Source organism: Panicum hallii, chromosome 9 (genome assembly GCF_002211085.1).
Source record: "Panicum hallii strain FIL2 chromosome 9, PHallii_v3.1, whole genome shotgun sequence".
NCBI lineage: Eukaryota > Viridiplantae > Streptophyta > Magnoliopsida > Poales > Poaceae > Panicum > Panicum hallii.
The window spans coordinates 2,935,438-3,073,608 of NC_038050.1; the positions used below are offsets into that span (position 1 = coordinate 2,935,438).

The window sequence follows — 138,171 nt, forward strand, 5'->3', positions numbered from 1 at the left end:
CAGGAGAGTATCTTTTCCTGATGCTCTGCGAGGGTTAGCATGCATCTTGCCATGCCATAGAAAAGACAAGATCTTTATAGATCTCGAAAAGGCCTTGGAGCCAGAATGCCAGATCACCAAACTATAACAAGCATCCACATCGGAAGGCATAAATAACCTAGCGGGGCACATCGTCGTGGCTTTTCCTTTTGGCATTGCTCTCTTTTGCTAAGCCGAGGTACAGTCAACAGGGACTTGACTAATGAGCAATGACTAGTCTCCCTCGCTCTACACGCATGCATGCACGCCTTATGCAAAAGGCAGTAGCGCCCTAGTGGCTGGGTTCCTTTTTCCTGCCTGCACCTCTGCCCCCTTGGAGAAGAAAGGCGTTGTCGACAGTATTTGATTTCACATTTTCACTAGGAGGATCTGGTGGCTGCCCTACCAGACTAGCTCCTCCAAGCTACATAGCTTAGCTAGCTTGCCAAGTATTGTCACATCCTCAGCCACACAAGGAAGATGAACAGAAGTATAACTGCTGAAAGCACAGTAAGCTTTTGGTACAAAGGGGTAAATAAACTTGCATGGGTACGTACATGGCCGGTGATTTTGCAGTTTTTGCATCTTGTAGTTTGGAATAGTTTGCTAGTTATTGTTCCAGGCTGTTCTAAACGAGTGTTAGTCTGTTGATATGCAAAGGGAAACTTGAAATCGACATAAATCCCTGCCTTTTCAACACGAGGACCTCCATCCATTGGAGTTCTGCTGAGCCTTGCACAACTAGCATTTCTTTAGCAAATGAAGCCATAGTACCGGCAAAAACTAGCACAGCTGAAATTACAGCCAGATTTTCCTTAAAAAAATTTAAAAGATACCCACCGTGACTCTGTAACGCTCTTTCTTTACTGAAGTATGCGTACGGGGCTCGGATACCTGCACTGTAGTTGTCCTCCCTGGGGCGCCCATGCGCCTACAATGCTTTTGCTGCCGTTGTTGTCTCCTCTATGGTTCTAGGAACCCAGGCCTAGACGAGGCTTAGCTTGTCATAGCAAGGCTGCTAGCTTATCCTGCTACGACCCTCTTCCTCATGCGCCTTCAGCTCTCCGGTCTCTTTCTACACTTTATTACCACACAACCACTATTCTGACATGAAAGTTACATGCAATATTCTGATGATGCTGGACTTACTAACTACTCTTCATATCAAAACAGTTGGAAATGTTGTGTGTGTGTGTGTGTGGTGGCCTGGTGGGGTGGGGGGATTGTTTGTAACGCTTGAATTTGCAGGTTCATACAGATGCTGAGATTTTTTCTGTATGGTCGTAGTAAAATGAATGTGTTTATTTGCAACAGGTGGCGTTAAGAGTCTCTTGGTTTAAGCTGGACGTTTGCAGTCTCGGCACACAGTACCCTGGCTCAGTATTTAGCAGTCGCGGTACTGTGCACGAACCTGGATGTGCATGTGACTGCAAAGTGCGTAGAAGGTTGATGACATCACTGCAACTACTGGTGATATTTCTATGGCATGAGTATGTGCTTCCTTCCAAAGCCCATTTCTTCAGCATTGCTAGTGATAATTTGTTACGTTGAAAAGGAACGCTGCTCCAAAATTTTGAATCCTAATCCTCATACACATTGTAGCGATCCTTTATTTCTAGCGGCATGCACAATATGTCCTCTATTTGTAGTGATCCTTTATTTCCAGTGGCCAGTATCTTCGTTGAGTTGCTTTTGTATGTATATCTTCACATCTGTCTCAAACCTAGCAATTAGTCTTGCTCTTTCTGATATCTTATATATGTTAGTTTACTTTTTTAAGATTGTCATGAAAATGCCACTGTTTTGTTGCTATATTTTCCATTCATTGGGGGGTAAAATCCCAAAAAAGTGAATTGCTTCTCACTTTGGAGTCCAAAATCTGGTTTCCGAAGTAGAAAGGTTCCTTGAGTAGATATTTAATTAAAGCTTGATTGTTTGTGTTCAAAGTTTAGGTAGTGTGGAGCGTTCTGAATTCTGGAGTTCATTGTTGACTTGTGTGTGAGTTTGATGGGGTTTTAAGGGAAAGGTCACCAATGTGACATTTGTTGCATATTAATGCACTTTCTGAAACTATTGAGATACTCTTTTTATGTTATATCAACGACTATGTGCGGACCTGCATTCTACTACTTCTTAAATGATATGATTGTGCTCCCACTTATTTTTAAAAAATAACTATTGCCTCTAGCATGTGGTTTTGCACACCAGTGGTAATATTTGATGAAGTCGCCAAAATTTGCAGGTGTATTTTCCTGGATTGAAAGATTGATGATACGAGTGCCTTGAACACGTCCTTAAGCACTGCTACTGTATGAAAAGCTGCATCACAAAAGCAAAGCTGAATCATAAAGGTGGCGCCATTAAAACGGCCGAGCCCGCATGGGGTACGGCTGGGTTTGTCTTGATTCCCCATCCCCCGATCCATCCATCAAACCGACGCAAGGCAACCAAATCCTTTTTCCCATCTCTTTTTCCTGCCTCCTCCTGCAGCCTGCACTGCGCTGCACCCTCCCCCCTGCCCTGACACCCCTACTCACGCCTCCAGCTCTGCAGCGGTGGCTGTCTAGGTCCCCTAGGCCTCTAGAACCCTAGGTACTAGGCGTAGCTCCTAGCTACGCCCCTTGGCCTCTTCTGGGCTGCACCCCCCTCTCTGTATAATCTCTCTCACTCCACTTTACTCTCACTCAACCACTATTCTGAGCAGCTGAGAGTTGCATAAGTTGCAATATTGTTACATCTCCCCCACCACAACCCCCTCTATAAATCTTGCGCTTCGCCTTGCTTCCCGTTGTACACTTATCTCCATCTCTCTTCCTTGCCCATCTACTCGCGTCTCTATATCTCTGTAGGTCTTGGAAGTTGCCATGTTCCTGTCTCCTCCCCTTCTTTCTTCCGTGCACAATCTTTGGTTTTTGAGATGCTACATCATCTTGTGGCTCCTCAGGTTTCTTGATCCCAACCAGATCAGATCAAGGAACGATTTTCCAAGGGATAGATGAAGCTAGCTGATCTTCAGGAATCAGTTTAGTAGCTTCTTTGATTCATTGGCCATCGTCCCTTATTTCTTCTATTTCTTAGAGATCGTTCCATCTCCTGTGCTTTGGATCTAAGCTTGAAGCTTCCATGCCATCTACCCGGTCATGGTATTTTATGCAATATATCTAGCCTGGAACTGCCCAAGGGAACGAGTGAAGCTGCCAGCATGATCTAGCTCTGAGTGATCACCGAGAGGAACAAAAGTTCGAGCTCTTGTGGTCATGCCTTGCTAGGTCATGCTGCGGCAGCCTCACTTCTTCCCGTCGTTGGGCACAGCACGGTGATTGTTTGCTGGGCAAAGCAGGTAGTGCCAATAATTTTTATTTCTCCCAGCGTCCGATTCCCTGCATTTCTTGGGGGGAATGGTGATTCTGATTGTCTCACTATACTTGTTCATTGATGAGCGGTTTCCTTTTATTAGCTATCTACTTGTTTATCGATCTGTTGGTCCACTTGATGTTTATTTTTGAGAACCAGTCCAGCTGTTGTTGTTGGTTCTGATAGATTCATTGCTCAAAGGTCTATGTTGCTGTAGTGTTAGGTTCTGAATAGTGATAGATTCATTATTGGTAATTCTGATTGCTGATGGTGCATTCCATGGCTTCATTTAAGTCTAATGTTAGTAACCGTGCTACTTTCTGCTGAATTTTGACTGCTGTAGCTACGACACGGGGTAGAATCTCTCTTGCAAAGAGATGGCAACATCCAGAAATCCTGAATGTTCCGTCCTTCCATTTTCTTGCTGCTTCGTTTTTTTAAATGCTAGTTTCTGATCCAGAGCTGACTGTGCTTGTGGTCCTATCCAGCTTCATTTAGTATGGATCACTGATAAGATCAATCATTTGTTTGTTACGGTTGTGTCCAGTCATTGCATGATTCGTGATCGGCCGTTTGCAATCAGATGCCGAGATGCGCTACAAGCTTTGGCATGTAGCTGCATATCGGGATCCATGTTACCTGTTCCATGATTGCAAAAAGCACATGATCTTGATTATTTTGAACCCACACAAGAATTCTTTCTTTCTTTTGTCTCGTAAATCATGCAAAAATAGTTTTATAGAATTTCCTGATCTTACATAACAAACCTAGTCAGCTATGATACCTGGGGTTAGGCAAATCATATTCAGCTGCGTTCCTCGAAAAAAATACGGTGCGAAAATAATTACGTTTCCTTTTTAGAGCGTGAACAGAACCTGACTAGAGTTCAGAAGTATATATATCCTTTATTACTCTAGCTTGCTTGCAGTACTCGACAGAAACACTCAAATCTACCGCTGTTTACCGTTTGTTTGTTTAAGTATCTCCCTGTTTGCCTCGTCGGTATGAATTACTTGTGCTTTATTACTCTAGCTTGCTGCAGTTGCTGTTTACCCATTTATTTATTTATTTGAGTGACTCTTGCCTTGTCGATACAAGTGCGAACTTGGCCTTGCGCGGTCCTCAATGGTGCATATGACTGCCATGATCGCATGGTGAGGATCTTGAGTAATTTTTGTTCTTGAATTCGTTTTTAATGTTTAAAACTCTTATTTTTGTTATTGCATAATGTCTTGCAGCATACGTGTCACTAATTATTTCTCTCCAGCGCCAGCAACATGAATAGCAAAGAGGCTGAAACTGGACCCCAAAATCTTTTTTTTTAAGTAAAAGCCCTCAAAATCCGAATGGTGATGACTGATATAGATGAACTTTGAAATTTGGGGGGTATCGCTGGTGCTGATGTGACCCAAAAGTCTGAATGCATGCACTGATTATGTCGTAGTCAGGCCCTTCAATTTTTCGGCAGGAGACAGACGCTGGTGTGTACCAGCGCACGGACTTGCTGCCGCTACATTTGAGACCTTGCACGGATACAAAAATGCTCTTTTGTTCTAGCTAGTTTTTGGAGATTGACTTTATAAAATGCTAGTCGTCTGTTAATAGAGGGTAACCGTGCATAATTCTAAATTCTTAATTTGGTGTGGTTATCTTGAACCTTTCCGTGTACTGTTTCTCTTGCCTATGGGGTACAGATTCAGATGCATAGTCCCTTCTAGGGAAAAGGAAAGGGATTCAGCTACCTGTAGACTGTAGTCCACCGAGGCAATTGTGCAGTGATCCAGAAATTCCATCTGGAGCGTGAGACATTCTTAGGTTCCCGTCACGATCCATGGGAATTTTTTGAAGACATGATCATGTGAGAATTGAATTCCTTGCTTTTAAATTTATTTTTTCACATGGAAGAAATTAAATAAAACATTGTCCTTGCTACGGAATTCTTGTTATAATTTATATTTTCAGATGCAGCAGATTGTGGACTGACTTGACAAACGCTTAAAAATAGAGGTCAAATAATGTACAAACACTGCCTTTATTAAAGATATAAATAGTGGCCAAGTGACCCCTTTGGGCTAAAACGACTGCCTCTCCTCACTGGTATGCGGTGGCCAATCGGTGGACGATCAGAATGGCGCGAGGAGATCATCAGTCCGCCGGGGATCATGCAGGTGAATGCCCCATGGATCGATAATTGCCTGCAGAGGCTTCGAGTTCACCATAAAAAACTTGCTGGCATGACCTAAAAAAGACGGCTCTGATATGGACCGGCCAGCCGGATCGTGCACTATCTCTCGGACCGGCCGGCCGGCCCGGCATCCATGGCATGCGGCCGGTGTCAGCGTCGCGTGTGTGTACGACCGATCGGTCGAGGGGGTCTCTCGAGCAAGCCAAGAATTAAAGGTAAGCATGCATACAGATACAGCTGTATGCTACGGCCGCATTAACGCCTGGCTCGATCGCTAGCTATGGCTCGCGTGTCAGCGATGCATGGATCAGCTAGCAAGCGGCAGCCCTGGTCCTGGTAGCTGCTGCTCCTCGGCTCTACTCACTCTGATCCTTCAGATTTCACACCACTGTAGTTCGATCAGGGGCCGTACTATCTTGTAGTATTGTGTTTGTCCCTTTGTTAACCAGCTACGTACTCTTTTTATTAGATCGTATATTTCTTTTCGGGGATGAAGAGGGACTCACAGTTCCGTATTTATTGACCCTCTCTCTTGACTAGCCCTCATCAGTCGATGTAGACAAATCCTGATGAGCGTGGTGTGCGCTTCTCCCTTCATTCTTCTTGAACACAGAAGGTGCACAGCTCAGCTCCCTGTTTATTTTAATTGGAAAAGGAGTCATTCCCGCGTTTTTGGGGAAAAAAGGCTACTCCCTTTGTTATAGAAAAAAGGGTTACTCCCTGCATATACATGGCCACCCACCCATTGTATCATGTGCTTTTTTGTGTTCAACTATGGTAGTAGCGAGCAGAGCTGGCAGCTGCCATTCCGACCGCAGCACGTCTCTAGTAGTAGGGATCCAGCCCTGCCCCGTATATGATAAATATAGTAATAAATATTGTACGCGTAGCTCGTCTGTACTCTACTGTCTAGACTCTGATCTACGAGTACCCAGCAGCGTGTAGTAGTTTACTCGTGCTGTCGTGCAGTAGCAGTACAGCTCGAGAGCTAGCTAGTGTTCTGTGTAACCTCCTCATGATCTCTCGCGCCCGGCCGGCCCATGGGTACGCGCGCCTGCATGCGATGCACCCCTCCTCGCACGCGTGCGCTGCCATGCATGCGTGCATGCTAAAGCTGCCCCGCCGCGCACGCGCACGCGCAAGCGCCGCCTAGGTCACCGGCCGGCGGGCCCCCTCTCTTCGCTAGCTAGCCGCAACGGAACCGAGGAAAGCAGCCACTACAGATACACAGACAGATCGATAGATCTGGAGCGTCCGTCTTGGACCGAACGCCACGTGAGAGATTGAGGAGAGCAGGCGACGCGATCCATGTGCAGCCCGAGCCCGGGCGGCAACGGGTGAAGTGAACAGTGAAAGAGTGCCGTGGACTGAGGAGAAGAGGATGGATGGATGGAGCAATCCATCCAATCTGCCCTGCCGGCCGGCTGCGGCAGCCGCCGCAAGCGACACGGCATTGAACCGGGCCTTCATTCCATGGCTCCCCCGACGGTCCATGGGGCGGCCCATACGCGCGAATTATTGGTGACAATCAAGAGGAATGTGCGCGCACAGCGAACGCCTGACGGGCGGTTGCGCCCGCCACTGTTGCGCACAGTTACGCCCGTGTCTGCTGCTACCACTTGCACTTTGCTTGCATTGCTTGCTTGCTCGCTCCCTTCCCTGCGGTCCTCTTCAGTGCTTCAGAATTCAAGAGCACGGTCTTAACTCGCAGACACAAATATGGAGAGTGGCAATCGCACTGGGTTTCAGGTTTCACCGTGTCTCTGCATCTGGAGTTGCAAGCCGATTGATTGTTCAGAAACATTTGCAACGGATCAGCTACCCATCTCCGTTCAAGTTCTTACAGCAAGGCAGTACAGAAAGTCATGCTCATCTTTACAGTAGAGACCTCGGGATGATTTATAAGCAGCGGCAGGGAACGAGCAGTTTATTCAGACAAACGCTGGAACAAGACTGATGGCTTACATATGAACATCGGGCTAGGGCAAACTCCGCACCTGCCACCTGAGCTTCTCCACACACAGATAGATAACTAATTAGTAAATTTCTAGTATTGCGAAGACCAATCTGCGGCGCTGCCGACCCTGGGGATGCTGGCGTCCTTCTTGGCCTTGGCGTCCACCGTGTACGTCGTGCCGCACACCTCGCCCTTGCTGTCCACCCTCGGCACCGGCTTCACCTCGTTCATTGGGTGCTCGTAGCTCTTCAGCCCCCCGGACGTCGTGAAGAAGAAGCCTGATTTAGGCATCGAGCGTCAGTGATCAGGAATGGACACAGAGTGCAGTTCGTAGTGGTTTGCTTAATTGATCATTTTCTCACCTTTAGGGAATGGGGCAGAGGATTTTCCGCAGGCCTTCTTCACGATTTCACCGTCGTCAGAGACCACGAGACGACCATCAGAGTCCACGCCCCAGTAGAATGGAACGTTACCATCGGCATCCTGTAAGGTCATCAACAAGAACCGTCAATTGCCTCATTGGTACCAATGATCGCAACGATAATGAACAAATGAACACAACATGCAGTTGTATCCATTCTTTCGGTGTAGGATGCTGGCATATGAGGTACACTGGTACGCTAGACAGAAGCATCAAGAACATTCATTTTAGAGAAACAGAGTAAAGTGGCCATTCTTGTTGATGCTGTTAACTAACTAGCTAAGGATCTACAGGTGTCGTAGTCTCAAAGATGATCATGATCAGGAGCAGATGCTGTAATCCTAGCAAGCAGGAAACTGATAAAGTTGATCCTGCATTAATACTCTGTATAGAAACCTTGATAATTCATAAGTCTGCCCAAGAAACTAGCATTGCCCTCAAACTAAGCAAAACTGAAGAAAAACATTCAATTAATACGCGCAATTCGAATTCTACGTGGATTCCAAAATGAACTCACAGAGTTTTGAATTCCTATCCACAGTGTGTACTAGTACAACTAGGCACAGCCAGAATACCACTAGGTTACCAACTTATTGTTAAAAATGTCTGCTCATAAGATGTGATTTCAATTTTACAAAAGAAAAAATTTGATTAACTTACGGCAGCCATGAAGACCGACTTGGTGGTGCAATCATAAAGAACAAATGCAAATTTTCCACTTATGTCTCTCACAACTTGATCAGCTGGATAAGGACCCCTGTCCCTCAACGTCCTGTAAGCCTCAATGATGATGTTGACCTCATTAGCGCCTTTACTTAATCCATATTGCTGCTTGAGGACAGCAACGTTCTCAATTGTGCCCTGGAACATGCAGAATATGTCATCCACTGCGCCAAACAACCTGTCACCACAAACGGTTCGGGTTAGGGAAGCTGCAACTCGGTTAAAAGTCTTCAACACAAGATACAGCATAATAACACTGAAAAAGGTAAAAGATGTCTGTGTCGTGCATCAGAGTAGCACTTTATCTAATGAGAATTTCCAGATAAAAGGATAGACCAAAACTTCTCACAACAGCCATACTCATATGAGCAGAGCTTCTGATCCTTCAGCAATCTAAACAGCAAAACGAGTTTAATCTGGTTCTACATGCTAAGGCGTGAGCAGGGTGGACATGCTTGTTTGTTTCTAGCTGACTCGCTTCTAAATCCGTTCGACCGTTATCATATCTTAGAAGTTAAATATCTCACCAAGTTATGGGTATGCTAACACAGATGCTAACTGCTAAGTCGAACGGACAGGAAAATAGACAGGCGATTGATAATGACAATGTAATGATAATCAGCAAAAGCACCTATGCTGCACATGACCAACCTAGACAGAAACACAATGGCATGGCGATGACGGTCCTGAACAGAGACGAGACAAGCAAGCTCGAGTGGCTTACCTGGGAAGGAGGGGGCTCTGGCCGTGGGAGGAGTACGCCATGGCGCCGGACCCGCCGAGGTTGACGGTGACAGCTTCGGGGCGCGCCTCCCTGAACCGGTCCGCGAGCCCCGCCGCACTGTCGTCCCCGGCGGCGCCCGGCTGCCGCAGCCCCTCCGGGCTCGGCGCCACCGCCCGGTCGAACACCGCCAGCATCTCGGCGCCCACCAAGCTGTGAAGCGCGTCGCTCTCGCTCTCCTCACCTCGTACGCTGCCGCTGCCACGCGCCCGCGAGCTTACCAACTGCCAGGAGGATCTCGGGATGATGGGGAGCGGATCGATGGCGGGCTTATATTGCGGTGGTATGTGGTCGTCGGTGGCCGGCGCCCCGCCCGCGCGGGGAAGGCGGGAGAAGGATCGAGACTGATCCACACGGCGCCGCGGGACCCGCGGCACACCTGGCGCGGCCGGTGACCGGCCGCCGCGCACTCGTCGGGCGCGGAGAGGATAAAGACAAGCAGGATTTCCTTTTCAAAAAAAGAAAAGACAGAGGGGAAAGGGCGGAGAATTGGCGATTCTTTTCTCGAAAGGGATCATGGCTGAAACATATGATCAGTCGTGGAGGCCCATTTCGGGAATGGGCCCAAGTAGGCATGGTTAGCTTTGCCTACTGTGGCATCAAACAATTTCCCTAAAAAAAAGGAGTGTTAGAAATCAGAAGATTAGAGATAATCTCATCCATTGGTTAAGGCTAATTCTAGCCATTAGATTAGATTAATAACTGGTTAGCAGTTAATCATGTAAACCCAAAGGGTGTGTCCGTTGGTGTACGGATGCGTCCCTCCGACGTACGGACGCATCTCTCCGGTTCTCCCTGTATAAATACTATCAAAGATCAATGAAATGAGTTAGTTGTTCCCAAAATCTTTGTTCGTTTACATTCAATCTCAATACGTTATCAGCACTGTGCTCTACTGAATAAGACGCAAGAACAACGCCCTCTGAACCCCACGGTAAGAATCATGAAGCGAATCAACATCACCCTCCCTTCGCATGTTGTTCGTCCCCTGTTCTTCGCACTTCGCCGCGTCAGAGGAATGCGCCATGCCCCCATCCATCACCATGGACAGCGCCGCAGCGTCTTCGAGCGCCTTGGGCCTCATGTTCGCCGCAGCGCTGCAAATGGAAGAGGATTCGGCCGCATCTTTACATCTGCTGTTCGCAATCTCCGACCGGATGCTCGTCGAGGACGCCGCCAGAGCCCAGTTCGTCGCGGCCGCCAAGCTTCTCCGCTCGCACCACATCTGCAGAGCCAGCCCCCGTCTCCTCGCCGAGGCGTAAACGGTGCTGGCCCAAGCAATGTTGGGGCCCGAGCGGTCCAAGCCCCGGCGCCCCCAATTGTCGAAGCACCGGCACCGCCCGTTGATGAAATCGTTGCCGTCCCCATGGAGCCGATGTCGCCGGCACTGCCGCCGCCACCACCGCGCTTCTGGTGTGACTCCTGCAAGGAATACACACAGATCCCACACACGCTCGATCCGTGGCTCCTTGCCACCCAGGCCGCTCCCGCACTCTACGCCGTGGAGGAAGAAGAAAAGGAGGATGTGGTACCTGGCCTTGACATCCGCGAACCATTCAACACTGCGGCGAGTACGGGTATCTTCCCGTACTCCTTCCTCGACAGAGCCGGTCCCTCGGCTCATCCGCCGGCGATGACGCTGCCTCTTCCTCAACCAGTGAAGCCTGAGGACGCCGAGATGGTGGCCGTTCCGGGCATCGGCCCCTTGGCGCCTCCACCTGGTACACGCGCGACGGCTGCCGCACGAATGGAGGTGCAGGCCCCCCCCAGAGGAAGGCACCGCGACACTCCGGCGCCTCCTTGGCCGCAGCGTGGCAGCGGTGGACCGACGCCCCGGCATCCGCAGGGGATCCTGGAACCCGGCGGCCCTCAACCTTCCAACCACGGAGGTGCTGAACATGGGAGCCTACAGCAGCGGCTTCTACCCTCCCGATGAGGGGGAGTCCTCCTCCAACTGATTTAGGCGAGCGCAGAGATGAGCGGTGGCGGGAGGGTCAAGAGGCGGCGGCCATTTCTGGTGTTCAGCGGCGTGAAGTAGGGTTACAACCCTACTACCTGCCGGCGACACCTCTAATAGGCCGCGAAGATGGCCCAAATGGCCCACGCTCGGACCCCCCCTTCCTGCTGTTCGTACTGTGCACAACTGATGGGCCTAGCTAATGAACGTGGACTCATTTCCAATCCCTATGGATGGCTGGCTTGTTACCTTTATTATTTAGTTGATTTATTTTCAGCAATAATTCGCATAAGACTCTATTAGTCTCTAGTAATTATGTGCTATAAAATATTAATCCTATGTTTAGTCGCTGACTTTAAATATATTTGTACCTATGATATTTTATCATTGTAAAATATCCATTTGTGATATTATTCAAAGTATTTGTCCCGGTATGAATGACAAATCCAATAGATAATATCTCTAGCGACCATGATCTTGCATATTTATTTCTTTTGCAATCGATCATTTTACGCCTTTCCACTTTCAAAGCAATACGCGCTTACATAATGGATGCAACAAGTTATGTGTATTTTCTCATTAATCAATTGTATAACACGCATGTTCTATAATTGTTTTGTTGGCCACTCCACAAGGTAGCACCACAATTGCTACTGCAGGATTTACACTAAGTAAATACTTAGTGCCAATCCTCAAAGTGCGTACCCAACATTAACACTTAGAACATTTGGTCTACATTTTTCTCAAAAATGACTACCATTAATTTGCATTCCTATTGGCCATACACAAGGTAGCACTATAATTGCTACTGTGGGATCTACACTAAGTAAACACTTAGTGATTATCCTCAAAGTGCGTACCCAATTCGTTTGCAAATTAGCTAAGGTCTACATCACTCTCTGATGACTACCTTAAACGTGTTGATACAATTCGCATAAATAATTTGGCATTTACTGTTAAACAAAAGACTATGTCCATTTTGAGGTCTACGCCTTTATGGTGACTACCTCCCTTTCTCTTATTATGCATGTGAGATTTTACACCATAAACATCTTGTTTTTATTATACATCCCAAACTTACAACACACCACAACATTTTAATAACTTAAAATGTTTTCGATGTTTTGACTCATGTAGGATCAATGGCTGTCAAAGAGTTTGAATTACTAGCTCTAAACGGTCACAACTATCCAACATGGGCTGTGGACATAAAAGTTAGTCTCGCATCCCGAGGACTTTATCAAGCAGTGTTACCACTCCAAGAGGGTGTTGCACCACTTGATGATCAACATGTATACTCGGCACTATATATCATTAGGAGCCATATTCATCCTGATCTTAAGGCTGAATATTTATTGGAAGAAAATCCACGAAATCTATGGAAGTCTCTTAAGCAACGCTATGAACAACAAAAGGCACTCTTATTGCCTGCGGCAAATTATGAGTGGACCCAACTTCGCTTACAGGATTTTAAAACTGTAAGTGATTATAATCATGCTGTTCATCGAATTTGCTCAAAGTTGCAATTCTGTGAGAAAGAACCTTCAGATGCGGATAAGATAGAAAAAACTCTATCCACTATGCTTCCCTCTGAAATGATTCTTCAACAACAATACCGTGAAAGGAATTTTCAGGTTTATTCTGATCTTATACATACATTACTTGAGGCCGAAAAACATTCTGAACTTATGGTTTGGAATAATCAGCAACGCCCTGTTGGGTCAGCTCCATTGCCTGAAGTACATGCTTATTCAAAGAATAAACCCAAATCTAACAATGGATCTTCTAAGAACCATCATCAAGAAAATTCCAAGAAAGGTAAGAAAAACCGCAGAAGCAACAAGAAATTCCAGAATCGAGTTTCCAACAAGGGTAAGAACATTTCCAAACACAGGAATGACAAACCTGTGTGCCAGAAGTGCGGCTGTTACAGCCATATTACAAAGAAATGTCGTACCCCGAGTCATCTTGTTGATCTTTACTTAACGTCCGTGGGTCGTGGACGTGCTACTCAAGGACAGAAGTATGAAGCCCACTTCAACTATCGACCTGACACCACCAAGGAAGAAACTAGTTGTTCGCAAAAAGTTCCAAAGGAACCAAGCAGCAACCCCATTACAGGAAGCGAGGATCTTGCTACAGAGAATATGATCGTGGAATACGCTTCCAACGACATATTTGGAGACCTCGAATAGGCTCCCAATCTCCAAAAGATCCCAAAGCCTTGATGTCCTATTTACTAGTAATAGTAATATTTAGCACAACTTATATCTTAAAGTGTTGTAAATAAATAAGGTCATCACTTTCATAGGTTGGATATAAAATAAATGTACTGTATACATTTGATATTCAATAAAGGTGTGTATTCTATATATCATCAAAGGATTTCATATTAAATTCTTCATCTATATATAGATATTCTACGGGAGTCAATCTGATGGACGAGGAATTATGCCTTGTGGATAGTGGAACCACAAATTCTATACTTAGGGAAACAAAATATTTCCAAACTCTTACAAAGAAACAAGGAAATGTTTTGACAATCGCTGGACGCGATGCAACGATAGTTGGCACTGGTCGTGCCACTATTGTACTCCCTATGGGTACCCATATTACAATTGAGGATGCACTTTTGTATCCCGATTCAAAGCGTACGCTACTAAGTTATAGAGATATCCGTCAAAATGGTTTTCATATTGAAACTGGTGATGACAATAATGAGGAATTCCTCCTCATTACTAAAGATAACGGATATGGCAAACAAACTGTTGAACAAATTCCTTCTTTTCCGTCTGGATTGTACTACACATACATTAAACCCGTACCACATGTTGCATACAAAGTAATTTTTCAGAATGTTGACACATTCAAAACTTGGTATGACCGCCTTGGTCATCCCGGTGTAGGGATGATGAAAAAAATTATCAGCAATTCAAATGGTCATGAGTTAAATACTGCTAAATTTCCCAAATCATCAGATTTTATGTGCACTTCATGTGCTACAGGGAAATTAATTTTACGTCCTTCATACGTTAAAATTCAAAATGAGCCACTCAAATTCCTTGAACGTATTCAAGGCGACATATGTGGCCCCATACAACCTACTTCTGGACCTTTCAGGTACTTCATGGTTCTAATAGATGCATCTACTAGATGGTCTCATGTGTGTCTTTTATCCACACGTAACCATGCTTTTGCAAAGATCATTACTCAAGTTATTAGACTTAGAGCACAAAATCCTGAACATCAAATACAATCAATTCGAATGGACAATGCTGCTGAATTTTCCTCAAAGGCTTTCAACGATTATTGTATGGCTTTAGGAATTCAAGTTCAGCACTCTGTCCCATATGTCCATACACAAAATGGTTTAGCAGAATCTCTTATTAAGAGAATTAAACTCATTGCAAGACCCTTATTACAAAATTGCAACCTACCAACTTCATGTTGGGGTCATGCAGTCTTACACGCTGCAGACTTAATTCAATTGCGACCAACTGCATATCACGTTGTCTCTCCTATGCAATTAGTACGTGGGAATATACCAAATATTTCCCATCTGTGAAAATTCGGTTGTACAGTGTATGTACCGATCTCACTACCTAAGCGTACCGCTATGGGCCCACACAGGAAATTGGGGATCTATGTGGGATATCAATCACCGTCGATTATTAAATATCTTGAGCCCCTTACAGGGGACCTATTCACGGCCCGGTATGCTGATTGTATATTCAATGAGGACCATTTCCCGGCATTAGGGGGAGATTATAAGTACCAAAGTGAATGCCAGGAAATCAATTGGGATGCCCAAGGCATTTCCTCCTCAGATCCACGTACTCAAGAAACTGAACAACAAGTTCAGAAAATTATAAATTTGCAACATATTGCAAATAATCTGCCAGAAGCATTTACTGATTATAAGGGTGTCACAAAGTCCTCTTTATCCTGCACGGAATGCACCTGAAAGAATAGAGGTACCAAACAAAACTATTCAACTCCTCCCGCTTCCAAAGAAGAAGGGGAGAAGTATGGCTGCTCAGGATAATGCTCAAGCGAAGCGTCAGAGGATTCCGCGGACTAAATCTGCAAAATCAGTAAATCCAAACCAACCTAAAGTTGGTAGACGCCCAAAAGTGGATACAAATCCCATACCAGGACCAAATCCACAACCCGGATCAATGGTGCACCCAAATACTGATCCTGGGACATCGGAACACCCTGACTCCACAGTCTTAGGAAATGACGAGTCAAACCAAGGGGTGAACGAAATTTCCATCAATTATATTGATTCTAGAGAATCATACGATCGTAAGACTTCTATTGTCAACATATACTTTTCCGCAGCAATTGCAGAAATCTTCCTAAACGATCCAGATCCCAAGACCATGGCAGAGTGCAAAAAGCGCTCGGACTGGACTCAATGGAAAGAAGCAATCCAAGCTGAAATAGCCTCGCTCACTAAAAGAGAGGTATTCACATCTGCAATACCTACACCTCCCAAAGTCTTTCCTGTGGGATTCAAATGGGTTTTTGTCCGAAAACGGAACGAAAACAATGAGGTAGTGAGATATAAAGCAAGACTAGTAGCACAAGGGTTCACGCAAAGACCCGGCATTGATTACAATGAAACCTATTCTCCAGTAATGAGTGGAATTACTTTCCGATACTTGATATCATTGGCAGTTCAAAATCATCTATCTATGCAGTTGATGGATGTAGTGACAGCATATCTTTATGGGTCACTTGATTCGGACATATATATGAAGGTTCCCGATGGAATCCAAATTCCGAATCCAAATGCAAATCGCAACATGTATTGTGTAAAGCTTAAAAAGTCACTATATGGCTTAAAGCAGTCGGGACGAATGTGGTACAACCGACTGAATGAGTTTCTTCTTAAGAAGGGATACACAAATAATGATGATTGCCCATGTGTTTTCACTAAGAAATCTCCAACGGGATTCTGCATCATATCCGTATACGTTGATGATTTGAATATTATCGGCAACCCAAAGGATATAGAGGAAGCACGCAATCACCTCACGACGGAATTTGAGATGAAGGATTTGGGTAAGACCGAATATTGCTTAGTTTTACAACTTGAGCACCTTCCCTCAGGAATACTAGTGCATCAATCAGCTTATATTCAGAAAATATTGGAAAAATTCAATATGGATAAATCGTATCCATCTAAAACCCCGATGGTTGTTCGTTCTCTAGAAATGGAGAAAGACCAATTTAGACCACAAGATGAGGGTGAAAAGATACTGGGACCCGAGGTTCCATATCTCAGCGCCATTGGAGCACTTATGTATCTTGCAAATAGCACCAGGCCTGATATTGCATTTGCAGTGAATTTATTAGCTAGACATAGTGCTAAGCCTACTCAACGTCATTGGACGGGAGTAAAGAATATCTTCAGATATCTTAATGGCACAAAGGATCTAGGCTTATTCTTTAAGAAAAATCCTGATCCCAGTATGATTGGATATACAGATGCTGGTTATCTATCTGATCCCCATAATGGTAAATCCCAAACAGGATTTGTATTCCTACATGGAGGTACTGCTATTTCATGGAAGTCTTCTAAACAAACTTTAACAGCAACCTCTACTAACCACTCTGAAATCATTGCACTATATGAGGCATCACGTGAATGTGTATGGCTTCGCAGAGTGATTAACCACATACAACAGTCATGTGGTATTGGTTCAATCGAATCACCTACAATTATCTATGAAGATAATTCTGCTTGTGTTACACAGATGCAAACAGGTTACATAAAGAGCAATATAACCAAGCACATTGCTCCTAAACTGTTTTACCCCCATGAATTGCAAGAAAATGGGGAAATAGACATCTTGCAAATTAAGTCATGTGATAATCTCGCTGACCTCTTTACTAAGTCCTTACCAACCTCTATGTTTCAAAAATTTGTACATGATATTGGTATGCGACGTCTTTGCAATTTGCAAGAATCAGGGGGAGACATACCCTAGATGCTAACCTATACCTGCATTATATTATACTCTTTTCTTTAACAAGTTTTACTTATAAGGTTTCTTGTTAAAGTTTTTAACGAGGTAATATTAATATAAGCATGTGTCATATTTTCTATTTTCCCCACCGGGGTTTTTGTAGGAAATATCAAAGACACATATTGTCCTCACAACTTATCATGTTTTTCCTGAAAAGGTTTTTCATGTGAAGTTATTCTAGAGACAATACCAATAATATGTCGTCATATTTTCTCCTAGTGTTTCCCACTGGGTTTTTAAAGGAGTTTTAGCGACATATCATTACCTAATACTCTTCATATTTTTCCTGAAAAAAATTCTTTTTGGGGAGTTATCTATATGTCGTATCTCCGATACTTTTCCCTACAGGGGTTTTTCAATGGGATACCAAAGACATAGTGATTTGTTTAAATCACACAAATATACATATTCCTCATATTTTTCCCACAGGGTTTTTAGAGGAATCCAAACTTACAACTACATTGATCTCAAGAAGATTCGATTAAGGGGGAGTGTTAGAAATCAGAAGATTAGAGATAATCTCATCCATTGGTTAAGGCTAATCCTAGCCATTAGATTAGATTAATAACTGGTTAGCAGTTAATCATGTAAACCCAACGGGTGTGTCTGTTGGTGTACGGATGCGTCCCTCCGACGTACGGACGCATCTCTCCGGTTCTCCCTGTATAAATACTATCAAAGATCAATGAAATGAGTTAGTTGTTCCCAAAATCTTTGTTCGTTTACATTCAATCTCAATAAGGAGGATCAAACAGAGGGAAACAAGTTTCGTTTTCTTTTTGCTGATGTCTCTTTGTTAACAATTGCAGTGAGGATAAGAAACTGAGGTGCCAAATAAATACTCGACATTTCAGAAATTGAAATCTTATAGTGTTAAATATCTGGGTACTGACCACATCCGAACGTCGGATGGTGTTAAGATTTGATCTGGGTACATGTGCAAGATCAAGCTCAAAACGTCTGAAATCACCACTTCAGACCAGTTACGGAGCCGAGCACAGAGCACCACATGATCACAATTTCCCACAGGCCACAGCAATGAGAAGACGATAAAGAAATGCTGCTGAGAATTAAGTGGGCAAATCAAACAGTTATGCACAGATAGTCAGATACGGTGTAATATGATGTATGTACAGTGAAATGATAAATTCCGAGGTGTAATAGTTTCTCACATAACAGGTCACTATAGATCAGCAGAAATAGAAGGACCACTTTACATATACAAGCTATGGTCTTCCCCACAAGGCAGGCCACTCGGTTGTACCCTAGCATTAGTTAGAACCGATATACTAGCCTGACAGCAACATGACCATGGTCTTCGCTCAAACAGCGTCGGGCAACAGGGTCAACCATGACCCATGAGAAAAGACCATAGAAACGTATTAATCCAGACGCTTCCATTCTGCATGCTGAACTGACTGTATTACCAACTGAGAGCGATATAGCATTTCATAGATCGAAGGAGATCCAATCAGGTCTAGAACATTGATATAACGTGGATAATGGATGGTAAATATACTCAGAGCCATTTTGATAAAACAAGAGCTGCTAATGTATGTTGTTTCCTTTGAGGTAGGCTACCTTCTGAGGCTACATGTTCATGTCATCCTGACCAACTGCATTACCAGCCTCTGCACCAAGTCCCCCCTCATGCAAAAGGTCCTCCCAGAAATCATCATTTAACTCTCCACTTGGCCTGCGTTTCAGATGCTCAGAGCCACCGGAAGAAACACCTTGTTGAACCTCGAATCCCTTTGCCTCAACAGATGAACTTTCCAGATCAGATGGAACACCATTGGCAAGTGATTCCACCGGCTCCTGTGGTTCGTACACTGCCTGCGACCCTTGTTCCAGGCTAGAACCATTGCCCATGCTATCAGCTTCAGGTCCCTGATCAATGCGGCGCCTTCTTTTCTTTGAGATGGCATCCTCCAGCCCCTTCCTCATCTCGCTCTGGGATACCAGTTGATGCATGAACTCGGGGTTCTGCATTAGTCGTGCCATGAATGCCATCATCTGCTGTTGCTTCTGCTCTGTATCTTTTAATTTCTCTTCCATGGCCTGTAGATCCGACTTTGTATTTTGCTGCTCCTGCCTCAGTTTCACTACTTCAGCCATCAGCAGCTGCTTGTCCCTCTTCAGCTGATCAATCTCTTCATCATATCCAAAGTGCCCTACCTCAAGGTAAGAGCCAAGAGATTGCTGATTTGGAGATGAGTGTGGAGGTTTCCGACGCCTAATGTTTTTGAGCAGGTGCCTCTGACCTCTCAGAAACCCCTCATTAGCAAATTCCCATCTGTCAGGATCCACCTTTCTGAAGCCCTGCCAAACCGATAATACAGTCATCAGAAATATCGATCACCATTTGATGCAGTGGAACAAAATGTTTCATTGACAGAGAATTAATCGCTCAAATCACTTCAGGTTAGATAAAATGCCAAAAATGTGGAATTCTATGAAGCAATTTATCTTTCACCAATTACAGTTCACCACATGTTTCGGTTTGCGTTTAGTTCTTAAATATGTTAGCCAACATTCTTCTTCACTCTTGCTCGCCAAAGTACTATCACAAGGCCAACTACAGAAAGTATCAAAGATATTTCGGTAGAATAAGAGTTCATTTGAAAATTGTAGGAGATGGCCCGCCTGACTGTACAAATTGTAGAATGCATAAATTTTTAACAAAGTTTATGAATGCCGTCAGACCTTATGGTACCTGTGCAGTTCACATATGATCTCAACATCAATTGAGAGAATGAAGTTGGGGTAGGGTATGGCCATATGGGGATACCAGGTGCCAGCTTTATAAGTTTCACAAGATCAGAAAAGAAAATTTCCATACTACCGAAATTCCAATATTCAAAGCTGGATAACTGCTTCAGGAAAATCAGGTCACCCCTTAGATTTTTACAGAAACACATATCCAACATGCACTGAGGAGCAACAAGCACAAAATAAAGTACTTCACATGAAGAACTATTTTGCATTATTTTCTATTACACAGTTCCCTGTTCACGAAAGATCTTAAAAAAATCAATAGTTTCGGAATTGTTAGTAATTTTAATCTTTCACAGTATTTGCGGTTCACTACAATGGTGATAATCAAGTTAGTCTAACATATTCTCTTCTCTACAGATTTTTTTTCACCTAACAACTATTTGGTTATTAGAGTACATTTGCTGGTTCATAGGTTTTGACCAACCCTTTGCTGATACTATCCTATTCCTAAGCGTAATAAGTTCTTAATCAATATTCAGCTGGATCCTGATTACCTTGCTATGATTACTTCCACACAAACTTGCAACTTTGGTTTCCCAGTTTCTTATGTGCATACAAAGAAAACAAGCACACACATACTACCATGCTATAGATTAGGTTCTTCATACGTACATGCTTTTCTGTGCAACAGAGCAAGCAACCGATCTCTCCTATGATTCAAAATCACGATTCATATGCTGGCAGTTCTCAAATCCTAACAGTAATTCACTTCACCAATAAGGAAATGGGATTTCAGGGCAACGCATAATAGTACATAGGACCAAGCATCAGTGGAGTTAACAACTTACATAAGTGTTCAGCTGCCGAACGAAGCTGGAGAAGTTGTTGTGCTTGAAGTACCTTGGCAGAAGCACCGTCCCAAAGATATGAGGATCCCAAACTATGAAGCTATTGTTGGTGGCACTCCATGACACAACAGCATCCGTGGTTGGGTCATCGACCATGTCGTATGTCTTGGTGAGGAACGGAGGCAGGCCGCCATCATGGAGCCCATCCATTGGCCTAGGCTGGCCATTGGCAGTGACTGTCGATGATCGGCTCTCCACCTTGACAGAATTCAACATCCCGTGGCTCATGGCAGCCCCATCAACAGAGCAAACCAAGAGTATCACCTCACTACCTCAGCAAGAAGCAGAACTATTTACCAAATATTGGTACACCTTTGTGCTTTGGAACCAGAAATGGTTTATCTTATGTAAACACAGGTAGCTACTTGGTACTTGCCAGCTGCCAAGCCTCAGGTACTACAGAAGACACGGTTCAGGCGTGACAAAAGCAAGAAGTATGGGCACAAGAACAAGGTGCGGGGAAGAAGACAGGCGTAATTACCCAGTCCTGTGACGAACGCTTCCGTTCACCCCATCACGACCCGTGGACACCTAACACCAACAGCGGCAGCAGCAGAATCACTCGCGAAGTGGATAGAAATCAAAGGTCTCAGACATGTGAAACGCACCAAGAAAGACACCGCGCGACCACCCAGAGCCCTGACGCCAAACCAAAAAGGAGATCTCTTTGAGCAAGGTCATGCACCGATACCACGAACCAAATCAGGGGCCATCGAAGGGAGTTGAGAGATTTGATTCCGCTGTGGGAAGGTGGAGCGGAAAGCGCTGCGCTTTTGACCCACAGCCGGACAGCCCCGCAAGAAAGCGTGAAGACCCCAAACCTTCTCTCTTCCACCCCTGGCCCCTAGAGAGCGAAACCAGCAGCACGGCCGCACGCCGCACGGCAGCACCTGAGACCGAGACGGCGAGCTCGCTCCCTCCCTCGCTCGGGATCACGAGGGCGCGCGTCCAAGTGGCGGGAAGCGGCGGCAGCTGTGCGAGAGAGAACAAGGAAGGTGGACTAGGGATTCGGGAAGCGGTGGTGGAAGTGGGAACGCAATTGGGGATGGAATTCTTCAGCTGTGCAGCACCTGGGAGAGATTTGGGGAGAGAAAGCTCGGAACGAAGACGACGGCGCGGTGACACGCGTCAGGCTCGAGTGGGCAGAGTGCGATGGCGCCTTGAGCCCACACTCTCTTGTCGCGGCCCGCGTGGCGAATGATGGGCTGTAAATGGGCCCAGATACTCCCGCGCCGCATTCGGCCCACGCAACCATGCCTTACCTTCGAAGGCACCAACCACGCATCGAGAAGGTTGTTTTGGTCTTGTCTTTCTTCCCATCTACTTATTCCAACTGAGCCAGCCGTGTGTTTGCTTTCCGTCTTCGTCCTCCCTCTCCTTGCCAGCGGGAGCTGCCAGTTGCCACCCGCGTCGTCGTCTCCGTCGGCCGGCGAAACCCTAGCTAGCGGGGCGAGCGAGAGAGGACAGTGGCGATGTGGGGGTACCAGAAGGCGCCGGACCTCGAGGCCGGCGGGCCGGAGCTGCTGTACCCGGGGATGACGGAGAGCCCCGAGCTGCGGTGGGCCTTCGTCCGCAAGATCTACGTCATCCTCGCCGTCCAGCTCGCCATGACGGCCGTCGTCTCCGGCTTCGTCGTCAAGGTGCCCGCCATCTCTGAGTTTTTCGTCTCCTCCAACGCCGGGATCGCGCTCTACATCTTCCTCATCATCCTGCCCTTCATCGGTAAGCCCAGCTCTCTCTCGTCTTTTGGGGGATTTTTTTTTGTGTCAACTGAAATTGGTGCGCAATCTTGATGTGTTTGGGTCTGATTTGTTTGCGCGCAGTGCTGTGCCCTCTGCACTACTACCACCAGAAGCATCCGGTCAATCTGCTGCTGCTCGGCCTCTTTACCGTCGCCATCAGCTTCGCCGTCGGCATGACATGCGCCTTCACCAGCGGTAATTTGTTCAGTTGTTACTTGCTCTAAAACATCGTTAGGTGTGACAGCGTGAATGAATTTATACAGCTGATCTAGTTGAGCATCTCGAATTGGTTATTGTGGCGATTGGTGATTCTAGCAGATAGGAGTTTCTGTTTGTATTAGGATTCCCCTCCTTCCATGATCCTTTACCCGAACTATGGACTTCTTCTGTGTGTTATACTTGATCACTCGGAGAATTTCGGCAAGCTAATAAAATTTTGTCAATGAAATCCAGTATTAACATTCAATATCTGTTCTATGGTCACCACCACAAGCATATAGTTGGAATGCTGGAGTTCATATAACTTAAACCTTTTTGGATGAAGAATTCGGCTGAAAGAATGTGATATACCACAGAACCTGCAAAACTAGGATTCATCTGAAGTCATCCCATTCATAGAACTATATTTAGATCAGCCCGCACCAATTGTGAACAAACATGATGCTAGTTGCCCCTGTCCATTACAAACTTTAGGTGTTAGCATCTCTTTGATGTGCCCGTGAAACCTTCATCGGGTTTCTCTCTTTTACAGTTTTATATTTTTTTGAACTCGCATGCTCCTGTAGAAGTTGGGATTCTGCTAATTTTTTCTATTAGAGATACAGATACATACCCTGTTTGTGTTTCTACCTTTATATCTTTTAATTATGGGTATAACAGTGAAACTCTATGGGGACATTGTTATGAACTTTTTGACGGTAAAACAAAATATGTCTAGAAACTAGCCTAGATGAATTACATGGAACTATTATGTACATAGGTTATAGGTATAAGCTCCTGAACTTTGAAGGGTCCTATGACATACTGAAGAGCTATTACAATGGATCAATTCCTTTTGTGTGAAGTTGCTTCATCTACTGGCTGGATTGCTGCCATGTGTGATTGCAATGTGCTTTGCTGATGTCCTCATTGTGAGCATATTTAGGTGTCCGTATCAACTTGGATTTTTTTTTCTACAAGGAATTGATCGCAGCGTGTTATGTGTACAGGAAAAGTCATTTTGGAGGCTGCAATTCTTACAGCAGTGGTGGTTGTCAGCTTAACTGCTTACACTTTCTGGGCTGCAAAGAGGGGGCATGACTTCAATTTCCTTGGTCCCTTCCTGTTCGCCGCTCTCATGGTGCTCATGGTGTTTTCACTACTCCAGGTTGGATGGCTGTACCTTGATTTCCATAAATCACTGTTTATTACGCTATCTTTGTGTGGAGTTTGAATGAATCATCTAATTACTAATTTGCTTATGCTGATTTATGCATGATACTAATAGAGCTTTTGCTGCGCAGATCTTTTTCCCACTGGGTAAGATCTCTGTGATGATATATGGTGGACTGGCGTCCCTGATCTTCTGTGGCTACATCATCTATGACACAGACAATATCATCAAGCGATACACGTATGATGAATACATATGGGCTGCAGTTTCACTCTACCTCGACGTCATCAACCTGTTCCTGTCTCTGCTGCAACTTCTGAGGGCAGCGGATAGTTGAGCTCATCAACCTTCCACGTCGATCTTGTTCTCTCGTACATTTGTGCATATCACAAATTCCATGAATGCACATGGATGGTCCAATTTAAAAAGCAGATTCTGTTGGTGCTACTGTAATTCAAATGTTATGTACAGCGCGGCGGATAATGATCATTTTGTGTATGGAACCTCAACTGTTTACCAGCTTTTAAAAAGATGAAATGTCGCTTTATTTCTATGCACGATCAAAATATGAGTGCCAGGGTTTATTCTATTTTACTTTTATCATCTTAGGTGAAGCATTTAAACACATTCCTGAACGCAGATGCTCTGGTTTGCTAATTGGTACGAATGCACAATCGTATATGCACATAATTTGTGGTCAATCAGAGCATCAGAGCATCTTCGATAGATTACTTATCTCTCTCCCTAATACTAAAAAAATTAAAAAATTGATATTTTTATCCCTCTCCCTAATACTAAAAAAATTTAAAAAATTAATATTTTGGTGATTGAAGTGCTCCAGCAGATTACCAATCTATTAAAAAGATTTTGGTAATCACCAAAATACATCTTTCTTATACCTAAATACCTAAATGAAGGGGATTTATCCCTCTGCATTATCCTTAGTGATTGAATTTTGATAGTCTGCTGCAGCAACTATTGCAAAAATACAAAAGTAATTATTGGTAATTGAGAGAGTGTGTTTTAGATATAAGGTATGAGTAATCTGTCGGAGATGCCGTTACTATCCAACGAGGTTTCTCTAAATTTTCATCTAGAAATTCCATTTCTCTTTTGAAAGCTGGTAATCGATAACTGGACAAGATATGGCGAAGACGCTTCTACTGCGATCGTTGCTCTATTTGTGAATTACTCGGCTTAAGTGGTATTTCTATGCTGACCGCTGAATCAGCATAAAGAGCCATTCATCAATTGCAATTGCTTTACATGACACCTCAAAAGTGCCACTGAATGGATTCGCTCATTATTCAGTAGCCAGGAAGTGTTACAGGCCCGAAATCCTAGCAGATCAGACTGCATATTTTTCCAGAATCTGTGCCACTTTCTCGAGCGACATTGCAGCACTAGTCAGGCTTGATTCGTTGGCCTAAACTTAGCCTGTGCCTTCAAATTCTTGAGCAAAACAAAAGCAGAGGAAACCTGGAGAAAAGTTTGGTTTCTTGCATCAGAAAAGCAGATACTAGAAAGTTCTTTTATTATATCATCACATGATCCATCAAATGTATAGCTGGAAAACCGACATTTCGACCGCACCAAGAATAGAAGTCCTCCTGCAGTTCCCGCCATGTTTCTCCACCACCCAAAGCTTCCTGTACGCCTAAACATCCCTCCCCAGCGCGACCCACCCATAAATAATCGACGAGCCGCCAGGACCGACCACCGGCTGGCCGTCTCTCCCCCTCTCCCTCCCTCCTCGGGCAGCGGGAGACCACCGGCAGGCAGGCAGGCAACCATGGGCAAGCACAGCAAGTGCAGCCACGACGCCGAGGCGTGCTACCCGCCGGGCGCCGTCCCGGGCGGCGGCGGCATGTACCCCTACATGATGGAGAGCCCGCAGATGCGGTGGGCCTTCATCCGCAAGGTGTACGTGATCATCACGCTGCAGCTGCTGCTGACGGTGGCCGTCGCCGCGACGGTCAACCTCGTCGGCGCCATCGGCGCCTTCTTCCGCTCCCGCACCCCGGCCGCGCTCATCGCCTTCATCGGCATCATCATCGCCCCTATCATAGGTACGCCCGCGCGTACGGCGCCGCCGCGCCGGCGGCCTTGATCCTCGTCGCACGGTCGAGATGTAAACATTTATTTATATATATATAATATCGGCGCGTTTTTTTTTGCAGTGATGATCCCGATGATCTGCCTGCGTAAGCGGCACCCGATCAACCTCGTGCTCCTGACGCTCTTCACCGTCTGCATGAGCTTCGCCGTCGGGCTGGGCTGCCTCTTCGCGAAAGGGATCATCATAATGGAGGCGGCGACGATCACGCTGGTGGTGGTGGCCGGGCTGACCGCCTACACCTTCTGGGCGGCGAAGAAAGGCTACGACTTCGAGTTCCTGGGACCATTCCTGGTGGCCGCCTGCCTCATCATGATGGTCTTCGCGCTCGTGCGGATCCTCTTCCCGATGGGCAAGACGGGGACGATGGTGTACGGCTGCATCGCCGCGCTGGTCTTCTCCGGCTTCATCATCTACGACACCGACAACCTCATCAAGCGCTACTCCTACGACGAGTACGTCGTCGCCGCCATCGAGCTCTACCTCGACATCATCAACCTCTTCCAGGACATCCTCAGCGTGCTTGAAGCCATCGACGGATGAGCCACCTGAGAAGGCTGCCTGCCAATCTGAGCACACTAGAGTCATATTCCTATCCAACGTAAGATACCAGGGTGGGTTGCAAATTTACAAGACGATCTGTACTCCATAGATAGGGTCGAACAGCACCGCGGTGATTGGACATTACCAAGGAAATATTGCCAATCCAATTCGTTACTTCACAGCAGCCGCAGAAAGATCACCATCGGGCCAGCAATAGAGCCGTTTGTGACGAATTGAGGCAACAATGCATTCATCAGCTTCAGAAATGTTTCACCACAAACCAAACTTTCGAGGAATGAATGGAAAGTGCTTGCAAATTTAGCGAGAGCAACGATCAAACATTGCATGTATGGAGTAATTTTGGTTCATTCGTGATGAAATCAGATTTCTGCGAGGGGAAAAATATCGTTTCATCCGACTGTCACACCCAAGCCATACATAGCAGGACTAAAAGATGCCAAGAGGCAATAGCTTCGGCACCACCAGACCCACTCTTTGAACTCCGCATGTATAAAAATAGGCCAAACGGTAGGCCAGGATCAACTAGAAATTGCTGAATCCAACAGCTATCTGTTTCTAATATGCCATACACTCCAACAGTCTTAGTGCTCTTCTATCTTCTTCAGGTCCTTCATATTTGTTGTGTCCACGCTGCATGAGAACCAAACAATTTTAGCATTACGAAAATGACAACTTCCATCATACAGGCATTTGCGAGGAAGTTAAGAACTCGTTCCCAATGCCTATGCCCCTCCCCCACAAGCACATTCCAATCTGATTCAGTAAAATGTATTTTCACCATTCAATTTTGACTAAAATGGTCAGTTACTAAATCTAGCAAAACCGCAAAAGTTATATCTACTTTTTCGGATATAGGTACCCAAACATAATATGCCCATACAAATGTGCATGACAGAAGGCCTATTTTTCAACCCTACATCCCTTGCAAAGTTAAAGGCCACAAGCTGGATCAATACCCAAAAGTTGCACTTGCAGCACCACACAGGTATCCTACTGATCACTGAGCAGCCAATCAGTATGAATTATGTACATGGCCTCACACTAATCATCACAAATCTAATTTAACTCAAAAGAATTTCCAAATCCTATTCTTATTCCCCAGAAATGCAATTTCTCATCCCCCAAACAAGTTAGTAATATTCCAGCCCGGATCTCTCCAATAGTCACCTTTACTTTAGACAATTACTATCCTTTTCATATCTTAACTACTAACAAAACGGAAACAGAATAGTGTGTACCAAGTGCTATTACTCTGTTAGCAACGAAGTGAAAAGAAATACTTACGTTGTTCCGTAAAGCGCAATCTTGTGAATTTTTGTGACATCACTTCCACTTTGATTGTCCTCAATAAATATAGTCAGGCTGAAATGATATAATAATAGACCATTAAAAACAGTGACACGATACAGAAATAAGGGAGCAAAAGCATATGGATCAATGATATATACATACCTGCGAACATTTTGGAACTTGACATATTTTAGCGTCGCAGGTTTATTCTGCAGAGAAGAAAGGCCAAGATTCATCAGTTTGAAGCAAAACTATATGGTCGTGTTGAAAAAAAAACGAGACGTCACGTCCATCAATTAACATATTTACAAGTAGAATGATTAGTTCAGGAAGAGAATATACCTCTACCAAATGATCGGTGGAGAGATCAAGAGTGTCACTTGGTGGATAGTCATTTACATTGCTGCCATTTATTACATAAATTTACAGTCAGTCTAGATTGAAAATATAATGCATTTTGAAAAGTTCAAACTACTCCAGTCATACCTGAAACCCATATGCTCTTTGTTGGAGAAGAGTTTTACCGTTTTTGGGCCTGTGATGACGAAAGAGACATTATTGTTTGAAAAACAAGCACAGCCAGAAAATTGTGGTGACAGAGCGACATGCAGTTCCATCAACAAAGAAATTGTCCGAATATCATCCCATGCATTGTCACAATCAAAAGCATCATTGAAAGAAATCAAGCTTATGCTTTAAGGAAATTCACACATACAAAAAAAAGGGAGACTGAGCGTTAAATTGGCATGCATGATGGGAACATGTTTTCAAATAGGTGCAACTGCAACCTGTGCATTTGTTTCAAAAGCACAGGACGGCAATATAATGATGACTGCACAGAAACATGGCAGTACTAATGCAAGTAGGCATAGATGCAAGCATCAGAAATTTAAACGAGCAAACACCTCTGTTGCACGTCTGAACACCAAACACGATGGAATAAGAAAATTTGCAGTTTCAAGTTGGACCAGGACCACAACTAAATCAGGAGCAAACATTAATTCACGAAATCAAAAGATCCTTGCAGAACTAACATGAATCATGTTCTCTTGCTATCACTATTGCATCTAACTTAGGAAAGTACTGCACATACCCACTTAAACTATCAATTGGGCACAAATCTAGCCTCAACGCACAGAACCCTAACAGGGAGTTGCAAATCTCACCATCTTCCTCGGGGCCTTTGAAGAGCGCGGAATGCAGTTTGACCACCTGCATGAAGGGGATGTAGATCAGCAGCTGCTCGTCCGAATCGCTGGCAAGGTGCAGCCCCTCGTCGTCCCTGAAAGTCTGCAAGCACCACAGCGCAATCGCCATTAGAACTCAACAGCGGAGCAGTCACGAAACGCACACGACCTCGCTAGCCAGGAGCGATCGGGCACGACGCCACCACCGACGAAACCCTAGGAAAATGTTTCCAAAAAGCTGAAGTGGGAAAAAAAACTAACCGCCCCACCAAAAATTGCGGGAAGATCAGAATCTAGAAAATCCGCTGGAATCGCGGAAGGGGACCGATCGAGCTAGGGTTTGGCCGGTGCCCTACCTGCTTGAGCGCGTTGACGATGCTGTGGGACGAGTCCTGGTTGAGGCACTCGACGCCTGTCCAGTCGATGAAGTCGACCAGATCCACCTGCCCGCGCGGCACCTGCACGGGCGCGGCCGGGGCGGCGGGGGCGGGGGTCGCGGTGGCCGCGCCGGCGGCGGCGGTGTTGGCGGCGGCCATGGATTGGCTCGGTTCGGCTCGGCTTGGCTTCCCGAAGCTTCTGGAAGGGCGCGCGGTGGGGAGGGAGAAGGAGGGGGCGAGTGGGGGAGCGCGTTCGAGAGGTGCTTTGCTTTCGTGCGCGCGTGCGGGAAGGTGGAGGTGCGAATCCGGACTCGTGAGGTGACTTGCGACTCGAGCTGCGGCCGCTGGGACGATGATATCTTCCTGACGTGGTGCGGTCGGGCCGAGTACTTCAAGCAAGTTCAAGGCGGTTAGCAATCGAACCCCAGTAGGAGTAGTTCTTTTAATGATTTTTTTAAAATATACAATAAATTCAATATATGATGAAAGAAATTGAGACGAAATCTGCACGCGTGATTTTTATTTCTCCAATCAAACATTCAATAAGGCTGATAACAAAAGAACCAATGGATTCATCAGATCAATAACGCCAGTAAGTAGAAAAATGTAACAACAAAAATCTCTCCGCCACCAATTTAGCAAATACGCTGATGTTTTACAGTTCAGAATTGGCAACAGTTTCAAGGTCTCATGGCGACTTAGCATACAACTTATCAACAGACACCACTCACATAGCACAGGGCAGGCTGATTGCACATGATCTAAGGTCAGTCACACGGAGACAGGAGACGACACCATTTTCTAACACCATCAGCAATGAATAGACACTCGTAGGCGCAGCATATTTCAGCACTGAAGTTTAATGGTTCAGATCCTGTGCAGGACTTGGCCGTGAGCTTTACCAAGGAGGCATTGGCCGTTTCACATCCAGAGTTTGCCGTACATTCGGGGTTGCCCCAGCCCGCAGCCAGAGGGTCAGAGCATGAGTGCTTTTGTGATCTATCCAGAAACTGGGCATCTCGCTTCATCTGGATAGATACGGAAAGATAACACCTTGGCTTCAGCTATTAAAAATTTGAGCACACAGAATCAAACATAAAATGCAACTGTGGAGTGGATCGAACAGGTGGGATATTGCAGGGTGCAAACCTGGAGACTGAAGATAGAACTTGAGGTTTCAACCTATGGGACAAGTAATGTCGCTCTCCAATTTATTGTTCCTCCTAGCTGGATCTTATATTTTTTTTTTCTTCTCCGCCTCCTTTCTTTCTGCTTGGTCTCACTGATAAAATGCCTGCCAAGAAGATATTATTGTCTGCACTCATATTGTAAGTCCATAAGAAGACATGGTGCATTGTTCATTCAGGACCAATTTCCCATCATAAACTCTTATTGTAACACCCCTGCTTGTTAGCAGAGGTCCCAGTGGTCCATGTAATGTTTGGGGTGTTGCTGTGCTTCCACATTGAAAGTTTAGAGTGAGAAGCACTAGTATATAGGAACCAAGGCATGCAAGAAAAACAGAAGACCAATGTTATATACAAAGTTCCAACCATAAAGTGTGAAGGTAACAGAACGGCTACAAATATAATAAAGCTCAGGCAAGGCACCGTAGTACAATTTAAGTAATGGCATAGAAAGCAAAGAGTGTGCTTGTCCCAAAAAATGACATGTTAATGTCTGAAACGTACATGATGTTATGCAGAAAAGCAATTAGTCACTCGTCATATTTGCTGCTGGAGATCTCTCTAAAGTCTAACCTCTACAGCCATCTCATTATCTTTTCTGCAGGAGGTCTTTCTACTATTCTACAAGTATTATTGATGGTATTTTTTTATGGGAGTAATGAGATAGTATTTCTTGAGAACTTCACCTGACAGCGATGTATCCTACAAGTTCAAACATTGTACCAAATATAGAGTTCAAATCATCAATGGCATTCCTCTCCTTGTCATAGTACAACGACTAAAATCTCGGATCCTCAATCTAGCCCCTCCAACAATATGTTGCTCACATTGTCATCATCCACTGTCTGGTAGAGTTGATCAACTTCTCTATCCTCCTCTCCACCAATATCGCCAACCAAGACCTGATGTGTCCTTGAATCAGGTACCCACCCCTTTTCTAGCATTCGATCCAGAAACTTACATGCCTCGTTCTTGAAGCCTTCTTTAATAAGGCCGTAAATAATAATGTTATATATTCTGGGGCTCACTGTTCCCCTTGTATTTACCACTTTCAGTAAACTTTGTGCAACCAAGTTAAGAAAAGAAAACAAGGCCATATCATTGACTAATAATTCAAACGTCTCTTGGTCAGGAACAAAGGCCTGATTCACCATTCTGTTGAACAAGATGGCAGCCTCAAAAATTGTTTCCTTGGTGAGGAAAGAGCGCAACAGACTAGTGTATGCGCACCCATCCAATAGACAACCTTCCATCACCATTTGTGCAAAGACAACCAATACATCCTTCTCCTTATTCAAATGGAGTAGTGCTTGGATAATTCTGTGATAAGTGAAAAATGTACAAGAAGTGCCAGTGCAAACAGCTAATGAACGCAACTGGACTGCTTCACGGATCCTTCCAGACAAACAACTCCCTTGAATTAGCATATCAAGTGATTTGTTTGTCAGACTGCGACCTCTTTTACAGTGATATTTAAAAACCTCAATAGCTTCTGGGTTCCTCTCTGTGTGACACAAAACCTCAACAAGTAGTGAGAAAGATTCGGAATTCAAGGACAAGTCATTAACACTCACCCTTCTGAACATACCCAAGGCATCTATGTGCAAGCCTAATCGACAGTAACAAGATATAATAGCAGAATAGGTACTCTCATCTGGTGCAAATGAAGAAACAACCATTCTACCAATGAGCTCAGATGCTCTTCTAATGTTCCCTTGATTGCAGAAGTGAGTTATAACAATGTTCCATGACTCACAATCAACCAAACCTCTGTTGTGCAATTTCTCAAGATATCTTACTGAATCCTGCAGTCTGCCATCTGTGCACAACCATCTCAGCAGCACATTATATGGTTCTGATTCTGTGACATCATTTTCCTCTAGAAAGCTCAAAGCCTTGTGGAACTTGGCTGATGTACAGTAGCAATCCACAATGTCCACATATGCACTTACCCTTGGAGCATGACCTGATGCTACCATTTTGTTAAGCATCATTACCGCGTCATCCAATAATTGATTCTCACATAAACATCTAATAAGGACACTGTACAAATGCACATCCAACTGAAGGCCATCTTCTTTCATCATTTGATGCAACTTAGTCACCTCCTTGACTTTACTGAACTTGCAAAATAGGGGCACCACCTGAGCATAAAAACTACCATCAGGGGTGCATCTTAGTTGCAGCATCTTATAGAAGAGGTCCACAGCTTCATCTGCTCTGTTATGGGAACAAAGCGCTACGATGAGTATCTCAAAAGTATGACTGTTAGGAGAACACCTTTTCTTGCTCATCCTGTCAAACTGAATCAGTGCCAGGTCTACACGGCCTGATTCACACAAGGCCTGAATTAACCAATTCAGTGTTTCCACATCAGGAAGCACTCCAGACTTCACAATCTCCATGTACACAAGCATGAACAACCGCAGGCCACTCCCTTGCTTGACCAGATCATGCAGCATGGCATTGCAAGCCGAGAGTGATAACTTGAGCTTGGCAGAGGTAGCATGCTGGATTACCAGCAAAGCTTCATCAAATTGGTTCTTACTGCTCAGAGACTGAACTAACCCATTCAGAGCTTGTTCCAATGCAGGGGCCTTCAATCTGACCATCTCACCGAGGAGGCTGTCCATATCATCACGATTCTCAACAGCAGTAAGCTTGGAGATCATACATCTGTAGGTGTCAACCGTGCGAAGGCTATATCTCTTATGTGAAGCCCATCTGAAGATCCTGAGAGCCAAGCTCGAATCTGGAGTAGAATCAATAACCCGAGTTAGCCTCTCTGGCTGCAGATTGTTCTTGAGCGACCGGATTGCAGTGTCAAATTCAGAAGAACTTCCTGTGCCAACAGAAGCAGGTATATCTGAGCACGAACGGTAGATGAGTTTGGCTGATAGCAGGCGCCATCTCGCAGACCGTAGGCGAGACACAGCCTTCAGAGCCATCGAAGCAGACACATGGTCACAGCATCATGCAAAGCTGGAAATGTATACAGCTTGTGGGTTCGCCTGTAATCAAAACGAAAACGAGAAAGGGAAACGTAATCAGAAGCAGGTACGGTCGGAATTCAGAGGAGTCTCGGCCCAGTTAAACTGAAGCAACAACACTGTTGCGGCAGGGTCACTCGAGTACTCGACGGCGGAATTGTGTGGTTCGGCTGAGCCTCCGACGGTTTTGGAAGATAAACTAAACTAACTGCTATCAGTAATCCGGCCACGCAGCGAAAGCCCGCGACGAGATGAGCGGGATGGAGAGTATCCATGCCCGAAGGGAAGAGCTGGATTCGAGAGCCTACGGCGGAGGGAAGGTGGTATGGCACACATTAAACGAGCAGTCCATCCGGTCAAGCGTGGGAGGGTTCCATACTTCCTTACCGATGGGACGAGGAGAGGTAGCACCGCGTGGCGCTCCGGCGGAAGGGAGATGGCGGGCGCGTTCCGCCGCCAGGGGGTGGAGGCGTGCTCGGCGCGGAGGCCTCGATTGGCTGCCCGGCGTCCCCGTCCCCGTCCCCGCGCCGCGCCTACGGTCGTCGGTAGGGGGCGGAAACGGTAGTGAAGGGAGTGAGGTCGTCGAGGGGCGTGGCGGGCGAGGCCCAGCCCAGGCCAGAGCGAGGCCACAAAGCAAGCCCGCGCTCCAGGCACGTGGGCCGGCCCGGAAGGACCCCGCGGCTTGTTGTGCGCGTGAATGGAACAGAGAGCGAGGAAGATGGGAAGGAGCAGATAATGCGGCTACTTGTTTTGCTCGTGCTGTTTAAACCGATGCTGCAACGAGTATATTTGTCCAACCAAAAATGAAAATATTTTATCACGTAGTATCTATAAATTATATCACGCCGCGCGGGACCAGAATAAAACATTTCTTCTGGACCAAAAATCGCACAAATATGTCAGGCTTAGGTATCCCTTTTTCCCTTGTAGATACAGGGGTTCACAGCAAGTCTTCCCTTGTAAGCAGAATTAGAGAGAGACGGTCGAACGCTGCAAAACTTCATTTCACGCAGGATGGCACCAAGGGAATGACCAACCAAACCTATCACCTAGCAGGCAGTACATACAAGTTCCTCAAAGAGACAACGGCCACAATGGCAAGATCCTCTTCAGTCGGCGTAGTGGTAAGAACCTTGATCATCACTTGCACAATAATCTGTTACACGCATGACGCATGCAACCAATTAGTAACAAAGCACAAACCAGGCATGCCACATGTGAATAAAACTGGACAAGAGAAAGCACGAAATGATCAGGAAAACGTAAAGTTGCTTACCTTCAGATGGCAAATGATGATGCAGACGCCAATGTAGATATCGAGCAGGACAATACAGGCGGTCAGGACAGGATTCGCAGGTGCACCACACATGCAAATCCCCATCCATCCCAGGAGAACAATACACAACTTGAAGTCCCGAAATGGTCGCCCATTTGGGTGCCTTTTCTCTCACCAGCCAAAAGATGAGCAGCACGGGCAGGTACATCGCGAAAGGGGTCACTGTTGTGAGGACTTCTACCTCTATGGGTGCGGACGTGTTCTTGCAGCTTGAGCTGGCCTCTTGAGACACCAGAAGATACACCGTGCAGAAGTTGGATATACATGCAGCAGACATACCAGCAGCACATAAAGCAGTTTGCAAGTGAACTCAAGAGTTAGCTGCACAGAAACATATACGTTTGCATACTTGAGAAGGTTTTAGAAGAATTTCGAAATGGCAAGAGAGAGGAGGTGCCATGCTTCATAGCAAGATAAGAATTCTCTAGAATTAGATATTTTGCATAGTTGGATAAGTATGAGAAAAATTCTAAAGTTAGATATGTTCTGTGAAGAAACGTGTCTGTAAGTTGTCATATGGTAACACCACAACATCCACGAGTACCTATAAATAGAGGTGCTCCCCTTACCTCTTGCTATACCATGGCATAAGAGGTAAGTAGAAGGTGTTATGTTAGCCATGCAGTGTAGTTGTGTCATGGTAGGCTAGATATATAAAAAGTGCAAGAATCTTGTGTTGTATTAAGTTATAGTGAATCAAGAGTTGAGCTCTCTTGTATAGAGTTGGTCTTCTATTGTGGTGTCTAAGTGAAGGTATCATCGGTGTAGTGTGGGTATAAGATTCGTAAAAGAAGTGGTATCATACTACTTTGGTACCGCTTCTCGAAAGTCAGTGCTAAAGTCAGAAGCATTGATTTCTCAACACTTTATTACACATTTCATGAGGGATGGAAGTTCAAGCCTTCAAACTATCAAAACATTGGCAGTTAACTTACACAGCGCATCAGCGCATGATGCATCTAAGTTGGAAGAATGACATCATCCCTTCCTTCTAGTACAATATGCTCTTGGTAGTTTTTTGCTACAACAAAACTAGTGATTATGCCATCCACCCACCAATCAGAACTCCAACGCAGTAACCTAACTATCAAAGCAGAGAGGGGGGAGCGGAGCACTCGAGGGTGATAGGCCTTTTGCTTGTAGGAGAAGAAGATCAAAGGCGTTGCAGGTCCGGTGTCAGTGGGTGGACACGGGGTGCTTAAAGACAAGGTGATTTTCTGGAAAGCTGGAAATGTGCCTTCGCTTGGTTGGTATGGGCGCTTGAGATGGGCCTCTGGTGGGCTTTACAGTAGAAATATCAAATCTATTGGGCTGCCCAGCACACAAAGTTTCTCCAGGCCGTTATTTTTTTCAAATATAAAGAGAGGTTATTGTATGAATTATGATTATGTTCATCCGGCGAGTTAGCTTTGCCTTACGCCTCACCATTTAGATCGTCTCGTTTCGTTGGACTGTGTGTCTACGAGAGAGACGGGATGGAAATGCAAAGGTGAGGGTACATCTGGTGAGTACCTTGTTCAATGATGGTGCTAGTCGGTGATCATCGTCACCAATCGGCACGTATCTGAGCGACATGTTTTTCTTATTATTCTTGGACTTCTCATAATAATTGTGCTCTTATGTTTTAATAATAAGCCATTAAGAGGGATAGGCAAACATCTCCTTAACCTCACCAGCCATGCCACTACATGATCTTGGCAGCGAAGATGCAAGATTACTGCTCCCTCCGTTTTAAAATACAAATCGTTTTAGCTTTTTATATATCTAGATGTATAGCAAACGCTATAAATCTAGAAAAAATAACCTATATTTTTAAAACAGAGTGAGTACAACCAAAGATTCTTCATTGGGTGATGGCACCGGCCCATGCAGGCAGGACACTGCAGCCCATGCACTTTGTCGGGCGATGGCTTATGATGCGTTGCAGTGGGCCGTAAGACACCACAGACTTATGCGTCGTTTAGTTCTTGAGAGTTAAACTTTAGTCTCATCGTATCAAACGAGAATCTTGTCATTTAGAAATATTAAATAAAATCTGTTTATAGAGCTTTTTGCATAGATGGATGCTAATTCGCGAGACGAATTTGATAAGCTTAACTAATCCACTATTTGCGACAGTGATACTACAGTAATCATCCACTAATTATGAATTAATATATCTCATTAGATTTATCTTGCGAATTAGCCTAGGGATTTTACAATTAATTTTATAACTTATTTAATATTTCTAAATGATAAACTTCTCTTTAACGTGATAGAACTAAAATTTAGTCCTCCGAAACCAGACACCCCCTGAATCCTCAATTTTGTTGCCTCCTGGACTTCGAGTACATATTTTTGGAGGTTCAGACTTCGGATTGGCAGGGAGTAATATTTGTATGCTTTCAGGGACAACACTCACCTGATTGGTGCTTGACTTGTGCAATTTAGTACCGTAGCTAAAGGCAGTTCGCGTAGTTTTAGACTGGTGATGTCGGCAAATTGGTGCATGTGATGGGTTGAGCACAGAAATCTCAGCAAGCGAAAATGATAAAAAAGAAAACTTTGAGCACAGAAATCACTTTTAGTTGTAGCGTGCAGCAGCGACGACAGGGCGAGAGCGACAAACCGGCATCATCTCCACTGTCCCGTACGTAAGCGCGCGCTGCCCCGTTACTGTTAGGTGTTGGCACCATCAATTCGATACTCTACGTGCGTGGTGAGTGAGCTCTCCGGTTGGTTAATGCTGGTCCCGTGCGCACACTGTTACGCTGTGAAATGGTCCCGTGCGTAGCCATGTCACTGCGTGTTCTCTGTTCTCTCTCACTCGCAGGCCGTTCACGCGTTGACGACGACTCGGTAGCATCGCCGTCGTTCACGTTCAGACCGGCTCATCACTTCGTCCTCGAGCTGATGCAGCAAAATATCGTACACGGTGATGATCAAATGTTACACTTAACTGCCGGCCGGCCGACCACGGGCTTAATAGTAGTGTCAGTGTTCTAGCCGCCTTTACAGTTTAGAGCAACGGGATCAAAGTGAGTACTGATTACTGACTAGGAGTAAAAAATAAAATGGTACGCGTTGTACGTCGCACTGTAGTTGACACGGTACGCGTGTGTGACCGAACCGTAACCGAATCTTCCTGCAGTTGGTGGGCATGCATGCACGCAGTGGTTGAGCAGGCACAGGTCAACCAAAACTCTCCTCTCTCTCCATGGTGGAACGGATCGGAAATGGTCGCCTCTTATTCCTCACCGTTCCTAACGACGCCGAGACCCGAGAACCAATTAGGAAGTAGCTTATCGTGAAGAAGATCGCATCGCTCTCTGTGCAAGTTGCGTGCGTTAGGCTTCGCTGTGACGCAAGAGCAGAGCAGAAGTCATCACGCTGTCTGTATGCAGGCGATTTTCTGCATATCGTACTATACACATTTCCTGATGAACATTCTCGGAAAAAAACATTCCATGATGAACAGTACTGGCCAAACAAAAAGCTGCTTCCTAATTCGCAGAAATATTTTTATCAATGGTGTGGAACTTTGGACCAAATTCGCAGAAAAAAAATGTATTTCTGATCACGAATAGTGCAGGGAGGAAAACATGAATACTGTGTGCGAAGTTGAATGGATGTGTCTAACTCTAACAAGCTAGTGGCATTAAGTTTATCAGACTGAAAATTTCAACCTGATGAATATTGTTCTGCAATGATAGTGGCATAGATCCATTGCATAATTCAGAAGCATAATGCCATATTATTTGGTCAGCACATGACAAGCAGCCAACACAGGGAGGGCGGCTAAAGACGCCATACGCAATTAAAAAAATGGGAGCAATTAGATGAAGTGATCGTGTAAAATACTCTTAGCATGCATGCATGCATGCATAGCTGCAGGAATGATAACTATCTGGAAATTAGAACAGCCATCTTCATCAGCTGCAACAACTAGCGACCATTTGACCAAGAAATGCTAACAGATTTGCCTGAAACATAAAAGGGGCATGTCGCGAATGAAGCGCGAGAATTTTGAGGAATTATTTCCTGTAGGAGAAATGTACAGGACATGGTACCTGTTCATCTGAGGCTAGCTGCAGCGGCATTGTTGCTTTCCAAATAGTGCCTGCACAACCGGAGAAACCGATGTTTTAACAGATGATGCTTAAATGGGCACAGATGTACTTGAACCACATTATTAAAGCAACTGAAAATTGCATATTCAGAGCAGCCATAAAAAAGGATCACGCATCAACACATCATGAGCGAAAACGAGAGCAATATCTCACCAACGGCCAAAGCAATGGGCGATTCAACGAACCTGACGCGCCACCGGATCGTGCTGCAGCTATGAGCAACAGCAGCAAGCCGCAGGTCACGTCAGAATCTGATGCAAACGGTTCTGTGCCGGGGTGTGATGTGAAGGTCTCGACCTGCAGCCTGGGGGAGTGCAGATCATGTGAGATTATGATGAGGAAATCCCACTGGTCAAGATAAAGGGGATGGATTAAGATAGGGATTATGGAGGATGGTTGACCCACCACCTTACATCGCAATATAATGCGATGAATTGACCACCATCTGAAACCAAGATATATTTCAAAACAGGCCTGGAACAAAGATGCAGCCCTATCATTAGCATACTTCTGCACCAACAGACAAGTAGTATTTATATCTCGATATTTTTTCCATGTCCGTATTCTTTTTTTCCTTAAAAATATCATGTACTATTATACTTAGATTTTTATCAGGCGTGACAACAACTGCAAATTGATAAACCTGCCAGTTTTAGTTTATCCCATTGGAAAGTTATAGAGCCTGACGTGATCCAATGCAGTATCATTCTGATTACTTAGTCCACCATTTCTTGGTTTCAAGTACACCAACTATTCAGCTATAAAAAAAGTACACTAATTATATATCTTGTTTCATATACTCCTCAATTTTAGCTAGTCAATGGTTTGTTCATACCTCAAAAATAAATGCGAGTATGACTTGTACAGTTAAAAAGAATCTTTGTAGAGTAGAGCAAAAAAGGTCTAGGAATTAGGCTTATTTTTAAGAAAAAATAGGCTCTTAGTAGCAAAGTGATATGGCTGATCGGCTAAATCCTCACAAAAGTAGACTATCACACTAGCTGAAATCGATGACCACTGAGACTGAGACACTGAATAGTGAATACAGAAAAAAGCTGCCCCTCTACTATTATTCCAAACAGGAAGCATCCTTGAAGCCGCCAGATCGTCAAAAATTCGTGCAGGCAACATAATTTTGGTTGTTTCTATTGATTAGGACGTGCAAGCACAAGCATAGAGCCTAAAGAAGATTATAAACAAATTTAAAGGAATAGCACAAGCGGCCAACAAACACGGGGAATAACTAGGCTCAAAGGCATTCCTGTCTTTCACTTTAGTGTAATGAAAAGTACTGGTACTGATACGATTTTAAAGGTACCGATACTTGGCTTTCTCATGTCATCATTTGATTGAGCACTACAGACCATTTTTTTAGTCTACATGATTTGAAAATCGGAGAAACAAAAACATAACCAATCAAGGTCAGTGAAAAAGGCACCAACAGTAATAGCGTCTTATGAGTGGGTGAGATCTCAAGATCATGCTATTAAAGGATGAGATTTCCATTCACAGAAACAAATTCCACTGTTCAAGACAAGAATTGGAGGAACTCAGTTGTCCAGTCATCAAAGATAAATGGGAAATGGTTCTATGCTCCATGTTGGTACAAATCCTGAACCAAGAGTGAGTAGCACGAGACAACAATGCCTGTCACTAACAACAAACAGTGGTCCTGGGTTTTTTTGACCACGTCCACCGCCACGAAAAGGGCCAAAAACTTCGACACAACAGCAAGAAAGCGAAAGGGTCACGAATTTACGAGCAGCCGAGTCAATTAGGTAGGAATAAAGGGAGTCACTCCACCCCTTTTATCATGCCCCTAAACATGAACAAAATCGTCGCAAACGAAGTGGTCAACCGTGCCAATGATCCAAGCACAACAGCACATTAAACAAAGATAGAAGCCATGAGCAAATGATGCACGCACAAAGACTAAAAAAACAAGTCGGAAAAGCCCCAAACGAAGCGCCTATATATACCAAATTGAACACACGGCAACAGCACACACTAAACACGAATCAGTTGTGGACACAGAAAGCAAGAAACCAACATTCCATTGTCCTTACCGGTGCATGCAGGAAAGCGCGGCCCGGCCATGACGAGGATGAGCTCGGCGGCGGCGGCGGCGGCGTTCTTGGTGGTCGCGGTCGCCTGGCCGCTGCTGGCCTCGGCCCAGCCGGCGCCGAGCATGCCTCCGCCGTCCCCGCCTGCGGCGGCCACGAACAACTCTCGGCTGGAGAAAGCGTACGTCGCGCTGCAGGCGCTGAAGCGCGCCATCACGGACGACCCCAAGAAGCTGACCAAGAACTGGTGCGGGCCCGACGTGTGCAACTACTTCGGCGTGTACTGCGCGCCGGCGCCCGACGACTCCTGCCAGCGCACGGTGGCCGGCGTGGACCTCAACCACGGCGACCTCGCCGGCACGCTCCCCGACGAGCTGGGACTCCTGTCCGACCTCGCCGTCTTCCACCTCAACTCCAACCGCTTCTCCGGCTCCCTCCCTGAATCCCTCCGCTCCCTCCACCTCCTCCACGAGATCGACGTCAGCAACAACCAGCTCTCCGGCCCCTTCCCGTCGCAGCTCCTCTGCCTCCCCAACGTCCAGTACGTCGACATCAGGTAAGCACCCTTGTCCGTGTGTACGCAAATACACATGAGCCTGCGAAACTTTTCATGAGTGCACCTTATGTTTGTTGCACATGTCCGTGTGTGTGAAGGTTTAACAACTTCTGCGGCGAGGTGCCGGCGGCGATCTTCGAGAAGAAGATCGACGCGCTTTTCATCAACAACAACCACTTCGAGTTCACGCTGCCGGAGAGCTTCACCAACTCGACGGCGTCGGTGATCGTGCTGGCGAACCTGCCGCGGGTGGGCGGCTGCCTGCCGTGCAGCATCGGCGACATGGCCGGGACGCTCAACGAGCTCATCCTCCTCAACAGCGGCATCTCCTCCTGCATCCCGCCTGAGATCGGCAAGCTGGACAAGCTCACCGTGCTCGACCTCAGCTTCAACAACATCGCCGGCACGCTGCCGGACACCATCGGCAACATGCGCGCGCTGGAGCAGCTCGACGTCGCACACAACCAGCTCGCCGGCGAGATACCCCAGAGCATCTGCGAGCTGCCGCACCTCAAGAACTTCACCTACTCGGACAACTTCTTCTGCGGCGAGCCGCACCGGTGCCTCGAGGTGCCGCACATCGACGACAGGCAGAACTGCATCGCTGGGCGCCCCGACCAGCGGCCCGGCGAGGAGTGCATCTCGTTCCTGCACCGGCCAAAGGTGCACTGCGACGCCCACGGGTGCATCGCGCCACCATCTCCGCCACCGCCACCCCCTCCCGTGTATGCCCATTCGCCGCCGGTATACTGATCTGTGGTAATACTGTAACATGTAATTGCTTGCTGGCTTTGTGGTGTGAGAACTAAAGGGTAAATGCATACACATGGTATATACTGTAATCTTCATTTTTCATCAAACGAGTAATAATGGATTCATAGATCTGCATAACAGAATGCTTTGGGTATTCTCGGGGGGGTGGGAAGGCATTTGCATTGCACAACTCAACTGAAAGTTTGGTGAAAGAGACTTATCAATGTATTCCTTTATTGTTTCTTGTACTGCTTTTTTAATGTTCTAGTACTTAAAGTCATAGCTAAATCATTTGAAAATAATGTGCTCTTAGCAGTACCACTCCTGCAAATAGAAGTTCTTTCTTATCTTATCAGACTTCATCAGTAAATTGTTGAATCAGAGCTATAGTTCAGATGGGGACCATGTTAGATAGAATCATAGAAATAGGACCACTGCTAAAGTGGGAGAAAAAACAAAGAAAAGGGAGATAAGGATGAAAAAGAACTGTTTTGCATTTTACAGGTTGAAAAGATGATAAAAATATTTAGTTAATCATGCAAACTTTGGGGGTTTATAAGAGCTGGTACATTACGGCGTGTCAGTTTGGCAGTTTAGCTACCAGCCATTGTCAACAAGTAATGTTTGCAACTAATATATGACCTAGTCAAGAAATGGAAGCTAAGGAAACAGAGGAACAAGAAAAACAGAGGATAGTAAATTAAAAGGAATATAATTCAGGTACACCAAATGATGAACAGTAATGGAATAATGTGTTTGACAAGGATTGGTCAAAGAGGATTTTTTTTATAAAAAAAAAGTGCTGCTCATGGGTTCCAGCTGCAAAGAGCTTTATCTTTTACTCTATGGTTGATCAACTCAAGGGGCAAGAAGCTTCCCCTACCTCTCATCTTGGCTGGCTCCAGGCAGGCTGGGATTTCTTCATGTACTCAACATGTGTTTTTACCTCCTTATCCATATAACTTCTACAGCATGTCATTGTCGCACATTAAACCTACTAAAAGATTAGATAACCGAAAAGCCAATGATGTATATCCAATGGTATAAAGCATGCCGACGATTTTCTAGAGATGGATGACGAAATGGATGACAGAGATGGATTTGGTATATAAACATGATTCTGGTGGTATTATGATACACAAAAGTACGATTGAAGAATCCGGTCTAAACAGTAAAACTAAGTGGCCAGGCTGCATGGGATGGCAGACCTATTCGTCACCGGTCGGTCAGACCGACTGATAATAACTGCTGAAAAGTTGGACAGATTTGTACACTGGAAGAAGATTATGAGTTGTGGCAAGACTAAAAGTCTAAAACAGTATAAGACCAATTGTAATAGGGATCCCATTGTAATATATAGCCACTTGACCTAAAACAAATGACAAACAAGCCGATGACACCATCTTACTGCCTGTTTAAGTAATCTGACATAGAGTTATGGGCTGTTTAACAGATAATCAAGTCTGGTAACATAGCAGGTAACCTAATCCATTGTTATACTGCAAAGAAGATGCAAAGGAAAGGCCTGTTAACCAATTTACATGGATTACTTGCAATTTCAGCATATCTCAGCAAACTACAATATTTGTGCACGGTGGATGCTTCTGTTTGAGTTATTCTTCTTTTTGCACTCATGATGTGCCTTTGCAGTTGCTCCACTAGTTCAGGCCTAGTTGTGTGATTTTAGCTGAAAAGGTGAGGTTCATTATTCTATTTGTGAAATAACGCAGTTATGATGGAACTAAAATGGTACACTATAATGAGTCAACATGACATGTGAGTTCTGAGCAACAATTATGACTATTTTTAGGCTCCAGGGAAAAAAAGGACTTCAGACATAAAGCATCGGTTCATAACATAGTAACAAGGCAATAAAGCAGAGTCTTTGATGGACATGCTGATTTCATTCCGTTAAGGGGAGATTCAATGGTATCAATGAAATTCAAACAAAGGCATATTTTTTAATCAAAAATATTCAGTACTCAATTAACATGGTAACATTTTTTTCCAGAATCTTAAGAGAATGTAAACAACAACCGCACAGTAATATTATATCAATAGAGAAGGAAAAATCAAATCCGTAATGCTGATCATGATACGCAATCAACCCACCAAATCAGTATGTTAATGGGCTTAGGGCATGATTGAGCGCTAGATATTCACTAACAGATTTGGGTCAATAATTATTGTTTCAGCACTGTTAGTAAAAAGAATCTTTGGTCATTAGTAGCTTTCCATGGATGCGCAGATTTATCATACCTGAGTGGAAAGCACTGTAGTACAGAAGAAGATATTGTGGTACACGAATTCTGTTCCTAAGATCTACCAGTAGTCACCACAAGAGCAGACTCCATCTTCAAAGTGGTGGAAGCGGTTCAGGTCTCTGAGTATAATTCGTCTATTGAAGACCATTGAGACAAGTTTTGCCATCGAATGACAATCTGGGCATACGCGAAGATTCTTCACAACTCGCAGCGTAGCTCCTGGAGCTGTATTTAGAAGCCCAAAAGCAATTGCCAGCTTCTCGCTATGGTATCTCAGGCTTGTTGCCTTCTCCTCCTCACCCATTTCAACATGGAACACATGTGAGGTATCAGGGACATAACCAACCAGTTCTAGTTGGTCAATCACTTCATCAACCATTCTCCTTGCTTCTTGTGATTTGGGGTGCCTTCCATCTCCTGCAAAGAACTCGTGAACTGTGTTATCTATCTCGATTGAGCTGCAGCCTGGCACCTTTACCACACCTTTTTCATTCATCAGTTTCCTTACCCTATTCATCTCCTCCCATTTTCCAGTGTTTGCACACAAATTCGAGAATATTACATAATCACCACCATGAGAATCGTCCAGCTCCAGAATCCTATCAAAGACACGTATGCCAAGTTCGACATCTCCATGGCCTCCACAAGCAGAAAGCAACGTCCTCCATAAGATTGGGGTGGGCTTTATTGGCAGTTCATCGATGAACTTGTAAGCTCTCTCCAGCTGCCCTGATCGAGCTAGCAAATCTGTCACACAACCATAGTGCTTGATCCCTGGAATGATACCATGATCTTTCATATCATCGAAATACTGAAGCCCTTCACTCACCAAACCAGAGTGGCTACAGGCATAGAGCACACCAAGGAATGTAATATCATCAGGCTTTATCCCATGCTTCTTCATCTCTTCAAACAGAGAAATGGCCTCCCTGCCATAGCCATGGTTAGCATAGGCCACGATCATCACTGACCAAGCTTGCTTATCTCTTGACTCCATCCCCTGGAACACGGAAATGGCATCCTCCAAGCTCCCACATTTTGCATACATGTCGATCAACGCAGTGCTGACTTTGACGAGGGAATCAAGCCCTAATTTCCGGACATAATCATGGATCCACCTCCCCAGTTCCAGCGCCCCAAGCAAAGCACACGCCGAGAGCACACTAATAACCGACACGGACGTGGGCTCGAGCCCCTTGGCCTGCATCTCGCGGAACAGCACCAGGGCCTCCCCGGGCCGGCTGCTCCTCACGGCCGCGGCGATCATCGCGTTGTACGAGACCACGCAGTCCCCGTCCATCCTGTCAAACATGGCGCGCGCGGCGCGCGCGTCCCCGCACTCGGCGTACATGTTGATGAGCGTGGGGCGGACGTACTCGTGGCCCGCGGCGCCGACCTTGACCGCCACGGCGTGCGCCTGGCGCCCTTCCTCCCGCGCGCGCGTCGCGGCGCACGCCTTGAGCAGCGACACGAACGTGTACGTGTCCGGCGCGACGCCCTCCTCCAGCATGCGCACGAACACCCGCACCGCCGCCGCCGCGGAGGAGGACGGGGAGCGGGCGTAGCCGCGGAGCAGGGTGTTGTACCATACGGCATCCGCCGGGTGGGGCACCCGGTCGAACACCTGGAGGGCGTAGGCGAGGTGGGCGGGGTGCGCGCCCGGGGGAGTGCACAGCGTGAGGAGCCTGGTGACGAAGGCCGGGTGCGCGGCGAGGCCGGCCTTGACGGCGGCGGCGTGGAGCTGGGCGAGAGACCGGAGGTTGGTGCAGTGCGGGAGGTGGGAGAGGAGCGGGTGGTGCGGCGGTGGGCTCTTGGATTTGGCGGGAAGGAGAGGGGGAGGCGTGGATGTCAGTGGCGCAGACGACATGGCCGTCCCCTCGCCGCGGAGGACGATAGCCAAGTGAGGTTGGGGGATCGTAATCCGGAGGAGAGATTAGCGGCGGCTTTGGTTGATACTTGGAACTGGGGATGGGCCCCTGGGCCGGAACAGGCCGGGCCCAGATCGGGCCGGACCAGGTTGCATTTATCGTTTTGACTTTTGAGTACGCTTGTCTAGTGTATAGCTTTTCTTTTTGAAGGTAAAGTGTTGTGTATAACTGTATACTGATTTTAATATGCTCCAAAGCAAACTTTTTTCTTTTTTGAAACAACCAACGCAAACTTGCACAAAAGGTGGAGTACCACTTGGATTGTCTCATACGCTCGCGCACCGATGGAGTAGAAGCTTTTAGTGTCCTTGAGTCTTGAGATATGCAGACCGTACCCGTCACCCGTGCGTACAGATTACGCGCAGTCGCATACATACATACGCGCCCCGCGTCCGCGTGCACACATGTCCGCACCCGTCGTCGGCACGGCACACGCGCACGCGACCTGGACATCGAGTCGGCGGGCGTCGCCCATGCCCATGCCCATCGCCCCCGCAGCCCACGGGTACGTACGCCATACGTGTACCTGAGGCGTCCGTGCCACCTACGCTTCCACACGAACCCGACAAGCTAATCGAGCGCGCACCTGTTCTCGTTTGACCTTTGGGCGCGCTCGGTTCGGTCGGTACCGGTGGCGTTCGTCCTCGTCCACACCCGGGCCCAATGGCCAACTCTGACATCAGAGCTAGGATGACATGGCGTCGGACAGTGTGGTATGGATGGGGAAGCGCCGAGGAAGCGGCCGGTTCCTCGATCTGTTCACACTGTTGCCTGCGGAACATTGCCAGCCGGGCGCGACGCAGACGTGAAGGGACCGCTCGACGAGATGGCCTCGTGGTTGTAGCTCAAACTGCGCGGTGTGCCGGTGTGTGCATGCCTTCCAGAGTACGAGTAGCTGCTGTTCTGCGTTGTCCTTTTGAGATTACCGTTTTCAAATAGCACTTGTTTCGCGGTTGTTTACGGCCATCTATTAGCAAAATTTATCGATTCTATTTGTTTTATAATAAAGAGACTCATTTTACCGACACCGAATATACATGTTAATTTAATTTAGTAGTATTGCTATTTTGGGGAAGATATACATAAAACCTATGGTTACATATAACCAACTAGTGATGATCAAACCACGTCATATGGAGATGCAGGAGATATTTGACCAATGCGAGAGCTCTCTCCGCCAAAAGGAAAAAAATATTACGTTTATGTCTTGTGTCTTGTATCCGTACCAGATCGTTTGTACGTTTGGTTAGGCAATAGAAATCGACACGTGGCTAAATCCTCTTCAGCTCACGAAAAAAGAGTGACGACGGTGTCTATATTTCGGCAATTAAATAACGGACCAAATCCAAACAAATGTAGAAAGTCGAATTCATGTGATCATGTAGCGCTTGGGCATACAGCATATCTGTGTTATCGATTTGCATTCTTCCACATAAAATTAATTTGCATCAAAGAATAAGTATTAATAATGGCATAGTCAATGAGTTGAGTAGCATGCATGGATCAATGTTACAAGTTTCCATGAGCTCTTATACATAACAATTGAACAATGTGGAGACATATGGGTAGTAAAGTCGCTAATAAAATCATGGTTAAAAATAAAAATGAAGCAAGCATCCCATTGGTTTTTTAGCGGCTGTCTCTGATAATTTAATTTTTCACTAGTTTGTGCAATGCAACTGAAAGCGGATCGATCATTTCAGTTGCAATGCAATGCGGATGAAAGGATCAAAGGAGGGTGGGCTGCAACTGCAACGCAGTGAGGGAGGAGGCGGCTTAAAGCGGCCACCTTCTCTTTTATCTGTTGGGCTCGGTTCCTTCTCTCTCTTTCCCACACCTCCTTTTGGTTTCCTTGGAGACCCACCTGACCTTCTCCACTCTCCTCCCCTGCTCCCTGTCAAGCTAGTACACCTCTCAGTGCAAAGATTCAACCTGCTGCAGTTCTTCTTGCTGCCGCAGCGCTCCCGCACAGAGGTTTGCTCCTTCTCTTGTCGGCAGGCTCGGTTCCTGGTTGCATTCCGCAGCGGTTACCTCAATCTGCTCCCCCGCCAGATTCGATTGATGTGGTGTGCTCTTGGAGCCAGGGGCTCTAATTCGGCAGCTGTTTCCCCGTGCTCCGATCCCCGACTTTGATGAGGCTCTCCCATTGTGAGAGCCACTGCGCCGGGCCCTTCCGCTTCATCCCCTGCCTCCCCAAATCCAAAGATGCGAGCCGCGACGCTGCCTCTGCGCCGGCGCCGCGCTCGGCCGCCGTGGCCGAGGAGGAGCCGCCTCCGGTTGAGAAGATAGAGGCGCCGGTACCCGGAAAGGAAGACGACGAAGAGGAGGCTCAGAAGCACGAGGATGGTGAGAAGGCAGCGCCGCCGCCGAAGAAGAGTTGCCTGAAGAAGGCCAATTGCGGCGATGATAAGTGTGCCGCCAAATGCAATGTGCAGTGGCTGGATTTGCTCGGGGAGGATCTGACAGAGGTTAAGGAATACGAGCCAAGGTATGCATCATCTTCCTCGTTGAACTTTCTGCAAGCCTTCAATTGCCCATGAGTTTGGAATCTTGGATTATTGTAGTATCCAGTTGATGGGTGAATTGCTACTATGAGTTGTATATGTCCAGTTTCTCTTCCTTTTAGATCAACTAGGTGAATGTTCTGCATGCTTGGATTCTAGCGAGCTAATGGAGTGTTGACTTAAGTGAAGGTGTGAAACCATGCTCTAATGCCAGATGGATCGCAGTGTCTCGCATTTGTTTAGGTCCGATGATGGCTGTGATTGTTTTGTTATTCCAAGAAATCAACCTTATGGTAGAACAAGTTGTCTTGTATTATACAACTTGAAAAACTTGGTATAGGGAGATTTTTTTTTGTGCTACACTGCATTTGTTTTTTGCATCATTATACACTTTTAGCAGAGATTAAGTTTGTGTTTATCTGCTAGATGATGATACCAATTTACATCATAAATGTGGGCCTTTACTGCCTTTTAGAGTGTTTATCGCAAAATAGTTTAGCTTTGCCTTCTCAACACAAGGTCGATGAAACTCTCAGCTATGATACTCTTTCAGCTCCATATTTTTTTATACAAGCTAAATTACATTGAAGCCGTCTGGTGCATGGTTTCAACTGAGTGTAATCAAGCTCACAAAATTGTTCACACAATTTGATGCTGCAGTCAGTAAATGTTTACTTACTTTTATAGCCTTGTTATTGCCAAACTGTTCTTCATAGTCCTTTTTGAGAGCACTGAAATAACTTGCAGATCAGTTGCACATAAAGTGATTGGTATATCAGCCTTTTGACGTGGGTTCCTACTTCCTAGTTAGGACCAAGTGCGGCCATATATAAAATGCAGTGTTATAAATACAGACAAACAGATAAAGACATTCCGATCGAACACTCAAATTATTGATTGCTGTCGCTGTCCAATAAGAAAATTCCTATTCACCGATCAACATGTTATTTGACCTCACCTTATAGAATTGACTTATCTGTAAAAGTTTCCACAGTGCTCCACAGAACTTTTCTAGGATACATACAGTAATACATGTCCTGTTCATATTCAATATTTCTATCTTGAGTCTAGCAATCAAACAACAGAGGGGCATTAGTTTCGTTCTTTTTGCTGACGAGGATACCATATGGACATAATTCTCGATCAATGTTTGCATCTTCTAGACCCATCTGCTCATGGGGAAATCATTTGGATGTTTTTTTGCTGGACTTCCTTGACTGCAGAAACTTTCTTGCTGGAGCCTTGTTGGTTCGTTAATCTCACATAGTGCCTCTTATGATTCCATACAGCGAACGTGGAGACTTGCTTGACGACGGAGACGGCATCTCGACATGTGTTTGCGTTATCCAATGAGTCATGAAGAATCCTGTAAATTCTGTGAGAAAAAAAGGGTGGTTCGAATCGGCCATGTGTGTTCTTTCCAGTGGAGGGCCAGGGTGTTTTGTTGCTTCCTCCATGAGCTCCATCGAAGATGCCCAACCAGAACCAGTCGTGTGTAGTTGTCAAAGGAAAAAAAAAAAGAACCAGTCGTGTGTAAACCAGTCTCAACTCTCAACAGTACATGCATTAGATGCTGCGTAGCCTAGCCATAGGTTGGTGTCAGTTTATCAGGATTGTGTTCGGGTCTGGGCAGCTGGTTTTTCAGTGGTACATTGGTTGTCTAGTGCAGGCAGAATGTTGCCTTTTGTAAAGCTTTTATACTAATAGAAAATTAGCTTAGTACTACAATCTCATCATGTGGTATACAATGAGAAAAGTTGACATGTGGATCCAGGCCATATGCCAGTGACACACTGACACTACGGCAATTTCCAACTTTCTGATCTGGCACCAAGCTGTCAGTGTCTGGATGTGCATTGGACAGAACGGGCTTAAGTCCAGCCTTGTAGGATGGATGGGCCTGATCTAACTTGGGCTTTGGTTATCAGAGTTTCAAGTATTTGGGGGCAGGCCTGGCATTCAGCCTAGGCCTCAACGGAGTCTGGCCCAACGTGTGACCGGGCCTTTTTCTGAGGGCGATAGAGAGAGACGTTGGAGCGGCGAGACTGAGCCCGAGGAAACGGGAGGAGAGGAGAGAAGCAAAACGAAGCTCGCAACCACGCGGAGATGGCCTTCCGCTTCCTGCTCTCCCCGCCGATCCTTCCGCTTCGGAGTCCCACCGCCACCGCCACCGCCACGGTCGCGTCGTACCTAATCTCCGCCGTCCACGGCCGCCGCCGTCGCCGCCCGCTGGAACACGGCTGCCGCTGCGGTCGCCCGCCAGAGACGGCGCTTCGTGGCAGCTCCGGGGCCCGCGACTCGTACGACGACGAGGAGGCCGCCCCCCGGCCCCTCGTCATCGACGGCAGTAGAGAATCCTCCTCGGACCGTCAAACGGGTGAGACGCGCAAGCTTAAATACGCTAGTTGTAAAGCAATTCGTGTGTGTGGTTCACTGGTTCCTGTTCTACTGACTAAGGAAATTTTGGGGCTGGGTTGGCAGTGCGATCGGAGAGAGAGAGCGAAACGTGGGATTTTCTGTGAAAGCAAGTACTATTGGAGTGCCTTGAGCCCATGACTGAATTTTCAGTAGCTAACTTCTAAAATATGGATAAATTAATATGGCCCGCTGTGGGGATGCCTTAAAGTGGATAGGGTCATCCAGAAAGCAGGTAGGCGAAATTTCTGTGTACAGGTGGGAGATTGGCGTTATGATGATTGCTGCACGTTGCCTGGTTAATAATTGTTATAGTGATAGCATAAACCTTATTTCAGTTAAGTTTTCCATACACCTTTTCTCGTCAGAATAGCTGGCATGTTCCTTGTGGATGACACAATTCCTAGCATAATGATCATCACAACTTAGTGGCACTTAACACTGGGCTAGTTTTTTTTCCTACTTCGTAAAGCTACCTGTTATATGTTTGTATGTTGTGCTTTCATTTTCATTATGTTGTCAATTTTAGGGAGTGCAGCACCAAGAGATCAGGTAACTTTGAAAGAAGGGGGCACAAGTAATGCAGACCACGAGGGGTGGCAAAATAGGCAATGTAGTACAGATGGGTTTTCAGAGAGCAGATCCAAGTCAGGCTACTTCAAAGCATTCGGGGTTGATTTGTCCCCTGATAATGTGGCTGTTGCTATCGTCTATTTTGTGCAAGGAGTTTTAGGTCTTTCCAGGCTTGCTGTCAGCTTCTACTTAAAAGATGATCTTCATCTCGATCCAGCAGAGGTATGGTGGTGACGATCCTTATTTGCTTCATCCAGATACTAGTCCATTTCAGCTTTCAATCTCTGGGCATGTGTGCCTTTCTTTCACTGGAGCATAAGCAGTATGAGAACAAGTGTATTCACTTAGAACTCTTTTGTGTGAACATTTTAACTTTTAGTAATATACCTGGATACAGAGATTCAGCATGGTTTCTGTTTTCTAGACTGCAGTTATATCTGGTTTCTCAGCCTTGCCATGGTTGATCAAACCCCTCTATGGCTTTATCAGGTTTCACCAAAATACCAAATCTCCTTCCTGCATTCCTTTCTATTTATCTATATGCACTTAATTACAATAATACTGTACTGTTGCTATTTTCTATACAGTGATTCCATCCCTCTCTTTGGATATCGAAGAAGGTCATATCTATTTCTATCTGGCCTCCTAGGAGCACTTTCATGGAGTTTGATGGCGACTATTGTGGATGATAAATACAGTGCAGCACTCTCTATTGTTCTTGGATCTCTTGCAGTTGCCGTCTCTGATGTCGTGAGTCAGAAAACGCATGCTTAAAATATTTCAGTTCAACAGATTGTATCTCTCTAGCATTTTCTTTATGTGTGGTTCATTTCATTTACACAGTCCATGGTACTCAGCTGCTCGCTCTAATTATGTTTTCAAATAGTTTTTAAACCTAAAGAAATTCAAGATATAATTATCACAGATGCATTATTCATGCCATTATATCTTAAAACAACTCAACTCCGTATGAGTCTCATGTGTAAGAATATCTAAAATTTATCTGAAACATCAAAAGATATACATCTTCACTTTCTGAACTCGTATATGTGTTCAGCACATTTCGGAACAGAAATGTTAGAACTCTGGTTTGCTTTTATAATGCAACTGAAAAATTTTCAGGTGGTTGATTCTATGGTGGTTGAGAGAGCTCGAGGTGAATCGCAGAGTACATCTGGATCTCTCCAGTCACTATGTTGGGGATCCTCAGCCTTTGGAGGAGTTGTGAGTGCATACTTCAGTGGTTCTTTTGTGGATACTTATGGCGTAAGGTTTGTTATGTATCTAACAAACCTGATAAGAGTTGATGAAGCCTCTTGGTGTGTTTACAGTTCACTAATCAGGTGCTCCTTTCAATGCAGATTTGTCTTTGGTGTTACAGCACTTTTGCCGCTCTTGACGTCTACTGTTGCAGTTCTTGTAAATGAAGAACGCTTGCCTTTGGGGGAACGTTCAGTCTCACTTTCAGTTTCAAGTTCAGAGTTAATTGAGAGATCTAAGCAGCGTATCATGCAGATTTGGAATTCAGTAAAGCAACCTAGCATATTCCTACCAACCTTGTTCATATTCCTTTGGCAAGCAACACCACAATCAGACTCTGCTATGTTTTTCTTTACGTATGTTCCGCAGACTTATTTTATCTGCTTAATTGCTCCGCACTGTTCTGTTAAATTTATTTCTGAATTCAATGATGTCTAATCACAGTTTGGGGGTCTCAAAATAATAAGAGTAGTTCTGCAAGTACCAGAAGAAAGTTCGAAATCTTGCTGAACAGTGTTGGATGCTGCATCTAGCTTGTGTTGTTCTTTGATAGCTGCAACTGAACCGAAATGATTTCCTTCCATGCTAAAGTTCCTTACTCTAAGCTGATTTCCCGGTACCACCACTAGCAATCAATTGGAATCTCATAAGGTATGGGCTATGTAGATTATGGTCTACTTCATAGCAAAATCTGAAGATAACTAGATTTGTTGCATTCTTCTTTGTAATCATATTCATCACATTTTCTTCTGCAGTAACATCTATGTAAGCTCAAATTTATGTGTTAATTAACTACATTGAATCATACATCTACTTAGAAGCCTAAATACCCAAGATACATAAAGTCAGAACTCGGTCATAAATTGGTATTGCTCTGATATGTATATTAGAAGTATCTGTGATTGACATATCACTGAAATTTCTGAATCTTCATATGCTACTTTCTGATGTATTTCAGCACAAATAAGCTTGGGTTTTCTCCGGAATTTCTAGGACGTGTCACGCTTGTTACATCTATTGCATCCTTATTGGGTATTGGGCTGTACAATTCGTTTTTGAAGGAAGTTCCATTGAGGAAAATATTCCTTGTGACAACAGTTGTAGGTTCTGCTCTGGGAATGACACAGGTCCTCTTCTGTGCTTTCTTATTCTAGTGTTGTTGCTATAATCTTTGTTGTCAAATAAAGTTTACTTGTGTATTTTCCAGGTTCTTCTTGTCACTGGCCTGAGCCGAAAACTTGGCATAAGCGATGAATGGTTCTCCATTGGGGATTCCTTGATTATCACTGTTCTTGGTCAGGTATGCAACCCTTCTGCAACAACTAGATAATTCGAGCAATAACCATTGGGGGTTTTGAAGTCATGTACAACATGGAGCGAACAAAATTATTTTTTGCCTTGATTTTGTTATTGACATAATTTTGTTCAATCAGTGTTTTCGTTTTTGCCTTGTACTGCAACTCTTCAAAAGAATTATGTAAGGTGATATGCTGCAATAGTGCTGTTTTTGTTCCTGCTCATGAAAATCGACATCAACCTAGTTCCTTTTTATATGCCTATTACCCACTCCAAGATTGGCACACCAAAGGCGTAATTTTTTTTAAAAAAAGGCAAAGTTGTAAATATATATAAAAATAGCAAAAGTGTAAATACTAAGACAGGTGAGATATGAATATGCTGCCAAAGATTCCTTTCGTGCAAATGTCGAATATCCACATTTGAATGTGGCATTCGTTCGTCATAATGGTTCTTTGTTGTACCATTTCGACATAATAAACCTTTTGGATTCCATAAGTATCAATGCATCTGGATCTGAACCATGCTTTTAGCATTCTTTTTCCTACCTAGAATCACATTCAATTAATATATAAGCTTATGTTGTAGGCTTCCCTTTTTTTTGATACTTTTGTAGGCTTCCTTCATGCCTGTCTTGGTGTTAGCTGCGAAATTGTGCCCTCCAGGAGTGGAAGCAACTTTGTTTGCTACTTTGATGTCCATTTCAAATGCGGGCAGTGTTGCTGGCGGTCTAGTGGGCGCGGGTCTAACACAGTTCCTGGGAGTCACCAGAGACAATTTTGAAAATCTGGCTCTGCTGATTGCCGTCTGCAATCTCACTTCCCTGCTACCTCTTCCTCTTCTGGGTCTCCTGCCAGATGAATCCCCTACAGATAGTTCACAGACAAAAAATGATTGACGTTCTCTCTTGATGGATTGTTACGAGACGTGTAAACTGGTGTAAGACTGCTTTTGTCTTGAGCACAGCAGTGGTCATCACTGTATAGAAAGAATGGTGCGCTGACAATGTACAAGGAGGAAGCAATTTTTTTGCCTGGCGACTCCTTCACCAAGTGCCGTCCTCCTCCCAAGAATCCACGCGAGAGCAGGCTGCCAGCACGCAAGAGGAGGCGGCATGCATGGTGGTGAGGCGGACGCCGAGTCTCGGTCCTGCTGTTGCTCTTTCTGGTTGTCCTCGTGTCCTGCAACTGCAATTTCTTCATATGAACTGTGCGCTATTATTCATGCTTGCTGAATTTTTAGTGTATTATATATACACCTCATGTCTCTTCGTGCTCACCGGCGGCTGCCGCCTGCCGCACGTTGAGAAGACAGAAGAAACGTCGGTCTGACTCCCCCGCGGCGGCGTTTCAGTCGATTGGTTTGGGCTGAAGCATGTGGGCTTGTAACTCTATCCAAGTTAGAAAGGGGCCTGCTAGCCCAAACTCTCTGTCTGGCCCATGGCAAAGCCGAGTACCGGGAACTTGCTTGGGTCGTTAGATTCGAAATATTCGGATTCTAACGACCGGACACGTGAGGTGTGCGCGGAACGGAACGATGAGCGAGCAGCCGAGCCGAGTCATGCGAACTTGGCCTACACCTACACATACACTGAATATCTCGATCCAGCAGAGGTATGGTGGTGACGATCCTTATTTGCTTCATCCAGATACTAGTCCATTTCAGCAGAGGTATGGAGGCGTGAAAATATTTTTGCACATTCAAAAGTGTGAAAATAGTAATTCCTTCGCTCTTCCAAATAGAAAAGGTAGTTTGAAAAATCATAACTCTTTATATGAAATAGTTGTTAACTTGTTTTAGTTAAAGCTACTTTCGTACCGAAAAAAAGGTGATATGTTTCACACACGTGTGTGTGATTCAAAAATGTATGCATATTAGCTGCTATATAGGTAAAGCACACTATCCCAACCAAAATTTTATGTCAGGGTTAGGGATGAGGAAAAAATGATCCTGGTTAAAATCAAGACATTGAAACGGATCAAAGAGCTTGAAGTAAAATCGGAATCATATGATTTTAAACATAGACATTGTCACGAGCGTATATTTTGTTGACTAGAATCCTATAATCAAGACCTTTAATCAAAGATACTAAAGACGTAATAAATCGCAGGACAAAACCCAACGATTTGACAATCGAAGCTAGCTGTGCGCAACGGGTCTAGGAGGGGAATTAGTTTGTGGAAATAAAGTCTCCAAAAGATCCTTTCGGAAAGCTGTAACCGTCCGGACCCTGGCGCCTCGATCTCGTACGTGTGGCATGCCCTGATGCGATCGTGCGAGCGAGCGAACGAGACGAGCGCGCGGGGTGGTGCCCTCTGCGGCGACGTGGTGGGGGGCAGCAGGCTGCCAGGCTCCTGCCACCGTCGCCGCCTGCGCGCGGTGGCCGTGCCGGTCGGCCTGTCCCGGTGCAGGATGTGCACGCAGAGCCCTGCTTGCTTTTCGCCACCATTCATGGAAACGGCAAGCGGCGGTACGGTGCGGTGGCCCGTGCGCGACGCCGGCCGGGCGCTAGCTAGCTTTTCTCCTCGGTCGCCGGCAAAAAGAGCATTCGCGGCAGCTCGCCCTTGGCGGGACGCGCGCCTGCATGCTGCGTCGTCACCGGCCAGCCCTGAGCAAGATGACCCCGGCCGGCCCTGTGGCCTTGCCGCTCACGCGACCATGGCAGCGTTCCCCTTCCCAAATGCAAAGCAACGTACGTAGCAGGGAAACAACAGCTGATATTTTACTTGAGGGATCCAAACAAACTAGATTACTACTATCCTAATCTATGTTCTCATAATCACTATTCTAGATTCTCATAAATAATACTTAGTTGAACTAAATGGGGCTTTAGCCGTAGCTAAAAAATAGTTCTAGCTGATCTAAATCTATGGGTTCTCATAATCCACTGTCATCGGCGATCAGAATTTTGGCCCGGCACGGTCAATGCAGCTGCTAGCTCGCCTAGCCAGGATTCCTGGAAGAGGACACCGCATGCTTTCGAGAAGCAAGCTTGCCTCTGGCGGCCCGGCTCCGGCCTGGCGCCTCGATCTCGTACGCGTCGCCCGCGCTGCCCTGTGACCGTATCCACCCGACCCGCGAGGCGATCGTGCGGGAGAGCGAGACGAGGGCGCTGGGCTGGCTCCCTCTGCCGCGACGTGGTGGTCCGCGTCGTCGTCGCCTGCAGCAGGGCTGGGGCAGAAGGCTCCTGCGACCTGCCACCGTCGCAGCCTGCGCGCGGTGCCGTGCCGGTCGGCCCGTCCCGGTGCAGGGACGACGCAGCACGGCTCGCTCGCTCCGCGCCGCGCCGCGCTTTCACGGAAACGGCAAGCGGGTACGATCCCGGGCGGGGCGGAGCGGAGCGGAGCGGTTGCTTTTCTCCTCGGTCGCCGGCGAAAAGAGGATTCGCGGCCGCTCGCCGCCTGGCGGGACGCGCGCCTGCCGGCCGGCCTGCAGCCCTCTGCACGCAGGCGTCACCTGCCGGCCCTGTGCCGGCGTGCAGCGGCCGACCTCCCGGCCATGTGCGCTTGCCGCTCACGCGTACCCCTTCCTTCCCAGTTCCCACATCCCAAGCACACGTACGTGCGTGGCAGCGAAACGAGCTGATATTTTGGTGCCGTTCAAACAAACGGCTCTCAAGTCGGTGCCACTGCCACCCGATAATCAGACCAGTACGTGTTGTAATGCAACCCGATAATGGCATATATAATTAAACTAGGCTTCTCACTTCTCAGCCGCTCTGCCTTGGCTGGACGCGCGCTTGCAAGCCAGAGCCCCGACCACCTGCCCTCTGCCACCCCCTGCAGCTGCAGCGCCTGCCTGCCCGGGCGGCCATGTGGCACAGGGATTTCGATTTCGAACTGCGCTAGTGGTCACCAGCTTCCACGGAAAAAACCAAATACATGGGGATCCAGATGCTAACATAACCCGGCATGACACACGGCAAGCCAACTCAACTTAGGTGCAGTGTTTCTTCCTTGACTAGAGCCTATAAACTGTTTGAGGACTGGTTTGGCACATTTGGACTTGAGACGGACTAAAGTTAACTTCAAAGGACCAATCTGTCATGCATGCATCCACCCCTAGGAAAAAGTAACCACATGCCTACACAGGGTAGCCATTCATGTTGGATCCTTAATTCTGTTCGAATCGTAATTCATGTTTCATTTTTGTCCCCTGAAATGAACCTACTGAAAGCATATTTGTGGTGTGCCCAATCTCATATACTTCCTCGATCATCTAGTAGTAAATAAATGATATAAACCATCTGGGTTTGACATGAGCCCAACTTTTATAACTTCGACCATCAACATCCAAATTTTATATAGATCGTCAACACAAGATTAACATTACAACAATCATCATATAAAATGGTTTTGATTATATATATATATATATATATAACCCTCTTTTCATTTAAGATAATATATTTCTATAGATATTTCTAGTCAAAGGTTAGAAATACGAGTATTTGTGAACGGAGGAGCCAAATGTTTAATTACTGAGGCGAGCAGCAGTTTTTCCTACCTGCAGGATTAAGGACTGAGGTAATAGAGAGGAAACGCGCCGTGTGTATGCCAAGTGGGCCACCAAAAGTCACGCAGAAAAGGAGAGACCGGGTCTGCATGCCTGCATGGCACGCGTGCATGCTCATCCCTTCGTCGATCATCGCATGCATGTTCCGGCGCTCTCTCATTTTCTCTCTCTAGCCGGTTGCATCCAAACCGCAGGCAGCTTCGTGCAGGAAAAGAATATTTTCTTCTGCTTTGGCATTAATCGCTCGGAGCCAGCAAGCCGCAAGCCTCCTGGTCCTGGCCCAAGATGAGGGTGAGCTTCTAGAAAGTACTACGCCTCCGGGACATGAGACGAGAGCAGGTGGAGACGGAGAGGTAAACCTCTCAGTCACCGCGGCCCTGCACGTGCCGCGCTCCTGCGTTGCAAGCCTGCGAGCACGCGACGACGCCCACGCGGCCTCCTCCGTCTTTGCACACGGCGCGGCGTGTCCAAACGCGGTGGTAATTTCAAGTATCGCTGCGAGTCTTCGGAGTTTGGACAGCCACGTAATTTTAAGGTTTTCCGAAAGACTGCGGCCACGTTACCACCGGAATACAAATACAAAAGGGAATTTCAAATGTAAACAAAATCGCCATAAGTTTTGTTTTTGATCCTTTTAGTACGCAATCTGATAATAATATCGCCACGAGTTGAGGAGATAATGGAACTATGATCGTCGTTTGTTCTACTTAGTTAGAATAATTCCAACTCAATTGCATGCAGCATATGACAACTCCATGTCAAGTCATACACCCTCAAAGTTTCTAAAATAAAATAAATGGAATGTAATTAGATTGCACTCAAAATTTGTGGTACCAAAAACACATAAAAATTTCATGCCATGGATGTTTTATTTATTTTTGTCCCTTGAAATTAACCTACTCGAAACATATGTTAGACCATGAATGAACTTGCATTGAAATTTTGTTTCAACCACATTCAAATGCAACAAACCGCGATAGTCTTTGAAACTTCATGTAAAAAAAGGAGGACGAATGTCCTATTGATTCCTACTGATCAGTTTCATGGGTTCAGTGTTTATTTTATTTGAATCTTTGGGGTGAATGATCAGTTTGCACTCCAGGTTTCCGGTGGTACAACTTTAGCTTCTCAACTTGAAAAAAGTCAAAATTAGTTTAATTTTGACTAAACAAATATGTCAGACTTGCCGTGGTTCATTGCCACACAGGCCTAAGATAATGTCAAGTACAAATCCCCCATCCTATTTGACTGGATTCAGAGTACCATAATGTCAACTTAAAAAAAAGCCAAATTAGTTTAGTGTCATTCAGCAAGTAACCATCCTATTTGACTGGATTCTGACCCCGGCATGACACATGTCAAGCGAACTCAGTTTAGGTGCTTCTTCGAACTAAAATCTAAAAACTAAAAACCTTTAGGACTGCCATGGCACATTCTGTACTTAAGAAGAACCAAAGTTAACTTGAAAGAAAATCTTAGGGACCAAACTATCATTCGCGCTTTGGAAAAAGTAGGCACAACATGACATCCCTACACCGGGTCTTGTGCACCATGTCCTTGCACCCACAGGACCTGAGCATCTCCACCCAGCCGGTCTAATTAACAAAAGATTTGGACCCTAAAAAGTTAATTAAGACCTAAACAACCAATGGCTCCACTGCTGCTGATCATTACTTGATCATCAAGGCAGTTGCAAAGCAGGATTAAGCCCACGTACGGACACAGACAGAGGGCGGTAACGTTACCGTTGCGTTGGGAGGCGGCGTCCTCCACCCCACCATCACCTCCATTCCCGAGCTCGCTCGCCACCTCGATCGGGTCTAGGGTTTCCTCTCCGCCGCTCCTCAACCACTCCACCACTCCCTCTCCCTCCCTTCCCCTTGCTTTCTCTCGTTCCTATCTACTGCGAGGGGAATCACCACCACCACTAGAGCCTCTGCTTCCACCCTTCTCCCATGGCCTACCGCGGCGGCGGTCGGGGTGGCCGCGGCGACCGCGGGGACCAGCAGCGCCCACCGTACAGCGGAGGCGGGCGCGGCAGCCCTGGCTTCGTGTGGCCGCCTCCGCCGTCCACGCCGCGCCCGGTGCCGGTGCAGTACCAGGTGCCGGTGGGCTACCGCGCGCCCATGGTGCTGCCGCACCAGGCCGCGTACGGGGCGCCTGCGGCCGTGTACTGGGCGCCCGCGCCATCGGGGCCTTCAGTCTCCTTCTCGCCTGCGCCTCGTGCGGTGGCGGTCACCATCCGGGCGCCTCCTCCCTCGGCGTCGGCTGCTCCGGCTCCGGCTCCGTCTGCCGCGGCGCTGGCGAAGGAGGTCGAGAAGAAACTGTTCGTGTCCGAGACCGCGCTGGCGCTGCCGGCTGCGGCTGCTGCGGCGGCCGCGCAGGGAGCCGCTGCCTCTGACGCGGAGGACGCGTCGGACGTGGATCTGGCGCCGGTCTCCAAGAAGGGGCTCGCGCACCCTGCTCGGCCGGGCGTCGGCACCGTCGGCAAGAATGTGAAGGTCCTCGCGAACCAGTTCCTCGTCGACGTCGCCGACAACAACCTCTTCCACTACGATGTGAGCTAACCCGCCCTCCTCCTCTATCTCCCCCTAGATCTACTCGATCGTATCGTGTACATGCATGCCTCGTTAGATCTGGTAGTTTGGTATGAAATATGGATTCTTATGTGGTTGTCATGTGGTGTGTGATGGTCTGCTCTCGTTTGGTTGTTGTATTTTTACTGTTCTATCGGATCAGTTTTTCTTCTGTTCTTGTGCTTTCTCGTTTGTACTTGGCCATGTGGGTAACGTTAGTTGCAGCAGTACATGAACAGCTTGCGCTTCCGATCCCATCCTGCTGATGTTTGGTTGGAGCGCACGTTCATCCTGCTGATGTTTGGTTGGAGCGCACGTTCATATGGGGTTCTCTCCTGTGCCACTGTGCAACATAGCTCCCGGTCTGCGTTTCCCCTTGCTTCGGTCGCCTGTCTTGGATCCTTGCTGAGCTTCGGGGTCGGTGGTGGGATTGATCTTGATCTGGCCACTCTCTTAGTCCATGAGAGATCGGTCCAAGCGCCCACACCTTTGCTCTTATTTTTGGTTGGTTTATCTTGAGGTAGTGGGGCTGCAGAATGCAGATCAGTTCACGTTTCGTGAAGAGCTCTTCTTAGGTGAAAGATGGCAAGCCTGAACATCAAACCGGACAAGAACTGGCGCAGATGCACTGAAAATCTCATCCTGCAGATCCTCGGCCGGTTGCATCCGTGTTTGTGTTCGTTCATTGGCTATCGTTTGACCACAAGCTTTTCCATGCAAGCTTTTGATTTTCGTTTCCTATCTTTGGCTTGCTTTCTTGTGATCCTTTTCATTCTATGCGTACACGTTAGTTGAACTTTTTTGCTTTGAACCGTCGTCAAGTCTCTTGTTCGGCTTATACACAGTGAGCCTCATGCCGTGCAACGCATATATAGTTACAAAACGATTGGTGGTTGCACAGAGGCCCCAGACGTGCCTTCTTGATCTTTTTCCTTTCTTGATTTGACAGGTGCAGTTTTTGCTGCGGGTTTTTTGCTTTTCGTATGTAGTTTGCTTTGAGGAACGATGCAGCAGTCCATGAACTTGCGATCTCATCCTGCTAGTGGATGTTGGTCGGAGCGCGCCTGTCATCCTGCTAACCGTATGTGGCATGCGGAACTTTCTGTTGGGCCGATGTGCGATATAGTTCCCTTCCTTTGTTCCGGGTTGTCTTGGTCGCTTGTTTGGATCACTGCTAATTGCTGGGGGATGTGAGAGCTCACACCTTTGAAAGCGAAACGAAAGGTTTCCTCAATTCCTGCTCCTTGTATAAAGTCTTTGTTTCGGTTCTTTCTTGCAGGAATGTAATGATTCTTTTCCTTAAGCAGATTGGAGGGCGCAACACAGTTCTTGAGCGAGCCTTTGTACGCAATGGCATACCCTTTGAAGTCCCGACTATCATCTTTGGCGCTGATTTCACACACCCACCACCAGGAGAGGACTCTGCATCATCCATTGCTGCTGTTAGTTTCTTCTCATAACTGTCAATTTCCCAATCATTATTCAGTTGTATGATCTGATCTTACCAAGTGATATTCCTGCTGTTACCTGGTTCTAGAAATGATGTTGTTGTATCTTTTCTTTAATTTGTGTAGGTGGTGGCATCAATGGACTGGCTAGAAATCACCAAGTACAGAGGTCTGGTATCTGCTCAACCACACCGACAAGAGATAATAGAAGATCTATTTACTGTCAGTAAAGATCCACAGAAGGGGCACAATGTTAATGGTGGCATGATCAGGTTAGTTTGTGATTGATCTGAGTTTACTTGCTGTTAGTTCTCATATGGTTTATCTAGGGAACTGACTTGGTCTTGTTTGTAGGGAGCTACTGATTGCTTTCCGCAGGAAAACAAACCGCAGGCCTGAGAGGATAATATTCTATAGGTATGTGTTCCAGATTCTTGTTTTCGGTTCATCTTTGTATTCTGTTGAGTGAATAATGTTGAATGATCACTCTTATACAGGGATGGTGTAAGTGAAGGTCAGTTCAGCCATGTGCTGCTTCATGAAATGGATGCTATCAGAAAGGTAACATTTTCCTGCATCATCATTTGTCTGTAATTTTGGTCTTCTTTGCTATATGCCCATGTTGATGGTTTTGTGACTATTGTCCCTTTCCGTTTCAAGGCTTGTGCTTCTTTGGAGGAAGGATATCTACCTCCAGTCACGTTTGTGGTTGTCCAGAAAAGGCATCACACGAGGCTTTTCCCTGAGGTTCATGGAAGGCGTGATATGACTGACAAAAGTGGAAACATTCTTCCAGGTAGGTTTTGGTGTCACACTGTTATTGAGTACAATATAGCTGATGCTTCTGTAAGCAGTTGCTGATCTGGGATTATCTTGTGCTTTGCTTGGGCTGCAGGAACTGTGGTTGACCAAAGGATTTGTCATCCTACTGAGTTTGATTTCTACATATGTAGTCATCCAGGTATTCAGGTAACTATGTTGGTACATTGGCACACATTCTTTTCCAGAAAATCATTTATCCAGATATTGAGTGTCAAAATATTTCTTGTCAGGGAACAAGTCGGCCCACCCATTACCATGTCCTTTATGATGAGAATCATTTTACAGCTGATGGCCTACAGTCACTGACCAACTATCTGTACTGCTGTCTAAGCCTAGGATAAGGAACTAGCTATTCTGTTTTGTTAACTGAGTCTAGGATGACAATTTCGTTTGGCTTTCACTGAATCTAGGATAGTTAATTTCTATTGTTTATTTGTATGATGTGATTTGTAAAACTGTGTTTTAGTTTAACTCAATAAAGGATTATGATTAAGATCGACTTGCATGTACTTTCCTTCAGGTTGCCATTAATCCCGAGCCAAAGTCAAGAGCAACGAACAGGGAAGTTCTTAATGAACTCATCAAGTTGCATAGGAAGTCAACTCTGGGTGGCAAATTGCCTGCCTATGATGGACGGAAGAGTCTGTATACTGCTGGTTCGCTTCCTTTTGATTCAGAGGAGTTTATGGTTACCCTGGTTGATCCGGAAAAGGAGAAAGAAAGGTCTTCCCAGATCTTATCTTGGGTCATTTTTCTGTTTTTTCTTATCTGCAGCTATTTAATCCTTTCGATTTTGTAGGGTGGAGAGAGAATACAAGATCACAATTCGAATTGCTGAAAGAACAGACATGTACCACCTTCACCAGTTTCTGCGTGGAAGACAGAGGGACATGCCTCAGGAGACCAGACAAGTACTTGATGTTGTCCTCAGGGAGTCTCCGTCTTGGAAGTATAATAGCTGTGCTCAAGTTCTTCTCTTGAATTCTCTTAACTAACCTTCTATCTGGGGCACTGACGATTCTTGGTAATAACATTTTAATTGCAGTTATGTTACAGTATCCAGATCCTTTTTCTCTACTACTTTTGGTCACAGAGGAGACATCGGCGAGGGGCTTGAGTGTTGGAGAGGTTACTACCAGAGCCTACGCCCAACACAAATGGGGCTTTCACTGAATATAGGTAACATCTTCTAATGGTATCGTGTTTTTTGTTTGATCTGTTTGATGCAGTAATTTACATTGTTTTTCCTGTTGTTTTTTTCAGATATATCTGCAACATCAGTTTTTAAGCCTGTGACAGTGATCAAATTTGTGGAGGAGTTCCTCAGCATACGTGATACCTCTCGGCCTTTGTCAGACAGAGATCGTGTGAAGGTAAAGATTTCCATGCTGTGAATCTGCAAAACCTCCTGTACAGTATGACAAGCTATTGGCTGCCTTTTGTTGACTAAACTTTCTTGACTTTAATGATGTTCAGATAAAGAAAGCACTACGCAGAGTTTGCATTGAAACAAATCATCAACAGGACCAGATCAGAAGATGCAAAATAACTGGGGTTACTCCCATGCCTATGAGCCAGCTGATGTAAGTATCTATCTGCAAAGGCTACCTTCCTTTTCCCTTTTCTGTACAGCATTTATGTTTTGGATTATTAATTATAAGATTGTGCATCTTTGCATGTGGGTGTATGTGGGCTAGGTATGCAGAAACTTCTTATCTACCAGTTACTTTCGATTGCCTATGAAGGTTGATTGTGCTTAGTTTCATACTTTTTTGCCAGCTCTTGTCATGTTATATTGCCATGATCACTAACCATCAGATTTGATGGATAAATTTTAGAATAGAGGAGCTTGTCAGGTCTCTTTTTATGGTTACTGTGTTTTTTCTCGTATTCCAGTGGATGATTTGTTGGAACCCGATATTTCTTATGTGACAGGTTTGGCGTGTCAACTAAAGTAGAAGAACATATTCACAGGAACATTGCCACTGTAAGTAACTTGATCCTCAGAACGTATATTGTGCTTATAAAGCAGCTGTTAGTCCACAAAGGAAATAATACAAAGACTCATGTGTTTGTCTTCAGCGTTCTGTATCTGCTCTAGGTGTGTTCGGTTTGGGCTAATCTAATTTCTTGTCAACAGTTTTTGGTTAAAGTTGAGGGTACATCCATCTCTGTCCGACAAAACTTGAGCACCACAACAATTAAAATGTTGGTAGAACATGCATGTGACAAGAGAGGCATCAGGAATTACGACGGTTACCCTGTTTTTCTTGGAAAGGTCTTAGATGATACTAAGCTTCTCTCTGACTGCAAAGTCTGCAACAATTGCATAGTCGAAGTCAGGGGCAGGGGCAGGGCTGGCCGGTAAGCACATTTAACATCTGACGTACATCTATCTTGAGTGCTCTTTAGTGTAAGTGTGTAACCTATAATTTTATCTCCAGGGAAAGACGAATCAAGTGCACAACTTTTGATGATGAAATGAAAGATATTGATCTGTTCAGTGTGGTTTCCCCTCTTTCTAAGACTTTAACAAACACTAAAACCCAAGAAAAGAGTGCAACATTCTTATCTGGGCAAGCTAAATGGTATGGTCGCCAAGTGTTTATCTCCTTGTGCAGGATGCACTTCAGAAAAAAGAGCTTGGATGGAAAATTTAATGCAAGTCACATCCTCTTTCATGATGGACGGGTTGTGTTTGATGAGAGTTGCATGGAGGTGGATTTTACTGGACATTCCTGCAAAAATGACTACGGTGTGATCGCAGAAATATTTAAAAAATGGTTTTGTATCCCTGATGAAGCAGAGGAAGAAGGTCGATACCCTCTCTTCGTTGCTGACTTGATTGATTATTTATTGGATTGTCCACTGGGTGAGAAATCAAATAGCGCTGCTGCTATTGCATTCCTAGTTAACCATCCTGCATTGACTACTTTTATGGATCGGATTGGGCAATGCACCACGCTGGATAGCATGGTAGACAGGCTTACTGAATTTCAGAAGTTTGAATTTGATGAAGCAGTTGGAAGCTATAATGATTGGAGTGAAAGAGTTGAAGATGTTCCTGCAATGTATGATACTCTAGTGTATGATCCTTTTAGGAGGGTTGATGCACCAGAAGAGACTCTTTATACTGAGAACCTAAGGAGTTGCTTGAAATTTGCTAGAAACCACTTCAGGCATGCAAGACCTGATGTAAGTGGATGCTCTTTTGATGCTCCTTTTTTTTTTTGTAATATGGTCGCATAGGGACATGATTATCTAATCCGCAAATGTACGCTGCTATCGATAGCTTTCGTTGGAGAGAGTTGAAGCCTCATTTTCTTTGAATTTGGTGGACTTTCTACCTATGATACTACAAGCAATTGTCAAGAGTTTTGAAGGACCCCCTGCATTTGACATGGTGACATTGTAAGTTTACAAGTTCTCCTTTTCAATTGTTTTGTATTCTGCAGGTGCAGTAATGTTTCTGTACATATTTCTTCCCCTTTTTTTGGTAGGCTTGGCGATCATGTTGCAGACAGAAAGTGCAAGAGAGATGTAGACGCGGAGAATCCTGCAAAAGGTATGCTTTCATATATGATTTATTGTTTGGATTAGCATGACGAATTGTTGGCAGCCAACTGACAAAACTGCTCATTTTCTTGCAGTGATTGCGTCTCCTTCTAAGAAGCCGAAAATAAGCTTTTGTAAGTTGCTTTCTAAAAACAGATTACTACAGTTTCTAAAACATAATATAACTGAAATTATTGCATGATTTTGCAGCGTTAAAGGGAAAATGAGTACGTTGGAGGTTCTACTTCATCGATCTGGTTGTAGAATTATGGTGTGCAAGCAAGTGTAAAGTGGCATGCTTTCTTTGTGTCACGAATAATAGGTATTTGAACAATGTGGCAGATGAAGTTGTGTGCTGCTGGGAGCGGCTGGGACTGAACAAAAGAGGTGCAGTTAGATTTTGGGCCTGCGATATTGTAGTTTACCCTTTGGGCGGTTTTGTTGCAATGCGATAAAGTTTAGATCTACTAATTTACACTCCAACTGGTGAATATCTGAGCTTCATAATTGAACCCAAAGAAACTTGATACATGTGCCCCTACAATCATCTAACCATCCCTTAGGTTCATCTATTCAAATTTAACTGAGAAAACATGCAGACATCAAATTAAGTTAGCACAAAGCTTGGAGATTTTTTCCTATTACGTCATGCACAAATTGCTGGTTGCCATTTAACATGCAGACAAGTCCTTTGCTCAGATTTCAAATTTTCTCAGGCAATAAAAAAGATCGATTAAGCTTGGAAGTATGCCAGCAGGTGTCTGGCCAATGGGGTCACATTGGTTCACAAGTTAACTGCCTTGCATCATCTGTTTTAGGTCAATTTCTCTCCGCTTAGACTAAAGATGTTGTAGTCACTTTACAGGTCAATTTGCTTGACTCCCAGTATCAATTACCATCATACGTCTCGTGGATTTCACTCTAGTATATCCTCACAGCAACTTCATAAAGAGCCCAAGCACACAACTAAAAGGGAAAGAAGCAAAGCATTCATGACATCGCTACCCTGATTAATCCCATTCTATAACATCATTATGCACAGTTTCGGGACTAGATACAACATAAGCCATGCACATTTTTTCCAGAAAAATGACTGAGATAACAAAAGAATTACACTGCTATGCATTGTTATTTTGTATTTAAAGCCCATCGCCACATGGTTTATAAAACAGGACATGAAAGAATGTTACAGGAGACTCCTTGTTAAGGAATGCAAAGAATTGTTCAAAATGAAAGGGTTACAGAAATGCACGAGTTTAAGAATATATAACAAACGCGTATGGTTGTTCTAGGACAAGTAGCTTTAAGGCTAAAGAGTCGTGTGCTTACAGCTGCTGCATAAAGAATAACTTCTGATGACAAAGACACCAGTAATTCAGTGGAGATTTGTATCAAAAGAATATATTTCAATGGATATGTTCTCTGGTGTAAGTAGACATATATCAGAGCCAAGCAATGCATGAAGGATTCAAACATCCAAAGTAGTAGCGATAATGCTTTCAGGGCATCGGAGATTTCCAGAGACAAAATAAACCACTATTTCTACATCACTAGTGATGTCGAAGTTGAATTAGATTAAAGTAGCTACCTTGAACTCGAATCCATCTATCAATCAAGTTATCAGATCGATTTGGCAACGATCCTTCCCCTGTTCTTCAGTTGCCCTAGTCAGGTTCACCCTGACACATGAAAAACACAACACAGATCGACCATTAATATCAGAAGTCCAACAAAAAAGCCACGACAACTGGACAAGGGGACCTGATTCTCGTCAGTGATTCAAAGGGGAAGAAGCAGTCGCTGGAGAAATCCACCTCTGCCTACAGTGCAGCTATGCAAAGGAGCTCTGGTTCCTGGTGAGCCAGTGGACTGATCAACAAGTCAGAGGGCCGGATGGTGATGACTGATGAGGAAAGCAGAGAGCTGGTGGAGCAAGATGCTAGACACAGCCAATTTTCTTATGTACACAACTTGACGCCTGTGGAAAGAGAGAAATCACCGCGTTTTTGACAACAAACATGCATCTTCGTCCAGCACAGGTGCTTGGACTGCTCCAAGAAGACATCAAGCAGTGACAACGTGCGTGTCGAACGGCGGTGCTCGGGGAGAGTGTTACCTAGTTTTTTTTTATGTTAACTTTAGTTTACATAGAGAGAGAGAGCTCTTTATTTTATATAATATCGAACGTATTGTAACCTTGATTCTGTTCCTTCTTAAATGCTGAGATTCAGCAGTGCTCCTGCTTTTCTTTAAAACAAAAATCGCTGGAGAAAGGAGTCGCTCGCTCCATGGATCATCGTAGTCCATGTCCCATCTCTCCCTCTTGCCCCCTCTACAAGAACCTTATGGTCTGCACTGGCAACGACTCCCGGGACAAATTGATCCCAACATCGAACCCCTAGTAGACTAGAATCCACAAATCAGGAGCCCAAAAATTTCTAGAGGAATCAAGTACCTAATACACCAAAGAAATTAATTTGTATTAAGCAACATGATCTTCAGTAAAGGACGAAATTGAATATAGGCTTACACAGCCTTCCAATACCATGAAACAGCAAAAACATGCAAGGATCTCTATGTCAACAAATGGTAATAACACCACAAACAATTAACTGACAAATTCAGCTCAAAGTGGCTGTTAAAACTGAACTTGATAGAAATGGAGCCAGAGTATGTTTAGATGCCAATCTTGACGGTATCAAGATAACAAATCATATCTCAGGCCTAACTACAATCTACATTGCCACTAAACCAAACCATGAATCCATGATCAATAAAGGTAATTTGCTTCTGGTTATACTCTCAATAACACACAATAAAAAATGATCCATTAATGAACCAGACAGTAAAATAATACCACTTCTTCCTCCATTCATGCACCCTTTTCCTTTCTTTGCTATGCGATACCAAAAGTAATTGTGTCATCCTTTTCCTTTGGTTGTGGCCGCATTGAAGCCCTTCATGTGGGTCCGTCATCCATATGGGATAGCAAAAATAGTACATCTTATTTCCAGTTCATGGAACACACCAAGGTAATTTCTAAGGAATTTTAGATAACTCATCATGTTTAAATGGAGCCAAATATTGCTCAGCATAAAAATTAAGGATGAAGGCATTTGTTGACATGCTCACCGGATCAACATTACAAAAAAGTGATCTAAACATCACCAGCCTATTCCAAAAGCAAAGAGAGAAATCATCACCCATACACTGGATTTTTAAGGCCAAAAGTTGAATTTAACCAAGTTAAATCCTTCCTCCTGTACAGTATAGATGTAAAAGATTCAGAAAACAATCCTTGGCCAAAAGCTTCAGAAGTGATGTAAACTCTCAGCCTATTCTTGCACTCAAAACTGATAAAGGAATTGATGCAAATAAAACAACAATTCTATGCACTATTAATTACACCATGATCAAGTCCATAATTATGCCGTGTTCATGGTTAACAAATCTGGACAATGAAATGCTGCATAAAAGAAGAGCAAGCAAGAGGTCATGTTCAAGGACTGAGTATGTACTTTTTGCAGCAGTCAATACTTGCAGTAAGTGTGAATAAAACAAGAACAGTTAAACCGGCGGTGTAGCTAAATATCTGATGTTTTGAAAGGCAGCTAAGCTTACAAAATTCTATAAAATGTCTTTCTATTCTCCCTGAGAGGATTTTGGATGCATGAATGTAAGAATTTTTGAATAATCGTAGAGCTCTGAAAGATTTAAACAACAAAATTCCATATATTAGACAGCAGCAGGTCCTGAAGCCAGCATAACATTGTTATTTGCAGATTTCTAATAATGGGAAAGGTAAGACACTCCAGAATATGAGGCATGGACTATATCTCTTACCATAAAGATTAAACACACTGCTGGATAAAATAGGAAAGCTTCATGCGGAAATAGACTAAGTGACTTGTATCAAGGAAGCAGGTCTTTTTTCTATTACTAAATTGGGTAATTGGTAGCTATACCATCTGAAAATTGAAAAGCATGTTGAATCAGCAGACACAACTCAAACTGAAGTATAAAAAGTGTTGAAACTGCAATCTTGAACGTGTTGAGAAGGATCAATTATCAAGCTCCATAGAAGGATCCAAAATATTTATAGTCTCTTGCAAAAGAAACCATTCATAGTTGGCGTCCAAACACACGTTGAGCTAAATGCTAAGTGATATTCATTATGGTGAATTGTGCTAACTGAATTTCAGAAAGTAGTTTGATACTTCATTCAAAACTATAATCAACCATCTTGACATGGAAGGATGGTTTCTGCAGCTCTCAAGAGTTAACACAGGTGCGGAAAAAGGGATTCATACCATAATCTTGTTGACCCTGTGGTTCGTCTGGAAAGAGCAAAATAATAGGATCTTTCAAAGTACCCAACGTACGGTCCGTCTTCTACTCGTGGATCTCCAGGATGAGGCCAGGGTGTGGTGTTTAGCAGGTGCAAAAGATCTTAGCCTACCAGTTGCTCCCCCTGACCGTGAGTAGTAGATAGTTTTTTCCCCCTCCAATTGGGGCGGTCTGCACCATTGGAGCTTGTGACATGCGCTTCCTGCGCCTGTAAAACTCTATTTCTTCTTATTAATTCAAACTTCAGGGCATATTCAACCCATGCATATAAGTTTAGTTTTTTCAGTACCAAGTCAAGCAACAGAGCTAGAGGCCGGTTTCCCTTTTGACCCAACTGCAGGATCCTGAAATCTAAATTACTTGACCCAATTATGCTCTGATCTTGTAGCTTCTGCATGCATCAGATACACGTAGTTTTTCTACCAAGTAGGCATGCAAGTACCAAATCAAGCAACAGAACCTAGAGGTTTTCTTTTCGATCCAATTGCAGCATTCTGAAATCTAAATTACTTGACCCAGTTATGCTCTAATCTTGTAGCTTCTGCATGCATCGGATGCACGATTAGGCATCAAAACCATTCATCCCCATGTCTCGCTGCAGGCTCGGAGGGACTAACCTCGTGTGCAGCATCCAGGGAATCAGAGTTCGCCAATAATGCCGGTGGTTTTGTCAACTCATGGTGTCTCGCCCACTGCTTCCGGCGGGCTCGGCTGCGGCAGCCGCTCCTCTCGACACGGCGCAGGCTGATTGGGGAGGAGGAGCGGCTGATCGGCGATGATAGCATTGCTGCAGATCGAGCGGCCCATGCAGGAGGGGTTGTGCCTGTGGGCTATAACACAAATGACACGCCAGAGGCATTGGCTGCAAGGGAATTTCATGAGGTAAAAGTCCAGGTTTCTAGCGTATGGTTCCTTCAAATTTTTCGTGCACACCATTGAAGCTAGGTGTAACTTCCGAAACTATCGATGCTGCTGCTGATTTCAATCTCTTTTCATCCTAGGAGCATCAAGTCTATGTTGACGCAGTTGCTGCTTTGTGTGCGGATCGAATTGTGTGGCGTGAAGATGGTGTTGCCACTTATCAAGAGCTAGACAAATCCGGATAAGGATACCTAACTGACAGTACTGGCACTCTTCTATAGTAATAAATGGAACTCTAAAGCCCCTGCCAGTTTTACACAAGGCAGTGGGGTACATAGCTTGACATGTTGTTCCTAGCCGTCAGGTGTTCTTCTCATTGTCCTCGCCACTGCTCGGATCCTCAAAAGATTTTACGCCCTGCTGTAGTGCTTTAGACTGGATTTTGCATCTGATTCATGCGCTGATAAATAGTGAATCATAAGTCGCAACTGTAAAGGAAATGCAAAACGATATATTTCATTTCTGAAAAGAACAGAATAGCTGGTACAATTTAATTTACAACCTCACTGTGGGTACGCACTGAAATCACTGGCAAAGAGGTTAGGCCACAGATAACGTCAGCTGTTGTTGGACATTCATTTAACAGCCCCAACCAGCACACAACCATTCGAAAATGTAGAGGCATGGACATCCACGATGGATGTAGGGTACAATACCCGATTTCTCAATGAACAAAATGAGGAATCCTGAATTCCAGATCATAGAACATTGTAACTCTGCTGAACATTGCAAATATAAAGAGATGTGACAGCCACCCACTGAAGTACTGAACTACTATTTTCACATTCATAAACAATCTACCATTGATTATTGATAATCACTGGGATAGGTTTTAATCAATATGAGCAAAATAGAACCTAGGGAAAACACGGAAACAAAATATGCATCAAACTTTAGCTGGATACCAGAGGACGAATGAGCAGTAATGAAAATCATAAAAACAAAAAACAGCATAGCAAGGATAAAAAGGCCACCACTGTTGTGGTACATGGTTCATAGATAATCCCCACAAGCACACGAATCCAAAGTGCCACACAGCAACCGGCAAATATTACATGCCACTAGCCATTCAACACAGCTACTAATATCCGATCATAAGTTACCAATAATATTGACCAGGTCCTAGTTAAAATAGAACACATTCAACCATGCTCTCCCCAACAGCTAAGAAAGACCATGTAATGATGCTTAATTACACATGATATAACGAAGAGATAGATCATCCAAAGTTTCAACTTCACATGATTCGGTTGCGGAGGTCATTCAAACTTCATCTTTTTTCCACTTGCCCCCATCCCAATTGCTTCCACCGCTCACTAGCAGAAACAGACATATTTGTCAAAATATAAACAGCTCTTTACCTACTTCAAGGGTGTTCTCACAAATGTGGGTCGCAGCACAAAATAACATAATATAAACAGCGCTTTCATTCAAGAATAAAAGTTGGAACAACTTTGGAAGAAACAGCCAAACAGTGTCGACGACAATTAAGGATATCGAAGTTTATCACTAACATTTCAACAGTGTCGTATTTTCTAAGATTAATTAGGAATACCGACATAACGACATCATGCTACGGACATCAAGGCATTTCACAAAGATAACCTAATGAAACAGGAGCGTATGCTAACACTTGCACTTCTCACAGCTTCAAATTCAGTGTTAAATTTTACTTGGGAATACTGCCACATGGTACACGGGACAATCTGAATTCAGATCTATTTAACGGAGACACTTGTTTGTATTCATGTAAGGAACAGTTGTCTAATCTTAATGAGAAGTGTAAAGTAACTGACACTAAAACCACGGGAGCAGTTGTAATACGGAGCATTGTGGGCCTAATAAGTCAGTAAATTTTTACTCTAACTGGATGTAAACAAACAGGAATTCACATTTAATCGTGAGCAGCCACACAAAAGCATAAAAACAATGCAATTGGAATTGATAAAACTGAGTATGTGTTCTACGTAGTGGTATTAGTATGTACCTGTTAAGATGTTGAGCACCACTAGGAGGCATTGATGACAAGGATGCGACGCCAACGCAACAATGTTCTTGGGGAATTGTCCTGGGTGGCGGAGATGACCATGGCTTTGCGCATGTCAACAGAAAGCAGGAGCTGCGCTCTTTCAACCTTGTAGCCTTCCACGTCATCCACACGACCCCCAATGACAAGGTAGACTACATCATGTTCCTGCGTGCTCAGCATAGGGAACAATGGCGTGATCCGCGGAACACCCTTGGAGATAAGTGTCTTGTCTGCCCAGAGATCGTCTAGACGCAGCACCCTGTCTTTCATCCAGGTAGGGGATGGCCCATCCAGGTCCAGGGCAAAGGTAACGAGCGCAATTGGGTTGTGTTCCACGAAGCCCTCCATCGTGAGAAACTTGATGGTGCCGTCGACGCAGGCCATGGTGCAGAAGTCTTGCGGGATCAGCCGCCGGTGGTGGTGTTCGCCGATGGAGCAGCTATGGGGCAGCGGAACAAAAGACATGCCCAAGTCCGGCGAGTCGACCTCGCCATTGCGTCCCAGATCGCAGAGCAGCAATCCGTGGAGAAGATCAACCCAGCACAAGAGGTTCCTGCTTTGGACGGAGAAGGACTTGTGAAGCCTCCACGTGTGGCGCAGCTCGGCAGGGAGGCGGCCAACCCTGTAGACCCACTCGCTGCGCTGCCAGAGACAGAGCTTGGCGAACCCAGGCACCCCGGGCTCGGCGGGCGAGGGGAGTTTGAAGAGCAGCTCGGCCAGGACGAAGGAGCCACCTTCGCGTGCCATGATGACGGCCCCGGCGGAGCCGACGCACGAGTAAGGATAGGAGTTGTGGTGGACACCGGGGATCCTGGAGAGCGAGGAAGATGCGGTGTCCACGAGCAGGTAGCATCCCCCGTACTTGGAGATTGGGCGGTAGGAGCCGACGTAGATGAGGACCAGGTTCTTGTCGGCGGCGACGGCCATGCCGGACTGCTCGTTCCATACGTATCCGTGTTTTCGGAACGGATGGGATGGGTGCGGCCGCACCATGGTGAGGCAGCTTACCCCCGGGGGGTCCACGACCTGCAGATCTGGCGTCATGGCCAGCATGTACCTGGCAATATCTGCTTCGATGGCGTCAACGCTTGGAATCGGCTCTGATGATGATTGCCGCCGGGTGGTGCCGCCGACCACGCCCGCTACGGGATGCTTGCGGAAGTAAACAGCGCGGTCGAGCAGGACGCAAGCAGGGGCCATGGCGCAAAGAACTGTACGGTCGGGTCGAGGAAGAATTGCAGGGTAGGCGAAGCTAGGTTTGTTGGATCTGACCAAGAAAGATGGCGGCGGGCGGAGAAGGAAGAAGAAGCGGAAGGAATTGGGGAATTTCCCTGCGTCGCGACAAGAAGTAGGGTGCGGTCGTGCGGAGACTCCTGGGCTATGTGAACCGACGGATCCAGCATGGACGAACGGATCTGCGCGGGCTCAGTCCGATCTAGAACATTTTGTACATGGTCCAAAAAGAAAATCCCACGCAGCAGTGATGTCCTTGTTCGTGGTATATTTTTGGACAAATCCCTAAATTACTTCATCTTGTCATTCTAGGTCCAAATGCAGTCTGGTCCTTTCTTAGCTTCTCGCTCCTAGTCGTCGGCGATTTTCTTATGCAGTCTTCAAGCAAAGTGATAAGAGACGAAGATGACACGGTACAGATGTACCTCCCCTGCTCAATTGCTCCATCCATCTCTCCCTCTCCCGGGGCTAAGGTTTCACCCTATGGGATTACACCGTGCTCTGCTCGTCTAGGCCTCGAAAGCCATACTAGCACCGCAATTCAGTTCTGATCAATTTGGATTGCTCTCATTCGGTTTAGAGCTTTTCTTCTTCTATTCTGAATCTGTTCAGCTCGCTACAGACTATTACAAGTCATAACATCGAACATTGAGGATGGTATTCTGAAAGAAAGGTTTCTAATTAGCTTACCGACGTAATCATTTTATTTTTTTCATACTTACAACATAAATTAAACAAAGCACTCGTTGAACCTGTGGAGTCTTTTTTTTATCATGCACAGCAAACAACTTTAGCATCGATATGAAACATTTGTGAACGTGAGATAAGAGTCCATCCTAACAGAGTTGTTAACTTGTGTACCGGTGTACAGGCGCTGACTGACGGCCGCTGGATCAAAGATGAAGCGTCCCCCATCAGGGAAGACTAAAAAGTGTTGCTTTATCAGTCCCAGGAGGTTGATAACACTTTTATTACATCAGATGGTACATCACCGTACAACTCTAAGCGGTAATGGGCAGTGAAGCGCCACTATCGCGAGGATTACAACTAAAACCCACACTACTACACTAGCTACAAAAAGAGGATCATTAGAGTCTTGCGCCATGCGGAACTCCAACGGTGGCCTTAACCACAGGCAAGACTGGGTGCAGGACGAAACCCTACTCGACGTCTTCGGGGATGTAGTCTGGATGTTCCACTGTAAAAGTAAGAATAGGATGAGTACAAACGTACTCAGCAAGTCCAATCACACCCACGGAGGGGGTATAACAGAAATCAATGCACAGGACAATCCAAGGATAAGGTTATGGTTCATTTGCGGAAAACTGGGTTGTATGCGAAGGTTTGTTTAAAAACATTTTCCAAAACAAGTTTTCTAGTACCAAGGAGCACACGATGTCGATCCACACAGGATCCAAGTTTTAAATTGCTACCGGACTCCCCGTCCGCCATAGCATACGGCAAAACTGCCGGACACTTTCCAAACATCTCGCACCAACCCAACCATTCCCGGAGAGAAACACTAGATATGTGACCACACCATAACTTGTCCAATACCGTGGGCACGGCTATTCGAATAGATTTTTAACTCTACAGAGGTGTGCAACTTTACCCACAGGTGGGGTACCACAGCACGATCACCTTAGTGTAGGTGCAGATCCCAACAAAGTCATTACCCACCTTAGTTAGACCTGACTAGCCACCACGGGATCCATCAAGGGGTCATTCGACCTATCTCCGAGGTTTAACCGGGGCATAAGTCACATAGAGCTTATCCCTTCTCCTTGATCACCCGTTGCTCTCAGCTCTCCTGATGGCTATCAGGCTAACTAGTAGGACTTATGCTAAGCCGTTGCCCATACAACGGTCAAGTGGTTTGCATGACAGGAAGCTAGGTGAGATGACACATCAACTCGGTCCTTAGGGGTGACAAGATGGATATCTCCCTTCCTTGCCCTACCACACAGGTACGAGCACACCAACGGCAATTCACACAGAAATGCCATCCATCCCGTCTGACTCATCTTTCAAAACCACATTTTATCCCTTCCCACACACACGCATTTTCTTTATAAAATCAGGTGGTCAAGGTATGGTTATCACAACAAGGGTGGCTAACCTACCATGTTTACAGCACGCAAAACCATGCAATTTTATAAAACAGGCCACTGGGTAATGTTTATAAAAACTAGGACAGAAACATGCATCAAAGGGCGGGATTGAACTTGCCATCATCAAACCCTTGCGGGAGGTCCTGATCGAAGCACTGTCCCTCGGGTTCGGGGTCGCAGAACTGGTCCTCGTGCGCTTGTGTCGGTGTTTAACCGGCTGCCCACCGAGAGATATACCCAAGGTGGTAAGTTTTGGGTGAGGAGACGCCAAGATCAGGAACTCGAAGGTGCAAGGAACACAAGACTTAGACAGGTTCGGGCCGCACGGAGCGTAACACCCTACGTCCTGTATAGTTTGTATTGCCTTTGGTGTAGAATGACCTAATGATCTTCTGTCTTGAGAGGGGTCCCTGACCTCCCTTATATATCCGAGAGGCCAGAGTTACAAAGACGCTAACCAACACCAGCTGAGGAATCGTACCAGAACATATCTCGAGTAGATTCCCCCTGTATCGGTTAGCTCTATCTCCTATTTAAACAGGATAAATAAGAGATAGACCAGATGAATAAGAGATAAGACGGACTTAATCTCTTAGACCTCTTTAAACTACGCTACGCAACCAGCCCGGTGGCCCCGGGTCTGACAAGCCCCCGAGCTCTTCGTAGCTGAGTACTGCAGGCTTATCGAGTACTTCCGAAGCAGTCTTCGACTTCTTCCGACGCTTCGTCTTGAAGTCCTTCGGGTACTTGCTCGGCTGCATCGAAGCTATGAGGTGCTCATGCCCCGAATTTTCGCTATGGTGTGCGATTTGGAAAATCGCACTCCATATGGAGTAGCCCCCGAGCCTTAGGTTGAATCGGAGAATCAGGCTGAGGGTCCCGTTAATCTGAAATCCTGCTTATCCTTCAAATAAATTTGAAAAACAAGTAGTCGATGCCACGTACCCCGCAGCCCCCGAGCCTTGAACCCAAATCTCCCAGGTTTGGGAAAAAGGATCCAAGAATCGTGGCATTGGTGTTATGCTGGAATCCCGAGAAAATTTTTTCGCCTTCTGCATAGTGAAATTAAGCCTCCCGCTGGTTTATTTAACCGCGCGGTGACTTAAAGCTTCCTCTGTGCTCTCAGTCTTCATACGAGTCGACTTCGAGTAGTTTTGCGGCGCCCAGCCCCCGAGCCTGGGAACTAGCGAAACTGTGATGGCACGCCGTGCTGCCTGGAGGGTTGTTGCCGAAGCTTGATCTGAAAAAAGACAATGCATACATTATGTAGCATAATGCAAAGATACCGAGTAGTACTAGTAGTACTCAGTAATAATGTGAAGGAACCAAAATTCATTCGGTGTAAAAATTTCGCGTCTTGCTCTTGCTAGGCCATGTAATTTCCTCGGGCAGTTAGCCTGTTACGTTTAAGCACCTGATCCCTGATGGCCGTAGACCATAGCGTAGGGAGCTTAGTCGCATGCACGCGTAGGAGCATAGGCTTACAGAAGAGTCGAGGTTTCACGGATTAAGGCGTGTGCCACCCGAGTACTTTAGTAACCGTTAAGAGAAGACAAAGAAGTCGTCATACGACAAATAGGATGCGCAGTGCGCATAAAGTAGTCGGCGAGAGCGCGTATGGCAACACGCAAAGATCTATACTCCCATAGGGTGTAGTCCCATGAAGCCTCCAGCACTCAGAACACAACCTTGTGGCGTAGCCTCCGTAGTCAGTGTCCTAAGGCCGTGGCTAAGCCGCCAGCACTTGGTGCATTAAGTCTGTGGCTGTCGGTTAGCATCCTAGGAGTAGTCGATCAGGGCGTAGCCCCCGAGGGTTTCATGCCCATCGAGAGGCGTACCCGAAAAGATAGCCGATCCTGTGAAGAACAAGTCGGAAAAGGTATAAATCACTTAGCTTGATTCGTGGACGAATATCGACGAAGCTGTGGAGCTTGTTGATGGAGCTGCGGCGGTTTACTGATGAAGCTCGACTAGTCGGAGTCGATTCCGACTTGTTTCTAGTCGAGATGAGTAGTCGAAGTAGTCGTCGGCGCGCCACCGATAGTTCTCGTGAAGTCGAAGTGATCGCCGGCGGGCCGCCGAGCCTTCTCGCGGAGTCGAAGTAATCGCTGGTGGGCCGCTGAGCCTCCTCGTGAAGTCGAAGTAGTCAAACTCATCGCTGCTGCGCGCGGACATTGTGGCACAAGCCGAAGTTGAACTGGGTCGTCGAGGTCGGCGGCCGCTGTGCATCGGCGTTGCAGCGCGAGGTGAAGTCGAGCTGAGTAGTCGAGGTCGATGTAGCCGTTCGCTGAAGGATCCGATCTCGAACTCGATGAATCGATCCGCCGATGCACATGCATGAAGGTAGCAATCCGCCACCTGGTAAACTAGAAAGATGCCATCGAGTTCGCCAGTGGATCATCGATGCGCTCCCCTACCTGGCGCGCCAGCTGTCGGTGTTTAACCGGCTGCCCACCGAGGGATATACCCAAGGTGGTAAGTTTTGGGTGAGGAGACGCCGAGATCAGGAACTCGAAGGTGCAAGGAACACAAGACTTAGACAGGTTCGGGCCGCACGGAGCGTAACACCCTACGTCCTGTATAGTTTGTATTGCCTTTGGTGTAGAATGACCTAATGATCTTCTGTCTTGAGAGGGGTCCCTGACCTCCCTTATATATCCGAGAGGCCAGAGTTACAAAGACGCTAACCAACACCAGCTGAGGAATCGTACCAGAACATATCTCGAGTAGATTTCCCCTGTATCGGTTAGCTCTATCTCCTATTTAAACGGGATAAATAAGAGATAGACCAGATGAATAAGAGATAAGACGGACTTAATCTCTTAGACCTCTTTAAACTACGCTACGCAACCAGCCCGGTGGCCCCGGGTCTGACAGCTTGGTCACAGTCGGGATCTTCCTCGTTCACTCCGGGTCCTACGGCGCAAACAATCAAGCACACAATCAATCGAAAGAACTAAAAGCTTTTATCGTTGAGCTTGTATCGGAAATAATTTGGTTACGGAGATAGGGTTAATATTTTTGGGTGGTTTCTTAATGGCATGGCTAGAACTATACTAGAAAGGGTGTGGTGAAGTTTCAGGTCGATCGGAGGTCGTTTGGCGCATAAAATGACGAGGCGAAGGGGGTTTCAGGGGCTAAACAGGGGTCCAGGGGCTTATTCGTAACTATCCGGAAAGAGTAAGGACCTATTTGCGAATCCTAGAAATACCCTAGGCATGCTAAAAGGGGTCGGGTATATTTAGGTTTTTATGTAATGGAGGGGTTCAGTTTGTAATAATAGAAAGGGCAAGGTTTCTTTTGCGAAAGGAAGTAAATAGGGGGGTCCTCGTTTTAGGGAAAAAGGAAAAAGACCAGGGGCCTTGTGGCAATTTGCCACCTTCTTCCTCCTCTCCCACGGAAACAGGGGAGGGAGGTGGGAGCGCTCGGTGCCGGCCGATTCCCGCGGCCCGGAGCTCGACTGCGGCTCGGGATTGGGGAAAAAGGGAGAGGGAGAGGGGGGGATTTGATTCCCGTCCTCACCTCTGGCCGGGGCGGCGTGGGCAGACCGGTCGACGGGAGCGGGCGGCGGCGGCTCTGGAAGATTGGCGCGGCGGCGTTGGAAGCTCGGGAGGCGGCGGGTGGTTGCGGTGGAGGCTGTGGGGGAACGAGGAGCGGGGCGGGGGCCTATTTATAGGCGGGTTGAGGCGGTGGGGAGGCCGGAGGTAGATGGAGGCCGGCGAGCGGCGCGGAGCGCCATTAATGGTGCTCGGCTGTTTGCTTATGTCGCGACGCGACGTGCGGCGAGGGCGCCGAGGTGCCGTACGTGGGGCTGTGCCGGCACAGGAGCAAGGAAGCGACGGCGCGCGCGGCGGGGCGGAGCGTTGGCGGCGGGCGGTGCGGCACGCGCGGGGGAGCGCTCTTGCGCGTGCGCGTGCGGCGCGGCGAGGGGCGGGCCGGGGGCGGGGTGCGAGCGACGGACGGCATGGCGCGGCGCACGGCCACGCGTTGCGCGTGCGCGTGCGTCGCGGCACAGCCGGGCAGGGGCTCACGCGCGGCGCGGCAGGGGCTCGCGCGCGGCCGGGGTGAGCGCGTGGGGGTGCTCAGGCGTGCGCGCGTGCGCGGCGCGGGTGCGGTTGACCGGGAGTAGGCGCGCGCGTGCGTGAGGGAAGGAGGGGGGGCGGCGTGGCCCGAAGCCGGAGGCCGGGCGGCGCTCGGGAGCAGGGGAAGGGGAGAAGAGAAGGGAGGAGAAGGGAGGAGGAAAAGAAAAAGAAAGAAAGGAAAGAGAGGGAAAAAGGAAAGAAGAGAGAGAAAAGAAATGGGGGAGAGAAAAAAAAGAAAAGAAAAAGGAGAGAGTAAGAGAGAAAAGAAAGGGGAGGGGGGGTCGCGTCGGCGTCGATCGCGGCGGTGACCGCGGTCGGTCGGCCACGCGCGTGCGTCATCCGCGCGCTGTGTGAAAAGAATCGCGCCGGCGCTGATCGTGGAAAAGCGGTCGCGCGTGGTCGTCGGCCGCCGAGCGGTGCAGGATGGGACAACGGTCGAGTTCGGTGTCGGTCAGAAAGGGTTAGGGCTAGGGTTTTGACGAACAGCTTTTAAACGAAACACTCTAGCGCGTGATTTGATTTGGTGAATTTTCAGGGCATCACAAAAGATATCTCTAGTGGCCTAACTGTGACTATCATCGTGGATTATCTCAAGTTGTGGGAATGTCGGAGGTCTAGTTTGGCACTGATGATGATCGCTATCGAACAGGTGATCCCCCGGCACCGCATCGAGATCCATGGTAAAGCGAGCGGCCGGACGAACGGCAGGGGGCTTGAGCCTCGTTCAGGTGTTGCAGTGGACGTGGGAGAGCCGGATGAAATCGATCGATAGCGGTGGATTGGTTAGGGTTTGCGGGTTTCGGCCTTGGCAGCGGCAATTAGGCTCGGTTTGGTGGTGAGAGCATGAGGAAAGCCATGATACTTGGATATTTGAACTGATCTCTTATTTGTTCGGAGGACCGGACCCTTTTTATACTTCTTAAACAGAAACAAAAGTCAAGATACCTTTCTCTCCAGTATTGTTAAAGTTCTCTCTCAATTATTTTTCATTTAGTTCTTTCGGTGGTGAACTAAAATTTAGCCCCCTAATTCAGTCTGATTTGGATGACGTAGCGACGCTTGTCTAACTAAGGCGGTGACGTTGATTTCTAGATATGGGTAGAGCGAGGGATTCTTGGGCGAAATGTCTCCATGTCTATGCCTATATGGGAGCCATTTTCCTCTTTGGAGGCATCATCATGTCTCCTCGCTCGATGGTGGGTGATTTGTAGCTTCAATAGAAGAAGTTGCCACTGAAACCGAAATGAAGAATCGTCATCCTCTCGTGTAACAAATGAACGGCCTCCTCCAAGGTTCTTAAACGGCAGCCCACCGAGTTGAAGCCACCGGATGCAGAATCGCTTCCCCTCTCATCAGTGTCGGTGTTTCACCGGCTGCCCACCGAGGGATATACCCAAGATGGTAAATTTTGGGTGGGAAGACGCAGAGATCAGGAGCTCGAAGGTGCAAGGAACACAAAGTTTAGACAGGTTCGGGCCGCAAGACGCGTAACACCCTACGTCCTGTATGATGGTTTGTATTGACTTTGGTGTAGAATGACCTAAAGATCATGTTTTGAGTGGGGTCCCTGACCTCCCTTATATATCCGAGAGGCCAGGGTTACAAAGATACTAACCAACACCAGCTAAGGAATCATACCAGAACATATCTCGAGTAGATTCCCCCTGTATCGGTTAGTCTTATCTCCTATTTAAACGGAATAAATAAGAGATAAACAAAATAAATAAGAGATAAGACGAACTTAATCTCTTAAACTACGTTATGTATCCAGTCCCGTGGCCCCGGGTCTGACAAGCCCCCGAGCTCTTCGTAGCTGAGTACTGCAGGCTCATCGAGTTCTTTCGAAGCAGTCTTCGACTTCTTCAGAAGCTTCGTCTTGAAGTGTTTCTTCGAGTACTTGCTTGGCTGCATCGAAGCTATGAGGTGCTCATGCCCCGAACTCATGCCCCGAACTTTTGTTATGGTGTGCGGGAAGCGTATTGGATCGCCTCCTGATTGCAGTCGTAGGACTTCTTCAAGTCGCCACGGAGGGTGAGTACTCCACTGAGTCCTGGCATCTTAAGAAGCAGATAGACATAATGTGGCACTACCATGAACTTGGCAAGTGCCGGACGACCCAGTATTGCATGGTAAGAAGATTCAAAGGTAGCCACTTCAAATTTGATGAATTCAGTACGATAATTCTCCCGCGTGCCGAAGGTGACTGGGAGGACCACCGCACCAAGCGGGTGTGCCGCGTTACCTGGGACGATGCCGTAAAAGGGGGACTTGCTGGGAACCAACATGTCCGTGAAATCCAGGCCTATTTTCTTCAGAATACTGATGAAGATGAGATTGAGCCCGCTCCCGCCATCGATAAGGACCTTGGTGAGCTTGACCTCCGCCACCACAGGATCCAGCACCAAGGGAAACTTGCCGGGCTCCGAAAAGCTCGTCCACTGGTCGTCACGAGAAAACGAGATGGGGACCTCCGACCAACGGAGGGGTCGTGGTACTGCCGGCTCGACGGACAGAATCTCCCGAAGAAGCAGCTTCTGGTCCCGCCTGGAACCGAAATCCTCATCTCCCCCGAAGATGACGCTGACGACCTTCGAGGCGTCTTGAAACTTCGGGTTGCGCCCATGGTCCTCTTGATCGTCATCCTCGGGTTCTTTGTCCGCAGGCTTCTTGTTCTTCTTTCCACCACCGGAGTTGCTGAAAGTCCTCCGAAGGTGATAGCAGTCGATGGCGGCATGATTGGCACCTGGGTGCCACGGGCACTTCTTCTGCAGGAGCTTCTCAAACTCCTCCTGCGTCGTCGTCTTCTTGCCCCGCGAAGGACGATCGATAGCCGCGATGACATCATCTGGCTTTCGTTTCCGGGGTGGACCCAAAAAGTCCCGCTGGCCTTTGTCGTTGCGGTTGTCGTTTGGGCGCTGCAGATTGCTATCTTGACGTCGCGGGAACCGCTCCCGCATCTTCTCCTCCTGTTCAGACCAATCGTGCATCATATCACGAAGGCCCGCAACAGTCTTCAGCCTGTTCCGCCCGAAATCCCTGTAGATGCCCGGGTCGGTGATGCCGTTGTAGAAGCAATCGATGATGTCGTCCTCCGAGATGTTCGCGATGGTGGCGCGGACGTCGAAAAAGCGACGGGTGTAGGACCGCAGGAGCTAGTTACGTTCCTGTTTGCACTGAGCAAGATCGTGACGGGTACCTGCACGGGCAATCGCTCCCTGGAAGTTGTCGATGAAGACCTTCTTAAGTCGTTCCCAGGAGTCGATGGAGTTACTGCCGAGGCTCTCCAACCAGGTGAGCGGCGCAGGGGCCAAAGCCATCGGGAAGTAGACGACCTTGGTAATGTTCGAACCCCCTGCAACCTCGATAGCCGTGGAGTAACAACGGAGCCATTGCTGAGGAGCCTGCTTGCCGTCGTACTTGGTGATGCCGATGGGTTTGAAACCCTCTGGGTACTTGTAGCTGCTGAAACGTGCAGAGAAAGCAGGAAACCGGTCGCTACAGTCAGTACCTTTGTTTTCGACTTCTTCGCGAGTCTTGCGTCTGGAAGAGATCACGGTCCGCGCGTCGCGGCCTTCATTGATGTGCTGGCGCAGGTCCTCTGGAGGAAGTCGATGATTGGCCTGTCGCGGATGACCCCCTTGCGGTGGCTGCTACCTCCCGCCAGGGACCTGACTCCCGCGAGCGTCGTTGTTGCTGGGCTGGTGTCGAGGATGACCGCCAGCCGTTCGGCTGTGAGCCTAGCTCCGACTCTCACCCACGCGCTCCTTCCTGATGGTGGACGCCGGGTTGTGCTGATCCAGCTGGATCCAGGCCCGCTGCGCGTAAAGGAGCGCCTGACGCATGTCCGGATCATCACTGCGCTCGAGGATGGCCGTCACCCTGGCGATGTTGGCCACCGGAGTCCTGAAACCCCGTTCGCTTACAGCGGCGAACTCAGGGTCAAGCTCGCGATGCATAGATCGCCTACGCTCGTTGGCCTTTCTCCGCCGGATTGTGCAGGCCCTGTTCCTGGCCCTGCGTGCCTCACGATCGGCATCATTCTTGTCGCCGGCGTTGGCTGTGATCTCGTCTTCAGAGATCGCTTCAAATCCGACGAGGGGAAGACCACCATCATCCTCGCCTTCTTCCGCCATTAGCACCTGGCGGGAGGCGAGCTCATCGGAACCCGTGTCGACTAGTTCTGTCGACTCCTCCACCACAGTAGCCAACGGCCTGCCCTCCTGAAAGGGCAAGGGCTCGAGGTGGGTCACAAGTCGACCCTCATCCTCGAGTAGGTCGGAGAGTGCCACGCCCCTCCAATGTACAATGCGCCCCCCCGGCATGGGGGTGAGCATCAGATCACTGGCGCCTAAACAACCCGAAGCCTCCCGACACGCGGTGGCCTCAGGCTTTCCGCCTTGGAGCAGAAAGTCCAGGTCCTTCTCTATAATGGAGAGGGACCTGGAGACGTTGGCCTCCTGAAGATCATTGGCCGGTTTGCATGAACCGAGTTGGGATCGGCTATGCAGATCCCTAGATTGGAACAAGTTCAACTCAGGGGAAGTTGCCGCAACACCGGAAGAAGTCGAGCCTGGAGCAGACTCCATCTCGATCCTTGCTGCAAGGTCATGGAGCGGCAAGCTGTCGAGCCCGTCGACGAACTTGTCGAGGTCGCTGCAGGAATCCGCAGCGGAGATCTTTGGCCTCATGTCGATGAGGAATCGCCGAAAATTGCCCACACAATCTGCGATGCAGACCCAAGAGCCAAAAACGAATGTCGTACCCTGGTAGGGAACTCACCTGATGAATTTGAAAGATGCCATCGAGCTCGCCGGTGGATCTTCGACGCGCTCCCCTACCTGGCGCGCCAGCTGTCGGTGTTTAACCGGCTGCCCACCGAGGGATATACCCAAGGTGGTAAGTTTTGGGTGGGAAGACGCCGAGATCAGGAGCTCGAAGGTGCAAGGAACACAAAGCTTAGACAGGTTCGGGCCGCAAGACGCGTAACACCCTACGTCCTGTACGATGGTTTGTATTGCCTTTCGTGTAGAATGACCTAAAGATCGTGTTTTGAGTGGGGTCCCTGACCTCCCTTATATATCCGAGAGGCCAGGGTTACAAAGATACTAACCAACACCAGCTAAGGAATCGTACCAGAACATATCTCAAGTAGATTCCCCCTGTATCGGTTAGCCTTATCTCCTATTTAAACGGAATAAATAAGAGATAAACAAAATGAATAAGAGATAAGATGAACTTAATCTCTTAAACTACGTTATGTACCCAGTCCCGTGGCCCCGGGTCTGACAATCAGTTCACTTTATTCAATGGATGGTTTATAGATGCTAATCCTGACATGTAAATTTCTCTTATTCCCTGACTAACTCAATCTGTCTCATTTTCTAAAAATGCTTGCTCTTAGTTACCTTTCTGTTGTTTCGATGCCATCATTTGTAATGGAGAATTTCATGCAGCAGTCTAATATGCTATTGATTGTGATAAATAATGGGTTACAAATGATAGTTCTCAACCTCTCATTATACTAAGCGTTGTTAATGTGGCAAGATATATTGTAAGTTATAAAATGCATACTAAGAACTGTGTAAAAACACGCTAATGTTTTCATGTTGATAATAGCATGAGATGGTAATTCAGATTTCAGATAGGATAACTGCAAAATTCATACAAAAGGATACGGAAATATAGTGTAAAAATGCCATCGTATGGATTGTATCAGATGTTATTTATTTTTTCTATGAGCATAGTTTTAGAACTGGACAATTCAGTGTTTTGATCGGAGTTTGATCCAAATTTGTGCATACTTGAGCTACTAGCTGTATTATCATGTAACTAGATTTTTTTTAAGTCCTAAGTTTATTGTACTTCAAAATAATCATTTGGATCTCTGGATTCTGCACTTGTGTAACGAATCGTTCTAATTTCTGCAGTACGGGTCTTTATGGATCACAACTACTCTAATATTCATGCTAGCTGCATTTGGTAACTTTGCCACTTATCTTATGCAAAAGAAAAGGGATCTGAACATATGGAACTTTGATGTTGGTTATTTCAATTGGGCAACATCAGTCATGTATGTTATGCTATCATTGTGCCTGCAGTGTTATGCTATCATTGTGCCTGCAGTGTTCTTTTTCCTGTTTCAGTAATTTGGATCACGCCTAAGTCGTGTCCGATTTTGGTGTATGTGGGGTTGTTCTCTGTTTGTCTTCACACCCGCATCTGTAAGTATTCTAGTTCCATCCATCACCAGCAAGAATATGCAATTTTTACCATTATGTACATGCGTAGGAGTTTGGCTCACTTTGCTACAATTATATGCAATGGTTCTTAGACAATTCTCTTAGTGTGAAAAGAATACACTAAAATTCTACGAGAAAATCAATGAAAAAGAGCGAGAAACACCTAAACTGAAAGAACTGGTGCATCCGGTGCCAAATTCTGCGAGGCATACTGAAATAAATTCTGGAAGACGTGCAAACTGAGATCCAAATACTGAAATTTCAAATTAAGATCCAAATACTGAAATTTCTCGAGGAGAGGTGGCACGCCGTCTTCAGTGCGCCCGCTCGGCACGTATCTGCGCAGCACGACCGCACGAGGACCATCTCTAAGGGCGCAGCGTGTCGCCCCGCTTGTGCCACTGCGCCGACGCATAGGAGGCCGAGACCAAACGCGCACGTGATACAGGGGTGGCAACATACAGGGGTGGCGCTGTACGTGGATGGGATTTGGCGATGGCGGGGGCGGGAAGCGCGCACGTGAGTAGATGAGCCGCAAGGAACAGAGCGGAACGGGCCCACATATCAGCGCAAGCGCAGTTCGGACTTCGGAGCGAGGACCGCGAGGGCGAGCGGAATGCGGCAGCAACGGACCAGGGCATCACCACAAAATTTTAAGGAGAGAAATACAAATCAAAATAACATCGAACGAAGACGTCGCAGTAAACTAAACTGAAAATTTGGCAAACTGTCTATTTCAGTAAAAGACATGATCACCTCAAATGGAAAAGGCATGCATTTCAAGGTGAACTTAAGAGAATGTCAACAAACATAAGTATGAATTGCATCCAAACATCCAGTTATCCAAGTCCTTCCATAGCATCAAGCTACATCTGACAAATGTTTAACTTCGTAGGCAATGTTATTAATCCTAAACCATCAGACTACTTAAAATCCTTGCTGAAATGCGACACCTGCTTTCCATGCACTAAATCAAAAGGGTCCTCAATAGAAATATCAGATGCCCTGCGGAAGTTCCAGCCATAGAATTGTCTAGGGGCCAAAAGCGAAATAGAGCAAGCTTGACACCCCCAGGGAAGAACAGCTAAATCATTCAGTTGAGTATCCATCGCACCTCCTGAATTCTCAGCTTGCACATGGGTGACGCTATCAAGGCGATTTGCAGTCTTCAGTATATACTGGAGGAATGAGAGCTCACTTTGACTGCAACGGATGTCATGCAGAACCACCTTCTTGATTTGTGACTGCACGCATCCAATGAGATCTAGCTCTTCATAGAACTCGGTATGTTGCTCATCAGATGGCAGATTCAGTGTAGCAGACTACAAAATGACTAAACATCTCAGTTACAGAATAACAGAGCTGGAAAGCAGTGATAATGACAATGCAAAATAAGAAAAACAGTGTATACTTCTATGTACCTCAATGTGCAGGATCTCAACATTGGGAAAGCATCTGAGCCAACAGGTCATGACCTTGAGCTGAGCAAGCACACCAAAGTTGACCTTCACAGCCAAGATCCTCACGCTCCAGACCTTGGTGCTGGGCCTGACATCTGTTCCTTTCTGCAATGCAAATACATTATTCAAGCACAAGCACAAATAAAAATCAGAGGCTTTTTTTTTTTAAAAAAAAGGAACATCATAGACATGAATATGACATCAATATCCAATACCTTGACAATGATTTCCCCAATCTGGAGCAGGTGAGCTCCTGCATCCATGTACCCAAGAACCTTTGGCGCAGCATCAATTGCGACCTTCAGAATTCCTCCGCTGTTAAGTGGAGGCAACGCCATCCAAGCCAGGATCCTCTCAAGGCAGGGCACAGCACTCACACTGATTTCACTGCCCATGAAGCAGCAAAGGTTGACGCATTGGAGGTTCTGACCGCGGAGGCGCACAGTCAGAGGAAGTTCATGGATCAAAACAAGACTAAACACCTTCAGCATGGGGGAGGAATCAAGGATGTAATTCAGGATGTCCTGATTAATGGCACAATTGAGGATGACGAGTTCCTCCAGATGAGGGAAGGTGCCAACGCCGCTGGGGCCTCAGACGGGAGGTCCAATGATCCTAGGTACAAACTCCGGAGATTGGTGCAGGACAAGATGCTCGCAGGGAGGGTTAGGGAGAAACTCCTCCTCAAGCCGACGAAGACGAGGTCCACAACGCACTTGTCGACGAGGAGAGGCGGCCACTCGTTGAGGTGGCGCTGGCTGAATTCGATGGATGAGATGTGTACTGCGAGAAACGGGCCCGGGTGCCTGGACAGGATGCAGTCCACGGCGGCGACTCGGGTGGATTCGGGGGAGGTGGAGAGCTGCTCATCATAAAATACGAGTGGCACAGAGCTCCAGAGGCGTACCCAGCGCTTCGACAGCACGGTGGTGCTCACGGCGTCCTTGATGGGGAGGCGGGAGACGATGATGCGTAGGATGTCGTCGGTGAGGGCGCTGATGCGGTCCACGCCGTCGTAGGCCTCGCCGGCCGCAGCGGAGAGGATGGCGCCCGTGACGACGGCGTGACGAGCGGACGTAGGACTCCGGATCCATGGCTGTGGCTTTAAATAGAGTCAACTCATTTAGTTGGCTTTTAGCTCTCTCTTTTTACTAAAGTATGCATGTGCTCGTCAAGATCGACAATCAAATAAAAGCATGACAAGCTGGCAGCCGGCGTATGTTTTTGCCACATCACGTATAGCTAGCAAATAGCAGGCTCCATTAATAGACTCGTACTAAATCATTAATGCTTGATCCACCTTACCTTCATAAGTTTTTGAAAATCTATGCATAAACCCTTTTTTCTCTCTCCTCCAACTTGTCACAAATCCGATGTGGCAGATCTTACACCCCGCTTACATCATCTTGCTCTAAGAGTAAGGTTAATAATACAGCTGCTGGCTATAAAAATCTTTACAACCTATCTCTCAGCGTACTCATACAATAGTCAGCTCTTCACCATTAATATATCACTCACTTATCTCTCTCATAGTTTTTTACCGAAGCCAGCTGCAAGCTTACATGTCGCTTCTCCTTCTCCTCCACCTCAGCATTTGATTACAGATCGCTTCTCAGCATTTCTCCACCTCAGCATTTGATCTGCTTATATCCACATTCAATATGCTTGTAGCTTGACATAATACTTGGTATTGTAGCTTGACATAATACTTATATCCTCAGCATTTGTGAAGGAGGCGGAGGAGCCCAGGAGGTAGTGCGACCGGCCAAAGATGGAGCGCCGGCGGTGGCAACGACACAGATCGGGAGACGCGTGGGAGAGAAAGGAAAGTTGGCTGACGTGGACGTATTTTGCAAAACAGCAGTACATACATAGAAGAGAGAAAAATAGATCATTGCCTAAGAGAATTAGAGATAGCAATCTATGTTGGAGCAACTTTTTAGGCTCTTTAGTTTTTTGATATAACAATCAAATATGCAATGCTATTGGAGTTCTTAAACGAGCAACAAAACACCGACTCTGTGCACACATGCTTTAGTTGGCCAGGCTCAGAATCTTAGCTAGGCTGGACTTAGTCCGACAACCCAACTGAACATATTTGAAGACAGTCCTAAACTGACGAGGTAAAGACTTGTTGGACCTAAAACTTGCTGTAACCCACATGGCAGCAGATTATAAATGAGGTGCAGGCAACCACAATAACGACACAGGCCGTAAAACAAGGCCATTGAAAACCCTGCTTAACTGTTCAGTCATAATTTAGTCATCTTGTTAAATAAAATGAGTATAGATCGAAAATGTACAACCCTGTTTTGTCGTTCAGCCAAACATGTTAGGAAGAGGCCTTACTGCCATGAATGCATCGACCATCTGCAAAAGCAAGAAATTGAAGTCATAATCTGTATTGATAAAAAGACATTTTGTCCCATTGAGAAGACTTGGTAATATGTGTGCACAACAGGAGCAACAGTTATAACGTGAAAAAAAATTCAATTGCGCGACAGGATAGATCAAATGAAAAAATTCATTACCTCCTCAGTCACTTGAGCTCTAGCTCTCTGATGTCTAGCAACCAGCTCCGATAGAACCGCAATGAGTCGCTGCTTTACTTCGCCAGTTAGCATCCGTCCTTCCTTATACTCCTGGTTTTGAGTAAAGAGTTTCAGCATGGAGTTTCATAATGGAATTGCAACTTAGCTTCCCAGCATGAAAAATGTACCTTCTTTATGTGGTCAAGCTCATCATCATCTTCTAGGAAGAAGTTTAGGTATTTAATTGGGACATCCACCTGAACACACGAATTCAACAATCTTTTGTGTTTCTTAAGGCATACGGGAATAACTAGAATATTGTAGGCAAATTATAGAAATAAAGATCAAAATCTCATGTTAGCAATGAAATGTGACATAAAAGGCTTCATAAAGAATTTCTAACTATATGCAATACAGTAGGTAGCTTCTGCTGATTATTCAATTTCAAGTGTCATCATGGATCTAACCCTAGACTTCCAAGCAAAAGTCAAAATGCACAGCATAATTCTAGCTACTAGTTTGGTGTTCAATAGTGCTCATGAATAGTAAAACGTACTTACATCAAGGTTAGCACCAAGTTTCCTGTGAAGCTCCACAGAAGCCTGGCCACCCGAGAAAGCATATTTATTCACCTGGGAAATGTTGAAAATAAATTTTATAAACCTATGAAGAATCAATCCAGTAACATTTCAGCAAAAATTTCAATTGACTTAAATAAAATGTGATTGTTGGGTAAATATGCTTCCAGATTAAAACAAAGCTAGGACAAACCTTTGCCTTTATTTGTTTAGAACTATCTGTCACGTATATTGCAGAGTTTGGGTCACTGGCCGACATTTTAGTGCTCTCTCCCTGTAAAATGAAAATAAAGGAGCCGGAAAGGTAATGAATGCACTTGAAATTTTGACCATTTATAATAAAATCAAAACTGTTGATCAGGTTAATTAAAACTTAAAAGTGGTCAAGTTGCACCAGCTCTTATGAGTCCATATAAATCCATGCTCTTCTTAAAGGAAATACCTGAAGTGCAGGGAAAAATCTTGATTCAATCAGTGAAGGTTTCTGAAAACCAATTTTAGGAGCAACATCACGAGTCATCCTAAAATAAGGATCCTGCACAAATATAAAGTTAGCAACTCAAATTTGCCAAACTAAACACAGATGTGCCAACATGCAAGTACCATTAATGAAACTAAACACAGATCGTTAGTAAATAAAATTGTCCATAATATGAATGTGGCAGGACCCACCAAATTAAGTACCAAGAAGCATTAATTACAAATTTAAAGCTGGCAGATTAAACTTATATCTCTAATGTAATGCCAACAAGCATATACACCAAATATTTTGTACTGCCCTACTGCTCATGGAACAAGGCTAGCTGCATTATTGCCATCTTTAATGACTGATATTTAAAAATGTTTCCATAGCCATAACTGATACATGGCCAATACGTAAAGATGTACACATTTTAGTATAGTAAATGGGAATATTTACAGGACAATGCCAAAATCTAAACTTAGTTTCTGTAGGTGGGACACATTTCAAATTGGTTGTCAATATGAGCCATATCTGATATGCCTCATAAAGATGAGGAACATTTTAGTATATTAAATGGAAATATTTACAGGACACTGCCAAAATCTAAAGTTAGCTTCTGTAGGTAGCTAAGCCAAGTCAACATCTAGTGCTCCAGCACCACCTGTACTCACTACAAACATGTAACATGCACGGGAGGACGAACGGAAGGCCCAGACAGCAAGGTTAGTGGTGGCTACAGCACAAAGGTCTGCACCATTTGTGCTTGTCTTGGCCAGATTACGCTCACACACCGCAGTGCTCCACGCCACCATTCGATCCCTAGCGTGCTGTGTCTCTGTTGTTGATGGAGCATAGGCCGCGATACCCACAGCCATGGATGCCACTCATGAAGCCAATGCTAGCAGGAACAAGCATGCAAATAGGTAGCGGCAGATGGAAGCATTAACTTTTTTCTTAGATAGCCCAGCATGATCATATTGGGAACTTGATGCAAATAGGTAGGCAGCATCTAGGCTGAGTCACACTAGTTGTAGATTGCGGCCACATTACTATTTCTGCCTGCGTGCAGCCCGTGGACCAAGGTCCACTCCTTATAACTTGCGCCCGGTCTTGTGCCCGGTGCCACTTCATTGTACCTTGTCCCCTTGGGAAAGCTATTTAAATCAAAGCTCACAGCAACAACAGGCATCCAGTTGGAGCCCTAGTGCAAACAAACTCAAAGGTGCGTGTGTTCATCCCCTTCCAGCTCAGGCAAACTACTCGGTTGTGCCTGAGAAACCACTCGGTCGGAGGCGGATTTCCAACAAAGAAATCTCAAGTGCCAAGGCGATGGTGGTTTAATGGTTCTAATGAGAGATTGAAAAATAATGGCCCAATGGAGGTGACGAAATTAAATTCATCACAGTGAATAAGAGGCAACTACATGCTATGCAAATTAGCAAACCAAACACAATTTTCAAAACACAGAAAAATCTATGCAGGAAAACCAAACACCACATAATTGCATTGTGCATGCCGCATAGGTTATCCTGGCGGCTAGCCTTGCTTGAGGTAACACACTCTAGCAGTATCCTAGCAAGTAGATACAACCCCAATTATGCTGAACTGTCAAGGAGATCAGACAAGATACAGTACACGGAAAACTCTATGCAGGCAAACCAAACACCACACAATTGCATAGGTTATCGTGGCTTTGTTACCAAGCTAGGCTAGCCTTGTTTGAGGTAACACATTCTACCAGTATGCTAGCAAGTAGATACAACCCCAATTATGCTGTACTGTCAAGAAGATCAGACAAGATATTGTACCTGGTCTATTGCACATGGGATAAGGCACCGCAGTTGGTCATTGCCAGGAAACAGATGGGGAAACAAAGAAGGGAACGATGGAGCAGCCTGCACAGGAGGAAAGCTGACCTTACCAATGTGATCCTCCGGAGTAATTCCAAGTATCCCTCTAAGCTGACATTCAATAGTAAGAGAGTTAGAAAACAGTAACGCTTGAGACAAGCAAGCAAGCTCTGTAAAGTTCATAAATATTGATCTTAATTGAACAGTTCTAAGCTGACATTCAATGTCACACGTTTGGCAACTTCCAGCATATTTTCATAAAATGCCCTGTAAGATAAGGATGGAGGGTTGGATTACCATAGAACAAAGAGCAAAGAATAAAAGCATGCATTTCAATTGTTTAGAGACAACCAAAAAGACCAAGTCAGACATTTATACTTTAACTAAGACAACAGTTAAGAAGTTACCCTCCAACATAATTGAGATCTGTAAAAATGAAAGTTCTTTCAACATCAAATCCACAGGCTATAATGTCTTTGGCATTTTCACGGGCAAGCCTTTTACATTCGGCAATAGTCAAGTTCTTCCACAAAAACTTTTCATCATCAGTTAGCTGTATCACTAGGGGCACCTTGAAAGCATCCTGCAAATACCTGAAAAATGATCTTGATTGTTAAGAAGCACTATCCATGGTAACAACACAATAATACCTCATACTACAATGCAAGATTTGTCAAAGAACCCACTTTCAGTGTAGATGACATAAATATAGCACATAGCCTATGGAATGGGACTTATTTGTGCCTGGGAAACTGACAGTTTCTGCAGCATGCTACAGGATATAAAGAATATTCTAAAATCTATTTTCTTTTAAGAAGCCATGAAATACACCAGGAAAGCTTTCACTGGACAAGACTTTGCAGCATGTCCAGCTTTCTATCCCATTGCTGGGCCTATTGAACATGCAAACAAACATAGAAAACATTTCATCAAAAACCACAAGAAATACAATAATCTTCGCTACCCATCTAAGGGTCAATGGATAACAACAGCATCTAAACATGCACCATCTTCCAGCAATAATCAACAGATCCAACAATACCACACACCACTACCTTGAAGCCACAGCATGGCAAGAACATATCAGAGGAGCAGTACCCACAGTTTCGGAGGAATGCCTACTTTGTGAACATGAAGGGAATGAGGTGGCCAAGGTGCAGGGACTCTGATGAGGCCATGAGGGTCCCCTCCCTGTGTACAGGTAGAACTTCTCTCCTGCCTCGTAGAGGTCAAGTATCCTGTTCAAATCCCTATCCGAAAAGAAAAAACTCATCAGCATTTCAGTCCACACTCCAGGGGAGCAAAAGAGAGATTCTATACTTCAAGTGCCAAAAATTATGATTTTCTTTACTCCTTTAAACATAGGGCCTTGCTGAGGTAATCTGTAGTAAAACCCAACCAGATCAACGGTTCACAATTACTCTGGACTTCTGGAGTACCGTAGCAAAACTCTATGTTTTTCTTTACTCCTTTAAACATTGGAATTGGTAGTGATGGGTAGATGGTACGTTTTACTGCTTTAAAGAGAGATCCGTATAAACGGACGGGCAATCAGCCAGTTTAACAAACTATAGCTGATCGACTGTAAAAATTATTTGCTTGGAGAAAAAAAAGGTTTTGAGGGCGTCACCTGTGGGCGAAGAAGATCCCGCGCCTGAGGAAACGATGCGGTGGGCAGAGCGTGAGGTGCGCGATGCGGTCGACGATTGCTGCATCGATGAGCTGGCAGCCGAACCGGTCGACCAGCTTGTCGTAGTCAATGACCCCATCCGGAGCCGACACCTCCCACGGTGTCACTACCTGTTCTGCTGCCGCCACTTCCTCAATGCCCATAGTAATCGCCGGCGCCACTGCCGTCTCCTCTTCTATATACGCGGCCGGAACGCCGACCACCGGCGTCTCCTCCTGCACGATGAGCACCGGCTGCGCCGCTTCACGTTGAGCACCAGCTTCCATGGACGCAGGCAAATCTATCTCAGAAAAGCCTCGTCTGTGTGTCTGCGAATTTCCCAGGCTGCTATCGGTAAGGCTGTAGATCTAGAGAATCCGACAAAAGGGGAATCCAGGCGGCTGAAGGCGGGGGGCGGAAGGGGCGATTGGGCGGCGAGGTGGAGGACACGGCGATGCGCCGCGCGACGGGAGTAGATGAGGGGGGCGAGGTGGATTAGGGCCTCGTTTGGGAATATCGGGTTCGGGGTGGATCGAGCCGCAAACCCCGCCACCCGTGGAATGCAGCCCACGCCGGGGTGAGCTCCCCCACTCGGCCCAAAATTACATTTGGCAAGACGCGGGTGGGCGTGGATCGCGGTCCGATCCCCATCAACCCACCGGGGAGACAAAAATTGCCACCAGAGTCGTGGAGCAGACCCTCATCTTCGCGTGCAGCGAGCGCCGTCTCGCCCTCGCGCAAAGCACAGGTGCCCGGCACGCCGCCTCCTCGCCGCCATTCCGTACTGCCCCTTGTGCCGTCACCGCCTCGCGCACCGCCTCCTTGCCGCCGCCTCCTTCTGCCCCTCGAGCACAAGACGGTTTCGGTGAGCCTTTCACTCCTCGTCGACGTCCACCTCATCGAATCCCTTCAGTTCGCCACTAGGACCTGTTCCCAAGTCAGTCGATTCCTCACGCCCCATGTTAGATACTACTGTCTATTCTTATTTGGGGGTTCTGATCTCCTCCCGCCTGTTTAACCAAATCCTCAAATTTCTCCAAGAAGAGGTGCTAGCTATTGTTTAGTTGTCAAATGCTTGTGTTTCTGAACATCATTAGTCATATGGTAGTGTCCTGCTAAGTGCTAAGACTGGTAGCACGTCTTTGCCAAATCTGATGAGCTCGCTCCCTAATCAGTGGCATGGTGTGTGCAATGATGTGGAACATAACTAGCTGTCTTACATGAGTCTAAGTTGCGGACAACAAATAGTTCTCGTCTCTGTCCCTGATGCTTTCTTTACATATGTTTGTGTGGCCATCTTGTTGCTCTATGTTTCAGAGCATAAACTGCAAGTGGCAAATGGATAAATAAGTTAAAAATAAATAGAAATACAAAATGTTACGACCTACAGGGCAATACTCTTGCTTTCCTACTGCAAATGGCTTCTTTTAGACAGTTAGATAAATAAATCAGGGGTCACGTGCTCATATGGTAATTGTCTAGTTTACTTGCATAACAAATTTAACATTCCTGGATTGCGCTCTCCTCTGTTTTTTCCCATTGAACTGACCCTCAAACTAAGTTGCTTTTGTTTCATTAAGAACTAATAAATATTGCATGATTCCTATGTATGACTGACATTTACTTTAGCGGTTGCAACAATTCTCTATTATTTCTGTGTTGAATCACCTTGATTTACATGAACGAAAAAGAGTGTTAGCATTTTTTGGTTATAACAGACCTGCCACTCAACGGAAGTATGTGCCCTCTCTTAGCTGTTATTTGGTGCAAGGCGGTGCCTTAGAGAACGGTAGCGTACAACAGTACAAGTTCTAAGACACTTGACAAGTCTTTAGTATTTTGCAATCACCACTTCCTCAAGGTCTGTCTGATCTGATATTCTCTGACTATATGTTTGGCAACAAACGATCTGTGGTCTTGCAAAACATCAAAGTTATGTTTGTATTTCAACAGGATAGAAGTTTCAGAAGATAATGACATCGCACAAATTGGCGAGTTGAATGGCTGTTCATTCTTGGCCTGTCATTCTTTCAGCTTTAAATAGTTTGTATTTGCGACTCATGCTGTTTAGCGTGGTCCAATTTATGAACCAGAGAAAGTGTTAGTTGTCTAGCTTTACTAACATGTCACAAAACTGAAGACACACGGTTACACCTAATTTCATGTCTGCTTAAAAGAAACTGAAAAAAAAATAGTAGTGAGAAGAAAGATTTTTGTTAATTACTGTTTAACAATTGATTGCTTGCATTTTGTTAAAAGTAGTACTCTGTCTATGAACCTGTCTTATAACATAGACCGTATATGTCAATCCCTCCAACTTAGCAGTATCCATTAGTTCTCCTTGTTCCCTTATTCTCTGTTTCTTCAGTTTCACCCGCAACCAAATAATATTAATTCCACACATGACACTACAAGGATTAATACTGAATTAATTTGTTTTCATTCACTTGTACTTTATGGCAATGTCTAGACTCATGTCTACTTGTAGTTCAATTCCAAATGACCGCATGTATGCAATACGCATGTGTTTGTTTATTTTCTGAATCATGAACAGAGTTTCCAGATTATCCTTGCAAATACTATTTCCTTTTGGAATAAGTCCGTACAAAGTTTAATGGACTTCCTTAGCATCTCAATTTATATTCCACTGGTACTTTGTTTTTTTATGAGGAGAAATCACATTAATTTTTGTTTTGTATAGGTACTACTGTAACATTCAGGTAATTAGAGATATAGACACTAGGTATTAGTAAGTTGTATGCATGCTATGGTGTATATTTGTAAATTATGAATTTTATAAGTCCCTATGTGCAATTGGGTAAAAATGCTATTAAATGTCAAATTCAAATGACCATAGAGAAAAAAAGTACAAATATTAAGTTAAACCTAAGAGAAATAGACTTTGTATGAAACTAAGGACCTATGTGTAATTAACACAAATATTTAAGGGTTTACATGTGAAATGATTGAAGTATAAAAGTAAAATTCAGATTTACTTAAGGGTTAATGTGTAAAAATACAAGTAATCATGACAAACCAGAAAAATTGTAAACATGCTCAAAATTTGATCAAATTTAGGTGGGCAAAGACAAATTTAACTTAAATTCCATCTTTGTTTCAAAATGCAATCTAAATAGCTGTAAACTTTGAGTTTCTGAACCTAAGCCCTAAAGCAATGTTGTAGAGTTTGAAAAACTCTACAACTTTTATTTTGAGCATTTTCTCATTTGACCTGTGTAGCAGTGGGAAATCTTATTTTACCGAAAGGTCCCTGAACTTTTTGGAAATTGCAAACAAGTCCTACTGACACCTGTTGCTTCTTCTTCCTCTGTCACCGCCGCTTCCCCCTCTGCTCTGCTCCTGCCACCGCCGCTCACCGCCGGCGCCGCACCCCAAGCTCCACCTCCAGCTCCTGCAAGTGCCTACGAGTCGCCCCCTACCTCCCCCACCTCTGCTCCCCTCCCTCCCTGGCGTCTCCTGCGCTCGCCACGCGCGCGCCACCGCCGCTCGGTCGCCACCGAGCCGTCGCCGTGGCAAGCTCCAAATCAAGTGCCTGGTCCTCGTGTTTGCACGCGCTTGAGCACTACAACTGCCCCGCGGAGCTAATGGTCGCATTCTTCCTTTCCTTCTCCACTCCCACGCCTCGGAACGCCGCCGCCATTGCCACCCGAACGCCGGCGAGCTCGAGCTCACCGTCGCCCCACCTCTCCACCGCTGCTCCGCCTGCGCTGACCCCGTCTTCAGCTCCACCTCATCCTCGCGCAGCTTTCCGGCCATTCCCCTTCCCCGCTCGGACACCGGAGCTTCGTCTCCGACGGCCACCGTCCGCCGCCGCCTCCTGCTCTTCGTGGACAGCTCACTCCGAGCCTTTCCACGCCACCACAACACCATAGCCACCACCACACCATCACCCCGGAGCTTTACGACCACTTCGTGAAGTTTCTAGTGCCCTACATCTTCCTTCCGACGATCGCCGGTATTCATCCTCGCCGCCGCCGCCACTGTCCTCGTCGATTACCTTTGACCCGATGCGTATCCTTCCAATTAGTTGCACCAACACCTTCCCCATGACTTACTGAAGCTAGTGCGCAGGTCCCCTGCCGACGTTGATCACCGGAGCCTCGCCGTCGACGGTGACCTCTCCGCCGCCGCCTCGGGCTCTTGTCGAGATACCCTTTTCCGACCGCCGCGACCCTCGACACGTGGTGTGTTCAAACCCCCGTAAGCCCCTGAACCCTCTCCTCCCCTTAGACCTCGCCGCCGGTGATCGCCGTCGCCGGAACACGGCCGCCCTTTTTTTTGCTCTGCTCCTGTCTCTAGCCCAAGGACCCCGTGTTAGAAGACTTGAAAATCCAGGGGGTTATCTGCACAGCCTTAGACTCAGATGAATAGTGCCCGAAGGACCCCCTTATGTAATTTATGCTGCCAACTTTGAAATTCTATATCAATTCGAGGAAAAATCATAAAAATGTAAACAAAAATTTGTTGGAATCCTTAGTTAAAGATCTACAACTTCACTTAAGGGATAAACTTCAGTTTCTGAATGTTTTATACTCTAATTTAAATGTTAATTTTAGTTACTTGTAGGCTTAGGAAATGCATAGTAATTGATAGAAAAATGATAAAAATATGAAACCAGTTGGGTTAATTTTCTTTTAACATGTAGAATTGAAGAAAAATAATTATCCCAGTATTTAAGTATTATTTTCTGAATGTACAAGTTTAATTAGAAGTAATGTGTAGTTTACTTTGTATAATTAATATTTATAAATTTTAAATGCTCAAAAATCATGGAAATATTTTAGGGTACTGTTCTTTAATAGTATAACCTGTTATTAGATTCCCAACCTAAGATTAGGCGAAAAACAACTAAAGCAAATTAAACATGTTATAGTAAATACATAATTTAACATCAACATGGAATTCATATAAATAAATAGTGTAAGCAATAAATAAAATTAATTAATTTAGTTTTTGGGCATCACCCCAACCTGTTGCCCCATGCCACTAATTAGATACTTAGCATAGTAACTCTGCTGTTTAATGTATCTAAGTAAGATAGTTAGTACCCGATAAATGACTGCCCAGTGCAGGGTAGTTAGGTTGTTTGTTGTAATGTAATATTCTTTTAATTGGATTGCAACTATATCATGAATTAAAATAAAAGTATATGCATTCCATAATTTATACCTTTGCACGTCATGTAGACTCGACCACTCTCGCCGACGGAGATTACCAGCTAATCCCGGAACCAGAAGGAGGTTATTCTGAAGACCCCGGGAGTCGTCGCGGAATTCTCTGAAGCCCCGAACCAAGGTTCGGAAGATATTAATTTGACTAACCCCAGCCCCACCAGCGAAGGCAAGCCCCGGACATAACCCCTACTTTATTTACACTGCCATTATTATCTATATATATATATATCTTTATGCATTAAGTTCTTAGGAGTTGTTGGAAACCTTAGTTGCATAATTCCAGGAACCTATGTATTGAACACTAGAACTTGAGTCCGAATAGCTGCTCTGCTTATAGGACCGGTAGAAGTCGAGTGATTTTCTGTCACTCGCGCGATATAGGAATTGTAATATTTACATTCCGCAATCAGTATAAGGATGACGGACAAGAATTATGTGAGGTATCATGGTTGAGGTGATACCCCGTCTGTGTTGTTGAACTGGATAAGGCCGCAGTGTGTGGTAGCGGTGGTTAAGCGTTTGAAAGTACTAGCCACATGCCGTGAAATATGGTAAGCGGTAAGTAAAGTAACCAATCGGCCCGAGGAGTGGACATACCCCCCACCACATGTATTTGGTTATTTTGGTTACTTTGTTCGACGTGTAGGAATACGTGTTGCTGGGCAACCAGGAGTACGGGTTTTGTAGTCGCGCTACAGACGTACGTCCTGCACTTTGGAAGTGCGTATGGTCCTGCAGTCGCTTGTGGTGGCCCTGATCCACGAGTCGGAATGAAAGGCAAACGGTTGCTTCGGAACGACCCTTTGGTGTTCCAAGCGTGTGTGTTAGGTTTATCCTTGCAAGGTTTTGAAATTCGATTCAGGAATCGTCCGTTTCTCGCGGAGATTGAGACTGCTTAATCCCTTTGCCACATAGAGTAATAAGAGCAACTTTGTGATTATGAAAGATGATGTTTGATTAAAGATTCTACCATGTTTGAGTAGTTCTAGGTGCTTACCTAGACTGGTTAATCAACTAAAAGTTGAAAATAAAGATCTACTCTTTGTTGCTTTTCAGCTGAAAACTCTACCCAAAACCTGAAAAGCCTGCATAAGTCTAGATACATGGCTAAGTATACCATGAGACGGGTAAGCCTTGCTGAGTATTAGTATACTCAGCCTTGCTTTTGTTGATTTACTTCAGGTAATCTCCCTGATGAGCCAGCATTCATTACACCGTGGCCCTACCCCCTGCCTGATGGTTGGTCCATGGAGTGGGATCCATCCCCGGCCAACACAGATTCCGCCGAGTGATATCGTGCCAGGGCTAGCACGATATCCATAATAACGACGTGTACAGTGTTCGTGTTTTCAAACTCCGCTGCTGTGACTTAAAACTTAAACCGTTTTGTAATAATGTCCCTCGCTGGACACTAATGTTATTTTTGTATGCATATGTAATATATCTGTCTGTGATGTAAAGTGTAATGGTATTTATATCTCTGGACTCGCCTTCGTGCGAGGTACCTTGTTGGATCCTGCGTTCGGTGGTTTATCGGGACGTTACCCGACAGGCCAAAGGATTATACCGTTTGAAGCACGAGGGAGCCCTTAAGAGAGGACTCGCGTACTTGAGCCGGTGTAATTCAGATTGGTTCTGCCACAACTACATGATCACATGCAAGGAATTCTAGTCAAATGATTGCTCTTCATGATTTTGTCTGCAGGCTTTCGAGAATCAATTGTCATGTTTTAATGTTCAACCAAAACTACTAGAGAACTAGTACTAGATGCTATGATTTCCTGCTATAGATGGGTAGTAGAACTCATATGATGTTGGATGTGCTTTTTCTCCAAAGAAACCGGCTGGGAGGATTCTAGGTGTGATGGATGCAATAAGATTCTTCTTGCTGACTTCATCAGTTGTAGCCGTGTTAAAATTGAAGTTGAAGGGCAGCTCAAAGAGATCTTCATCATCAAGATAGGCAAACAAAATTATTGCATTTTTGGTAAGACCATTATAGAAGGCCCTGAAGAAATCGGCTGTATGGCTTGGGGTATACTGAGTACTTGGGACGACCGACATGGCTTCACCAAAAGACATGCATCGGCGAGTCTCAGGCTCTGCATCTTCTGGTTGCTCTTTTGGAAATCGAAGTTTCCTAATATCATATTTCAAAAAGGTCTTAAGGTGCTGGTTGAGCCATAAATTGATGAACCACCAAGGGCCACCCAGATTGCCGATAGGTTCTCCAGCCGATAATTTAACAGATACTTGGTGGAGTAGCTGGTACATTGATCCGAGGAGATGCCTCCCTAGGGGAACTGCATTCCCTGATGATAGGGTTTCAGCTAAGGCAAGAGGATTTGTATTTCTTATCTCTCTGGGAAAATCCTTGCTTGTTTTATTGTTTCTTTTTCCATAATGACTTCACTTGATTAAATTACTAATACACCCTTGCTTGTAAACAGCTTGATCAAATAGTGGCTGAAAATGTTCTGGCCTACGATGCTTGTTTCTGGGTTCGGCTGGCAGGTAGAATTGACCCTCTAAAAATCAGATGATGATAAAGCATGGTTTCACATATGAATACAGTTGCCTTCCTATGGATGTGACTTTGCAATTGTTGACCAGCTTGTCCGCAAGATTGGTGTAAGAACCATGTTCCATCATGCATAAGTCCTCATATAGTACAGGTGCCTATGTCTTGATGTGAAGCCGTAAACCTTTTGTATTTCTTTTTTTATTGCAGATGTGTTGCCTACTGCTAATTCCCCCCGCCCCCCCTAATATGTGCAGCAAAAGATTGAACAGCCAATTGATGTGCTGAAGGCAATAATTAGTACTGCAATGCATGAGCCGATTACCGATTGAACATTACTGGCGATTGGGCCGAAGGCGTTTTCTAGTCAATTAGGGTTTTGTGTCGGGTCCGACTCTTGCATGGGTCGATAAGATTGTTTAGAAAATTTATTTCTTTAGTGTCAAGTTTTGTGTTTGTCATGATTGACAAGGAGTTTGTATCTTAGGATATAAATAGCGACCCTGCGTGGTCTAAATAAGTTTTGTACACACCAACATAAACCAAAAGCCCTACTTTTTTCGCAATCTGCTTTTCGTACTCGGCGACTTCATCGAATCTTTTTCTTTTTCCATGAGTTCTTTCGAGTTAGCACGGCTGCATCGCTTCGACCTCCGGCTTGCTGGTAAGTTCTGCGTTTATCGAGTATTTTCTGGACTTTAACTTCGGGCGCATCGCTGTTGTTTTATCTAGATTTATTCACAATTTATCGATACATGTGGCAGAACCGTCTGAATTATTCCGGTTCAAGTGCATTAATCATCATTTACAAAAACAAGATAATCTCAAATGCACTTCAAACGGAACAACCCATGGGTCTGTCGGGTCACTGCCCGATGCAACCACGGTTACACAGGATCGGAGTAGGTTATACTCATACAAGATGAACTCCAGGTACATAACAGCGCAAGCCTTTATCACATAGTAAGCAGTATTATTACAAACTAGTTTTCTCCAGCCCTGACTGGAGCAAAATAAACAAAGGGTTATTTAAAAGCAACGGGTAAACACCCGTTGACCAAAGTCATAGCGAAAAGATAACGCGACTAACAGCGTCGCCATCAGCAGCACCATGCGTAGCCCAGTCGATGGTGTCACTCCGAGGGGTCAATGCTGGCCGGGGACGGATCCCATTCCACGGACCAACCAGGCGGAACAGCAAAGGGACAGGACGCACTATCGACCTGGTTCTCGACCGTCATACCTGAAAGCAGTTCTAGCAAGACTGAGTATACTAATACTCAGCAAGACTTACCCGGGTTTGGGTATACTTTAGCCCATAACTAGACTCATGAAGTTATGGTAAGGTTCTGGGTTTATTTTCAGCTGAAAAGCAACAAAGAGTATAATCTATTTCAAGTTTTAGCTTTCAGATTCTAGCTTGATTAACCATTCTAGGTAAGCACCTATACTAAACAAGCAAGATAGAGATTATCAATCAACAAGATTCTTCCATCATCATTTACACTTTTTACTCTATGTGGTAAAAGGGATAAGCAATCTCATTTCTCGTGAGAGGCGGACGATCCGGACCGAGTTTCAACCTTGCAAGGTAAACCTAACACACACGCTTGGAACATCCAACGATGATTCCGAAGCAACCGTTTGCCTTTCATTCCGGGTCGTGGATCAGGGCCACCACAAGCGACTGCAGGACCATACGCACACCCAATGTGTGCAGGACGTACGGTTGTAGCGCGACTACAAAACCCGTACTCCTGGTTGCCCTTGCAACACGTATTCCCACACGTCGAATTGAGTAACAAGAAGAACCAAAATACGAGTGGTAGGAGGTATGTCCACTTGCCGGGCCGATCGGTTACTAGGCTTACCGCTTATCATATTTCGCGGCATGTGGCCAGTACTTTCAAAAGCTTAGCCACCACTACCACACATTTCGACCTTAAAGCTTTTATCAAAACAGACAGGGTAAACTTCCAGGTCATGATACAACACATGACCCTGTCCGTCATCCTTATAGTGGTTGCAGAATTGTAAACAAGCAACTCCTATATCGCGCGAGTGACAGGAAATCACTCGACTTTTACCGGTCCTATTTAGCAGAGCATCTATGCGATAAGGACTCAGGTACAATACATTATCTGTTCCTAGGATTCATGCATCTAGGGTTTCATTTCAACTCCTAGACATAATGCATAAGTATAGATAAATAGACATAGATTGCAGTGTAATTAAAGTAGTGGGTTATGTCCGGGGCTTGCCTTCGGAAGTGAGGCTAGGGTCAGATGAGTTAAAAACTTCCGAACGTCGGTTCGGGGCTTCAGTCACTTCTTCAGTAGCTTGGACGGAGTCTTCAGATAGCCCAGGTTCGGGTTCCAAGATTAACTCGTAGTCTCCGTCTTCAAGCGTCGACGAGTCTACATGATATGCAAGGATTGATTTTTAGTAACAAACATGTTAAATCTTTCCTTTATGATAAAGTTGTAATTTAACAAATCAATACACACTCAACATCAACAATAAAATGACAAGTTCATCAACAACTAAATAATTGTCCTTAAGCAAGTATCACAAAGCTAAGGTATATTATTCTTAATCATAGATTTAAACACATTTAGCATAAATTATACTCAAAGCTTAATTGTTTGAACCTATTTTGACCAATTTTGAAAATTACTCAACTTACAAAATTGTACTCATCTTGGATGTTTCACACAAAACTAAACACTACTTGAACTAACTAGTAGCCAAGAATTGCAGGAAATAAACTTAAATCACACAAGTTATACACAAAAGATTCCTTTTTGAAAACATTTAAATAACTTCAAAACTAGTTGATTTCAAACTACACCTTAGTAACAAAAGTTGTAGAGCTCATTTTTATGAACACAAGAGAACCGGTTTTACCATTTTTGGATTTTTCTACCATTTCCTATGAATTTTCAAAGCTGTCTGAAAAAGAAATGGAAAAGGTTACTGATCCTTTACAAACAGACCCCTGGAAGTTTTTAAAACAGAGCAATCCGGTCCCTGGCCGGCTTTCTTCTCGGGGTGGATCACCGGCGACCAATTCCGGCGAGATAGCTCGCCGGCGGCGAGGGGAAAGGGAGGGGAAATGCTCAGGGGCTTACAAGGGACTCAGGGGTGACCGGAGTTGGGCCGGGGAGGAGCTGTAGCGGCGGCACGACGGTGGACAGAGGCGGCGGCGGTGGCTGGAAGCTTGGCGGCGGCGTTCCGGTGGCTGGAGGGTCGGGGGGTGGACGACAAGTGCCTGGAGAGCTTCGTGAGGTTGATGTGGTGCTGTTGCTCCATTCGGCAGGGGCTGGGGGACGGCGGAGCAGTGGAACGGCGACGAAGCCGAGCTGCGGCGGCGGAGGAGCGGCGGCGCGCTCATGGGCAGGGCGCTCTGGTGGGGGAAATGGAAAACGGCCGGTGCGATGAGCTTCAGGAGGGTGAGGTGGTGCTGATGGAGGTCGGGGTCGAGCGTGGGAAGCTCTGGAGGAGGCTGCCGACGGCGAGGTCGAACGGCGGCGCAATGGCGGACGGTGGCGAGGAGCGGGAGAAAGGGGTCGGGGCGGAATTGAGCTTGGGGAGGTGGTAAAAGAGCTCGAGCAGGAGGCCAAGGAGCTAATTATGCACTTGGGGAGGCTCTAGAGGGCAGCGAGCAGGAGCTGGACGCCGGCGACGTCGTGGCGGCCGCGGTGCGCTCGGGGATCGCGTGGCGGCTCGGGAAAACGGCCACCAGGGCCTGGCAAGCGGCGGGGTGATGCGCTGGAGGTGGAGGTGGCACTGGCGAGCGGCGCGGGGGCAGGTGGCGGCCGAGGCAGCTCGCCGGAGTTAGGCTGCGGTGACAGGAGCTCACGGGCAGAGCAGAGCAAGCTGGAGGTGGACGATGGGGACCCAGTTGCAATTGTTCAAAAGTTCAGGGGGCTCACTGTAAAGCTTGAGTAACTTTTAAACTAGAGCTCAAATGAAAATGCTCCAAAAACCAAAAGTGTAGAGAATAAAAAGTTCTACACTTTTGCTTTAGGGTTCACCTTCCTAAGAGTTGAGGTTTCAAAGTTAATTTAAAAACCACACAACTAGTCAAATTTCTTTTAAAACCTATTTAAATTTTACATTTTAAACAGCTCCCTGGTTTGTTTTCACTTTTTACAGTGGTTTAAAATTAAAAGCATCATTGCAAAACAGCCCTTCCTATATTTCAAAATTATTCCCCCCCTCACACACATTTTGCACATTAAGCCCTATATTTTTCAAAAATTACAGAAAACACCCTAAAATCTTGTCCTTAAATGGCACACAAGAGTACATCCTACACTCAATGCACTAAGTCTGGCTCCCATATACCTGAGACTAGATCTGCAAGTTTTAACTCAAATCTTGTAGTTTTAGTTTTTATCACTAATTGATCCAGCTTGGAATAGTTTTTATCGGCTAGATTGGATCTATTAAAATATATTGCTTCACAACCGATTTAGATCTGTTTCGAGGGTTGTTTATCGAGCTCTGTTTAAGTTACGTTTTAGTAGCTTCTTACATAGCTCACGTTACCACAATCGGCTTTCCCAGCTGTTTGTCTTCATTCGTATCGGCAGCTTTGCCGTTACAACCCATCAGAGAGATTCGGTACACCAGCCGTTTCAATCCTAAATTTAACATCTCGTTTCCTTGTCAATCAACAGGTCATATTGACCAGCACGCCTTTGGTTCATGGTTCAGTGTGCTGGTACGTGAAGGTCGCTGCATGATTTTTGCATCAAGAGGGTCAAAAAAACATCCTTGACTAAAGAAGCAGATGAGTCATTACCTGTTGTGACAAGTGCTGATTTTACTGCAGCAGGACTCCAATTAGGATGCATTGATTTGAGGAGAGCAACCACGCCTGAAATGTGTGGGCAGGACATCGAGGTTCCTGAATCGATCTTGAAGTTCACAGATCCAATGGCGGATGATATGGCAGCAGCCGGTGTCCATGCAGCCAAAATTTTGACACCTGGGGCGGCGATGTCTGGCTGCAGAAGAAGGTGCAGAGTTTTTGAAACCAACTAGGACATGCACTATTATAGAGAGATTTAAGGATGAAGTTTGATCAACTGGACTACTGGATCTGATGTTTTACCTTCAGAACAGAGGGGGATAGAGAACTAGGACCCCGGGATGAGAAATATGCAATTTCTGGGCCTATTAGTTCTCCAAGAATAGTTTTCGCTGAGCCAAACTGAACTGTTGGGTTTCTGTGTATAGCAGAGAAATTATTGGAAATTTGCCGTCAGTACAGCATGTTTCCAGATTGTTACAACTGTTGGAATAAATGACACTGTTTGCATACCTCATGCTAGTAGTGTATGCAAGTATTGCTGTTCCAACTTGATAGTCTACTTGAACACAGGGAATGTCAAATGAAGATGCGATGTCCTTGGTTAAGAACTGGGCGAAGATGACTCCAAAACCACGAGCTTTCTTGACAGTCTCTACTGCCACTGATGCTGATCTCTGTGCTCGTGTTTGGAAGCAAAGCACCACATTTCCCTTCACTAGAGTAGAGTTCAGAGATCCTGCAGTACAGCTTCTGCAAAGACATGAGCCAATATGGAAGTTGAACTCAAAGGAATTATCAGAAGAAGAAGCTGAGGACGACAAAGCTTACCTTGCATCTGTATCATCTGCATTATTAGATGCAATATCTTCAGCATAGACTACATGCATACTTTTTGGGTTGAGACTTGACTTGATGCTGTAATGCAAGCACATGATATGCCAATATTTGTGCCTCACTGCAAGTCGGTGAACATCTTATCCATTGATGAAACTCTTACCACATAGGTGCTGTTGTTTCCAAGGGTGATCTTTGTGAGGAAAGTCCTATCAAGTGTGCCAGCAGCAACAGTCACAATCCAGGATGCTGAGTTGATCACCGTCATGTAATATTTTGTATTTCTATTTATTTTTAACTTATTTATCCATTTGCCACTTGCAGTTTATGCTAGCACCTCTTCTTGGAGAAATTTGAGGAAACAGAAGCATTTGACAACTAAACAATAGCTAGCACCTCTTCTTGGAGAAATTTGAGGATTTGGTTAAACAGGCGGGAGGAGATCAGAACCCCCAAATCAGAATAGACAGTAGTATCTAACACGGGGCGTGAGGAATCGACTGACTTGGGAACAGGTACTAGTGGCGAACTGAAGGGATTCGATGAGGTGGACGTCGACGAGGAGTGAAAGGCTCACCGAAACCGTCTTGTGCTCGAGGGGCAGAAGGAGGCGGCGGCAAGGAGGCGGTGCGCGAGGCGGCGACGGCACAAGGGGCAGTACGGAATGGCGGCGAGGAGGCGGCGTGCCGGGCACCTGTGCTGTGCACGAGGGCGAGACGGCGCTCGCTGCACGCGAAGATGAGGGTCAGTTCCTCTACTCTTGACTACAGCAGCACGAGGAATAACTAACTATTTGCAATCCTTACGAGATGAGTGGTATATGAATTGCCATTATGTGAGAGGTGTGAATGTGAGAGAGGTTAATTGCACTCGCACCCCTTAAACAGTGGCAAAAAAAATTAATACAGCATGAGGAATGGGTGCCCATCGTCTCTTCATCTCCTGTAGCTTTTGCCGCACGCACAAGAGCAACCCACAAAGCGCCACCGCACGTGATCGAACGATGACCCACACGACAATGTCTTGTGCTCCACCAACGAATACACCAGCAACACGGTCACCATCCCTAAATTAACGAAGCAAGCTGCTGCCAAATCTTTTGGTGCAAAATACCAGCGGCATGGCAGCTACAAAATGGTCTACTACTGACAGTCTCATCCAAACTGGGCAAATGTTGCATGAAATTGAGAATGCGTACTCGTTGCCACACAACAGAAATTTGATGTCAAGGTTTATTTACCTTCGCTCCACGGAAGGGCCAAGAATACCTGCCCCCCAACTCTTTCACAAGATACGGGTGGGCAGGTGATTCATCCTTCGCGTGGGGCGGAGGAGATTATTCAGCGGTCAGCACAAAACAGTTTTTCAGCTATCCACCAAACAGTTTCACTACAGCAGTGCTTTTCCCATATCCTGTCCTAACAACTAACAAGGTTTTTTTTCTAAATCCCTTGTCATAAATGGAATCAACTCCTTTCCATGTAATACAACAAAAAAATTCATCAATGGAAAATTACAGGGATACAAGAAAAACAATGCCTGCTTACACCAAGAGATTGTTTATCTCCTGGCAGCAGGATGCCCACACACATTAAACACGGCGTGCGAATTCCCAGGAGCTGGGCAGCAAAGTTATGCTGTGGGTTCTTCCTGTTTACCTGACTCTGACAGACCATTACCATTAGTAGCTTGGGTTTTGACACGGTATACCTTCGTAGCCTGTTGTCTCTTATCCTGTTGTGATCTCGGGTTATCCTGCTTCGGCTGCCTATCAGGACTGTCCTCGGATCATGCTTTGCAGGTACACCCGTGGGGCCTCCACTGGTTTGCTTGCCAATCCAGTTACTGGGAGGTAATGGTTTAAGTAGGAGATAGAGCTAACCGATACAAGAGGAATCTACTCGAGATATGTTCTGGTATAATTTCTTGTTTGGTATTGGTTAGAATCCTTGTAATCCTGACCTCTCGGATATATAAGGGAGGGCAGAGACCCCTCTCAAAACAAGATCTCCAGATCATTCTACACCAAAGGCAATACAAACCACCACACAGGACGTAGGGTATTACGCACCTCGCGGCCCGAACCTGTCTAAGTTTTGTGTTTCTTGCACCTTCGAGTTTCTGATCTCGGCGTCTCCTCACATAAACTTACCACCTTAGGTATATCCTTTGGTGGGCAGCCGGTTAAACACCGACAAGCACCCAAGAGGAAGCTGCCCAGCATCGTGCAGGCGCCGATGCGCAGGCCTGCATTTGTTCAGGTTGTTCCAATGCTACATCTGCTTATATGAACTGTGCCATCAATACTTATTGAATTTATGTGTTGCTGCTCCTCGTCTTACATGTTTGTTACAATAATCTACCTAGCATATCAGCCGTACGATTCGTATCAGCTGAATTTGTGTATTGCTGCTCCTCTTTGTCTTAATTTTTTGTTACTCTAACTAGCACACGAACCGTGTGATTCGTGCCTTATTACTGAATTTGTTTATTGCTACCCCTTGTCTTGATTTTTGTTACACTGCTATCACTATCATAGGTTTAATTTGAAGATTGTATCCTTTAGCAGTAAGGGGGAGGGATTGAAGTCTAAGGAGCAAGGCAGCAAGCTCAAGGAGTGGAAGGTGTCAATACAATGGTTGCACATTTTCTCCGGCTTATGTGTTGGGGATTTGTTCCGAGGGCCAAACTTTCTTATGAGAGGCCTTATTCTCAGCCGCCAATGTTTAACACTCTGTCAATTCTCTATGTATTGTAATAGCTTATCTGTGCTTGTCACTTATCTTGATGCACTTGCGATTTTGCGAAACATGGAGTCACCTGCTTGCTTATTAATTCCTGGACTATGTGTTAGTGTCCTACTGGCTAGGGGTTAGCCACCCAACCAAACACACCCAATATATTCTCCCTCGTCACCGGCCCCCGCGCCGATCGATTCGAGCCCTTCGCAGCTCCTCCTCTTCCTCCTCGACACCGCCGCCGCGCGTCAGCCATGGATCCGGCGAAAGCCTTCATGGCGATGGGGGTCGTCCTGTACCGTCTGAACCACATCGCCGACGACGCACCTGGGCCGATGTGGGAAAGCATCTATTGCTCCAGGAAGGTGGCCTACGGGTGCGGGAGGCACGGCCAGAAGCTGGTGGATGGCTTCCATCCTAGGCGACGAGGCGGTCCAGAGCATCAAGGCGGATCTCGGCCTCGGCCTCGGCCCCCGCAGCGCGATAAAGGCCCAGGGCTTCGTCAAGATCGCGAGCGAGGGACTCCTCGTCCTCACCGTCAACTTCGGCGACGATGACCCCAGCGATCGCGGATACTACCTCTGTGACTTCACCGACGCGTCGCTCTACATGACCCACCGCATGCCGAGTCGCCTCGAGGCCTCCTACACGTCGTCGCCCGTCCTCCAGCGCATCGACGGCGGCGACCCCAGCTGGTGCTCATGGCGCATACGTACCCGTCCTATTAGCCCGACGACGAGGACTTCCTCTGCCTGTGCACTCCGGCGGCGTCGCCTGGCATCACCGACCGGCCGTGGGATACAAAGACGCTGCGATTCCCGGATCTTCCTGACGCCTTCAAGCCGAGGCGATGTTCTCGTTCGAGGGCAAGGCATTCTGGGCTGACACCTCACGAGGCCTCGCATACTGCGACCTGCGCGCCGCCGGTAGGAACCCCGCCGTGGAGTTCGACTTCATCGGCCTACAATACGGGTACGAGATTCCCTTCGCGGACCTGCCTGAGGATGAGCTGACGGAGATGAACCGGACCACCGGCTGCGCCGGGGGCCGCGTCAAGTTCATCTGCTGGTATAATAATTACTATTTATTCCGCATTAGATTGATTTGTCATAAACTAGGTTATGTTAAGATTCTGGGTAACGTGCCGCTAATATTAAGTTTTGGAAATTCTAACAATCGGTATCAAGAGCAGTCTTAACCTAGTCATGCACGGTCAATTTTTTGAGCCATGTTTATGCCTCTATTTTCGTCGGTTTAAGATGCAAAAGTGCTGTGCAGATTAGATCCTATTGCATAGTTAAGTTTGATTCATGTTTTAGTCGCAATTAGTTACTGCAGAAAGGCTTTTATATGTTAATCATGCTTGATTAGATCTAAATCATGGTAAATTAGTTTTCTGATCATGAGATTAGATCTAATCTAATTCGGTTTATGTCAAGTTTAAGTTTAATCTTGATCTGTTAATGCTAAGTGTTTCGGATTAGATGCAAATGTTTAATATTTATTCTAATTCATGGTTAAACCGAGACAAATTGATGATTAGCTATGCAATTAAGGTTAGAGCTTACTGCTACTTAATTTGTTTCCCAAATTGGATCTCTATTCATGTTTAATTTCCGCAAAAGTAGATCCAAAATCATGAACTAGATCATCAGTAAGCATTTGAGAGGAAAGGGGAATGCAAATCTTAGTGATGAACCCTAACCTTAAAATTGAAGAAGAATTTACATGTGAGCGCACCCTGCGCAGTTCGGCCACCTACGCGCCAGCGCTGCTGGGCCCGCACCGCCTGCGCAGGGCCAGCTTGCGCAGCGCCGCTCGGCCGCCTGCGCAGCACCCCTCGTGCGCGCCAGCCTGCGCCGCCCGGCCAGCACCGGCGCGCCGCCTGCGCTGCTGGGGCCAGCACCGCCTGCGCACCCCTTGCGCCGCGCGCCACGCTGTTGGGCCCGCCAGCACCGCTCCGCCTGTGCGCCGACTGCGCACCGCATGCTAGCGCAGCACGCACCGCCCGCCCGGCCACCTGCGCGCCAGCGCCGCCCCGCCACCTGCGCAGCTCAGCCCGCGGTGCGCAGGCCCGCCTCTCCGCCTGCGCGGCGCCGCCCGCGTGCATAAGCGGCGACCGTGCCAGAGAAAGAAATGAAGTGAAGTGAGGCTGTGTTAGGGTTTCGTTCCGACCGAGATGTATTTATGTGAGTTGCCATGAGTTTCTGAGCGTCCGATTGGAATGGACCGTCCAGATTCATCCGCATTAGGGTTTTCGCGGGATGGGCCAAATGGACCAAATGCGCAGATTGGGCTACGCGTGTAGAGGGATGTTTTTGTGCTGCTTACGAGTTTTAGCCCAGATTAATATTTAAAGCCTTTTATTTATTGTTTCTTATGTTTAAGCTATTATGTTTAAAGGTTTTAATTATTTCTGTTGCACTTATTATTACCAGCATTATGTTAATTAATTTCGATGAGTTATGTGAATGCTTTTAATCATGTTTTTGTTGCATTTATTCGCTGAAAATTATGTTCATCCACCATAAGCAATTAAGATGCACTCTATTTAAATGGAACCATCGGCAAGTTTATTTAGAGCACTTGTAATTAATTCTGACCATCGTTGATTTAATTATGAGTTTTAATGATAAATTTCGTTTGTTTTCCCCATCGGTGATGCAAATTGAAATTTATGTATGATTTTAATCAGACCATCGTAGGGTTAATTTCATACTTCTTATGCGCATCTTAATTGTGAGTTTAATGAAGTTATTGTTCTCATGATTTTTCAGTGAACACTGTGATGGGCTATCTGAAATCATTGAATGGCACCAACTATCCAAGCTGGTATAAAGATGTTAATGTTGCCATTGCTGTGTGCGAGTATGATCTCGCCTTACGTCAAGACAAGCCAGCAGAGCCCGCTGATCCCAATGGTGATCGTACTGCCATTGAGAAGTGGGAGAGATCAGACAGGATGGCCAACATGATCATTAAGAACATGATCACTCCGGCCATCTGTGGTGCTATTCCTGATAAGGACCAGGATGATAATGATCTGAGCGTCAAGGCATACCTTGCCAAGGTGGAGAACTTTAAGAGTTCTTCCAAGACCTATGCTAGCACCCTAATCATGAAGATGCTGAATTCACGGTATGATGGGCAAAGTGGAATCAGGGAGCACATTATGAGCATGTGTGACATGGCAAATAAGCTGAAGACACTGGATATGGCTATCTCCGATGGTTTTCTGGTGCACTTCATCATGACTTCTCTGCCAGTACAGTACAGTCCCTTCAAAATAAGCTACAACACTTAGAAGGCGACTTGGAGCATGGCTGAGCTCATTAGCTACTGTGTTGAGGAAGAAGAAAGACAGAAAGCTGAAAGGATGAAGGATGCTATCAATATGGTCAGCGAGCGCTTTGGGCGTGTTAGCATGAGCAACACTCCTAAGCATCAGGCTGAGTCTGGCAGCAACAGGCAGCATAAGAGACAGTTTAAGGGCCATAAGAGCAAGGCCGTGTCACATAAGAAGACCTCTAATGAGAGGTTGTGCAAGTTCTGCAAGTCACCTGAACATGATCAGAAGGAATACCATGGATTTAAGGAGTGGCTTAAGAACAAAGGTACAATTACTGATTATATATCTTTTATTGATGAATCGTTCTTAGTGAATTTTTCTCCTAATACTTGGTGGATTGACTCAGGTGCCACTGTGCACATTTCCAATTCACTGCCGATATTCAGTTCGATCCGAACTATAAGAGAGGGGGAGCGAAGCATAAGAGTGGCTGATGGCAATGAAGTGAAGGTTGAAGGCATTGGGAGCTTCGATTTGGAGTTACCAGGCGGCTTCAACCTTAGTTTGCATGATATTCTTTATGTTCCCAGTTTGAAGAGAAACCTTATTTCTGTTTCGCGTTTAGATAAATCGGGGCATATTTGTGAGTTTGGCAACTCTGTGTGCAACATTAAATTTTATAATTTAAGTGTGGGCCTTGGTCATTTGCAAGGCGATCTTTATTTGCTCTCTCTTGATAATGTTTATTCTGCAATGAATGAGAATGATGTATCGCATAAGCGTAAGCGTGATGATGAGACTTCTTCGAAATTGTGGCATTGTCGTTTGGGCCACATTTCGAGGGGGAGAATTGAGCGTCTCATAAGAGAAGAGATACTCCATTCATTAGATCTCTCAAACTTAGATCAACAATGCATTAATTGTATTAAGGGGAAATTCGCCAAGACAATTAAGAAAGGAGCTACTCGGAGTTCGGGTCTATTAGAAATAATTCATACTGATATTTGTGGCCCGTTCCTAGTAAAGTCTGTTGATGGTTTTGACTCGTTCATTACTTTCACAGATGACTTCTCTCGTTATGGTTATATTTACCCCATTCGTGATCGATCCGAGTCATTAGATATATTCAAAATATTCAAGGCTGAAGTGGAAAATCAGCATAATGTCACTATTAAATTAGTGAGATCGGATCGATGTGGTGAATATTATGGGAGACATGCTCCATTCGGCTAAGTACCCGGACCATTCGCTAAGTATCTTGAAGAGAATGGTATAAAGGCCCAGCACAGTATGCCGGCGAACCACAGCAAAATGGAGTTGCTGAGCGTTGTAATCGTACACTAATGGACATGGTACGTAGCATGCTTAGTTATTCTACTTTGTCTGTGGAACTGTGGATGGAAGCATTAAAAACAGCTGCGCACATACTAAATCGTGTTCCTTCCAAATCCGTACCAAAAACACCTTATGAGTTGTGGTTTGGGAAGAAACCATCGCTTAATTATTTGCATGTGTGGGGCTGTCCAGCCGAAGCTAAGTTATTTAATCCACAGCAAAAGAAATTAGATGATAAGACGGTGAGCTGCTATTTCATCGAATATCCTGATAAGTCTAAGGGATACCGATTCTACTGTCCTGATCGTTTCACTAAGTTCGTTGAGACCAGGCAGGTTGTATTCTTAGAGGATGCAGGAATCGGTGGGAGCTTTCCGAGGAGGGAAATTAATCTTGAAGAAATACGGGCTGAGCTTCCCATCCCGGTGATTCAAGAAACAGTAACACCTCAGTTAGTGCCGCTGTTTGTGAAAGACATCTAGGCCCCTAAGTGGGTTTTGGTGATAAATGACAAAGTACATGTATATTTAATCGTGTTATTAAGCATGTGTGCAGGTGATAAGGGTGACTGAGCAAAGCTTATAGCAAAGCGTGAAACCTCAAAAAGGATATGAAAAGCAGCGTTCTCAAGTGTACTAAAAGACTAGATTTTATTTTTGAAATTGAGTATAGGAACGCCGTACTATCAAGAGAAACTTTGATCCACAAGTGTAGACATGGTAGTTATGCTCAAGAGAACCCACAAAAACCATAAGAAACAATCCTACCACTTAAAAAGGGGACTTCCTGTGAAATTTATTGTCTAACCCGGAGTGTCCGGGTACAAGTCCGGAATGTCCGGACAGAGTGTCCGGAGTATCCGGACGTACACCCGGAGTCTCCGGGTTACTGTTACCAGCCCGCAAAATACACTGGTCCGGAGTCTCCGGACACCTACGTCCGGAGTATCCGGACATATACCCGGAGTTTCCAGGTATCGCTCTCCCAACGGCTAGTTTCTGGGTGAGGGGGTATAAATACCCCATACCCCCTCTCATTTCTCCTCTCTTGCTCAGTTTCGACCAGAACAGCCTAAAAGCTAAAGAGAGCCCTCTCACTCCCCATTTGCTCCATTCTTGAGTGATTTTCTTAGGGGATTGAAGTGAGATTGTTGCAAGAGCTAAGATTGTGCAAGTAAGCCTTGATTCCATCTCTTGAGCACATCATCCAAGTCTAGCCCGTGGATTCTAGTTTGTTACTCTTGGAGCTCCAAGCTCCTAGACGGCTAGGCGTCGCTTGTGATTGTGTGATTGAATTGTGAGCATCACAGCAAGTTTGTAATCTTCATTCCTCTCCGAGGAATTCATAGTAGGTAACCCTTGGGTTTGAGCATTGGTCTCACACTTGGGAGAGGAGCATAGGGGTTCTTGAGCACCGTCTCTTGAATTCTTCCTCAACGGAGACGTAGCTCCTTTGGGAGTGAACTTCGGGAAATAAATTCTGTCTCACTCTCGCAATTCTAGTTTGTATTTGTGGTTGTTTGCTTGTGAGACTAACTTTTTAGGGTTTGAGGGCGATCTACTATTACACAAGCCTCAGGAGTAAGACAACTGGTGAGAAACACTCCAAAGGTACCACTAGTTCCTCTAAATTTACTGGATCCAATTTACAGCATCATTATCTTTATTTTTGTGTAGTTTGTTTCATACCCGGATAGTTCGGACATTATCTCCGGAGACTCCGGACACAACATCCGGAGTATCCGGACGTATATCCGGAGTATCCGGACATTTGTGTTACTAACCGTGTTCAAAGTATTTTTAAGTTGCAGATTAGCCTATTCACCCCCCTCTAGGCATCTTAAGGTCCTTTCAGTTTGTCCCATCCGTTCAGAGTACACCATCTGTTCAGATTACGCCTCCTGTTCAGAGTACTAGCGCTGCTCTGCCTGTTGAAGTGGCTCCTGAGCCTGCGAGCGAACAACAAGCTGAGCAAATGGCGCCTAATGCTGAAGATGAAAACCCTGTCAAGGTGCCTCAGACTGCACCTCAACCAGCACCTCAGCCTGTTGAACCATTAAGAAGATCACAGCGGGTTAGGAAACAGACAGTTTTTCCTGATTATGAAATATACTTAAGTGAAGACATGTATGATATTGGGAAAGCTGATGATCCTAACTCATTTAAAGAGGCAGTATCATGTGAGAACTCTGCCAAATGGATTGAGGCCATGGAAGAAGAGCTTAAGTCCATGAGTTCCAATGATATTTGGTGATGAGGACATCACTCCTATGGATATACAAGAGGTTCCTTCACTGGACATTCAAACCATTCAAGCTCCAATCACAAGAGCTCGCGCGCAACAATTAAATTTAGAGGTGAGCTCGTTCCTAAGCGTTTCTGTTAATAATTGTGAGAATGGTTTGCTACCTAATTTTTACAATGTGATTAGGAACCAAGTAGAGGTCCAGGGAGCACATGGAGAGGAGCATGGAGGTGTGGAGGAACAGCAAGGGCCGCCAAGCCACACGGAAACCCAATCCAATTTAACTTCAAGTCCACCTCGGAGTCCAGGAACAGCCTGACGTAAATTGGACGCCCAGGCCACATCCGAAGTCCGAATTCGACGATCCACATATGGACGGAAAGATAATTTCATGGAGCTTCTATTGGCGTTAGTTTCAGGTCCAATCTCCATCTGAGTCGTCGGAAATTTTCCGAGGAAGTTGGCATCCAGATTCTGTCCCGGTGCTGCGACATCGTATTTTGGCCTTTGGGCCGTGTATCTTCGTTGAGCCCATTAGGGGCGCGTCCAGGGGGAAGCCATGCCCCTATTCCCTATATCTCAGTAGCCGCCACCCTCATTAGGGTTTGGGTTTTGCTTTAGATCAATCTGTCTTTGAACAGTCGCCGTCTTTCGGTTTGTAGAACCCCAACTTTCGAGCTTAATCAATCATCTGCAGTTGTCACTTCAATTTGAGTGCTGCGTTTCTTTCAAGTTCTTGCTTGTGTTCTTCGTTTCACAGGCAGGGATTAGCCTTCTCGCCGAGGTCAACCGGATTGTGACTACGGTTGATAACCAGAGGAGTTGTGGTGCTAAGATTGCGGGGTTCGAGTTGCTGACTTGAAGCCGGATCGGTGTGTCGCATTCCGACCAAAACGAGTTTTCCTTCACCTGACAGAAGATCGGGCACCCCCGTTCATATCATTTGGGATCTGGTAGATATTCCTAATGGAGTCAAACCAGTAGGCTGTAAATGGGTCTACAAGACTAAACGTGATTCTAAAGGGAATGTCGAACGATTCAAAGCAAGGCTTGTAGTCAAAGGTTTTACACAAAAGGAAGGGGTTGATTATAATGAAACTTTCTCTCCTGTGTCTGAGAAAGATTCATTCAGAATCATTATGGTGCTAGTAGCTCATTATGACTTAGAGCTACATCAGCTGGATGTCAAAACTGCGTTCTTGAATGGTGACTTGGATGAGACCATCTTCATGGCATAACCGGAAGGTTTTGTTGTGAAGGGCAAGGAACATTTAGGATACAGACTTAAGAAATCTATTTACAGGCTTAAGCAAGCGTCAAGACAGTGGAACCTTAAATTCGATCAAGTGATTAAGAAATTCGGATTTAAGGAGAATGATGTGGATAATTGTATCTACACTAAGATAAAGGGTGGCAAATTTATAATTCTAGTGCTTTATGTGGATGATATTTTATTAGCGAGTAGCGATAAGCGTATGCTGCATAAGACAAAGGAATTTCTTTCATCCAATTTTGATATGAAAGATCTTGGTGAAGCCTCTTATGTTCTGGGCATTGAGATACACCGAGATAGGACCAAAGGAGTACTAGGATTGTCTCAAAAAGCATATATTGAGAAAATGCTTAAGAGATTTAATATGGATAAGAGTAAGGCCACACCTGTTCCATTAGCGAAGGGCGATAAGTTTAGTGAAGCCCAATGTCCTAAGAACCAATTGGAATCAGATGAGATGAAGGACATACCTTATGTTTCAGCTGTCGAAAGCCTGATGTATGCACAAGTCTGTACGCGTCCTGACTTGGCTTTTGCTACCGGAATGTTTGGAAGATATCAGAAAAATCCCGGAAAGATCCACTGGGTTGGTGTTAAGAAGGTATTACTGTCGGTGTTTAACCGGCTGCCCACCGAGGGATATACCCAAGGTGGTAAGTTTTGGGTGAGGAGACGCCGAGATCAGGAACTCGAAGGTGCAAGGAACACAAAGCTTAGACAGGTTCGGGCCGCAAGATGCGTAACACCCTACGTCCTGTATGGTGGTTTGTATTGCTTTAGATGTAGAATGATCTGGAGATCGTCCGTTTTGAGAGGGGTCCCTGTCCTCCCTTATATTTCCGAGAGGCCAGGGTTACAAAGATACTAACCAATACCAGCTAAGGAATCATACCAGAACATATCTCGAGTAGATCCCTTCTGTATCGGTTAGCCCTATCTCCTATTTAAACGGAATAAATAAGAGATAAACAAGATGAATAAGAGATAAGACGGGCTTAATCTCTTAAACTACGCTATGTACGCAGCCCCGTGGCCCCGGGTCTAACAAGCCCCCGAGCTCTTCATAGCTGAGTACTGCAGGCTTATCGAGTACTTTCAAAGTAGTTTTCGACTTCTTCTGAAGCTTCATCTTGAAGTCCTCCTTTGAGTACTTGCTTGGCTGCATCGAAGCTATGAGGTGCTCATGCCCCGAATTTTATTTTTGCCATAGTGTGCGATTTGAAAAATCGCACTCCATATGGAGTAGCCCCCGAGCCTTAGGTTGAATCGGAGAATCAGGCTGAGGGGCCCATTAGTCTGTAATCCTCCTTATCTTTCAAAGAAATTTGAAAAATAAGTAGTCGATGCCACGTATCCCGCAGCCCTCGAGGCTTGAATCCAAATTCCACAAAATTGGAGATAAAGATCCGACGACCTTGGCATGCAGGCCAAAAAATGACAACTTGAGAAATTACCAAAATGATGGTACAAATGATGGAAATTAGATCATGAATTCGAAAAAACCCCTTTTTTCGGGCTAATTAACCCTGAAAAAATGATTAATCGAACATTTAATCCAAACAGTCCACCAAATGACCCCTCGGCTTTGGAATATTCCCAAAGACGACTCTTGACCTTCAAAACAGTAACTTTTCCCGACCCCGCTGGTTATTTAACCCCGCGGCCACAGTGGAAAAAACTGTGCTTCCAATCTGCATTTTGCCAAGAGCCACAAAAATCCCCAATCAGAGCCACGCGCCGCCGCCATCCCCCCCCCCAAAGAAATCCCCCCATCCTGATCTCCCCGCCCCTCTCCCTGCAGCCCCCGAGCATCTCGTGGCAAGCGAATCGGAGATGGTGCCCAAGAAATCAGAGATCGAAGGGAAGAAGAAGGAGGCGCAGTCGTCGACCGGGGAGTGGACATACAGTAAGTGTACCCTCACCGATCTGAATAGGCTAGTTTCCGAGGGGTTGCTGCAAGGGAAGAATCTTGTCAACTGGCGCCCCTCTTTCCGTGAACCTTTCCCCGTGGAAAATATTGATGAAATCATCACATTTCTCCATTTTGCCGAACGGGGATTGGCCCTCCCCTCTTGTTCTTTCTTCCGTGGCCTTCTTTATTATTACAGGCTTGAGCTCCATCACCTCAACCCGAATTCTATCTGCCACATCTCAATTTGTATCTATTTCTACGAAGCTTTCCTCGAAATCGAACCCCACTGGGATCTTTTCCGTTTCCTCTTCCGAGTCAAACCACAGCCCACTTCGAAAAACCTTTCCGTTGCAGGGGGCGCCGGCATCCAAATGCGTCAGCAGGCCGGTGACAAATATCTCTCATACAAATTCCCCTCCAACCTTTCTGGGTGGAAAAACCACTGGTTCTACGTCGAGAACCATGCTCCCCAACTCCCAGCGAAATCCAACAATCCACCTGTAGTGAGGCCAGAGTGGAATCTTGAACTGTCCAGGGGAGACATGGATCAAGTCGAAGAACTGCTAGACATCATAGAGGCATAGAAGAAGATGGGAGCGACCGGTGCTTCGGTCATGTTCTCCTTTTTCAAACGCCGCGTCCAGCCGATCCAACAATGCCACCAACTTGGATTCGAGTACACAGGCTCTGTTGATCCTTCTCGCATGTGCGCAGAGGAACTATCAAATGAAGTCGCACTCCAGCGAGTCCAGCGGGTGTTACTGGACGTGGACGCCATGCCGTATGTGCCTAAGTTGTTTTCCGCGCGAAATCCGCCCAAACCAGTGAGTATTCGACTTCTTTTGTTGAAGATGAAATCTGTTCCGGCACCGTTAACTGAGAACCTTCTGCAGGGACACACAGAACTATACCGCAGCTACCCGCCGCAACCCGATATCCCCCGGCCGGACCATCTCCTCCCCAGCGCCGCTGTTGAAGCAAAAAGGGCTCGCATAGCCCAGGCTCTGCACAATAGCGACTCTACCGAAGACGAGAGCCCCCTGGTGGAGAAAGAAACCGAGGGAGAGGAGAGAAGGGACAACTCCTCCGGGCCAGCCGTGGAGTTGGCCGAAACTCTGCCGTTGGTACCACAGGGCCGTCGGTTGGTGCGCAAGCGAAAGGCGCAGGAACTTGACTCTTCCGGGTAAGGACTTACCGCTTTGTTGTATTGCTATATGTTGATATTATGTCATGCTTACAATGTCCTCCTGTAGTCCTTCTGCCTCCTCCTCCCAGGCCGAGCCTGAAGAAGACGAAACAGCTCCATCGGCCGCCGCAGCCATCACCATTGCCGTGGCGGGGACCGCGCCGTTGGCTGGTGAAACCCCGCCGCCCGCAACGGAAACGCCACGACAGGACTTGCGGATGAGAAGGGCCATCAAGAAGAAATCTACACTGTAAGTCTGCCTCTGGTTGCACAATAAATTTTTGATCTTTCAACTTGTGTGTTGTCTGACTTCGACTTCATTAGAGCTGCAAGCACCGCGGATCTCCAACTGACGCCGGCCTCGACTACCCCGGCCCCCGGGTCTTCGACCCAAGAAGAATCTTCAAGCGCAGGGCTAGTCACGGCAGCTCCAGCCCCCGAGCCGACGGCCCCCGAAGGGTCGACGCTCGCGGAGCCAGCCCCCAAGGCGGGCGCGACGCTGCCCGACTTGCCGCCTCCCGAGCTCCAACAAGTCAAAATCGGAATTGGTGGCGGGGAACAAGTCGAGGCCCCCGATGCCACTCCTTCGGATGGCACAGGTAAGCATCTGACCGCCTCGGCTAGCTGCCGAGATCCGCGCCCTATATGCTGAGAGTATTTGTGATTGCAGGTGCTCAGCAGCCGCCTTCTGAAGAAGCCACGGGAAGCTCAAGGAGACCCGTTGAGCTGCTCCTGACTGGGTCAGGTTATCGAGAAGCCGTCGCCGCCGACCTGGCGGATGACCCGTTGCTGACAGACGACAACATAGAAAACTTTAAGAAGGCGTGTGAATTTGTCATGGTAAGACCTGAGCACTTTCCTACTGGTAACCATGTCAAGTTGCTTATCTGGATTTCCCTCCTTATGCAGAATGTGATCACTGACTCCCGGAGGATATCAGAAAAACTGCGGGGAGTTGTGAGTGACCATAAAAAACTTGCTGCTCTGAGAAGACGCGTTGACGACGAGAAGACGGAGAACTTGCATCTCGAGAAAGTCAATGCCGAGCTCCAGTGACAACTCGAGGAACAGAAGAAGGCGCTCGAGGCGCAAAAGAACGCGCACCAGGAGCAGGTCAAGGAGCAAAAGAAAGCGCACCAAGGTAAGCCATTGCCTGCCTCGAATACTTGCACTGAACGACTCATCCTGGATTCTGAAAAACTTTCCACTACAGAACTTAGGAGAATCTTAGTGAGTAAAGAAGAGCTACTTACTGATGTGAAGAACCTGCTCTATCGCCGTACAGATGACGTCGAGAGGCTGCAGAAGGTGATCGGCGACGGTCACGGTCACCGCCGCGAATCCCGCCGGCACGCGTCGTTCTTTTTCTTCTCCCCATTTTCTTTTCTTTTCCTTTCTTCTTTTCCCTTTTTCTTTTCCCATTTCTTTCTTCCCTTTTCTTTTTCCATTTCTCCTACCCTTCTCTTTTCCCTCCTCCCTTCTCCTCCCTTCTCTTCTCCCCTTCCCCTGCTCCCGAGCGCCGCCCGGCCTCCGGCTTTCGGGCCACGCCGCCCTTTCCCCCCTCCTTCCCTCACGCACGCGCGCGCCTGCTCCCGGCCAACCACACCCACGCCGCGCACGCACGCACGCCCGAGCGCCCTCGCGCCCTCGCCCCTGGCCGCGCACCGGCCCTGTCCGCGCCGCGCGCGGGCTTGCCCCGGCCGTGCCGCGACACACGCGCACGCGCAACGCGTGGCCGTGCGCCGCGCCGTGCCGTCCGTTGCTCGCACCCCGCCCCCGGCCCGCACCTCGCCGCGCCGCACGCGCACGCGCACGCCGCTCGCGCCGTCGCCCTGTGCACGCACAGCCCCTTCCCACGTGCCCGACGACGCCTCGACGCCCACGCGCCGCCGCACGCCGCGTCGCGACGCCAACAAACGGCCGAAGCGCCATTAATGGCGCTCCGCACCGGCCACCGTCGCGGCCGCCCCTCCACCGCCTCATCCCGCCTATAAATAGGCCCCCGCCCCGCTCCCTCTTCCCCCACGGCCTCCACCGCCACCGCCGGCCGCCTTCCAAGCTTCCAGCGCCGCCCCGCCGAGCCACCGGCACCGCCACCGCCCGCTCCCGTCGTCCGGCCCCCTCAGCCGCCCCGGCCCGAGGTGAGGTCGGGAATCAGGCCCCCTCCTCTCCCTCTGTAAGCATCTAGGCCCTCAAGGTATGTTTCGGTGATTAATGATAACCATTATTGTGACTAATGAGTTTGTGCAGATTTATAGATCATTATCGCTCATTTGGTCATATGTCAAAAGAGGCCCCTAATTTTCATTATTCAAAAGGCGATCTTGGTATTCAACTCAATAATATGTCAAGACTAAGGATCTTTCTAGTCCTAAGTGTCATAAGGTTGAGAAGGACACTTAGGTTAGTATAGGTTTTATAGTTTTGTAGTGATCGCACTATTAAGAGGGGTTTAGGCTTAGTAACTTGAGCATGGACATGGTCATTTGAAAATGGATGCACACAATGGTCACTCAGGTTTCTAGAAGCTCAAATAAGTGGTTCTCAACTTATATCTCAAGAATATTTGGATTTCATTCAAGACTCAAGTCAGAAAAGGCAAAATCAGGAAAATCCTTAACACCGGTTTAACCGACGCCTCAACTTTTCTATACGTCGGTTAAACGAGGTCAGCAGAGTCTGGACAAGTCAATACACCGGTTAAACCGACGATATTTAAAATTGGATGTCGGTGCAGTTGTCCAGAGACTTGGTTTTCAGTTGATCAGTGGACAACTACACTCACCGGTTAAACCGACGATATTTGAAATTGGACGTCGGTGCAGTTGTCCAGAGATTTGGTATTTCAGTTGATCAATGGATGACTACACTCACCGGTTAAACCGATGATACGACGGTTAATCTGCCCAAGCTGTAACGGCTAGTTTTCAGAAGGGGTAGTTTACATTCACCGGTTAAACCGACGATGACTATTGGAGGGACGTCGGATTAACCGGCGCTACGCAGTTTTCTGGCAGCTTTTTCTCCAACGGCTCTATTCGTGTGAGCTGCCTATATATACCCCTCCAATGGGTGATTTTACCACTCTTGACACCAGGCAACATCCAAACACTCATACTATAGTCAAGAGCCACCTTGAGCTTCATTATTTCACACACTTGTTCATTCAATCACTCAAGAAGCAAGATTAAGGACATGAGTAGAGAGAAGCTTGTGTGCATCCGTTCTTGGTGATCGGTTCTTTCTCAAGTGAAGGCCTTAGCTTGTTACTCTTGGTGATTGGCATCACCTAGGCGATCTTGGTGATCGGGGTGATTCTCGCGGAGCTTGCCAAGGATTGTGGAAGCCCGGAGAAGAAGATTATACGTGGCTTGATCTCCACCACACCGGGATGGTGAACGGAGACTCTTAGTGAGCGCCCTCGTCTTGGTGACTTGGGAGGTGACAATACTCTTTGTGAGTGTCACAACGTGGATTAAGGGTGTGTGCCAACACATCGATACCACGGGAAAAAATCCGGTTGTCCCTTGTCCATTTTACTTATTCAAGCATTATCTTTCTTGCAAATATTTTTATGTGCTTGATTTAGGGATCATTACTTTGCTCTACCTTGCTAGGCTTTACCTCTTTTTATCCTTCCTAGCTTACGTAAGTAGTTTAGTTACCCGGTTGGTGAATTGGTGCCTTTCTAGATTTGCATAGGTTAAGGTTGCTCTATCTTGTTTTAGAAATTGAAAAAGGCCCAATTCACCCCCCCTCTTGGTCCATCGATCCTTTCACCCTCCTCCTTTTCTCCCCCTCCACGGCCGACGCCGGGCCTCGGGCTGGCCGGAGTTGGCCGCCGCCGGCGCCCCCATTCCCCTCCTCTGTTCTGTACGGGGGAGAGGAAGGAGAAGGGCAATTTTGCCCAAAAGACCCCCCTCCCCCCTCTTCCTCTATTTCCTGTAAAACCTTCCCCCCCCCCTATTTACTTCCTTTTGCAAAAGAAACCCTGCCCTTTCTATTAATTCAAACCGAACCCCTCCATTACATAAACCTAAACATACCCAACACCCTTTAGCAGGCCCTGAGTATTTCTAGAATTCGCAAATAGGTCCTTGCTTCCTCCGGATAAATACGAATGAGCCCCTGGACCCCTGTTTAACCCCTGAACCCCTCTTTAACTCGTCATTTTGTGCGCCAAATGATCTCCGATCGACCCGAAACTTTACCACACCCTTTCTAGTATAGTTCTAGCCATGCCATTAAGAGACCACCCAAAAATACTACCCCTATCTCCATAACTAAATTATTTCCGATTCAAGCTCAACGATAAAAGCTTTTAGTTCTTTCGCTTGATTGTGTGCCTGTTTGTTTACGTCGTAGGATACGGAGTGAACAAGGAATGTCCCAACTGTGACCAAGCGAACGAGGACCAGTTCTGCGACCCCGAACCCGAGGGACAATGCTTCGATCAGGACCTCCCGCAAGGGTTTGATGATGGCAAGTTCAATTCCGCCCTTTGATGCATGTTTCTGTCCTAGTTTTTATAAACACAACCCAGTGGCCTGTTTTATAAAATTGCATGGTTTTGCGTGCTGAAAACATGGTAGGATAGCCACCCTTGTTTGAGATAACCATACCTTGACCACCTGATTTTATAAAGAAAACATGTGTGTGTGGGAAGGGATAAAATGTGGTTTCAAAAGACGAGTCAGACGGGATGGATGGCATTTCTGTGTGAATTGCCGTTGGTGTGCTCGTACCTGTGTGGTAGGGCAAGGAAGGGAGATATCCATCTTGTCACCCCTAAGGACCGAGTTGATGTGTCATCTCACCTAACTTCCTGTCGTGCAAACCAGTTGACCGTTGTATGGGCAACGGCTTAGCATAAACCCCTCTAGTTAGTCTGATAGCCATCAGGAGAGCTGAGAGCAATGGGTGATCAAGGAAAAGGGATAAGCTCTGTGTGACTTATGACCCGGTTAAACCTCGGAGATAGGTCAAATGACCCCTTGGTGGATCCCGTGGTGGCTAGTCTGGTCTAGCTAAGGAGGGTAATGGCTTTGTTGGGATCCACACCGACACTAAGGTGATCGTGCTGTGGTACCCCACCTGTGGGTAAAGTTGCACACCTCTACAGAGTTAAAATCTATTCGAATAGCCGTGCCCACGGTATTGGGCAAGTTATGGTGTGGTCACATAACTAGTGTTTCTTTCCGGGAATGGTTGGGCTGGTGTGAGTTGTTTGGAAAGTATTCGGCAGCTGTGCCGAGTGCTACGGCGGATGGGGAGTCCGGTAGCAGTTTAAAACTTGGATCCTGTGTGGATCAACACCGTGTGCTTCTTAGTACTAGAAAACTTGTTTTGGGAATGTGTTTTTTAAACAAACCTTTGCATACAACCGAGTTTTCCGCAAATGAACCATAACCTTATCCTTGGATTGTCCTGTGCATTGATTTCTGTTATACCCCCTCCGTGGGTGTGATTGGACTTGCTGAGTACGTTTGTACTCACCCCATTCTTACTTTTACAGTGGAAGACCCAGACTACGTCCCCGAAGACATCGAGTAGGGTTTCGTCCTGCACCCAGTCTTGCCTGTGGTTAAGGCCACCGTTGGAGTTCCGCATGGCGCAAGACTCTGATGATCCTCTTTTCGTAGCTAGTGTAGTAGTGTGGGTTTTAGTTGTAATCCTCGTGATAGTGGTGCTTCACTGCCCATTACCGCGTAGAGTTGTACGGTGATGTACCATCTGATGTAATAAAAGTGTTATCAGCCTCCTGGGACTGATAAAGCAACACTTTTAAGTCTTCCCTGATGGGGGGGACGCTTCAGGTGGTATCAGACCCGTAGGCTGGCCGTAGGACGTGACCCTAGAAGCGAGACCCTTTTTCAGGCCCCAGGACTTGTTTTGACTTAACTCTTTTCCTGCACAAGCACTCACCACTGGTCTTTGCCCTGTTCCAGATGGCTGACAATGGATGGGTTGACGGAGTCTGCCACGCAGAACCCGGCCTTCCTAAGTTATTAATACTCAGCCTGGAACGCATCGGAGTCATGGAGCCACCGGAGTATGCTTACCGAGAATACACCTCCAAGGGCATCCTTCGGTGCGACATGATGATCTTTGTGGGAAAAAGCACTCGCTACCCTGATGTAGACCCCTGGTTCATCTCCACCTCTGGCTTTCACTTCCCTGACACCTACCGAAAGGCCGCCCATAAAGCCCTGCGACGACTGCGTGTGATCTACAAGCACAACCTTCAGCGGACTCCTATGAGATTTTTCCCACCTACTGAAGGAAGAGGACGCACTTGGATTGCCCGGATGAGAGGACTCGGAAGAGAAGAAGAGGACCTAGAGGATACGGTCTCCCACCTATCCATCTACCTTACCGGCCTGGATGCGCTCTACCGCGAGCAGGCGGCACAACTGAAGCAGCTAATCCATGGGGTAGAAAAGGCAACCCAGGAACTGGAAGAACAACAGATAAGAGCCGCACGCGCCGAGTATTCCTTAGCCGCCCTCCAGGCCCAGATGCAAGAGTATGAAAACCGCAGAGGAATAGGAGGATGGATAGAGGAAGAAGAGGAACCCGAGGAAACCTATTGGGATAAAGGTACTCAGACCGAAGATGAGGTGTTGTGCCTCCCAATAAAGAAGCGCCCTATCAGAAACGAGGAAGAATCCCCATAATAGGAGTAGCACTCCAAGCTAGGACCCTACCCTAATAACCATGTACCCATGGACACGGTGCCCCCATGTTGTAATAATAAATGTTACCTACTCCCTTTTACCTGTGCAAGATTATTTACCCTGTTCTTGTTTCAGATGGCTGAGGAAGGATGGACCTAGGGCAATTGTCAAGCTGCACCTGGCTTCCCCAGCCTTTTGATCAACGCTCTGGAAAGCCTTGGCGTTACAGAACGCCCAAGGTACTACAGCAGAGAGTACGAACACCATGGTACCCTCCGCTGCAGGGTGATCCTGGTCATCGCCAAGAGCAACCGCTACCCCGATATCCAGCCATGGCGAGTGACTGCCACAGGGTTTAGGCACCGAGACACCTACCCCTTGACTGTTAGAAAAACACTCCGTTATTTATGCCGGATTTTTGAAGGACACCTCGCTGCCACACCAGTAAGGTTCTTCCCGCCGGCCATCAGAACCCCAATTCGGGAAGCACGCATGAGAAGCCTGGAACGTCGTCGCCAGGAAGAAGGCCCTCTGTACCAAGTGGCTACTTATCTAGCCGCCTTGGACCAACTCTTCGATGAGCAAGCCAACTTTCTGAGGGAGCAGACCCATCGGGCCGAGCAAGCGGAGCTCGCAGTGAGACTGCAGCAGATCCGAGCTGCCCAAGCCGAGACAAGGGCCGCAGCCGCGGTCAGCAGCGAAGCGGTCGCCCAAGAGAGCCTCAGGCAGGCCTGAGACCGGCGTATGCTAGAGTGGACCCAAAGTGGAACACCAGTCCCGGCAACCGGAGAAGACCATGTTTTACTCGGGACGCCCGTTATAGGATGGGGACCACTCTTTGGAAACACACAAGCCCCACCCGAGAACCCTGAAAGTTCTGCTGCCGCCGTCGAAAGGGATGCTGCAGCGCAACCCTTGACAAATGGAAATCCACAGGACGGCGAGCAAGGATTACTCACCCTCCCCGCCCCAGAAGAAGGCCCGTCCCGCGAGTAAAATAACCGACACCACCCTAGCAATGTGTCCCCAGCCGCTTTTGTCGTGTCTGACCCTGGACGAGTAGTACGAGACCTAGCCTTACCCCCAAGCTATACCCCCCCTGCAGTAATGAAGTTGTTTGTGCTTGTTGTTTGTGATGTTGTGTGCTGGTTTGTTGTGTGCTGCTTGTTTATATGACTACTGGCAGGAGGTAGATTCTACCTTATATACGAATTAAACAACTTAAACATCACATAATCGTAACCCCACTCTACCCAATCAACAGATGGCTCCCCGAAGCGTCGCAAGGGCCTCCCGTAGCCGGAACCCTGCAGCCACTAGTGTCGAACCGCAGCCTGTTGGACAAAATCTTCAGGGAGAACAGGAAGTAAGCCAGAACCGAGGAGAAAATCAAGGAGGAGAGCAACTACCACCACCCCCACCCCTCGGAGACCTGGCACAGATAATCCACAACCAGACCCTCATACTGGAAACACTGGCCAACGCCCTCGTTAACCGGCAACCACGAGGCAGAACATGAATGACAAGCTGACAGCTTTTCTGAGGACCAAGCCGCCCACCTTTGCCGGATCCTGCAACCCTTTGGATGCAGACGACTGGTTACAATTAATTCAGAGGAAACTCGAACCGTTCGAATGCCAGGACCAAGACAAAGTCCTTCTGGCAGCCCACCAACTCACTGGTACAGCATTATCCTGGTGGGAAAATTATTGTGCCGCAGCCGAGGATGCCTCTACCATCACTTGGGAGGAATTCATGAAGGAGTTCCGCCGTTATCACATCCCTTCGGCCACCATGAAGCGCAAGGCGGATGAATTCCGCGCACTGCAGCAGGGGAGCATGACGGTGGAAGAGTACACCCACCGGTTCATTGAGTTGGCCCGATATACATCGGAGGAAGTAAATGACGATGACAAGAAACAAGACATGTTCAAGAAGGGGCTAGATCCAGAACTCCGGACCCTGCTTACCCCTCATATCTACCCTGACTTTAATACCCTGATGAACAAGGCCATCCTTACGGAGAGGGCCAAAGCTGAAGAAAGGAAGGACAACAAACACAAATTCCTGGAAAGTAAGGCCCGCCAACAGGACCGTTTCCAAAAGCCGAGAAACTTCAGCTATACTACACCAAGAGCTCAGGCCCCAATGCAGTATAGGACTCAGTCCCAAGTGACAGGACCATGGGCCCCTGACACACAGCCTAGGAGCCAGAGTACCATGAAGGCCCCGCAGAGTAATGCCAGCCTGGTCGCATCCGACAACACTAATGTTAGGGCCTGTTTCAACTGCCGTGAGACAGGACATTTCATTGCCAATTGCCCTTATGCCAAGAATAAGTCGGCTACATCAGCCTTCTCCAACACGGTGAATGGACCCAGACCAGCCCTGACCGGTGCCAACCGAGTGCCCATCCACAACAATGACAACAGTCAGCAGACGAAGCAGCCCCAGCAATCATTTGGACGAGCCCGTGTCAATCACATCGACGCGCAGGAAGCTCAAGGAGCTCAGGGCGTAGTACTCAGTGAGTACCTAGTCAACTCAGCTCTGGCAACAGTATTATTTGATTCTGGAGCATCGCACTCATTCATATCCTCAAGTTTTGTGGAACAACACCGAATACCTACGGTACTACTAAAAACGCACCTATTAACCCGGACGCGTGGAGGCGACATCAAATGTCAACTAGGTTGTCCACGGGTAAGGATCAATTTAAGTGGGGTAGAATTTCTAGCAGATTTGGTAGTACTTAAGTCTAGCGGGATAGACGTGATCCTTGGAATGGACTGGTTGAGCCGACACAATGGCCTCATAGGCTGTGCTGACAAAGTGGTACACTTAACAAACCCCGAAAGAGTACGAGTAACCTGCCATACCCAGGAAAGTGGGTCTAGCCCAATGGTATTTAGCATGGAAGCCAAGTCCTTAGAAGAAGTCCCGGTAGTAAATGAATACCAAGATGTCTTCCCTGAAGAACTTCCCGGTATGCCACCGGACAGGGATATAGAGTTCGTCATTGACCTTATCCCTAGGACCTCCCCCATAGCCAAGAGACCCTATAGGATGGCAGCCTCTAAGTTGACAGAATTAAAGAAGCAACTAGAAGAATTGCAATGAATTGGCTTCATCAGACCAAGCTCGTCTCCATGGGGAGCCCCAGTCCTATTTGTCAAGAAGAAAGATGGGAGTATGAGGTTGTGTGTAGATTACCGAGCACTGAACGAGGTTACCATTAAGAATAAGTACCCCCTCCCCAGGATTGATGACCTTTTCGATCAGCTAAAAGGAGCCAAGTACTTTTCCAAGATCGATCTAAGGTCAGGATATTTCCAGCTCAAGATTAGGGAAAGTGACATCCCTAAGACAGCTTTTGTCACCCGCTACGGGCAGTTTGAGTTCACTGTAATGTCCTTCGGACTAACCAATGCCCCTGCCTACTTTACGAACCTCATGAACAAAGTATTTATGGACGAGCTGGACAAGTTTGTCGTAGTCTTTATCGACGACATACTTATCTACTCCAAGAGTATTCAGGAACATGAGCAACATCTGCGGGTAGTATTGGAAAAGCTGAGAATACATAGGCTATATGTCAAGTTTAGCAAATGTGAATTCTGGCTGGAGAGAGTAGCTTTCCTTGGTCACATTCTGACCGCGGAAGGCGTAGCAGTGGAACCAGAGAAGGTCGGAGCCGTTTCCAACTGGCAGCGACCGACTAATGTTAGTGAAATCAGAAGTTTGCTTGGACTAGCTGGGTACTATCGGAGATTTATAGAGGGATTCTCTAAGATAGCCCGACCCATGACGGAACTTCTTAAGAAGGAGAAGAAGTTTGCCTGGACAGAATCTTGTGAAAGAAGTTTTTAAGAATTGAAGCAAAGGTTGACAACCGCCCCAGTGCTGACCCTACCGGACATTCATCGGGACTTTGTCATTTATTGTGACGCATCCCGACAAGGATTAGGGTGTGTGTTGATGCAAGACGGGAAAGTCGTTGCATATGCTTCCCGCCAACTCAGGACTCATGAGCAGAATTATCCGACCCATGATTTGGAATTGGCAGCCGTAGTGCACGCCCTTAAGATTTGGAGACACTACCTGATTGGAAATAAGTGTGAGGTTTACACCGACCACAAGAGTCTGAAATATATCTTCACCCAGCCGGATTTGAAATTAAGGCAGAGGAGATGGTTGGAGTTGGTTAAGGACTACAATTTAGAAATCCATTATCACCCCGGGAAGGCGAATGTGGTAGCCGACGCCTTAAGCCGGAAATCCTATGGACCCAAAGATGACCATCTGCGCGAGGAAATGGCACGATTAAATGTGCACATTGTTCCTCGAGGTTCCAGCCGTGTGCTGAACGTTCAATCAACACTGGAGGATAGAATTAGAGAGGCTTAAAGCTCGGATCAGGAGTTAATAAAAATCTGCAGACAAACTGGAGAAAATAAAGCACCATGATTTAGAGTGGACGATAAGGGAACGTTATGGTACGAAAATAGGATTTGTGTACCTCAGAATGGAGACTTTCGGCAGATGATCATGGACGAAGCCCATAACTCAGCCTACTCCATCCACCCAGGATCCACCAAAATGTATATGGATATAAGGCAAAAATATTGGTGGAATGGAATGAAGGCGGATATTGCATGATTTGTAGCCCATTGTGATACTTTTCAAAGGATTAAGGCTGAACACCAAAAGCCAGCAGGATTATTACAACCCCTACCTATTCTAGTTTGGAAATGGGACGAGATAGGGATGGACTTTGTAGTAGGTCTACCTAGAACACAAAAGGGACATGATTCTATATGGGTAATAGTGGACCGACTCACTAAATCGGCTCACTTCATACCCGTACGAACTAATTACGGTGGAGAAAAGCCGGCAAAGCTTTATATGGAGAACATAGTAAAGTTACATGGAGTGCCTAGCAGAATTGTCTCAGATAGAGGAACCCAATTCACCTCTAGGTTTTGGAAAAGCCTGCATAAAGCCATGGGCACTAAGTTAGATTTTAGCTCCGCATACCACCCACAGACGGATGGTCAAACCGAAAGGGTAAACCAGGTCATGGAAGATATGCTGAGAGCATGCGTCCTGACCTATGGAAATGATTGGGAGTAGAGCCTACCATATGCAGAATTCTCGTACAACAATAGCTACCAAGCCAGCTTGGGCATGTCACCATTTGAAGCCCTCTATGGAAGGAAGTGCAAAACTCCCCTGATGTGGTCAGAAGTGGGAGAACGTGCCCTAGTAGGACCCGCACTCATAAAAGAAGCAGAAGAAAAAGTAGCAGAAATCCGCGAGAAATTGAAAGCAGCTCAGTCCCGACAAAAGAGCTACGCAGACAAGAAGAGGCGGGAAATAAGTTTCAACCTAGGAGATTTTGTCTATCTCAAAGTCTCACCCATTCGAGGAACACGAAGATTTCAGGTACAAGGAAAATTGGCCCCTCGATACATTGGACCGTATCGAGTTCTGAAGAGAGTCGGAGCAGTGGCATACCGACTGGAGTTACCAGAAGAAATGTTAGACATACACCCAGTGTTTCATGTTTCGCAATTAAGAAGGTGTTTGAGAGTACCCGAGGAAGAACACGTGCCGGTGGAAACAATAGATCTACAGCCGGACCTGCGATACCAGGAAGTACGAGTCAAAATTCTGGACACTGTCACTAGGAGGACAAGAAACTCCGAAGTACGGATATGCAGGGTTCAATGGAGCAGACACGGAGTGGAAGAAGCGACATGGGAACACGAAGAGGCCCTAAAGAAGGAGTTTCCCCATCTGTTTAGGAGCCAGCCGAATCTCGAGGACGAGATTCATTTTAAGTGGGGTAGGTTTGTGACGCCCCGAAAATTTACCAAACTAAATCACGCGCTAAGATGTTTTGTTCAAAACCTCGAAACCCTAATCGCCTCCCGGACTCTTCGCCGACCAGACACGCGGCTCCAGCTGTTGACCCAGCCCCTTTTCCAAGGACCGTACCCTCTTTTTCCTCGTCGCCGTCACATCCCGCGCGCATGGCCGACCGGCCACGGTCACCGCCGCGAATCCCGCCGGCACGCGTCGTTCTTTTTCTTCTCCCCATTTTCTTTTCTTTTCCTTTCTCCTATTCCCTTTTTCTTTTCCCATTTCTTTCTCCCCTTTTCTTTTTCCATTTCTCCTTCCCTTCTCTTTTCCCTCCTCCCTTCTCCTCCCTTCTCTTCTCCCCTTCCCCTGCTCCCGAGCGCCGCCCGGCCTCCGGCTTCCGGGCCATGCCGCCCTTTCCCCCCTCCTTCCCTCACGCACGTGCACGCCTGCTCCCGGCCAACCACACCCGCGCCGCGCATGCGCGCACGCCCGAGCGCCCTCGCGCCCTCGCCCCTGGCCGCGCACCGGCCCTGTCCGCGCCGCGCGCGGACATTGCCCCGGCCGTGCCGCGACGCACGCGCACGCGCAACGCGTGGCCGTGCGCCGCGCCGTGTCGTCCGTCGCTCGCACCTCGCCCCCAGCCCGCACCTCGCCGCGCCGCACGCGCACGCGCGCTCCCCCGCGCGTGGCCGCTCCACCCGCCGCTGCCGCAGCCCGCCCTCGCCGCTCGCGCCGTCGCCCTGTGCACGCACAGCCCCTTCCCCACGTGCCCGACGACGCCTCGACGCCCACGCCCCGCCGCACGCCGCGTCGCGACGCCAACAAACGGCCGAAGCGCCATTAATGGCGCTCCGCACCGGCCACCGTCGCGGCCGCCCCTCCACCGCCTCATCCCGCCTATAAATAGGC

At 46.5% G+C, this 138,171-nt stretch overlaps 16 protein-coding genes, 1 long non-coding RNA gene and 1 pseudogene across 27 annotated transcripts; 8 read left to right on the forward strand and 10 right to left on the reverse strand.

The window, feature by feature from the left end:
• Window positions 1–7,347: 7,347 nt before the first annotated feature.
• Window positions 7,348–9,803, reverse strand: LOC112873501 (stem-specific protein TSJT1-like). The gene is made up of 4 exons (XM_025936458.1): window positions 9,383–9,803; window positions 8,596–8,836; window positions 7,877–7,997; window positions 7,348–7,792 (listed from the first exon to the last, which is right to left on the reverse strand). The coding sequence occupies exons 1-4, from the start codon at window positions 9,574–9,576 to the stop codon at window positions 7,605–7,607; spliced, it is 744 nt and encodes a 247-aa protein (XP_025792243.1). The 5' UTR covers window positions 9,577–9,803; the 3' UTR covers window positions 7,348–7,604.
• An 8,701-nt stretch (window positions 9,804–18,504) lies between these two features.
• On the reverse strand, window positions 18,505–22,136 carry LOC112874769 (heat stress transcription factor A-2e-like). The gene is made up of 3 exons (XM_025938285.1): window positions 21,542–22,136; window positions 21,001–21,456; window positions 18,505–19,756 (listed from the first exon to the last, which is right to left on the reverse strand). The coding sequence occupies exons 2-3, from the start codon at window positions 21,286–21,288 to the stop codon at window positions 19,025–19,027; spliced, it is 1,020 nt and encodes a 339-aa protein (XP_025794070.1). The 5' UTR covers window positions 21,289–21,456; window positions 21,542–22,136; the 3' UTR covers window positions 18,505–19,024.
• Window positions 22,137–22,383: 247 nt separating this feature from the next.
• On the forward strand, window positions 22,384–24,731 carry LOC112874771 (protein LIFEGUARD 2-like). The gene is made up of 4 exons (XM_025938287.1): window positions 22,384–22,782; window positions 22,884–22,997; window positions 24,011–24,168; window positions 24,305–24,731. The coding sequence occupies exons 1-4, from the start codon at window positions 22,533–22,535 to the stop codon at window positions 24,509–24,511; spliced, it is 729 nt and encodes a 242-aa protein (XP_025794072.1). The 5' UTR covers window positions 22,384–22,532; the 3' UTR covers window positions 24,512–24,731.
• A 1,235-nt stretch (window positions 24,732–25,966) lies between these two features.
• Window positions 25,967–27,020, forward strand: LOC112874770 (protein LIFEGUARD 2-like). The gene is made up of 2 exons (XM_025938286.1): window positions 25,967–26,243; window positions 26,355–27,020. The coding sequence occupies exons 1-2, from the start codon at window positions 25,967–25,969 to the stop codon at window positions 26,831–26,833; spliced, it is 756 nt and encodes a 251-aa protein (XP_025794071.1). The 3' UTR covers window positions 26,834–27,020.
• A 161-nt stretch (window positions 27,021–27,181) lies between these two features.
• LOC112874772 (PITH domain-containing protein At3g04780) lies at window positions 27,182–30,054 on the reverse strand. The gene is made up of 7 exons (XM_025938288.1): window positions 29,688–30,054; window positions 29,311–29,434; window positions 28,631–28,679; window positions 28,487–28,547; window positions 28,307–28,353; window positions 28,139–28,216; window positions 27,182–27,484 (listed from the first exon to the last, which is right to left on the reverse strand). The coding sequence occupies exons 1-7, from the start codon at window positions 29,865–29,867 to the stop codon at window positions 27,436–27,438; spliced, it is 588 nt and encodes a 195-aa protein (XP_025794073.1). The 5' UTR covers window positions 29,868–30,054; the 3' UTR covers window positions 27,182–27,435.
• Window positions 30,055–30,257: 203 nt separating this feature from the next.
• Window positions 30,258–34,410, reverse strand: LOC112874768 (pentatricopeptide repeat-containing protein At3g53700, chloroplastic-like). 4 transcript variants are annotated; one of them, XM_025938283.1, is made up of 4 exons: window positions 34,273–34,410; window positions 31,582–33,906; window positions 30,858–30,990; window positions 30,258–30,772 (listed from the first exon to the last, which is right to left on the reverse strand). In XM_025938283.1, the coding sequence occupies exon 2, from the start codon at window positions 33,841–33,843 to the stop codon at window positions 31,690–31,692; it is 2,154 nt and encodes a 717-aa protein (XP_025794068.1). In that variant the 5' UTR covers window positions 33,844–33,906; window positions 34,273–34,410; the 3' UTR covers window positions 30,258–30,772; window positions 30,858–30,990; window positions 31,582–31,689. The 4 variants fall into 4 exon arrangements, with proteins under 4 accessions (XP_025794068.1, XP_025794067.1, XP_025794066.1 ...); XM_025938282.1 differs by having other exon boundaries at window positions 30,858–31,196; XM_025938281.1 differs by having other exon boundaries at window positions 30,306–30,736; window positions 30,858–31,002.
• Window positions 34,411–41,364: 6,954 nt separating this feature from the next.
• On the forward strand, window positions 41,365–42,946 carry LOC112874664 (leucine-rich repeat extensin-like protein 6). The gene is made up of 2 exons (XM_025938126.1): window positions 41,365–41,949; window positions 42,048–42,946. Exons 1-2 carry the CDS (start codon window positions 41,426–41,428, stop codon window positions 42,700–42,702), a joined length of 1,179 nt encoding a protein of 392 aa, XP_025793911.1. The 5' UTR covers window positions 41,365–41,425; the 3' UTR covers window positions 42,703–42,946.
• LOC112874663 (pentatricopeptide repeat-containing protein At2g02980, chloroplastic) lies at window positions 42,572–46,877 on the reverse strand. 5 transcript variants are annotated; one of them, XM_025938123.1, is made up of 2 exons: window positions 44,962–46,877; window positions 42,572–42,703 (listed from the first exon to the last, which is right to left on the reverse strand). In XM_025938123.1, the coding sequence occupies exon 1, from the start codon at window positions 46,831–46,833 to the stop codon at window positions 45,025–45,027; it is 1,809 nt and encodes a 602-aa protein (XP_025793908.1). In that variant the 5' UTR covers window positions 46,834–46,877; the 3' UTR covers window positions 42,572–42,703; window positions 44,962–45,024. The 5 variants fall into 5 exon arrangements, with proteins under 5 accessions (XP_025793908.1, XP_025793910.1, XP_025793907.1 ...); XM_025938125.1 differs by lacking the exon at window positions 42,572–42,703 and adding an exon at window positions 43,586–43,664; XM_025938122.1 differs by lacking the exon at window positions 42,572–42,703 and adding an exon at window positions 43,586–43,667.
• Window positions 46,878–48,722: 1,845 nt separating this feature from the next.
• LOC112876797 lies at window positions 48,723–51,163 on the forward strand. Of its 3 annotated transcripts, none has more exons than XM_025940975.1 (3): window positions 48,723–48,868; window positions 48,947–49,382; window positions 50,688–51,163. In XM_025940975.1, exons 2-3 carry the CDS (start codon window positions 49,027–49,029, stop codon window positions 50,749–50,751), a joined length of 420 nt encoding a protein of 139 aa, XP_025796760.1. In that variant the 5' UTR covers window positions 48,723–48,868; window positions 48,947–49,026; the 3' UTR covers window positions 50,752–51,163. The 3 variants fall into 3 exon arrangements, with proteins under 3 accessions (XP_025796760.1, XP_025796761.1, XP_025796759.1); XM_025940976.1 differs by having other exon boundaries at window positions 48,979–49,382; XM_025940974.1 differs by having other exon boundaries at window positions 48,723–49,382.
• Window positions 51,164–51,441: 278 nt separating this feature from the next.
• LOC112877771 (folate-biopterin transporter 1, chloroplastic-like) lies at window positions 51,442–56,166 on the forward strand. Of its 2 annotated transcripts, none has more exons than XM_025942134.1 (9): window positions 51,442–51,775; window positions 52,343–52,608; window positions 52,811–52,875; window positions 52,974–53,136; window positions 53,509–53,657; window positions 53,748–54,002; window positions 54,605–54,773; window positions 54,854–54,946; window positions 55,559–56,166. In XM_025942134.1, the coding sequence occupies exons 1-9, from the start codon at window positions 51,505–51,507 to the stop codon at window positions 55,838–55,840; spliced, it is 1,713 nt and encodes a 570-aa protein (XP_025797919.1). In that variant the 5' UTR covers window positions 51,442–51,504; the 3' UTR covers window positions 55,841–56,166. The 2 variants fall into 2 exon arrangements, with proteins under 2 accessions (XP_025797919.1, XP_025797920.1); XM_025942135.1 differs by having other exon boundaries at window positions 52,352–52,608.
• Window positions 56,167–61,412: 5,246 nt separating this feature from the next.
• Window positions 61,413–64,644, forward strand: LOC112876271 (protein argonaute MEL1-like). Its single transcript, XM_025940345.1, has 8 exons — window positions 61,413–62,015; window positions 63,341–63,475; window positions 63,608–63,753; window positions 63,836–63,898; window positions 63,979–64,042; window positions 64,142–64,277; window positions 64,377–64,450; window positions 64,534–64,644. Exons 1-8 carry the CDS (start codon window positions 61,413–61,415, stop codon window positions 64,642–64,644), a joined length of 1,332 nt encoding a protein of 443 aa, XP_025796130.1.
• A 368-nt stretch (window positions 64,645–65,012) lies between these two features.
• On the forward strand, window positions 65,013–68,286 carry LOC112876279. The gene is made up of 12 exons (XM_025940354.1): window positions 65,013–65,026; window positions 65,103–65,252; window positions 65,349–65,482; window positions 65,567–65,676; window positions 65,780–65,886; window positions 66,239–66,290; window positions 66,444–66,667; window positions 66,748–67,498; window positions 67,596–67,714; window positions 67,804–67,868; window positions 67,954–67,992; window positions 68,069–68,286. Exons 2-12 carry the CDS (start codon window positions 65,152–65,154, stop codon window positions 68,083–68,085), a joined length of 1,719 nt encoding a protein of 572 aa, XP_025796139.1. The 5' UTR covers window positions 65,013–65,026; window positions 65,103–65,151; the 3' UTR covers window positions 68,086–68,286.
• A 5,766-nt stretch (window positions 68,287–74,052) lies between these two features.
• LOC112877894 lies at window positions 74,053–76,487 on the reverse strand. Its single transcript, XM_025942271.1, has 2 exons — window positions 75,114–76,487; window positions 74,053–74,442 (listed from the first exon to the last, which is right to left on the reverse strand). Exon 1 carries the CDS (start codon window positions 76,353–76,355, stop codon window positions 75,135–75,137), a length of 1,221 nt encoding a protein of 406 aa, XP_025798056.1. The 5' UTR covers window positions 76,356–76,487; the 3' UTR covers window positions 74,053–74,442; window positions 75,114–75,134.
• A 13,132-nt stretch (window positions 76,488–89,619) lies between these two features.
• Window positions 89,620–91,365, reverse strand: LOC112877826. The gene is made up of 3 exons (XM_025942198.1): window positions 90,496–91,365; window positions 90,242–90,385; window positions 89,620–90,142 (listed from the first exon to the last, which is right to left on the reverse strand). The coding sequence occupies exons 1-3, from the start codon at window positions 90,769–90,771 to the stop codon at window positions 89,744–89,746; spliced, it is 819 nt and encodes a 272-aa protein (XP_025797983.1). The 5' UTR covers window positions 90,772–91,365; the 3' UTR covers window positions 89,620–89,743.
• Window positions 90,795–91,591, reverse strand: LOC112876291 (F-box/LRR-repeat protein At3g26922-like). Its single transcript, XM_025940369.1, has 2 exons — window positions 91,586–91,591; window positions 90,795–91,376 (listed from the first exon to the last, which is right to left on the reverse strand). The coding sequence occupies exons 1-2, from the start codon at window positions 91,589–91,591 to the stop codon at window positions 90,795–90,797; spliced, it is 588 nt and encodes a 195-aa protein (XP_025796154.1).
• Window positions 91,592–92,232: 641 nt separating this feature from the next.
• On the reverse strand, window positions 92,233–97,894 carry LOC112877827 (annotated as a pseudogene).
• A 7,126-nt stretch (window positions 97,895–105,020) lies between these two features.
• On the forward strand, window positions 105,021–105,677 carry LOC112877828. The gene is made up of 2 exons (XR_003225563.1): window positions 105,021–105,197; window positions 105,298–105,677. It is a non-coding gene; the product is annotated as an uncharacterized LOC112877828 (long non-coding RNA).
• Window positions 105,678–109,798: 4,121 nt separating this feature from the next.
• On the reverse strand, window positions 109,799–111,011 carry LOC112876306 (subtilisin-like protease SBT3.4). The gene is made up of 6 exons (XM_025940387.1): window positions 110,866–111,011; window positions 110,738–110,824; window positions 110,420–110,659; window positions 110,210–110,324; window positions 109,898–110,102; window positions 109,799–109,830 (listed from the first exon to the last, which is right to left on the reverse strand). The coding sequence occupies exons 1-6, from the start codon at window positions 111,009–111,011 to the stop codon at window positions 109,799–109,801; spliced, it is 825 nt and encodes a 274-aa protein (XP_025796172.1).
• Between the last annotated feature and the right edge of the window lie 27,160 nt (window positions 111,012–138,171).

Bases quoted from the DNA above. Each gene is read 5' to 3' on its own strand.
- LOC112873501 (XM_025936458.1), bottom strand. From the start codon at position 9,576: ATGCTGGCGGTGTTCGACCGGGCGGTGGCGCCGAGCCCGGAGGGGCTG. The intron at 8,837-9,382 runs GTAAGCCACTCG...TTGTGGTGACAG, and splicing joins CAGAGCCCCCTCCTTCCCAG to GTTGTTTGGCGCAGTGGATG. The intron at 7,793-7,876 runs GTGAGAAAATGA...TGCCTAAATCAG, and splicing joins CTCTGCCCCATTCCCTAAAG to GCTTCTTCTTCACGACGTCC.
- LOC112874769 (XM_025938285.1), bottom strand. From the start codon at position 21,288: ATGAGCCACGGGATGTTGAATTCTGTCAAGGTGGAGAGCCGATCATCG. The intron at 19,757-21,000 runs GTAAGTTGTTAA...TCGGTTTGGCAG, and splicing joins TTCGGCAGCTGAACACTTAT to GGCTTCAGAAAGGTGGATCC.
- LOC112874771 (XM_025938287.1), top strand. From the start codon at position 22,533: ATGTGGGGGTACCAGAAGGCGCCGGACCTCGAGGCCGGCGGGCCGGAG. The intron at 22,998-24,010 runs GTAATTTGTTCA...TTATGTGTACAG, and splicing joins GACATGCGCCTTCACCAGCG to GAAAAGTCATTTTGGAGGCT. The intron at 24,169-24,304 runs GTTGGATGGCTG...TTTGCTGCGCAG, and splicing joins TGGTGTTTTCACTACTCCAG to ATCTTTTTCCCACTGGGTAA.
- LOC112874770 (XM_025938286.1), top strand. From the start codon at position 25,967: ATGGGCAAGCACAGCAAGTGCAGCCACGACGCCGAGGCGTGCTACCCG. The intron at 26,244-26,354 runs GTACGCCCGCGC...TTTTTTTTGCAG, and splicing joins CATCATCGCCCCTATCATAG to TGATGATCCCGATGATCTGC.
- LOC112874772 (XM_025938288.1), bottom strand. From the start codon at position 29,867: ATGGCCGCCGCCAACACCGCCGCCGCCGGCGCGGCCACCGCGACCCCC. The intron at 28,217-28,306 runs GTATGTATATAT...ATATCATTTCAG, and splicing joins AAGTTCCAAAATGTTCGCAG to CCTGACTATATTTATTGAGG. The intron at 27,485-28,138 runs GTAAGTATTTCT...GTTCTCATGCAG, and splicing joins ATTGCGCTTTACGGAACAAC to CGTGGACACAACAAATATGA.
- LOC112874768 (XM_025938283.1), bottom strand. From the start codon at position 33,843: ATGGCTCTGAAGGCTGTGTCTCGCCTACGGTCTGCGAGATGGCGCCTG.
- LOC112874664 (XM_025938126.1), top strand. From the start codon at position 41,426: ATGACGAGGATGAGCTCGGCGGCGGCGGCGGCGGCGTTCTTGGTGGTC. The intron at 41,950-42,047 runs GTAAGCACCCTT...GTGTGTGTGAAG, and splicing joins GTCCAGTACGTCGACATCAG to GTTTAACAACTTCTGCGGCG.
- LOC112874663 (XM_025938123.1), bottom strand. From the start codon at position 46,833: ATGTCGTCTGCGCCACTGACATCCACGCCTCCCCCTCTCCTTCCCGCC.
- LOC112876797 (XM_025940974.1), top strand. From the start codon at position 49,027: ATGAGGCTCTCCCATTGTGAGAGCCACTGCGCCGGGCCCTTCCGCTTC. The intron at 49,383-50,687 runs GTATGCATCATC...GATTCCATACAG, and splicing joins GTTAAGGAATACGAGCCAAG to CGAACGTGGAGACTTGCTTG.
- LOC112877771 (XM_025942134.1), top strand. From the start codon at position 51,505: ATGGCCTTCCGCTTCCTGCTCTCCCCGCCGATCCTTCCGCTTCGGAGT. The intron at 54,003-54,604 runs GTATGTTCCGCA...GATGTATTTCAG, and splicing joins TCTGCTATGTTTTTCTTTAC to CACAAATAAGCTTGGGTTTT. The intron at 54,774-54,853 runs GTCCTCTTCTGT...TGTATTTTCCAG, and splicing joins CTGCTCTGGGAATGACACAG to GTTCTTCTTGTCACTGGCCT.
- LOC112876271 (XM_025940345.1), top strand. From the start codon at position 61,413: ATGGCCTACCGCGGCGGCGGTCGGGGTGGCCGCGGCGACCGCGGGGAC. The intron at 63,754-63,835 runs GTTAGTTTGTGA...TCTTGTTTGTAG, and splicing joins GTTAATGGTGGCATGATCAG to GGAGCTACTGATTGCTTTCC. The intron at 63,899-63,978 runs GTATGTGTTCCA...ACTCTTATACAG, and splicing joins GAGAGGATAATATTCTATAG to GGATGGTGTAAGTGAAGGTC.
- LOC112876279 (XM_025940354.1), top strand. From the start codon at position 65,152: ATGTACCACCTTCACCAGTTTCTGCGTGGAAGACAGAGGGACATGCCT. The intron at 66,291-66,443 runs GTAAGTAACTTG...TCTTGTCAACAG, and splicing joins TTCACAGGAACATTGCCACT to TTTTTGGTTAAAGTTGAGGG. The intron at 67,715-67,803 runs GTAAGTTTACAA...TTTTTTTGGTAG, and splicing joins GCATTTGACATGGTGACATT to GCTTGGCGATCATGTTGCAG.
- LOC112877894 (XM_025942271.1), bottom strand. From the start codon at position 76,355: ATGGCCCCTGCTTGCGTCCTGCTCGACCGCGCTGTTTACTTCCGCAAG.
- LOC112877826 (XM_025942198.1), bottom strand. From the start codon at position 90,771: ATGCTGAAGGTGTTTAGTCTTGTTTTGATCCATGAACTTCCTCTGACT. The intron at 90,386-90,495 runs GTATTGGATATT...TTTGCATTGCAG, and splicing joins TTGGGGAAATCATTGTCAAG to AAAGGAACAGATGTCAGGCC. The intron at 90,143-90,241 runs GTACATAGAAGT...GTCATTTTGTAG, and splicing joins TTGAGATCCTGCACATTGAG to TCTGCTACACTGAATCTGCC.
- LOC112876306 (XM_025940387.1), bottom strand. From the start codon at position 111,011: ATGACGGTGATCAACTCAGCATCCTGGATTGTGACTGTTGCTGCTGGC. The intron at 110,825-110,865 runs GTGAGGCACAAA...CTTGCATTACAG, and splicing joins AAGATGTTCACCGACTTGCA to CATCAAGTCAAGTCTCAACC. The intron at 110,660-110,737 runs GTAAGCTTTGTC...ATGTCTTTGCAG, and splicing joins GCAGATGATACAGATGCAAG to AAGCTGTACTGCAGGATCTC.